General features: G+C 44.6%; 3 protein-coding genes across 13 annotated transcripts in view; all 3 read left to right on the plus strand.

Annotated features, from left to right (window-relative positions):
* Positions 1-33,423: 33,423 nt before the first annotated feature.
* On the plus strand, positions 33,424-51,082 carry CNDP2 (carnosine dipeptidase 2). 4 transcript variants are annotated; one of them, XM_079108980.1, is made up of 12 exons: positions 33,424-33,487; positions 36,382-36,500; positions 37,267-37,410; positions 40,236-40,398; positions 42,902-42,990; positions 44,613-44,813; positions 45,913-45,997; positions 46,792-46,952; positions 47,868-48,032; positions 49,117-49,258; positions 49,484-49,631; positions 50,396-51,082. In XM_079108980.1, the coding sequence occupies exons 2-12, from the start codon at positions 36,441-36,443 to the stop codon at positions 50,463-50,465; spliced, it is 1,428 nt and encodes a 475-aa protein (XP_078965106.1). In that variant the 5' UTR covers positions 33,424-33,487; positions 36,382-36,440; the 3' UTR covers positions 50,466-51,082. The 4 variants fall into 4 exon arrangements, with proteins under 4 accessions (XP_078965106.1, XP_078965107.1, XP_078965108.1 ...); XM_079108981.1 differs by lacking the exons at positions 33,424-33,487; positions 47,868-48,032 and having other exon boundaries at positions 33,835-36,500; XM_079108982.1 differs by lacking the exons at positions 33,424-33,487; positions 36,382-36,500; positions 37,267-37,410; positions 40,236-40,398 and adding an exon at positions 41,431-42,770.
* A 4,165-nt stretch (positions 51,083-55,247) lies between these two features.
* On the plus strand, positions 55,248-96,851 carry CNDP1 (carnosine dipeptidase 1). The gene is given in 14 exon segments (XM_079109146.1): positions 55,248-55,439; positions 73,269-73,394; positions 75,734-75,883; positions 76,767-76,929; positions 78,489-78,577; positions 82,370-82,570; positions 85,343-85,427; positions 90,728-90,872; positions 90,874-90,886; positions 91,896-92,060; positions 93,268-93,409; positions 95,371-95,518; positions 96,307-96,347; positions 96,350-96,851. Coding segments are annotated over 14 exon segments (1,611 nt in total). The 5' UTR covers positions 55,248-55,328; the 3' UTR covers positions 96,382-96,851.
* An 8,414-nt stretch (positions 96,852-105,265) lies between these two features.
* The window catches only part of ZNF407 (zinc finger protein 407), a 432,266-nt gene continuing 393,352 nt past the window's right edge, over positions 105,266-144,179 (plus strand). For 5 of the 8 annotated variants that reach the window (XM_079109133.1, XM_079109139.1, XM_079109136.1 and 2 more), the window contains exons 1-3: positions 105,266-105,963; positions 131,122-135,827; positions 141,319-141,433. In XM_079109133.1, the coding sequence (XP_078965259.1) occupies positions 131,177-135,827; positions 141,319-141,433 (4,766 nt within the window). In that variant the 5' untranslated portion in view covers positions 105,266-105,963; positions 131,122-131,176. Of the gene's footprint in view, positions 105,964-106,939; positions 106,961-126,366; positions 128,698-128,730; positions 130,029-131,121; positions 135,828-141,318; positions 141,434-144,179 lie in introns of those variants that run through there. The other 3 variants (XM_079109134.1, XM_079109135.1, XM_079109140.1) reach the window with 3 other exon arrangements.

Below are 144,179 nucleotides of genomic sequence, written 5' to 3' on the forward strand. Positions count from 1 at the left end.
ACTCAGCATGGCAGGTTGCTTCAGTGTCTGGGATAGCAGGAAGGAACAGGAAGGAGACTGAGATGAAGTGCACCCACTTGTGCTTTAAAACCTAGGATTAAGCCAGGAGTCTTGCTGCTGTCTGTAATCCCAGCAACTAGGGAGGCTGCGGCTGGAAGAGTGTAAGTTCAAAGCCAGCTTCAGTCGCTTAGTGAGACCCTCCCTTTCTCAAAAACTAAAAAGGGCTGATGATGTAGCACAGTGATAATGTGCCCTGGGTTCAATCCCCAGTTTAAAAAAATAAATCTTGGAATAAAAATCATAAGAAAAAAGCAGGACTTGAAATAAAAATTGACATTATGACTTGCAAGTTAAATTTTATTTTTGTGAGTTGTAAAATGTTAGTAATATACTTCTTTTGGTATTTTATAAAGAAAAGTATACAGAAAAGAAAATTGCAATCCCACACTGAAGAGATCCTTTTATCAGGCAGCATTTTTTTTTTTAAATTTATGCCTTTATTTCTCTATTCATTGTTATGTGGTGCTGAGGATTGAGCCCAGTGCCTCACACGTACTAGGCAAGCACTCTACCATGGAGCTACAACTGCAGCCTCAGTAGGATTGCTTTAATTCAGCAGTTATGGTACCCTCTAGAGTCAAAATACAATACCAAGGGACTCCAGCAGGACTGTCATCCTGTTGTGCAGTAGGTGCACTGCACAGTCAGAGAGGGCTGAAGTGCACCAGAGGTCAGTTCACTAACTCCTTTTTCTTGGGACTAAAAAGGGTCATCTTACCAGAAGAGACACCTTTTTAAATTGCCTGACCAAAAGGGGTTTATTTTTATTATTATTATTATTATTCACAAGAAGATGCCTTACAGGCTGACTTTACTTGCTACTAAAGATGTTCCCCTAAAGCAATGAAAAATAAATGAATAAATCATTACATTAACAATGGAATGAAAAACTTCGGTTGAACAAGTGAGAAATGAGCTTTGTCTCATTTCCCAGGAGGCCTCTTTGCTGTGTGGATACCACCCGCCCAGTTCTTGTAATTTAGGATGATTGGCAGCCTGAGTGGGGCCAGGGGCATGGCAGCTGTTCCTAGGATGAAGGGGGCAGCCGAGCAGGGGAGTAGTTTGGCCCAGTACCGGTTCCCATCATCTTGATTTGAATAGGGTTTGACTTCTTTAAAAACCTATGAAATCCAAGAGCTACTTCTCACTACTCACTTTCCCAAAACTGTGACAACACAGTCATATTAGAAATTGAGTTCAGCGACCCCTCCAGTCACATCAAACTGCATTCATACAGAAATTCATCCTTGAAGGAGATGTAAATTTAGCTCTGTATCGCCCAGAAGCGGAGGAGAGTCACCCAAGATTCTGGAGTCTAGGACCCAGGACCCCTGCCTGAGTCCCAAGTGCCCTCTGAAAATCATCAAAATGAACACATCATGTAACTAGAGGTGGTTTTGACAATGAAGCATCTCTACCACTGCCTTCGTACTGTGTCTTCCACTGTACTAGAGGAAGCCTGAGGCTTGGGCCCTGTCTTACTCCACTCTGTAGGCCTGGTACCTGATGTGGTGCCAGATGTGGAGCAGGCCCTTAAAAGTCTGCTGAATAAATAAGTGGGATATGGGTGCTAGCATTTCCTCTGAATAATCAGAAAACTTCGAACACCCCATGGAATTGTTCTCAAGAGAGTGCTTTTAGCACATAAATATTTCTTTCTGATTCTTGAGGCTAAGTTGAGTGGTGCAGACACATCACACAGTTGGGAATCTGTTTGAACATGTCCTCTGGGCTCTGACCTCATCTCTCGAGAGGTGAACTTGTCACAGAGAACAGAGTATGAATGTTGGGTTCGCAGGCCATTACTGGGAGAAAAAGTAACATTCTATAGTTTCCTAGACAAATAGGATTACTAGCACTCATTCTGCTACATTTCTACATATTTATTTTTCGAAGGGTTTTGGCAACAAGAACTAACCTTTATGACTGTACAGTAGTGCCTTATAGATTCGCATTGATTAGATCATAAGCTTCTGCCAGCAACCCCGCAGTGTAGTCTGAGAGCAGGTTGTTATCTCATGTTCTGTAGGGAAGGGCGCCGACCTTTCTTGTATGACCTATTGGTGGGAGGGCAAGGGTTCACTCACCAGTTCAGGGCTTGACATTCTGATCACCGTATGGATATTAAATTGTCCACTCCAGAAGCAGGCCTGGAAAATGCTTATACCATCACCTACTCACTGAGGTATCTCACCTCCGGCTAAGGAACCTTGCAATAGTTACCAGTGTTACCAGACTTTTCCAGCCTTGGATGAAACAGATTTTAACTCAAGCTCAGTATTGCTACAACATTTTTGCCCGTTGCAACAGTGACTACCACATGTTCGTGGCCACCTGTAGAATGGAGGGGCCTTTTCGGGGGGAGTTTCTGGTCACTTGCAGGGCTGAGAAGGGCCAAGCCAGAAGAATCTAAAGGCCAGCCCAGAGATTTCTCTTTAGATGCAGTCCCACTTTAAGGAAGACCTCCGTAGGCCTTTATGTACCCATAAAGTACTCTGCTTTAAGTGAGATCAGGCTGGGTTTTGAGGGGGGATCTTGTTTGGAGAGGAAGGAGGTGCTCCAGAGTCAGGGGAGTGCCTGGGTCAGGGATTCAGGCTGTCAACCCCAGGAGTTATTTACAAGGAAGACCTGGAGGTGAGGGAAGAGGTGGGGACCTGAGAGGAGAGGAAGCCTAGGGTGATGTAGAGAAAGCTGGGCTGTGGAGAGCTGGCTGTGCCTGAGGCTGAGTGGGCCACCGCCACCTTATAAAGCAGTAGTTTGCCAGAAGCTCCTCCATTCTGAGTCTAAGCACTGAGGCGGATGACTCTGCACCTGGTCTATACAAGTAAACAACCACCATCTGCCTGGCACAAACTGACAAATACAGTAATCACGCTAATAAAAATGACCACCTGTGAACTTGCTGCACTTAGCAGAAGCCCATGGATGCATGAACATATCAAACTCAAATCAGAGAAAACAGGCCCAAGAGCTTATCCGAGACACCAGACCACTGAATGGAGGAACCCCCTCACCAAGACCCAGAAAAAGAGGAGCACCCCAAGACCGGACTTGGGATCCCAGACCCAGTCACCTGGTAACTCGTCAAGTCTTGCCCAGGAAAATAGCCGCAGTGACAAACTTCCCAATCCGCCCTCAGGCCTCAGCAGATGCGGTTTCTCCTGCCTGTGATGACCTTGGGTGACCCACTCCAAACCGATGTTCCGAAGCTGCTGACCATCCAGACCCTGGCCTAGAACAAGTTCCTGCACTTCAACAGCTCTGCGTCCTGAGCAAGATTGGTCTGTAATGGCATCTGACCACCTGCAGGGACTGCATTCCCGCCTTCTCTGGGCCTTTGCTCAGTTCAGCTTCCTAAACCCTGTTGCCACCCCAACCCTTTCGTAGTCTTTCTGTAACACACACACACACATACACACACACACACAGATACACACACATAGATACACACAAACATAGATACACACACAGATACACACACATACACACATACATACACACATACACACATACATACACACATGTATATATACACTCGCACACACGTATACATACCCACATACACACACACACACATACACACATACCCACATGGATACACACACACACATATCCACATAGATACATACATACATACACACACATATATACACACACACTCACACACACACATACATACCCACACATACACACATATATATACACACATATATACACATATATATACACACACTCACATACATACACACACATACATACACACATACATACACACACATACACACATATATATACACACATATATACACATATATACACACACTCACATACACACACATACATACACACATACATACACACACATACGCACATATACATACACACATATATATACACACACTCACATACATACACACACGTACATACACACACACACATACCCACATACATACACACACGTGTGTGCAAGGTGTGATGTGTGGCTGGAGTGTCATGGACACTAGAAATCAAGACTGGAGTAAAAGAGCGCGTGTTTGTCGTGACTGTCAGGTGCCCGCGAGTATCAAGGAGACTGCCATCTGAAGGAGGTGTGCCTGGGCACCCCCGTGGCTCTGTGGCTCTTGGCACTGGGGCAGACACTGACACTTTGAGCCTGCTGCTGGTGTGGCTCGCACACCACACAGAGTCCAAAGCCACCTTTGGTGTATTGGGCTTGCTCCCCTTTGGCACTGGCTGGGGTGATGGGAATTCTTGTAGGACATGGGCAAAGATTTGACATTGGCACGACCTCGTAACAGGACAGAGAAGAGCAGCAGCATTCCAGGTCCGCTCAACATGCACAGCAGGGACGGGTGAGATAACCTTGTTCTTCCGTCGGTGGAAGAATGACCTGAGGTATTAGTGTTGCAAGGAAAAGTTTGACACAGTCTGTCCTTTCTCCTTGTCCTGCACTCCATGTTTCCTGGGGGCTCACACCTTTTCACCAGCCATCCCTGTGGTCTGTCCCCACTGCTGTGGCCAGGGTTTGAGATGAGGCCTGACCACAGGAGCTGGCTCAGGCGGCCCCAGCCAGACGGGCCAGTCGGAGCCAGGGAGTCTCTCCTGTGCTCCCTGGAGCTGTTGGGAAGACCCACTTGTATGGGGAGAGGCTTCAGGTCTTGAGGATGTTTGGCCAGGGGCCACCTGGGGATCTGCTGGACGGTAACACACCCGCAAGAGGGACGGCCTATTCCTAGGACGACCTCTGCGTCCCCCACGCTCCAGCCTGGATGATGTTCATGACATCACTGAGCGAATAGCAGATCCCACATCTTCCCGACCTCGCTGGTGCCGGCCGGCACACCGTGCGTTCACGTCGTGCACAAAAGCGTCTGGAGACGTGAAGATGTTTACAGGGTTCCTTCTGGGGGAAGTTTTGCAGTAATGGTCATTTTGTTCTCTTGACTTGTGTCAATTTCCTACTTTTTTTTTTTTTTTTTTTACAACCAACATGTATTATTCGTGTCATAGCAAAGCATTGAAATGTGAAGAAAAGAACTTCTGGTCGGGACTCGGACACCAGAGTCTGGTCTCCAGAGCTGTGGCGGTGAGCTGGACCAGGGAGAAGGGCAGCTCTGCTTCACGCTTGACCAGTCTGAATGGACGACGCAGCAGACGCATCCACTGCGATCACCCAGCGTCGTCCATTTTCCTGCTGCCTGTGTGCCGGGCCCAGATCAGTCCACAAGCGCACAGGTCCGTAAAGGACTGCCGAGGGAGCACCGTGGAGCGCGGGACTGGCAGAGCGCAGCCACAGCACCCTTCTCTCTGCGAGGGCTCCTGTGCTTGCTGTGTCCTGCCGCTGGCCCAGGAACCCAGGGCGACGGCTCTTGCTCCTAAAACTCTTGCTTGCATCGACTGAATCTCTGGCCTCCTTTCTAAGGGCAGGTCCTCCTAGATCCCAGGTCCTCCACAGCTCAGATCTGAGATTCCTGGGTTATAGTCATCTTCATTATTTCTAATAGATTTATTAAAAAAATTTTATATATATATATAAAATATTGCTCTTTAAACCCTTTTGTATTTCATTATATTATGTTATGTTATATTTTATCATATTATATAATTTTTCTTAGGTAGGAAGAAAGGCAAAAACATTGATAAACTTTAGACTTTTTTTAAAAAGTCTTTTTAAAATTTTATTTATTTTCATTTTTACAGACTGCGTTTTGATTCACTGTACACAAATGGGGTACAACTTTTCATTTCTATGGTGGTACATGAAGATTTATTAAAGTATAATTTATATACCATAAAACTTCCTCAGCTTTAGGCACACAATTCAATGGTTGGTAGCAAATTTTCAGAATTCTGCGATCTAGTTTTGGAACATTTCTATCACCCAGAAAGGTCCCTTTTGCCCCCTGGCATGGGCTTCTTATTCCCCAGCCCCAGGCAACCAGTAATCTGTCCCTACAGATTTCATTCTTTTCTGGATATTCCATACAAAGAGGATGACGTAGCAGATGCCTCTCGCACCCGGCTTCTTCCACTCGACTCACTGTCTTTGGCTCTCTCCACCCGGAGACGCATGTCACTACTTTGTTTCTGTCCCACCACGGTAGCGTTCCACCGTATGTGTGAGCACTTACTGTCCGTCCAGTCATCAGCTGATGGACATCTGGATTGTCTTCACATTTTGACTGTTTTCCTAAGTGCTTCTGTGAACATGTGTGTGTGTCTTCATGTGGATGCTTTTATTTCCCTTAAATTTCTAGCAGTGGAGTTACTGGGTCTTACGGTAAATTGGGGTTTAACCTGTTAAGAAACCGCCCAAGTGTTTCCCAACGTGGCTTGGCCATTTCATACTCCCGTGAGCAGTGTCCCAGGAGTCCACTGTCTCCAGGTTCTACACTCACCATCGTGAATACAGAAGGTGTGGAGTGGTATTTCTTTGTGGTTTTAAGCAGCCTGTCCCTACGCAGAGTCGTTGTTTTTATTCTCAGTAGCCACAGTGGCCTTACGTGACTCTCCTTTTCTTGTCTCATGATTAAGTCCTTTTATAACAGAACCACAATTTAGGGAATGTGTGACTTGGTGCAATGTGGAGGGCCTGCAGGACTGGGAAGGGAGGACAGGCTTGTAGAGAATTGTCAGGGAAGCAGAGCCCAGAGCCCTGGAGCACATGGGAGCTAGGGTCCTTCCAGGAGCACGTGAACGCACTGTGGAGTACTTGCGAGGTCGGGTCCTTCTTGGAGCACATGAGAGCTCAGGGTCCTCCCTAGAGTACACACCCCATTTCAGGGTCTTTCCTGGAGAACCTGTGAGCTCAGTGTCCTCCCTTGGTCTTAGAACACCAGCAGTATTGTTTAGGAGCCATGAATCGAAAAACTGCAGGCACTTGCTCTTATTTCCTACACTGTTTTGAAGTAATACTTTAAGAACCACACACTGAAGTTTTTGCTGTGCTCTTTCACTAATGCCTCTGTTGTTTGCTGAGGTTGGCTAGAAATCTCCGCACAAATGAATCACTCTGTTTCTCACAGGACTCAGCTTGGTTTGTAAGTCTCTGGGGTTTCCTAACCATCCGCAGTTGCTCTGCATTTGGGGACTAAAGTTCAGGAAAATTATAACCTCTTTTTGGCCTCCCTTCTTTTATTTTCACTTCAATTCCATTACAACTGCTTGTTGTGGTTTCCCTCGAGCACAAGGGGAGAGACAGGAGGAGCCCCTGATGCTAACCCTTCTCAGACACAGGCACATCTTCATGTGAGCACATGTCAGAGATGGGTATCGAGCCCTTCCTGTTCACACAAAAGTGCTGCATGGGGAAAAAACATCATGCTACTTGGCTTTGAAACTCACACAAGCATCTGTAGGAAAAAGTGACATCCCAGGATTTGTCATTTCCCACTTGGCAAATGACACGCAACTCCTTCCAGAAAGTAGTGCTCTGCCTGAAGGAGTCTACAGCCCTGACTTCTCCCTAAAGCAGAATGGGGCCCCACTGAGTGGTCCTTCTCACCAGCAGATGAAAGAAGGACCCCACTCTTTGATGGACCCAGGATGTTGAAACTGGAAAAGCCTACATACTTTGACTACAGCTACTTTGCCAAATAAACATCCTGAGAATACTGAGAGTTCTGGAATTAGATCCTCTTGGCCACAGGATGAAGTAGTTATTAAATGTCAGCTTGTCAGAAGCCTTTGTGTCAAGTTGCCAGTATCTCTCACCCCATTAAGCTCTCCAAGTACCCTTGAAAGATGGGGGGCTTCATTAGTTAAGAAGATTGCTTTATATACAGGAGAGTCTGTGCTCCCTAGAGTCCTCCCAGGAAGGGCCTCCTGGCTTTGGGATGTGCTCAGGAGTCTTCCATCTGCTGCGCTCCAGCACACTCCTGAGAGCCCTCGAGTCTACCCACGATGTCAAAGTCCACCCAGTAACTTCCTAACACAGAAGTCTTGGGTTATCCCAGATCCCATTCCTCTGTCATAACCCAGCACTGCACTTTTTAAAAGTAAAAAATGTTGTGCTTACTTTGGCAGCACACACGCCAAAACCAGAACGACACAGAGAAGGTTCACGAGGCTCCTGTGGAAGGATGACATTCGAATTCTTGAAGGGTTTCATATATTTATGAAAATTATAGAACACTGAAGAAAGAAGTTGAAGAATATGTTCCATATTACAAAAGTGATTTATAGAATCAATGCAATCTCCATTAAAATGCAAATGAAATTCTTCACAGAACTAGAAAGAACAGTCCTAAAATCCATATGGAAGAATACAAGGCCCAGAATAAGCAAAGCAAGTTTAAGCAAAACAGAACAGTGCTGGAGGCATCTCAATACACAATTTTAAATTATACTGCAGAGCTGGGGAACAAAACCAGCATAGTACTGTCATAAAAACAGACACACAGACCAACAGCACAGGATGAAGGCACAGAGGCAAACCCACACAGACGCAGTCATCTCATCATTGACAAAGGTGCCAAAATCACTACGCTGGAGAAAAGAGCCTTCTTAAAAAATGGTGCTGGGAAAACTGAACATCCATATGTAGAAGAATGAAACTCTCCCTGCACAAAAGTTAACTCAAAATGAAGCAAAGACCTAGGAATTAGAGCAGAAACTGCGCAAGTGCTAGAAGAAAACGTAGGCTCAACATGCCAGCGTGTAGGCAGACAGGGACTTTCTCCAAGGACCCCTAAAGCTCAGGAAATAATGCCAGGAGTTAATGTATGGGGTGGCATCAGGTTAAAACGCTTCTGTACAGTAAAGGAAACAACTAAGAAAATGAAGAGATAACCCACAGAATGGGGGAAAATCTTTGCCAGTTACTCTTCTAATGACAATCAGTATCCAGAATATACAAAGAACTCAAAAAACTTAACAACAACAAAAAACCACACACACAAATGATAAAATCGATATATGGGCAAATGAACTAAATACATACTTCTCAAAAAAATAGCTACAAATGAGGAATGAATATATGAAAAACTTCAAAATCTTTAGCAGTCAGGAAAATGCAAATCAAAATAACACTGAGATTTCATCTCACCTCAGTTGGAATGGTGATCATCAAGAATACATATAATAATAAATTCTGGAGAGGATGTGAGGGAAAAGGAACACTTTTACACTGCTGGTGGGATTGTAAACTAGTACAACCACTATGAGAACAAGTATGGAGTTTCCTCCAAAGACTAGAAATGAAACCATCAGAAGACCCAGGCATCCACTCCAAAGGCTTGCAGCCAGCACGCTGTTGAGACACCTGCATACACGTTACAGCAGCACCATTCACAGTGCCAAGTTATGGAACCAGTCTTGGTGTCTGTTGAGAGATGAATGGATAAATAAAATGTGCTATATAGACACAATGGAGTTTTATTCAGCCATAAAGTAGGATGAAATTATGTCATCTACAGGAAAATGGGTGGACTTTGAGAGCATTGTGTTAAGCAACGTAAGTCAGACTCAGAAAGTCAAAGGTCATGTGTCTTCTCTCCTGTGGAAGGTGGAGATGAAAATAAGAAAAAAGGGGGGCATCTCATGGAAAAAAAAAAAGCAGTAGAGCAGAGGGAGAGGATGGGGGAGGCAGATGTGGGCGGGAGAGACAAGGTACTGGGAAATGAAATCGACCAAATTGTTAGGTGCATGTACAAACACGTCACAGTGATCCCACTATTATGTATGATCGTAACACACAATATACATAAAGTAAAAGATTAAAAATAAATACAGATAGACAATTTTTAAAGGAAGTTTTATGTTCACAATAAAATCGAGAGGAAGGTGCGAGATTTCTCGCCCACAGGCACCACCGAGCCCGCTATCAGCATCCCCTTGTCCCCGGGCAGGTGTCCTGCTACCGTCAGTGAACCCACATTGGCGTGTCGTCATCATCCAGGCCCACAGTGTGGTGTTCGAAGCCTGAGTTCCAGCAAATGTTCACTGACAAGGACCCCGCACTGCAGACGCGGAGTGGACAGAGCGCGGTGGTCTCGCTGCCCTAGGCGTCCTGGCATGCTCTCCCAGGTGACCTCTGGCAACCACTGGCATTCTTTCTTGGAACCAACTATAGGTAGCCACTCCAGATCGTTCTCTTTCCCTGAGCAATGTGCATTTCAGGTCCTCTCTGTCTTCATGCTTGAGAACCCACTTCCTTTAGCACTGAATAAACATCATATTTCTGCTGTGTTCGTTTATCCTTTGACCTTCTTTATTCAATTGTGAATAAAGCTGCTATGAACATCTGTGTGCGTGTTTTCATGTGGACTAAGCTCGTAGCTCATTTGGCTAGACACCACAAGCTGGATTGCTAGATCATATGGTAAAAGCATGGTTAGTTTTTTTTTTAATTTGTTCTAATTAGTTATACATGACAATAGAATCATTTTGACACATCACACACAGATGGAGTAAGTTATACTCCATTTGAAGTATAACTCCATTTGAACAAGAAGTTTCTCGTTCTTCTAGTTGTACGTGATATAGAATCACTCCAGTCATGTAGTCATATGTGCACATAGGGTAATAATGTCCAATTCATTCTGCCATCCTTCCTCTCCCGAGACCCCCTCCCCTCCCTTCACTCTCCTCTGATTAATCCAAAAGTATGGTTAAGTTTAAAGAGGCTGCTAAATGGTCTTCCCAAGTGGCTACACCATTTTGCATTCAAACAACCATGAACAAGGGCCCCTACTGCTCCACATCCTCACCAGAATTTGGTGTTTTCAGTGTCCTGGTTTTTGGCCACTCCAGTGGACATACTGTGGTATCTCTTGTTGTTATAACTTGTCTTCCCTGATGACACATGGTGCTAAGTTGAATATTTCATGAAAAGCAATTTCACGAAATAACCTGGGAAACTAATTTTGTTAGACTTTCCTTTACTTGCTTAATTTACGGCTGAGAATTATTTCATATTGATTTAGTTATGGAAGAGCCCACCATCATTCAGTGCTCAGAACCACAAGAGGTCTTTGTGGGACCTCTCAGGCCTCACATCCAATTACAAGTCTGCCCCTCCCTCTTCCCAAAGCCACAGTCTGCTCAGCTCCTGCATAATCTCTGCAAACTCCAGCCGTGGCCTCCAGGCCTCCTCTTGCCCTGCCTGCGTCAAGCTCTGAGCTTTCTCGGAACAGGAAGTTGATGGTCTTTGCCCTGTGATCTGCTCTCAGCCAGTGCTTTCCCACCCTCTTCTGCCCCAAGCCTGCCAGTCTTCACGGTCACCATCTGTCCCTCAGACTCTGTCATTGTGGAATCTTTGGTCCCCAGTGGTTCCTATGTCCTGCTCTTTCTGCAGGACCCACCTCCAAGACCGCCTCCTCATATTCTCCCCAACTCCTCTCTGCTCTCCCCACTCAAATACTTTCCACACCTCCCCACAGTGCATGTGTGAGTGTGTGTGTGTGTGTGTGTGTACAAGAGACAGAGAGCTGGTTCTCCTGCTAAGCTGGAGACCTCCTGAGGGCTCCTCTTTCCTGACTTATTCTCACTGTATGGTGGCACAGGCCTCAGAGGTGAGTGGGAGGGGGTCCCACCTGCCCTCTTCACCCACCAACCTCCAAACTCTGCTCAGTATGAGGTCCCTCGAAACACTTTACCCCGCAGATGATAAACTCACCGAAGACAACACCCTGCAAGATGAAGGCAGACGGAAGTGCTTCAGGAGAAGCTGGTGCGAGCTGGAGATGGCCGTGCTTCTGCAGACACTTGGGCATGAACCGAACAAAGGAGCTTCATCACTTCTCTTAAGGTTCCTGTCTATCCTACCACTAGTTATTTTTCCTACCTATATAACCACTCTTTTTTTTAAATTTGAAAATAGTATTTTAATAATGTTAGCCCAAGGGCTGGGATTATGGCTAAATGGTGGAGCATTTGCATAGCACGTGTAAGGAACTGGGTTCGATCGTCAGCACCACATATAAATAAATAAATTAAATAAAGGTATTGTGTCCACCCAGGACTAAAAATACTTTTAAAAAATAACATTAGCCCCACATTATATTCATAGAAAACAAGATTTCTTGACTCTTTTATAGATAACTACAGCGTCATTCCCTTAGAAGTTGCCATAACATCTTAGGGCAAAATTAAAAAGCAAAGCACGTTCTCATATAATCTTGACCCTATCTAAGTTCTCTTTTATGAAAGCAGGAAAAGCAGTTGTAAGTTGACTTCCTAAATCAATATGTACTTTTTAAAATCTCCTAGGTAATTTTGGCACTAAAACAATGAGCAAGGGAGAAAGAAGCCAGTTAAGGATAACTATGGAAGTGGCTCATACATAGATTAATGACACTGTGTATTTCTCTTTGTTGATATTAATTTTTAATGATAAAACTAATGCCCAAAAAAGATAAAACATGAATTTGTATTGTGGTAAAATAACATAGTCACACAATACTATATTTCACATGCTCAGCAAGCTACAGAATTATGGAGGAAGAGAAGCTCATGCAGCACAATGCCAGCTAATGCAAGTAAATCAAGTTCACAGCAAAAGTCAACTGCCTTTCTATGCAGACCAGTTAGCTCAACGCCCTGCTGGTCTGGCTGTTGCTGGTGGCCTCCCTTACCCCAGCCCTGCTGAGTCTCCCTCCCAACCTCCCTGCCAAGTTCACTCACCGGGACATGGCGCTTCCCCTCAGTCACTCACTCCTTGGGCCAAAAGCACTCACCCCTTTAACAGAGTGCATCTTAATGGGAAAGACTTGTGCAGTTGTCTCTAAGCTTCACACAGCCTTCACATCAATGTTGTCCTGGATTGCAAATTCCAACAGGGCAGAGGAGGTGTTCTTTGGTTCACTTTGAGTTGGGACATTCCCTGAAAGTCCCATTCATCTGGCAGGAATGGATGTGGGTGGGTGAAGTGTCCAGGCAGTGAAGAGGCCGTGCATGTCCTGGCTTCTGCAGAGTGAGCATCTCTCTAGACTACGGAATTAGCTGTCTTCTTGTGGTGCCATCAGAAAGCAGCTTTTTCTTGTTTTTTGCTTTTTGGTTTTTTTTTTTTTTTCTTTTTTTCTTTTTTTTCTTTCTTTTTTTGTTTTCCACAACATCTAGTGTCTTCAATATTCCTGGTATTTGTGGAAATTCTCATAACTTAGTTACTTTCAGTGCGAAACAACAGTCTCTTTTTTAGATAGTAAAGCATGTGATCCTGTTTAACATTAGAACTCCATAGTTCACTTAAAATCCTCTCCCTTCTTGGATCAGGTCAGCCTCAGACCACAACATCTGCACTGTGGTGGGGCTGGGGTGAGATCTGCTTCCTCTCTAGTGCTTAGTCTCCCTCTCCTTAACTGATAAAGAAGGATGTTTTCCTTTCCTTCTTTACAATCCTTATGCCTTCGATTATTTTTGGACCTCCTGTACAAGTTGTTTAGTAGCAGTCATACACATCCATGCCTGTTCTACTCCTTTTTTTTTTTTTTTTTTTTTTTCCCTGTAACTAAGCCAAATGTTTTATTTGTATAACTGAAGAAAATGTACAACTGGTACTGGGAGCTTCAAGGAGTTCTACAAGGAGGGTCTTGTGAACAGCTATTATTTAAAGTGCATAACAACAATCATCTATACAAGTGTTGCTCTTGGCCTCCATGGTTTTATTCTTAAGTCAGCATACAGAAAAGTGAATTCTTGTGCGTGTGCTCAATCTTCTATGAATTACCACATAACACGTGAGTGGATTTGGGTAACCACCACCACAATCACAATGCCAAGTATTTCAGTCACCCAAAACTCCGACCTTTCACGGTCACCCCCAACCACTGCCTCAACTCCACTTCAGCTGCAAACCACAGGTTTCAACATAATGTGCATTTGTGTAATTCATCTCTATATTTTCTAATTTCACTTGTGATTTTAAAAATTGTGCCCATTCATTATCAAAGACTATATTCTTCATGTGTTTGTGAAATTTCCAAATTCCTTTCACTTACTGATTTCTAATTTCATTCCATTGTGATCAGAGAACATTCTATGGACGATTTCAACCCTTTAAATTTGCCAAGGCTTATTTTACATCCCAGGACCTGGTACATTCTGGAGAATGTACTTGAGAAAATATATGTTCTGCTGTTGTTGGATGGCATGTTCTAGGTCTCACTGATTTACTGTAATGTTCAGGTCTTCTGTTTCCTGTTGTTCTTCTGCCTTGTTGCTCTATCTATTGTCTGAAGGGGGATAGTGGAGTCTCTATTACTGTTTCTTTCTTCAATTCTATCCTGTTGTCTCATAGATTTGGGGGCTCTGTTGTTAGGTATATATATGTTTACAGATTTATGTCTTTTTGATGATTGACCCACTTAACATTATATCATGTCATCTTTGTCTCCAGTAACAATTTGGTCATGAGGTCTATTTTGGTTCATGTTACCATAGCCACTCTGTCTCTCTTTTGGACATTATTTGTATGGTATATTGTTACCTATTCTTTTACTTACTTCCTCTTTATGCCTTTGAATTTAAATATAGACATGCTTATAGATAAACTTCATAGTGGAGTCATGTTTATTTTCCATTCTACCAGTCTCTGCCTTTTGATAGAGTGACTGGTACATTTACATTTAATGTAATTACTGATAAAGTAAGGTTTACATATTCCATCTTACCACTTGTTTCCTGTATATATTGGGGCCTCTATGTGTCTCTACTTCATTACTGTCTTCTGCTTTATTGAACAGAAATTTTTTAATCTGCCATTTTAATTTCCTTACTGTTCCCTCCCCCACATGTACATGTGGGTGAAGAATTTCTTTTAAGTTTTTTTCTTAGGGCATGTCTCAGGAACAATAAATCTGAAGATATTCATCTTTGTATTAATACTAACTTAATTTCAATTGTATATTTTAAACAAAATTTGCTCTAATGTAGCTTAGTCTCTCCTCCCCTTCTTTGTGCTATTATCGTCATACAAATGACACCTTTATATATTATAGTCCCATCAACACAGTTTTATGATTTTTGTTTACATACTCATATTTTAAATCATATAAGAAAAAATGAGCTGAGAATGAACATTCCAAGGTCACTAGCTCTTACGTCACTATCTTTGGATACCATTACCCTCTTCTTCACTTCTTCACGTGCCTTTGAGTTACTTTCCAGTGTCCCTTTATTTCAGTTTGGAGACTCCCTCACTGACCCCCTCACTCCTCACTCACACACTTTTTTTCTTTCTTTCCTTTCCTTTTTTTTTTTTTTTTTTTTTTTTTTTTGGTACCAGGGAATGAACCCAGGGCTGCTTAACCTCTGAGCTTCCTCCCAGCCTTTTCTTTCTTCCATTTTGAGACAGGGTCTTGCCAAGTTGCTTCCTCCTGCTTCAGCCTCCAGAGTCACCGGATGACAGGCATGTGCCTGTCATGCTGGATGACTCCCGTTAGCATTTCCTGTAAGGCAGGTCTACTAGGCATACACGCCTTTATATCTGGGTATGCTTTTATTTCTCTCAGAATCTTAAATGTGTCATCCCACCGCCTCCTGCCCATCATTGTTTCATAAAAGAAACTGGCTGCTAATCTTCCTGAGGATGAATTATGCACAACAAGTTGCTTTTTTCTTGTTCTTTTCAAAATCATTTATTTGTCTTTCAACAGTTCAACCATAATCTGTCTGGTTGTTATTTCATTCAGTTTGGAATATGATGAACTTCTTGGATGTGTATATTTAGTATTTCATCAAATTTGAGAAGTGCTCAGTCACTATTTCTTTAAAAATCTTTTTACTTTTCTTGATTCTTTTTTCTTCTGTTCCTCAGATGAGACAATCTCAGTGACCTATATTCAAGCTCACTGATACTTCCCTTGTCCAGTTCAAACTCAGTGCTGAGCTCTGTAGGGAAATTTTAATGTAAGTTGTTTTACTTTTTTTTTTTTTTTTTTTTTTGGTACTGGGGATTGAACTCAGGAGCCCTTCACCACTAAGCCACATTCCCAGCCCTTTTTTTTTTCTTCTTTTTTTGTATTTTATTTAGAGACAGGGTCTCACTGAGCTGCTTAGGGCCTCACTAAGTTGCTAAGGCTGGTTTTGATTCTGAGATCCTCCTGCCTCAGCCCCACCCACACTGGGATCACAGGCCTGCACCACTGCACCTGACCAGTTGTTTTACTTTTTAACTTCAAATTTTTCATTTGGTTCTTTTTTATAATTTAGATTTCTTTATTGATGTTTTCTATTTGGTGAGACATTGTCACACTTTTCCTTAATTCTTTAGACATGGTTTCCTCAAGTTCTTTGAACATATTTTTAGCAACTAATTTAGGGCCTTTGTCTAATAAATTCAACATCTGGACTTCCTCAGACATTGCTGTGGGTTGTTTTTAATGTCTCCATGTATGGGCCATTTTTTTCCTGTTTCTTTCCATGGTTTGCATTTTTGTTGAAAGCCAGACATTTTAATTAACATAGTGTGGCAAATCTGAAGGTCCTCTTCCCTTTCCTTCTCACGGTTTGTTGCTCTGCCTGTTTGTCGTTGTTGCTATTTGTTTGCTTAATGAATTTCTTGGACCGATTCGGTGAAGCCTGTGCTCCCGATGGGTATGACCACCGATGGGTGTGTTGTCTAGCAGGCAAGTTACAGCTCAGCCTTTGTCTTCACTTGCTGCACAGCAGAGCCTCACGAGCCGCTCTGGAGCCCACTCCGGTCACTCTTCTGCCCATTCCACTGCTCCACCAGTGCCCTCCTGCTGGTCACCAATCCCCCCACATGGCTACATCCATGCTCATTTCTTGGTCCACCTTTAATCTGCTGATCACCAGCGTCCGACCACATCGGTCACTCCCTCCTCCCAGAAGCTCTTTTTCCTTTGTTCCCCAGGACATAATCCAATCTGGTTCCCCCTTCCCTCCTGCTTCAACCCACTCATGGGGTTACTGTCAGCTCTTCGACCTCTTCGTGTTGTAGTGCCTGGACTCAGTCCTTGGACTCTCCTTCTCTACTTACGCTTTCTCCCTGGACATTGCATCTGTCTCCTGACTTTAAATACCTCCTGTGTGTGTGCTGCTGACTTAGAAATTTTTTATCTCTGGCTCTGACCTATGGCCTGAGCTCTGGGCCTGTTTAGTCTGTCTCCAACAGGTAACCAAGAAGCATCTCAAGCCTGCTTGGCATGGAGGTCTGGCTCCTCCCTAACTCAGTTAGCAGCGTCCTTCCTGCCAGAGCTCAGACTGAAGTCTTTGGCACTGTCTTTGGTGCCTTTCAGGCCAAACCCAAGCCATCACCAGCTCCTGCTGACTTCGCACAGCACATGTCCAGGACCCGTCTCTCACCACCGCTCCACTCACCCACCATCTGTGCACCTCTGTCCCTGCACTAACCTCCTCATTCCCCAGCCTCCACCCTTGACCTTGTGCAGTCCATCCTCAAGAACGGGTGTTCCTCTGCTCAGCACCTCTGTGGCTGTCCTTGCACCTGCAGTAGAACTGAAGTCACGACCACACCCTACGTGGTCTGCCCCTGGTTCCTTCCTGCCCGTTCACTCTTCCACCATGCGTGATGGTGCATCAGCAGGGTGCCATCTACAGACCACAAAGCAAGTCCTCACCAAGAAAGTGCCACATCTGCCAACACCTTGGACTTAGACTTCAACTGTCCGCAATAAATTCTGCTGTTGATAAACCACCCAGCTTGTGGGATTTAGTTTTAACAGCCCAAACGGACTAAGACAACCTCTCCACAGGTCTTGGCATTGTTCATAGGCTGGAGCCAGGAGGAACTGAAGAGCTGATCCTGGAAGGACTTGCTTTGGACACCTCCTTTGCAAGTCCTGCTTGGCTGGTCTGGTTCTGCATGCTGGGATGCCAGAACACTTGGACCTAACCCTCCAAGACCACTGGGACAGCCACGTCCTCTCACACACATAAAGCAAGACACTTATATAAAAAGAAGCAGAGAGGAATGAGAAGGAGAATCTGAGCATTTTCCTTTAAAGCGAAGAAAGTGAAAACAAAGCCCATCCCCAAGCAAAACCCGCTGTGCGGGGACCAAAGGCCCCCAAGTGGCCATTCCGGAGGCTGCAAGAGGGCTGTTCGTTTCCCCAGGGGACTTTCCCATTAATGTCCTGCACATTGGAAGGCTGAAATATGACCGATCCCCAGATATTTCCACTTCCTAGTCTCCATAACCTGTTGATATGTTTATATGGCAAAGGGGCTTGGCATGTGCAATTAAGGGAAGAAATTTCACATATATATCTTTCAGTTGCAGGTGGACACAATACCTTGATTTTATTTTTATGGGGTGCTGAGGATAGAACCCAGGGCCTCCCGAGTGCTAGGTGGGGCTCTACCACTGAGCCACAACCTCAGACCCTGGGAAGAATCTTGACACAGGAGAGCCCAACGTGTTCATGAAAGAGGGGCAAAGGGTCAAAATCAGAATGGAGCCAGAGGCCGGAGTGGCATGCTTCCAAGGTGGAGGAAGGGGCCACGGACCAAAGGACACAGGTACCTCTAGGAGCTGGAAGGGGCAAGCAGCAGCTGGTCCTCGAAGCCTTCAGAAGGAACCAACCCCACGGACACCTGATTTTAGACTTCGGACCTCTGGGCCTGTAAGAGGCCTGAATTTCTGCTGTTCTAAGTCCTAAATTGCTGTTGGTTTTTCACAGTGGCCACAGAAAGGAACACATCCTCATGTACCTGAAGGGAGGACCCTCTCCAGGCACTCTTGGCGTGGAGGAGGCAGGCTGCTGCCAGCATGCCACACAGGAGCCTGTGCGAAATGCAAGTGGGCTCCAGCTGCCAACTTCCAGAGGCCTAGAGGGAAAGCAGGGCCAAAGTCCAGCTGGGCGAAGGCAGGCTGAGCTCCCAGCTGCCACAAAGCCATGTCCCAATTTCTTTTTTCTTTTTAGGGAGACAATGAACAGTGATTCTTGGATTTTGAGTGACAACTGTTTACAGTTTGGAAACCTGCCTAATAATCCATGGCCAGGTTACCTCTCCTAGTTCAATTCCTAACTCATCCTGCTCACATTCAAGCCAATAGGAAACAAATGTCAGGGAAGTAAAACTTGTTCAGGCTTCCCACTGGCATTTAACAACTGAACCCCACCTGTTCATTAAAATCTTTAACTGAGAACTTGCCTTCAGTTGTATGAGAGGATTTTTCAATCCACCAAACTGAAAGCGAAGTTTATATTAATATTCCTGTCCTAGTTTGGGCTGCTATAGCAGACTGCTATAGGCTGGGTGATTTAAGCAATGAACCTTTATTTCTCACAGTTGTGGATGCTGAAAGTCTGGACAGCGTGCCAGCATGGCGGGTGTGGTGACAGCCCTCTTCCTGGTCACAGATGGTCACCTTCTTGTATCCTCACAGTGGAGAGAGCAAGCTCCATCTCTTCCTCCTCTCACGAGGGCACTAATCCCATTAAGTCTCACCTCCTTACCTATCATTTACCCGAAACCCTGCCTCCCTATACTGCTGCTTTGGGGATTTAGGCTTCACGTGTGAACTTGAGGGTGGGGTTGCTTAGCAGTTTCCCTCCTGTTCCAGGCCATGGCAGACCTTGCGATGAAGTGAGGATGCAGCTCCTGTCTGTCCATGGTACAGCACACCCTCCCAGGCAGCTTGATGTGATAAGCGTGCCCAGCTTCTGAGTCTCCGTCCCTTCTCACCGCCTCCAGTGGGGTGACTCAGCCTCAAGCTGACCCGTGTCTCCTGTCCCTGCCTTCACCTCCGGCACCTGAGGATACTGATGTCCCATCTGGACTGATGCCAGGTGCTTGCAGAACTCAATCCTGGATGCCAGAACGCTGCTAGCCTTGGAGGAGCAGGACAGTGACCTCTTTCCTGTTGAAGGCCTATGGGAAAGCAATTTTGTGGACGTGGTCATCACCCCACCGGCCCTGGCCCCTGCCCTCCTGACCCTGCACACCCCTCCTGCTCCCATCTACCTGGACTCCATGTCCAGCTGCACCCACAGTTCAAAAAGAAAGAAAGCCTGTCTGCAGATCTCAAGACCAGACCTCAAAGGTGTGATGGAGGAGACAAATGTACTACTGCCTGTCCCACAGCTATGTCCCAGATACTGGCTCCCAGCGATCCATGACTCTGAGGAGGGCAGACGTGGATTCTCTCAGTAGTCCTCACTCTGCACAACCCAGGGCACCTTGGAGAGTCCTGACCCTCCAGCTGCACCCCACCTGTCGCCTGGAACCTCTGCTATGGGGATGAGGAGTCTTTCACACTTCCCAAGGGATTTTCCATGGGCTGAGATAGTTATCCAAGACTATCCAGAGCCTGAGTTAAAACAGGGAAAATGCTGATAAAATGGTTTCTTAAGCTTTATTTTCTGACAAATTAAGCACAGCAAAAAGATAAGTGGGATTTTAGACTAACAACGTGACTTACCTGAGAAGGAGCCAGCAGCGCCTCCAGGAAGAAGCCCATACCTCATGCAGAGGAGAGTCCAGCAGCTGGTCCCAGGGTGGTGACCGCGAGCTGTGCAGGGCGCAGCTCTGCCCTCCTCAGGTAGTCTGGGGCTGGATCCAGGATTGCTGGGCCTGAAAGTATGGCAATTTTGGGATCTCTTTAAGAAAACGCAAAGCAATGAATAAAAAAACCAGGCTTATTTAGGAGGGGTCTGTGGGGAAAGAAACGGAACCTTAAATTTCTGGGCAAGTGACCTTTCTAAATAGGCTCAAAACTCTGTAGGTTGGGGTCTATCTGGTGCTAATCAGGCGTCACTCAAGCACTCATGCTGAATTTTACCTCCGTCCAGCGGTGCTGGGGCCGGAACCCAGGGCCTCACGCATGCTCGGCTGGTCGGTCAAGCCGTCCTTGCTTGCGGGTCTGTGGATTCCTGCCCTCAGCCCTCTCTGGACTGCGGTCAGCGGCCTCGGGGCTCCTGGTGTGGGTGTGAGAGGCGCTGCAAGCAGCCTTGTCTGCACACGTCTCTTCCCACACCGCGGCCCGACCCAGGTGCAGCGGGTGACATTGCCGGCTCCACCGAACCGACTCTCCACACCAGACCACCCCACGCCCCGGGCGCGGCCGGGAGCCTTTCTCAGCCTGGCCTGGGCGGGCTGGCGTGCCGCTGCCGTCCGTGCACACTACGGTCCCGCCAGTTCGTTGCTGTCTCCTGGCGAGGCTTCCAGCCTCCACCAGGTACTCCTTTTGTTCCCTCTTCCCCTCCCCGAACCCCATTTTCTTTCGTTTGTTTTGTTCCTTCTAGAAGTGCCCGTGGATGCCAGTTGCCCGGGACGTTCTTTGCCAGGATGTTTGTTTGGCTCACTGGAGAGCCATTAGAAGATCCAAACAGCCTCCTCAAGAGCAGGAACATGGCATGTACCTTTCTGTTGGTGGGGTGGGTATCAAGGATTGAACTCGGGGGCACTCGACCACTGAGCCACATCCCCAACCCTGATTTGTATTTTATTTAGAGACGGACTGTCACTGAGTTGCTTACTGCCTCAGTAAGTTGCCAAGGCTGGCTTTGAACTCATGATCCTCCTGCCTCAGCCTCCAGGACCACTGGGATTGCAGGCGTACCTGTTGGCATGTACCTTTTAATACCCTGCATGCAGTGGTGTTATGAAGTGCACATTGTACTGGATTGGAGAGCATCCCCAGCTTCATGTCCACCTGGAATCTCAGCATGACGCCTCATTTTGAATAGGGTCTTTACAGATGCTATTAGTTAAAATGAGGTCAAGCCCTAACTCCAATGACTGGCGTCCTCCTGAGAAAGAGAGAAGACACAGCTACCTGGCAGGGCTGGGCGAAGGCAGGCAGATGGGAAGGGTGCACCTGCAGGCCAGGGAGGATGGGGGCGCCCTCAGGACCCTCCAGGGAGCACAACGTGTTTCTGTTGTTTCTAAGTCACCGGGTGACTGCAACCCTAGGAACCTAAAAGACTTGTAAACAAATTACTGAAACAACAATGGCCTGACTACAAGGTACTGAGAGAGACTGTGAACTCAATTTATTAGGTGACACCTTTTTGCCATAGCCTTTGTTTCCCAATTTAAAAGTGAGATCTGAAAGGAAATGGGTCCAGAGGGTAACATGCTGATTTTACTGAGTAACTGTAAGTGCTACTTCTGAGCCAACCTCTCTTCTTCATGCTTTACCTGGGGCACTGATGGCACCAAATATCTGAACACAAATAGGAAATTCAGTCGCATAGCCAATATTTCTCTCTGCAGTTGGTTATTTTGCTGTGCCCAAAGAAGAAAGACCCTCGGTGTGCGGCGGGCTTGCAGTGCACAGGCTGGGCTGGCCTCCTCAAGAGCAGGAACATGGCATGTACCTTTCTGTTGGTGGGGTGGGTATCAAGGATTGAACTCCGGGCCCGCTCCTCTCCTCCAGCTGTGGATAGATTGCTATCACCCAGGACACTGGGCACTTCTGATGTTTGCAGGGACATTAAAGGGTTTCAGTTTTCCTTGGCTTATCAAGAGTTTTAAAGCCATTTATATCCTGAAACAGGATAGCATTTATTCTTTCTCTCTTCCATGAAAAACAAGCTGATGAAATAGTTCCAAACTGCCAAAAAAAAAGGTATACAAATGACAAATTTTTAAAAATCTCCAAATATACTTTCCCTCCTCAAGTAAGAAAATGAAAGGTAAATAGAGTCAGTCACTGAAAAAGAAAAAATTGAAGTCCTCATCTCCTAATTGTTCTTACTTGCTTAAGAATAAACTGCTGCCCTGACTTAGAAATAAATGAAGATAAAAAAAAAAAAAAAAAAAAGAACCCCAAGTATAATGTGTAAGAGTTGTTTTGGCAGAAATTGCTGTCAATTTTAGCTGGTGAGTAATTTTTGGTGAGCACACACATTTCTGTTATGTTTAATTCCCTGTACTTCAGACCTGAAGCTGCAATGTTGTTGTGTTTATAATTAAAATCAGCACTCACTTCCTTTCTACATAATCAATGCAAGATGAGGAATCAAGGAGAGCAGGTTCCAACGTAAAAATGTTTTTATGTTGGATGAATTAATAAATATATTGGGGCATGGTGGTGCACACCTGTGATCCCAGCAGCTCTGGAGGCTGAGGCACGAGGATCACAAGTTCAAGGCCAGCTTCAGCAACTTAGCCACACCCTAAGCAATTTAATGAGACCCTGCCTCAAAACAAAAAAAATAAAAAGGGTTGGGGATGTGGTTCAGTGGTTAAGTGTTCCTGGGTTCAATCCCTGGTACCAAAATCAAATAAATAAATAAATATTTAAAAATTAGTAAATATAATCCTCAAATATTTGGATATTTTGAACTATAGATGATCAATGAGTAACAACAGCATGCTTGCAGCATTAAGAGTTGATACGGATCTAGAAGGCTGACTCCAAGCCCACAGGTGTGTCCTGACAGGTATCGCCTGGTAAAAATCATAAATCCCATCTGGCATTAATTGTGAGGTTCCAAACTTAGTTTGAAATCCTTTCAATAATGTGGAAATTCATACATGTTAGTACAGTATAGATGCAAATTACAAATGAAGAATATCCGTCCAAGCTAATGCTGTGATGACAGGTGCCCCCATAACCAGAACCAAGGAGCAGCCATGACCAGCAGCACCACGTCCCCTGTCTGGGCCCCTTCTGGGCAGGCATAAGGCAAGGAGCCAGGGCCCTGCGGTGTGCCCTAAGAGTCCTCTCATGCCATGGCCACAATGTGCCTCAGTTCTCTCTTTGTGTATCCAGATTTCCTCTAACTACAAACGAAGCTCCATCTTTCCTTTCTTGAACAAGTTAACGGTTTCCACTTTGAAACAGGAAGAATGAAGGACTTTGTGAAGCTGTGCTTAGAAATGCCAAAGGGGAATTAAAGGACATTTTGGAAATTCTGCTAAAGTTAACTTTTTGATGATGCCAGCCATACTTTTTTTTTTTTTTTTTTTTTAACCCAACAACAAAAAGTCAAAAATTCTTGAGTTCACTTGTCTTTCAGGTTTCCCTAAACCTCAGGGCGCTGTTCACACTGTAGACAGAGGAAGTCCCTCCTCTCAGCCACCCTTCCCTCAGCTTGGCACACAAGGATGAGTAAAGAAAACAGGAAGGTAGCAGGATGCAAGAGAAAACATTCTGCTCACAGTTTGCTCTGAGGTCAGATGGAATAGTGACGGGAACTTTGGAAGGGTTAATAATGAGTTTTGAAAATGATATTTTAAAAAAAGGGTTTCTGAATTTTCCCTAGATTTAGTGAATGCAAGGAATCTGAAGGAGAGTTCCTAAAATTCAGTTTCAGGCAAAAAATCAAAAGATTTAGCTTAATGACACCTGAAAACACAGAATCATCACAGGGCTGAGGGCTTCTGAGAAACTGAGGCAGCACAAAGGCCACCTTCAAATCCCGATTCTTGCTCTCGAGTCAGATGTCAGACATGTCACTCAGAACAGCAGGCATGAGATTATTAGAAAGAATGGGAAAAGGGAAAGGAGACACTCTCCAGGCAGAGAGTGGGTTTTCTGAGGGGTGAGGGTCAGCGTGCCTCTCCTGCTCTTCAGTTTCCTTGGGGGTTCAGGGGGTTTCCAAAGAGGCCCAACCAGGTCCACCTCTTGACCTCTGACTGGCAGCAGGATGACATAAGACTTTTGAAGCTCCACTGCTATGACAACTCTAGGTCACTTTGGCCCACGCTGACCGGTTCTAATTGGAACCTGTTCTTACAGATTTCATGGTTAGGTGGAATTATCCTTACCTCCCTGAGTTCTGGGATTTGATCTGTGTAGGGGTCACAAAAGATCCCCCTCAGGATAACTTGGGTCTCTCCTATGGACATTATCTTAGGCCTACATTTTTCCTGCAAATAACTGGTAGTTTGTTGAGGAATGTGATATATCCTGTCCACTTAAGCCAGGCAGGGCTGCAAGTAATTGCTTTTTAAAAGAGAAAGCATGTGAAGGTCAGCCCAGTAGGTCCACCCACATCTGTCTGTTCCCTATCAGAATCATTTGGAGTCTAAACAGCTGTCAAACACCCAGCTGGCAACTGGTCACAGTATCACAAAATCTAAAACAGAATTGCAGAGGGCTTTTTCCCTTCTGTCCAGGGACTGTATCTATAGCAAAAATTTTGGTGTGTGTCAAAATCTTGTCAGGAGTGGGAATTATACTTTTTTGCCTTGGATGAAATTAGATTATTGTGGGCATTCGTAACCTAGAATTACATGCATATTCGAAGGTCCCGCCTCAATTATGTGGCTGTATCTCCAGCTTTCTCCACCTTCATAAAATATACACACATGTACATACCTGCACACATATATGTGCATGAATATGTGCATCCATAATTCATATTCCATGTGTATACCTTTGTATGTAATTCTGCTTGCCAGTGCAGGAAGAATGGGCTAGGGAAAGTATTTTAACTTCTCTTCCAGGAAGCTACAGCTGTAAACCTGTTTGAGAGGAAAGGAAAGGAAAGAACCAAAGAAAGAAGGTCTATCTACTCATTCAGGTGTTCATTCACTCTCCACATTCCTACTGAGCAGGCAGTAGGCCAAGTCAACCCTGGAGACTAAAGTCCTGTTTTCCCAGAGTTTTGTGTTGGCAGGACACAACTGCAATTTCCAGAACATTCTTTCCCAAAGGGTCAAATTGTCAAGATATGTACCATAATGTATCAATAAAAAAAAAAAAAAAACCAACCCGATGATGAGGGGCTGGAGTGCGCCCAAGGCCCAGGATCCTGTCTCTAGCACAGCAAAAGAGAGAGAGAGGAAAAGAGAAATGCTAAAAAGGAAAAGCCAGCGTGACTGACAGCATGGTTCCCATTTAGACACAGAGCAGCCAACTCTATCTCTAGTCTAAAATAACTGTAGTAGCACAGGGAGCGTCCTGTCCAGAGAGCCAGACGTGGCAGCCGGGGATGCGAAGCCAGACTGCAGGCTCCGAGTGTCGGCCGGAGCCACAGCGATATTTGGTCTGACTCCATAAGACTTTTATTGATCTTTGTAAAAAGCTGTAAATATTAGTGGAAAAGCAGTTCCCTGCATCTTGACACTCCTCTCTCAAGCTTCACAAACTCAAAAACCTTTGACATACTCAAGGTAGATTTCATTGAATTTGAGAAAAATGCAGCAGATTTTATGAATTCATTAAAATGACTCTTTGGCATGCTGAGAAATTTAAGACTGGGTTTTGTCCCCACTGTTACTGGTGCTCTTGCGGGTGGAAGTGGGGGGCATGGGGATAACAGGAGTTTCCCGGTGGTCCTGGTTTAAAAGACACCAAGGGCTTGTTCTGTCTGCCTGTTGCCATATTTCTTAACTACCTACTTGAACTTCTTTGCCCTCAATGGTACCTCCAGATTCTATGATGAAAATACGACCCTGGGACTATTAATCACGGTGGGAAATGAGTGCAGGGCTCCAGTCCCATGCTGCCTCCCTGGCCTGTGCAGGGGGAAGGCACTGCTGCTGTCCAGCTCCATCACTGGTGAGCCACCAGCGTGCCAGCTGCTAAAAGCCTTTCCCCTCACACGTCCAGAATGTGGGGTATGCTGAGGCCTGCCAGCTACACAGTCTATCCAGAGGGCCTGCTGGGCTCGCACACTTCCTCCAGCACAGACCACCTTGCTGTGCTCCAGGGGCGCTGCCTCCTGACCCAATAGCATGTGGGCCAGTGGCCTCCAGAAAGTAGAGAGCCCAGAACAAGCATTCTGTCCATCAGGGCATCTTTATTCCAAATGGTGACTTGTTAACCAATCAGAAGCTCTTTTTGGAGGAATCTCAGACACAAAAAATGACCCTCTTGGTACCTGGGTACAAAGTGGAAGCAGTCTTGGAGAGCAGGACCCAAGTCCAGAACGGCCAGCTCCTCCACAGCTGAGGACAGAGGCTGGCTGGCCAAGGGCATTGAGAGGTAAGCCAGTTCTCTGTGGGAGTCAGACATTTTTTTCTTTTTCAAAAAAGACAAAAATTCATGTGTCCACTTAACTGGGTCAGGACAAGGATTGTAAGGTTAGAGGTGAACAAACATGGGAGCTCCTTAGAGGATGGGCGCTCATGGAACCCCAGCAGAGAATTATGCAGGAGGAGTGTGGGGAACCCAGGACATGGGGGAAGAGCTCACAGGGGAGGCCAGGAGAGGGTCTCTAGAGAGATTGAGGGAGCCCAGCACCATGGTGGGGCAGAATTTGAGAAACAGGAGCCCCCCAAAATGCACTAGAGGGGCTGGAGAGGGGCTTTGACCTGAAAAATTCAGAACGTTTGTAAGACCGGAGGGAAGCCTTGGTGTGCTGGAGGCGAGATGAGGCTGGGCCAGAGCTGAAGATCTGGAACAGGCAGGTGGAGGCCTCCGTTAGGAGAACTTGATCTGAGTGGAATGAGATTAATAGAGCAAAAATCCAGGAGGGCCAAACAAAGGCTTAGGGCTTCCTTTATAAAGCAAGGACATGAATACATGCTTGAAAGACTGGGTGGAGTGGCTAGAGAAAGTGCAAGGAAAGCCGGCGTGTCTAGGGTATTTACCCCTCCTCCCCTTGGCATTTACTACAATAATCTGCATACTCCTGGGAAGATACCAGACCCCAACTATATAGTCTTCAAAGTCTCACTTGGTGTTTAGAGGACATTCTCTGATTGCTTGATCATAGATTGACAGGGACAACTTCTATTCATCATTTGACATTTAAGGCTTAGTATGAGAATGATGTACTCAGTCAAGAAAGTGAAACTATAAACAGAGGTGTCTTAGTCAGCCAGGCTGCTATAACAAAATAACACACACTGGGCGCCTAAAAAACAGACATTTATTGCTTACAGTTCTGGAGGCAGGAAGTTCAAAATTAAGGTGCCAGCAGAACTGGTGTCTGGTGATGGCTGGCCTGTTTCCTGGTTGAAGAGGGCTGTCTTGCTGCTGTGCCCTCTCATGACGGGGGTAGGTAAAGAGAAGAGAGAGGGTCTCCTCTTCTTATAAAGTCACAATTCCATCCCTCCTAAGGGCTCCACTCTCATGACATTACCTAAGCCTAATGAGCTCCCCAAGACCCCACCGCTAAAAATCATCAGATTGGGGCTTAGGGGTTCAAAGTGAATTTGGTGAAGGAGGAAGGAGACACAGACATTGAGTCCATAGCATGAGGTCACAGAATTTACTATGGAAGTTGGTTCTGAGGATACAGCAAGGACTAGTATTTATTGCTTGGTAGCTACTTTTATCAGCTTGCTAAAAAAATAAGTCAGAAAATACACATACACACACACGCAACCTTCCAAGGACCACAACCTTCCAAGAAGCTTCTGTACTTTTAAAGTGAATAAAATAATATAATACTTTCCCCTGAAAACCTAACCAGTAAGAAGCAGCATATTAAGATATATTAAGCACATTAATAACATATTAAGACGGCACATCATGCGTTTTCAAAGAAGAAATGTTCCTCCACATTAATAATGAAATCAGAGTTCTCTGTCTTCCCTTTCTTTGCAGTGCCTCCTTACAGCATATAGTGATGGTCCCTGGTCTTCACACAGAGGAAAACTTCTCTGAATTATACCTACAGTCATGGTGGTTAATTATGCCCTTAAGGCTTTGGCTGCCTGCACATTACAATTGCTACACAAGGGAAGAGTCTCAACTCTGCAAGTTAACCAGCTTATGAATCACAACTCAGAAATGAATCATCCACCCAAAGACATGCCAAAGCAAACAAATAAATATACGTGTGGGCTTCAAATGCATGTGCACAGATGAAGACTTACAGGAGGTGACTGTCAATTTTCCTGATCCTATGAATGACGTAACACCTTACATTACAAGGCATCTTGGCCTAATAACCATATTGGAGGTTCTAGGGCAGAGATTTCAAATATTTAAATTCCTAAATTTCAAAAAATTCTGCTTCAAGGTGAGATATGTTTACTGTTGGAATTTTAACACATTTGGTCATGTGGGTGGTATTTTGCTTAGGAGAGATATTTGAAATATAAAGTAAATTAAGTTAGTTGATGATGCAATAGTGTAGGACATTAAGTTTAAAATCTCATTTGTATGTGAAAATACAAACCTATAGGATAAACAAAATTCACCAAGGCTTATTTCCTACTCCTCGAGGATTGCCAAGCTCTGCTGGCAGGGTGAACAGGGTGTTCCAGAAGGTGAGGATGGAAGAGGGCCTGGCTGGATGGGAGGCCTGAGAGTCCCTTCCTGTGGGGAGATCTTATCTTACCTGGGGCCACTGGCTACTCTTGAGGACCCTAGAGGTCAAGACGGACAAAGATGGAGCCCAAAACTGAGCGAGACTGCTGTGAGGAGGGACCACATGGAGACCATGTCAGAAGAACTCCGCAGGCCTTTTTCACAGGAAGCCGAAGCCCAGCTGCAGGCAGTGTGGGTGTGGCATTAACCCTGCCCTGTGACAACTCACATGCTGTGATGGTTTGCATGTGAGCTGTCCCCCAAAAGCTCACATGTGAGACAACACAAGAAGTTTCAGAGGAGAAATGATTGGGTTGGAAGAGTTTTAACCCAACCAGTGAATTAATCCCCTGATGCGTGGTAACTGCGGAAGGTGGTGGGGTGTGGCTGGAGGAGCTGGGCATTAGGGGCGTGGCTTTGGTATTTATATTTTGCATCTGGCGGTGGACACTCTGCTTCATGATCATCATGTCAGCTGCTTCTCTGCTCAACATTCTTCCACCATCATGTCCTGCCTTACCTCGAGAACTGAGGACAGGAGCCTGCTGTCTACGGACTGAGACCTCTGGAACTGTGAGCCCCCAAATAAACTTTTCCTCCTCTACAACTGTTCTGGTTGGGTCCTTTAGTCACAGCCGTGAAAGAGCCGACTAAAACACATGCCTAGTAGCTTAAAATAACACCTGCTTCTTGTCTCCCAGTCTCTGTGGGTCAGGCACCTTTGCTAGGGATACCAAGCCTATGGCGAAGGTGTGAGCCAGGCTGTGTCCTCAGCTGGGGCTTGGCTGGGGAAGACTGTTTCCAAGCTCCCTCAGTTGTTGGCAGAATTCACAGGACAGGCCCTCAGTCCCTTGGGACCCCTAACATTCCCTGCCACGTGACCTCTCCACATGGTGGCACTGGCACCTCACAACTGGCAGAACATCGAGGCAGCAGCAAGTCTCCGCCTGCTCTCATCTCAACCTGGACCTCTTTCCTAGAACTCATCCAGTTAGGTTAGGCTCACCCATGCTCAAAGAGAAACAGGAATTTTAGGATTCTGCCCACAGCAGGGTGAGAGGAGGTGAGGAAAATCGTGTTTGGTTCTGATGTACATGCACACACTGTGCCTGGCCCACTCTACAGTGCTTTGCAGATACAGTTTTTTGTTTTGTTTTTCACAAATTGAAGGATCGTGGCAGCCCTGTTACCATTAAGTCTATGGGCACCATCTTTCCAACAACTCAGATGATCATTAGCTTCTCCCCCTCCTCCTCCTCCCCCTCCTCCTCCTCCTCCTCCTCCTCCTTTTCGTTCTCATTCTTCAGGGGTGTGTTATGGGGATCGACCCATGGGTACTCTACCAATGAGTTATATCCCCAGCCCTTATTTATTTATTTATTTATTTTTTTTTTTTTTTTTTTTTATTTTTTTGAGACAGGATCTCTCTAAGTTGCCCAGGCTGGGTTCAACTCTCTGATCCTCCTGCCTCAGCCTCCCAAGCAGCTGGGATTACAGTTGTACGCCACTAAGAACACCTGATTGTTAACATATTTTAGTAATAAAGTATTTTTAAATTGAAGTATGTACATTTTTTTTAACTTAATGCTATTGCACTGTTTTTACAGATAGTGTAAGCATAATTTGTATGCACTGGGAAACCAAAAAAGTTTATGTGATTTGCATTACTATGATATTCACTTTATTGTGGTGAACCCAACCCACAGAATCTCCAAGGTACACCTGTGCTGATTTTCAAATGGCCTGTGGAATATACCAGTGAGGTCCTGCAGGTAAGAGGAAATGGGAACATTTGGACCAGAGCCCTGGATGAGTTGACTCCATGGGAGTGAACACAGAGTCAGACTCCTCGAGACCAGCTACCGGAGGACTAGAACTTACCAACCTCTGAGGTTAGGGCAGTGTGGAGCCCATTTACAGCTGTCCCTCCTAATCTCCTTCTTCCTTCTTTATTCCACCCTATTAGGCAATTATTCTCTGAAATAGTCACCAACTACTTCTCTACATTAAGGTTTCTGGAGAATAATAACTCTCTCCAAAGAGGTTTCTGTTCCCAAGAAAATTCTTCATTTTCCAGAGAGGTGATTGCTCCCATTGTTGGCATGTTCAGTTAAACTGGGTTTATCAGAAATCAACCAGATTCTGGAGATTAAACTCTGTCTCCTGCTGGGAACTGAAAATTGAGGCAATTGGAAGTCTGAGCTAATGTTGCTTGGATAGATTAATAATCAATAGTAAGTTCTATAATGCATACATCTCCTTAATTCTCAAAATAGATTCACATTATTCCTCTTTCCAAAGCACCCAACCCCTGGCCACCCACATTATGGTTTGGATGTTAGGTGTTCCCCCAAAGCTCCTGTGTTTCTGCAGGAACATTCAGAGGTGAAATGATTGGATTGTGAGAGTTGTAACCTAATCAGTCCGTTCTCATTTGACTAGATGGTAACTGTAGGCAGATGGGGCATGGATGGAAGAGGTGGGTCAATGAGGGTGATTTCTCTAAAGGATTATTTTCCCTGTGTCCCTTTCCCCCTCCCTCTCTGCTTCCTGATCCTTCCATCCTCCACCAGGTTTACCTTCCTCAATGATGTACTGCCTCATCTTGGACCCAGACCAATGAAGTTGGCCTTCTGTGGACTGAGACCTCTGAAACCCTGAGCCCCCAAACACTTTTCCTCTAAGTAGTTCTTTTTGGTCACGGCAACACGAAAGCTAACTGAAACATCCCATCTCCATCTCTCTCTCCTGGTTTTCTCTCAGATGTCCCTGTTCCCAAATCCAGCAGAGAAGATTGGAAACATATTTTTCTAGTGGCTGCCACTAAGGTCAGATTTATTGCTATGCAGTAACCTGCAATGCACCCTTTACCAGAGATGAAACGGGTGTCCTGGGCCACATGCTGAAATTCAGAGCTGTGCACTATACTCAGATACAAAATCATTTGCTGACAGTGGCCTTCTGGCTGCCACTGAGCACAGACTATCCAAGGAGGGCTCAGAGTTTAGAGGGCCTCAATTTCCAGCTCTTAAGTCCCACAGGGGCTTTCCCCTAGAACTGATAGGCCTGGAAACACGCAGGTAGCAGATCTGACCTGTGTTATTCTTCCTGATCATAGTCTGTCCTGAGTGAGGATGCACAGGCAACACTTTCTGTCATTCAGTGCCAGGCATTGTTGTAAGTGCTGTGCATTTGCCAACTCATTAAAAGCTTCTTAAGTTCCAAACAAAGGTACAAGTCCAATTTAACTTTATTTCATTGGAGAATGTCTTCTTAATCAAGGTCCAAAGCATATTTTGCATCTTTTCAGGGGGCAGGGCCTAGAACGTCCTAACGTGTGACAATTAACATGTTTCCAGATAAGTGTTTTACATTAAGAATAAAATTTATATTTTCTTAACATTTATTCAGATTCATAGGAGAAACATTTTCACTACTGTTGGACGATGATTAATGTTGTAAACACCCATTCCGGTACTGGCCCCCAAAATGTGAAAGGGGTACAAGTTCTTCAGGTCTTTTGAGAATATTCTTACGAAAAGGTTAGTAGACGGCAAAACAACTCCCAGGGTTAAAAGAGAAGACGAAGATGCTCAAATCATGGTGGGTCTGCTTTCTTCCTAGGATCATGAAACTTAAAACACTAACAGACTTCTCTTGGGAGTGGTGCTGGTGCAGGTTTTGCAATCAAGTACATCGCAATGGAATCTGCGTAGCCTGCAGAATGCTACTCCTCGAATTCTTCTAGAAGCACAGGTCTCGGTGGAAAACGTCGCCCCACCCACGAAGCCTGGGAACCAGAAAATGCTGTGTAGGTTTCTCAGTCTCGAACTTCAAAGCTGCCCTCAATATTTACGCTACTTCTCTGACCCCACCTTCGAAGCACCAAGCTCCCCACCCCCCGCCCCGTCCCGGAGAAGCCTAGCTGTAGGCTACCGCCCGCGGAGGCGCTCCTGGACCACCTGCCTTCACGAGATTCCTGTCTCAGCAGACTACGCACCGCCCTCACCGTCCGCTTGCCGAGGAGGGGCGGGGCAAGGCGATCTGGACGAGGCCGGGGATTGGTGAGCGGGGCGGCGGGGGCGTGGCAAGACAGTCCTCGAGTCCGGGGATTGGTGGGTGGTGCGGTGGGGGCGGGGCAAGCAGTCCTCGAGGCCGGGGATTGGTGGGTGGTGCGGTGGGGGCGTGGCAAGACAGTCCTCGAGGCCGGGGATTGGTGGGTGGAGCGGCGGGGAGGGGCGGGGCAAGACAGTCCTCGAGGCCGGGGATTGGTGGGCGAGGTGGGGCGCGGGACGCGCCGGGGCGTGGACTGGGACACGTGGTGCGGAACCGGCGCCTTGGGTGAGCGGGCCTCCCTGGCTGGGCTTTCGTTCTTGGGTGGGCGATTCGGGCGGCGGGCGACCTGGAGAGAGGGCTCGGGCAGCCGCAGGAGTCGCAGTTCTTGGTGTGGGAGCGTCGAGCCCCAGGCCGCAGCCAGTGGAGCCCGGGCTGTCCCGAGCGCGGTGGGCGGTGGAGGCCCTAGCGGGGTCGCGGCTCGCAGGGGCCGGCAGCGCGTCCCGGAGTGTCCGGGGGCCCGTTCGGCCGCGCCCGGGCTCTGGCCTGCGTGGCTACCTGGTGCAGGTGGCGGGGCAGGGAGCAGGGGCAGGCCAGTGCTCAGGCTGCCCCTTGGGAGGCCTGTCGTGCGCTCCGCCTTTCTGCAGTCACGCTCTGGCCCCGCTCGCTCCAGCGCTTGAGGCGGGAGGGGCCCCTGCGGCGGGGAGACAGTCCCTTGCCAACTTCCTGGTGTGGACCACTTATTCCGTCACCTATGCCCTCTGTAAAATGAAGTCGATGGCTGGTCGCCTGCACTAATGCCCTTGAATCCCCCTGGCCCTACAGAGGGGACTACCGGTCCAGTTGGCTTCTGGAGAGGCAGCCTGGTTCAGACTCCGGGCCGAGAACCTGTCCCCTACCTGTCCCCGATAGCCTGTGTTGTCCCAAATGTTGGCGGGGAGGAGTGGCAAAAAGTACTTTGGTGACATGTTTAGGGTGAAATTCTAGAATAGGCAAATAGAAGATTCCCACCCCCTGGTTTAGTGGGGGTAGTATTTAACATACACCTTCAGGGACGAAGATTGAGATGCTCAGAATTAAAGGAATTGTGTGTGTCACTGCCTAGTTCATATCATTTCTCCTTCCCCTCTCACCAGTCTTTATTTAAATGTTGCTCCCAAAGAACTTCAGAATTCTAGAGGAAAACAGGCTGTCGTATTTGGAGGGATAATATATTGCTTTTGCTCATTCCAACATACTGCTTTAACCTTAACAAATGAGTTTCATCAGGGCACATAAAAGTCGTTCCGTTTAGTGGCTTTGGTGTTAGTGGAGGGGAAACGAGTCCGGTAGTACTGAGTGGGAAGGAGAAAGGGAACCTGCCTAACCTGCTTTGGTTAATACGGTGGTGCTTTGAACACAGTCCTGATGGTTTGCAGGGTAACTGAACAATCTGTATCTGTTTATCCTTGGTGAAGAGGTGCAACTTAGATAATTATATCTTTGACTTTAGAAAGTTATTAGTTAATTGGCTACAAAAAGCAATATTAATGAGATCATACCACAGTTTGGAATTTGTGGTATTTAATGACCAGAAACACAAAGGAAAAGCACCCAGTATATGGTCCTGCTGAATAGCATTTCATCTCATGTAAACAGGTGATTTCCTGTGTGTATTTCTGGTTACAGATGGCTAAAATTTGACTTATTAACACTCATAAGAATGCCTCAACAGCTTTCGTAGACTCTATCCTACTCGAGACGCTTTCTCATGAATGCTTGAGCTGGGCATTATGAGTTGGCCCAGAGGTACAGAACATTTCGTGCTTTCTTGCTAGTGTTTGAAGAGGAGGAAGGGGAAAAGGACACTTCGTACGTAGTGGTTTGATCTCCCACCCACACAGAAATCACGTCTGCTACACACTGTGCAGCTGGAGAAACTTCCTCAGTCTGCTGTACAGCTGCCACACTTCACGTCACAATGGATCAAGTCAGTCCTCTATTTAGAAGCGGCTCTAGAGCCCTATACCAAGAAAATGTGCTGTTCATCAACAGTGAGTCAGTTTGCAGGCATCTGCCCGGCACCCTCTTCAGAGCCATAGAGTTGTGGTAGGATCTCGTCACTTTGTGTCACTCAGAATGAATTTGCTCAGTCAGCTGATTTCCTTCCTACTTCTGCTTAAGTCTTGAGTCTCTGAAGAAAGGAAACAGACCCTCCTTTGAAAGTCTCAATGCCAGAACCATTTTTATTTCGTACTTATTCTGATTTTTAAAAGCAGTCCCATGATTTACTTGCCCTGCATCTGTAAGGTAGAGCAGGAGTCAGGGTCTCAGGTGTGAAAGCTGAACGTTAGAAAATGTCTGCAGGGGACTGCCAGGAATGGAAGTTTGGTTTTTATTTTTTGAATCTAAATTTATGTTTTTAACTGATGCATAACAACATAACATTGTACATAATCATGGGGTACAAGAGGCATTTCAGTGATGTATGCATTGTGCAGTGGTCAAATCAGGGTAAACGTGCCCATCTCCTCAAACACTCAAACATTTCTTTAAGGTGAAAGGTAAGAAACCTGTCTCCTAGCTTTCTCCTGTACAGTGCGGTGTCATTACCTGCACTTGCCCTGTTGGACAAGGGGAAGTTTCTTCATCTTGGGTCCCCGTGGAGGTTGAGTATAGTACAAGGCCCTGTGGCAGCTTCTGAGCTAAGACCATCCGCATTCCTAAAGTGAATTCACCCTGTGTGCCTGGGGCTCTCTTAGCTGTGTTCTGGGTTTGTGACTGTTTAGACAAGATGTGACCTTTTTGCTGAGATAGTGAAGTGGTAATAGAAAGTGGACGGTTCTCTGTATGCTTTAAGAATGTGAACTTTTTTTTTTTTTTTTCCTAATGCTGGTAAATTAGAGTCGCTGGGAAGTGCCTACTTTACTCTTCATCAGATTGTCTGCAACTCAGGCCTTTCAGTTACTTGCCACTGCTCTGGATGTAAGATTTTGTGTTGATTTTCCTTGTGAGAAAAGGGAAGATGAATCTAAACCTCTAGCTAGTTCCCAGACATCATGACCCTGAATCCAGTGACTTCCTGGAGAGCCCTGTTGCAATGAGAGTGTTGGACTGCTGCCCAGGAAGGGCGGAGAGCCCTGCTGTGCTGATCTGAGAGCTCACATGTGCTTCCAGCCACTCACCTCAGTCCCTGTTTGCAGGTGGCTGGCAGATTACTCTCCCTTCCAAAGAGTTTCAAGGTCTGCAGTTTGCTCCAAAGATGTCGGCTCTAACTACCCTGTTCAAGTATATTGATGAAAACCAGGATCGCTATATTAAGGTAAGGGAATATATCACCCTAGTAAACAATGAAATTTACTTTAATCCTGGAATGTAAGAAACTATCAAGAGCCAATATGTGTTACACAATTTAAAGCAAGTATTAAAAATGTCACCTAGCCTTCTTATTACAGTGTAAGTTATACTTTTGACATTTGACAAAGGTGTTAATATGTTTCTAGAAATAACAACTAATTTGGGATTTTGTTTAATCTCCATTTATGATTTCATGTGTTACAGATTCATATTTAACATGGTATAAGTTACTCAGTAATATATTAATGTTTCTTGATATTAAGTTGAAGAATTATGCTTTAAAGTTATTCTTGATGGACACATTTCAGACAAAATCTTTAGAATTCTCCTAAAAATTACACTTCAGAAAACTCGACTAGTGTCAGGATGAGAAACAAGCATTAGATATCTGATAGCATCAGATATTTTTCTTGTCTTTCAGTTGTAGTTCTGCTAGATTCAGTATGAATTAATTCGGGGGACTCTACATTTATGTTCACATTATCTTAAATGATTAAAAGTACACATATCCTGAAAATTTGCTGTGCCACTTTAGTTCTTGGTACAGGGTCAGTACAGCTTTCAAAGCTGAACAAAAAGTACCCTGAGAGATCTGTCCTGTACATCCGTCAGCCTGGTCAGAGTGCAGCAGCAAGTCAGTTTTGTGTGCCAGAACCCCCCCCCCCGTAAGTGCTTTTCTTCCCTCAAGGAGCAGCATTTCAGAATCCCTTTCCATTTGCTGTCCACAACAGAAACTTGCAAACTGGGTGGCCATCCAGAGTGTATCTGCCTGGCCCGAGAAGAGAGGGGAGATCAGAAGGATGATGGAGGTTGCCGCCGCGGATCTCCAGCAGCTGGGGGGCTCCGTGGAGCTGGTGGACATTGGGAAACAGAAGGTACGATCCGGCCTGGCTGGCCTTGCAGAACCACACGCTGCCTTCTGCCTGGGGCCAGGCAGGACTCTGCAGGTTCTTGGAGGACCTTTTGCTTCAGACGCTCCACCCACCTGTAAAACAAGAAGGCAGGCCCTGGTGCAGAGCCTGGGTCTGAGGAGGACTGAGGGCCTCAGTCACTCTGGGGCAGAGGCTTGGTCAGAGCATTTTCTCCAGAAAGGAGAACTGCTGAGTTACTCTAGAATACGTTCATGTGGTGGTCGTTCGTAGAGCACAGCTGAACTTCTCCCAGAAATCAGTATGCTTTCAAAAGAGGAAGTTTATTCCTGTCACTTTAAAAATAGTGAAGACCTGCTCACACAGCACCAAGTCATGAGCACTTCTACATGAGAGACAGGGAGCCCTGGGTTGGTCGCATTTTAATGCGCATTCCGACGGATGAGAATGGTTTGTTTTCTGTGCGGTTGAAGTGGGCGGTCTCACTCTGTGGCACTTTAGTCCACTATTTTTGGTTTTGGATGATTTGAGGCCTGCACGAATTGCATTTTCTTGTCCTGTATTTTCAAAGTTCGGAAGACCCTTCTATCACAGCATGAAAGTCCTAGTTCACCTCTTTTCTTTTGCCTGATGACCTCAGTGTGAAGTCACGGTCACAGTCCTGGAATTTGGGGTGTGGCCATCAGTATTGCTCCCTTCAACCTGGTGGGCTGTGTTTCAGTAATTTATGGCAAAACCCAGATTAAAATTAAGACTTCCTGACTCAGGGTCCACTTGAGATTTTCTTCTAACAACAAATTCAGTAATTGGTTTAAAATATATTATCCCTTTCCAACGATTTCCTCCCATTCTTTTAAGAATAAACCAAGTTTCCTGATATTGTTTTATTATGAGAGTAGTTGTGACTTGCTCCTTCCTTACTTCCCAAGATATAAAAAACCGGGGTGGGGTAAATCATTTCTAAGAGTTGTTTCACCACAATAGATGAATGTATTCCGTCTGTCACTGACTTCACACAGTAGTTCTTAAGAAAGGGACTCCTATAAAAGACTAAAATGACTGTTGAACATTTCAACTCATATTGTACCTGTTTCTAACGAGGAGTTGGAAGTTTCCATTACCATAGGCAAGTTCTGCAGAGACTTGTGCAGGCGGCAACAGCTCACTGGTCTCCCCGGTGTGAATGTGCCCGGTAGCAGGGTCCGTGTCCAGAGGGCGAGGGCTTGCGGCAGGTGTGCAGGGAGCACAGGCCAGTGCAGAAGCTACAGTGTCTTCAGCTCACAGAGAATTTCAGTCCTAGAGGATTTCAGAACCAGTTTGCCTAAGGGCCTCACCAGCGTCCTAGAAAATGCTGGAGCATTTCAGTATTTCAGGCTGACGAATAGTATTTAGAGAAAATTTGCTGTCATTTAAAAATCATTTTCCTGCTCAGGCCGGCTAAGCTACGACCACAGAGGCCGTATGTCCTGTGTGCCCAGGGCAGGGAGTTTAAGAAAGAGTTCTTTGTCCCCACTGATCCACAAACCCACCCCTGGTGCAGTTCAAGTTAGCAGAGGACATTGAGTCCTCACTCTGCATGCTGGTAGCTGTTGGGTCATGAGGATTACTTGGGTATTTATCAGTAAAGTTTCCTGGGTAAACAAGTCTTGTGTCCTTACAAGACACTAGCCACCTGCCTGATGGCTTGTGCACACAAAGCTCAGGAGCCCTGGAGTTTGGGAGGTGGACACCTGCATTGTCCTGATTTGATTTCAGTTGCTGCTCATTCGTTTTCAGTTGCTGCTCATTTTACCTCTTCCCCGTAAATTGTTAGTTTAGCTTCATTATCAATTCAGTCTGTATGTTATGTTTATTAATAGATATTTCTGTTAATGGTGTTTTCTTTCTTTTTTAAATTTTTTTAGATGTTGATGGACCTTTATGTTCATTTATTTATATGTGGTGCTGAAAACCGAACCCAGTGCCTACACATGCTAGGCAAGCGCTCTACCACTGAGCCACAAGCCCAGTCCCGTTAGTAGTGTTGTCTAACAGCTAGACTAATGCGTGCGTGCAGTGTTCTGGCGGAACAGTCCCTTCCTCCTGTGCTGCAAAGAGTGCATGCACTCACCTCCTGCCACCTCAGGCACCTTGCAGCCGTAACAGGGCCTTCCGTTAGAATATAGGAGCTGGTAGAGGAACAGCCTAACTGGGCTGCCATGTACAGTGCAGATGGAACCATGGATGTCATGTGAAGGGCAGGAGAGCTCACTGGCTTGCCTACTGTCCCCACGTTTCTTCTCCAACCTGAGATTTTGTGACTAATGTCCCTGTTCCCCCATTCTTACAGGAGGGTGGATGATTGATGAGGGCTTCGGGACAAAGCTCAGAGGACTACTAGTCATCACTACCTCATTAGTTAGGGTTTAATGTGACCTGTATGGCTTTGCATCTTGATCTGTTGCCCATTCTGTGCATAATAGTAGTCTGCATACAGAATTTCAAAAATGTGTATTTCGATTCAAGATTATAGTTATTTTTAACCATCGTTTCAGATAATAATGAAAGTTACTTCCAACATTCAGCCTATGTGATACTTTATTATGTAAAGTTTTTTTTTTTTAAACTAGTCTTTAAAATTTTAAAAGACTAATTGGTAAATGTGCTTTACTTATATTCTCTGGATTACCGGGAAGGAAATTCTTGCTAATTAATGACTTGAACATTATGGTCTTAAACTGTACAGCACAGGTTGATTATAAGAACAGATAAGAAAGGCCAGTTTTATTTTAGTTTGCTGTAAGTTCTGAGCTTATTAACAGGATTGCCCTTAATTGCTTCCTTCGACTCAGCTCCCTGATGGCTCAGAGATACCACTTCCTCCCATTCTGCTCGGCAAACTGGGCTGTGACCCCCAGAAGAAAACAGTGTGTATTTATGGGCATTTGGACGTGCAGCCCGCATCCATGGAGGATGGGTGGGACAGCGAGCCCTTCACCTTGACCGAGCGGGACGGTAAGAGACGTGCTTCCAGAGCTCCCCGGCTCCCCGAGGAGCAGTGCTTTAGCACTGGGAGGAGAATTTCTATAATTGAGTTTTGGAAAGTTGTTGATAGTCCCTGTGTTCTTCTCTGCAGTGTAGAGTGTTTTTCATACCAGCTGGGGATTGGGTCGTGGAGTTTCACACATGTGCCTCAGTCACTGGAAGTCCAGAGAGCCACCCTTGCCTCTGGAAATGAGTTTTCTGTGGTGTGGGTCTTCTGGGCTTCCCTTGGTACTGCTGCTTTTTCCAGAATACAGGTTCTGAGCTGAGGCTGTGCTGGCCTCCAGAGCTGTGACCCCGGGCCTCGTCCTACTGAGCTGCCTCTGGGTGCATTTTAGTTGCTCTGCTCTTGGAAGCTAGAAGGCACCTTGGTCCCCTGAAGCTTGTGCACATAACAAGCATGTTAGACGTGGGGAGGCCCTGTGCTCAGCCTCTTCTTCCAGTGCTCGTGGTACGAAGGTTCTCTGCTTTCCCTTCTGTACTTTGATTCACCTCGCCACAGAGTGCAGTCCTAGGTTTGCAGCTGGGCCTCAGGGCAGAGTCAGACCCTCTTGTCTAACTGGATGCAGTCTGTCTTCAGGCCTTTCCTGGCTCAGTGTGGACCGTGACAGTGCAAAACTGAAAAATTGTTTCACGTAAAGCAGTGTCTTCTCTGACACTTAACCCCGTGTCCACCCCACCACGGTGTAATTGCTGATGTGCTGAGTCTGCTGTATGTGCTTGGGCTCCTCCCTAGTGTCAACAGGTGTCTCCCTCACCGCGTGCACCTGGCTCGCCCTGGGACAGGCTTCCTCGTCTTTGCTCCCCAGCCACTAGGTCATATCCCAGTGAACCACACCATCCTCCCACCATGTACACCAGAACAGGGCTGGTTCTGTCCCCGCCCTGCCCACCCACCCGCGGCCCTCCCTGGGCCACTGCTGCATCCTCACTGAGGGCCTCCCCAGTGCTGGCTTACAGTGCTGGGCCTGCCCTGACTCCGGCCCTTGGGTGTTTCATACCTCTTCCATTCTTTCTCCCCACATGCTCCTCGTTACTGACACCTCGCAGTAGAGATAGCTGGCTGCAAAGGTCCCTCCCATCACCTGCTTACCTGCCTCCCCTTCCCTGCTCCTCCTCCCACCTGTGCCCAGCCACGGGGAGCCACGTGCAGGCCCTGGAACCCAGCTCTGCACCGTAGACAGAGCGCACAAGCCACCATGAGCACCTGCTTATACAGTGGTCACTACTGCCAAGTCCTCTGTGAGGCCACCACCTGAGAACCAGAAAGGTGGACACCCACACCTGCCCCCCACAGACTAGAGTAGCTCTTCATCCCAGGAAGAATCCTCATTGCAAACATCCAACCATGTGCACCTCCTCCCGTCAGAGGCGCCCTTGGTGTGGGGAGCAGTAGTGTTTATTGTTCACCTCCAATCCAGAGCAGCCCTGGCCACTGTAGTTATTTGGTGTGTGTCACAGGAATAAGCTTTTTTAAAGGAGAGCTTCTATTTACGTTTTTGTGAAAAGTTGGGTTTTGTTAATAAAAGGAATTTCCCAAGGTAACAATGGCTTTAAGCCCCATGCTGCTTTGGGGTAGGTCATTCTGAAACTGCAGACCTTTAAAACAGTCTAAGGATGAGGACGTAGGAAGACTGGCCAGGATGGACAGAACAATTCGAGTCTGATGGAGCCTGAACACATGAGCCTGGGGTTCTGGAACCGTGTAGAGTCACACCTTCCTCTGCCTGGTTTCCAGCCAACCCTGGGTCACCTGGCAGAGGGAGGAGGAGGGTTTGGACTTATTTTCTGAGTTTTGGTGTGTGTTTTGTTTTGTTTTATGGTACTGGGGCTCAAACCCAGGGCCTTGCTCTTGGTAGGCAAGGGCCCCACCACTGAACTCACCCTGAGTTGCTGTTAGTGGTGGTCAGCTTCCCTGTCCAGACCCTTTTGTCAGTTGTCCTGGAAGCAAGTCCAGAGAGAACTATAGGACCACGGACACAGACCGGAAGTGTGTGAAGGAAGAAATAGAGAAGTAAATCATAAAAATGCAAGGTCTGCTCTTTATCAAAGTAGGTGTCCAGACGGGTGAGGGTGAGGTTGAGAAGCTCATATGATGAAGACACATGTGGTTCCCGGGGTGACCAGGCTTCCTACCTGTAGTCCACCAGCCACCTTTGGCAGGGTTTTCCTGGAATCATGCTGACCCAGCAGGAGCTCTAGGTCCCCAGGTTGCCGTGGGAGGGAAGGGGCAAAGTCGAGGCACTGCGTGACTTGCCTCTTGGATTATGGTGCATTCTGAGATCCAGCAGCAGTGTCGGCTGGCTCCTGGGGCTTGTCTGAAGAGAAAGTCTTGCCCCAGACAGGTGTGTGTGTGTGTGTGGGTGGGTGGGTGTGTGTGTGTACACGCGAGTGTCAATACTTGTCAGATGCGCACTAGTGATGAGCTCCTTCCAGTCCATTGTGGTTGTAACTGATTTCCGGGTTGCTGTTCTAGGCAAGTTGTTTGGGAGAGGTTCCACTGATGATAAGGGGCCGGTGGCTGGCTGGATGAATGCCCTGGAAGCTTATCAGAAGACTGGTCAGGTATGCCTACAGCCCTGCCCCGTCACATTCCGCCCATTCACCAGGTTCCCCCTGAGCAGTACCGTGAGATCACTGGGCAAGAGAAAGTGAGTGTCCCCAACCTTAATCAGCACAGGTGATTCAGATTTAAGATTATAGCTGTTTTCAACTTTAGAAACACTAGAAGTTTAATTGTTTTACAGGTGCTCAAAGGTCATACTGTTGACTAGTTAGCAAGGTCAGCAGGATTCAGCCAGCACATGGAATGTGAATTTTTTTTTCTTTGTGAGGTTAGGGATCAAACCTGGGGCCTAGTTCTTGCTGGGTAAGGGCTGTGCTGTTGAACTCTACCCCTAGCCCAAAATGTGAATTTTCAATCATTGATTATACCCATGATACTTGCCAGAGTGTAATAAGCTTTGTGATGTTGGACAGAGTCCTTTCTCTCTCTCTGTGGTTTATATGCTCCTAAAAATAAGTTATTTTAAAAAGGTATTTCATCAACTGTGAAACATGTGCTCCTTATTCTAAGTTGGTAAAATAGAGAAAAAAATTGCCAAAGTCCCAAACATCAAAATATTCATTTAATATTTTGTTACTTACTAAACTCACTAATGATCTTTAGTCTAGTTGTGATCATGTTGTACGGGTAGTTTTTACATCTGGCTCTTATCTTGTATCATGATAAAATAAGAATAAGACAAGCATTTTTGTCGAAGTGTGGACTCAGCGGTGGAGAGGGTCTGAGGCCCTCAGGTCCAGGCAGTCGTTTGGCATAGGAGGGAACTGACACAGAACACCTGCCTGGCACAGCCCTTCGCACTGGGCATGGGAACAGGAAGCCTCACCCCTCCAGTGCCGCCGGGAGCCCCCGGCTTGCCGTGGAGTTGCCCTGGGGTCCGAGGAGGTCTGAAGTGAGGGGCGGCTGTGTACAGTGGAGCGCCTCCTAGCAACTCGTTACCCGTTGCACATACCCAGGCACCTGGGAGGATCTCACCTGAGCGCAGAGGAGGAGGCAAGCAGGAGGAGGAGCAGGGTGAACCGCGCTGGGTGGAGGGCAAAGCACATGTGGTGCACGGTGCTGCTGCCCGGCGGGCTCGAACCAGAACTCAGTAGGCTCGAGTCTGTACTTGGGCCTGCTGTTCTGTGCCCTGTTGGTTGCTAGGGTTTCCCTGTTGCTCATGTGCTGCTTCCTTTCCTTGTCTGGGGAGGGGACCACCTGCCTCGCCCTGGGGAACTGGGAGAGCACCCGGAAGACGTCTGATGTGGCTGGTGTGCAGGGCTCACAGCGGAGGAGAGTGCGCACTCGAGGTCCTCGCGTTGGCAGAGGCTCTCTGTGCAACACTGAGGACTCCGTGCTCTTGTGCAGATTTCTTTGTCCCTCTGTCACAGAGGGAGCAGCTCTGGCTGTCCCGGACACTCCTCATTTGCTCTCACTGGGCATCCACAGAGGTCCCGTTAGGGCTCACCCAGGCATGGGGGAGGGCCTTCCTTCCTTCCCCTGGGGCCCTGCAGACCACTGTCTGCCTGTGGCTGTCTGAGGAGGTTGTATTTGAAATGCACAGTGCTGAGCAGGTGTGGTTTCCTGTCTGAGCTGAGGGGAAAAAAGCAGGGAAGCCAACCCCTCCTGCCTCCTGTCACAGGACATCCCTGTCAATGTGCGGTTCTGCCTTGAAGGCATGGAGGAGTCTGGCTCTGAAGGCCTGGATGAGCTGATTTTTGCCCAGAAAGACAAGTTCTTTAAAGATGTGGATTACGTCTGCATTTCTGACAATTACTGGCTGGGGAAGAAGAAGCCCTGCCTCACGTACGGCCTCAGGGGCATTTGCTACTTTTTCATCGAGGTATGTACCAAGTTCTGCAGGCTCCTTACTAGCCCCGAGTCCCCTTGTCTTCCTGCCCTAAAGCAGGCACGTGTCAAGAGGCAGTCACTCTTGAAGGAGAAGCACAGAGCTTGCGGGTGCCCACTTCCCAGGCTCCACGAGCCATTGTCGGAGCCCAGGCATTCGATGAGACTCCGTGCCCGGAAGTCATTTCACAGCAGCATCCAGCCGGGGCAGTGCTGTTTATGATGTGCCCTGGAGCAAGGGGGAAGACCCAGCCTCGCCCAAGAGGGCCGCGCTGTGCAGAGCATTGGAGAGCACCTCCTGGGAGTGGAGAGCCCTTGCTGAGGCGTGAGCACTGACGCCCTTGGCCTGTACTGGGTTACTGTGAGGGAATGAGACCCTCCCCACGCCCGAGGGAGTGTGGGGAGGCCAGTCAGGCTCTGCCCCTCATCGCCTGCCAATCAGGGTGGCCCCTGCCCCACCCGCCACGTCACATGAACAGGGCAGAAATCATGGCTGGCCTCACGGAGCACTCACCCCAGCATCATGCCCTTCCACACGTCACCGGTGACCTGGAGCTGGGAGTGAGTTCCCCTTTCCGCAGGGGCCTAGCCTTACCTAGCTACAAGACTGGTCAGTGGCGGGTGGATCTGAACCCCAGTCCTCAGGCTCCAGGTCCACTCGGGTCTTCATTCGCGTTGGTTATTACCCACTCGGGAACTGGTCCTTGTGAAATGATAGGGCCTGTCCTTCCCCTGGAAGAGGCTTTGCGTGCTGGAGAGGTTGCCCTGTGGCATGCTTTTAACTGTGGCCAGCGTTCCCGGCATAGCTGTGACCAGCATGCCCAGTTTACCTGTGGCAGGCATGCCTGGTCACCTGTGGTGGGCATTCCATTTTACCTGTAGTTGCCTAGTGCCTGTGCTTAGCATATCCAGGGTTATCTTTTGTTGTCTGAGTTTCCTAATTGGAAGAACACCTTGCTTTGCTCCTCAAGGGAACACATTTTGATTTGGAAATTGTGAAGTCTTATAAATGTTCTTTGTTCTGTGTGTTGTTACATGATAAAAATAAGCTCCCACTAAGAAGCCAGATAAAGTGGGCTTTTGTTTCCATCCAGGTGGAATGCAGTGACAAAGACCTCCATTCTGGGGTGTACGGTGGCTCGGTGCACGAGGCCATGACGGATCTCATTGCACTGATGGGTGAGTGTGGATTGATTCTCGCTCCATCAGTGCGTGCTGAGCTGGGGAGGGTGGGCTGGCTGCTGCTGTACCCCATTGGAACATCCAAGTTCCCATCCAACCTGCCCCAAGGAGCACAAGATGCCGTCCCTCTGATACCAGACCTCATGTCTCCGGGGGGCATCGGCTTTGGTCTGTTTGCCATAGCTGGCTACCCTTGGGCTTCCATTGTCCTCCTTGCTCAAGGCTAGGCAGAGCTCCCATCTCCCACGTGATTCTGTTACTCTCCTACCCGCAAGGACAGAGTCTGCCTCAGGTGAGAGGACGTCCTTCCCAGGGTTGGAGTCTGCTTGTCCCACTCCCGGTCCCTTCTCCTTGGCTCCAGAGCAGCTTGCTTCTTGTGGGACGTACCTTAAACATGGACAGTTGGGTAGTGTGGTGTGGCAGCTTTAGAGTGAGCCTGCGTGGAGCCAGCTGGCTGCCTGGTTAGTATCGTGGGTGACTGAGGACAGGTTACCTTCTCTGCTCCTCAGTCTCTGTCTAAAAACAGGAATAATGGTCCCGCTCACCTTGTTGGCTGTCATTATCATGTCATCATCTGACTGACTTTCTAGAATAAATGCCTGGAGAGGCAGTGTGTTCAGGAACGTCACCACCAGGGCCTTGCTGCTCCTGGCCTACCTCCATCTTGGGCCCAGGAGGCTGAACGATGGGTCTCTGCTGTGCCTGACTTTCTGGTGTTGGCACTGCTGAGAGCTGCTGCTGCTGCCATCTTGCCTCACCTGAGCATTTGAACCCCTTGCTGCTTCCCCCAGGCTCTCTGATCGACAACAGGGGCAACATCCTCATCCCTGGCATTAACGAGGCTGTGGCCCCCGTGACCGACGAGGAGCACAAGCTCTACGACCACATCGACTTTGACCCGGAGGAGTTTGCCAAGGACGTGGGGGCCAAGAGCCTCCTGCATGGCTGCAAGGTGCCAGCTCCAGGGCTCCAGCGGCCTCTCCTGGAGGGGGCACATGCACACAGTGTCAGGTGCAAAGCTAGAGAGCAGGGCACGTCAGGCTGGGCCTGTGTAGTGCTTTTTCACGTCAGAATCCACTGACTCTGAAAGAACTGGAGGAAACGTGCAGGGGAAGGAACATGGCCCTCTCCTGCTTCAGGTGCCTCCGCTTTCTCTGGGTTTATAGGGCGATCTCTTCACCACCGGCCCAAAGGTCAGTTACGGCACCCTGCAGAGTCAAGTGCAGAGGCGGAGCTGTCCACATTCTGTTTACTTAACTGTGGGGGTAACTTGTGTTGTGACTTTGCCTTGGTCTGTTTCCTCCTTGGTTTATGAGGTATGGATATCACTTCAGTAGCTTCCATGAAGCTAACATTAATTGAACTCAGCAGTAGGGCCAGCTCTCTAGGGTGGGGATGGGAGCAGACAGAGTAGCTCTTGAGTTTCATCTTCCCCAGAGAAAAGTGAGTGCAGAACTCCAGAAGGACACACGTGGGACAGAGCAGGGCCACCCCTGTGGGCTTGCCCAAGGGTCAGGTCAGGTGGACAGGTCTGAAGGAGCTTGTGCCTCATCAGGGTCCTGCAGGAGCACTGCTCGGCCAGTAGGGACGGGTGGGGAAGCAGACATGGCAGCTGTTTGGGAACTGAAGCTCAAGCATGCTGCCCCCAGCATCCCCATCGGCTGAGGCTGGGGGCCAGCGAGCTCCTGTGGGGTGTGGAACAGTAGTTCCTGAGCCCTGCAGCCCCTCTCACCAGCCTGCCTGGAAGAGCGCCATGTCCGTGCCCCCATCTGTGGCTGCCAGGCCCCAGTGGGGCCCTGTCTCAGGACAGCTGGCTGCTGGTGGCATCCATCTCCTCAGTGAGCAAATATCTGTTGTGGTTCTGCAGAAAGACATCCTGATGCACCGCTGGCGTTACCCTTCCCTCTCCCTCCATGGCATCGAAGGCGCCTTCTCCGGGTCGGGAGCCAAGACTGTGATTCCTAGGAAAGTGGTCGGCAAGTTCTCCATCAGACTCGTGCCAGACATGACTCCTGAAGTGGTCAGCAAGCAGGTCTGTGGGAGTGCGGAATATAGGTGGGAGAGAACTGCTGTGCCAAGATATGGGGAACAAAGGATTTCACTGGGCTGCAATTAGTCATCTACAAGTGATTTCAACCCTGCGCATCCCCACACCTCTTGGTTTTTGCCCATTCAGTAATCACAGAATAAGCAGTGCAAAAACTTACCCTCAGTAAAGGACATATGAGCAGGCATCACAAGAAAGTGACCTCCATCACTGGTAGGGTGGCCAGATCTGACCTCTGACCTTACTCCAAGACTTCACATCAGCTGAGGGTGCTGGGAGTTGCCTCTCAAGGTGATGACAAGTGGAGGGAAGGATTCTGGTAACTGGGTCAGCCTGGCTCACAGGGTATCTCCTAGGTCTTTTCTACCCCAATGAAATATAGCTTGTGATCAGTTTTTAAAGTATGTTAGTCTGCTAGAGCTGCCATGTCAAAAGCTCATAGACTGGGTGGCTTAAATGGCAGAAGTGTATTATTCCCATTTTTGGAGACAGAAAAGTCTCCTTTTGCTGGTGTCTAGCAAGGGGCCACTCCTGGCTTGCAGGTAGTACCTTCTTGCTGTGTGTGCTCATAGTGAATAGTGAGCCAGGCTATCTCTGTCATCTTATGAGGGCACTAATCCTGTCTAACCAGGCCCCAGCCATATAATTCATCTGACCTTAATTACTTGTACAAAGCCCTTACCTCCAAGTACAGTCATAGAGGTTTAGAGTGTTGGCAGGGATTGGAGAGACAAACAACCTGTTCGTAACATAAAGCAAGTCAGAAAACATTTTCAACTTAATGTATTATCATTTGGAACTCCAGTGTAAACGGTGAATTGCATGAAATGTAAACATTGCCTTTGCCTTCAGATAACTGAATTTTATTTCTAGATTAAGCCTTCTTTCCTGCTCTCATGGTTATGTAGATCAGTATTCGACAGCAGAAAATGAGACTCACTGTAGACTCACTACAGAATGTCATAGAGCCGTCTTGGCAGACTTGTAGATGACTAATTGCAGCCCACGTAAACCACTAACACTCCATCACATCCCAGGCCTTTTAAAGAGCATGTCTCCTCTGGTTTAGGTTACAAGCTACTTGACTAAGAAGTTTGCTGAGCTTCACAGCCCCAACAAGTTCAAGGTGTATATGTGCCACGGTGGGAAGCCCTGGGTGTCTGACTTCAACCACCCTCATTACATGGCGGGGAGAAGAGCCCTGAAAACAGGTGGGATGCTCCTTGGGGACATTTGCCAGGGGACGTCTGTCTCAGCATATCTGAGGACCCTGTCTCATCTGTTGGATGCGTGACTGTTGTGTCTGGTGCTCTCAGGAAAGCTGCTGAGGCTGGGCTGCTGTCCCCAGTCCATCCCTGTTGTTGAGAACTGCCTCCATGGTGAGTCTCTAGCTCGAGCCTCCAGGTTCACTGTTTCTCTTCTTTCATTTCTTCCAGTGTTTGGTGTTGAACCAGACTTGACCAGGGAGGGTGGCAGCATTCCTGTGACCTTGACATTTCAGGAGGCCACAGGCAAGAATGTCATGCTCTTGCCAGTGGGGTCCGCAGATGATGGTGCTCACTCCCAGAATGAAAAACTCAACAGGTGAGCCCCGGGCTGAGGCCTGACGCTGGGCAGATCCTGGTGTGGCTTCCCACCAGCCCTTCTCCGCCCTCCTCCCCACTTGGGTGCTGCTGCCAAGAAAGGCAGGTGGGCGGCTAGGATTCTGTGACCATCCCTGCATTTGTATCTGTGTTTGATGGGAGGCAGGGACGAGGCCCTGGTGATGGCGGTGTGTGAAAACAAGTTGCTTTTCTTCATCTACCACTCGTGAAGCGCTCTCCACTGTTAGTTTCTGAAGGACCGCCCACTGCTCCAGATACTTGTACACGCTCTGACTTAGGCAGGCATGACAGGGCTTCCTCTAACGCACAGGATGAAGGAGCCTCTGGCGACTGGCAGGAAGGAGAGACCCAGGCAGGCAGGGGCCATGAGCAGGACAGCCTCCTGTGCTGGAGCTGCTGAGGACTGGCAGCAGGAACTCACGCCAAGTAGTCAGGGGCACAGGCAGGACTGCAGAGCACAGCCCTGCAGGAGGGCGGGGGAGACAGACTGGCTACTGGATATGAACTGCAGGCCTGTCCGTACACCAGAGCCCCGGCTGCGGCCTCCCCCGTGCGTAGGCCAGGATCAGTATTGGTTCTTGGCAGTGGGGTGGGAGGATGGTGGCTGAGTAGCAGAGAGGAGCAGTACTCCAAGCGGTGGTTGGGTGGAGGGTGTTCCCATGCCTGAGGAGGAATCTCAGCAGGCCCAGGTGCTGTGCTGTGCTCCGGGACACCGGCTTACGTGATGCCTTGTTCCTCCCCCAGGCATAACTACATAGAAGGAACCAAGATGCTGGCCTCCTACCTGTATGAGGTGTCTCAACTGAAGGACTGACAGGCCTGGCTTTCTGTGGAGGGCCAGTCTGACCAGAAGGAATCCTACCCTCTGCCCTCTTCCTCTTCTGCCTTGCCCAGGGAGGTGAAGTTCTCCTCCCTTTTCCTCTTACAGGTTACTCATAGAGTGCTGAGAACCGACACAGGTGTATCCAGCTGTCGGATGGCAGCAGTTAGTTGTGCTGGCAGCTGGAAATGCTTAGTCCTGGGGCTTATCAGGGACAGCTGAGTGACCCTGGGTAGGTTCTCAGAGGTGGCCACTGTGACTCAAACTCTAGAAAGCAGCCAAGGTCCAAAAGCACGTGTTCCACAGTAGGCACTAGCTGCCATCGAATTAGGATGGAGAGAGCTTGTGGTTCTCTGCCTCCTGCCTCCCCTTCAGCCAGGCAGTGCACATGAGGGTATCCGGAAGAGAAGTGGGAAGGGCCTGAGGCTCCCTGCACCCTGATGGCCCTCTCTGGGACCCCTCACATTGTGTGATTCTGTCCTTCTTGAGACCTTGACCGTCTGCGTCCTGCCTCTGTCACAGTCCCTCAGAGCCCAGCCTAACCGTGCTAGTGAAAGGACTGTACCTCTCCATCCACTCTGCTCAATAAAAGTGAAAACAGAGCCTCTGAAGGGTCACTGTGCCTGGCCTACGCGCGGAGCACGCATGTGCTTATCGGGTGCCGTCTGAGTACTTGTGGGGCATGCGTGTGCTCGTGGGGTGTGCTGGTGGGGCACGCATGTGCTTTTGTGGTGGTGTTTGACTGTCAGATCATGGTCCAGACTCAGAAAACAAGACCCAGGTCTTCGTAGGTGAGCACTCTGTCCTCCCAGCCCACAGGAGTGATGGTCACTGGTCACTCCCTGTGCTGCCAAAGAAAGGGCCTGGCCCTGCCTGCTGCTCCTGCTGCTAAGTCAGAGTCATCGTGGTTTTAACAAGAATCAGTTGCATCTGATATCAAAGACCAGGGTAAACTCTGAGGAAAGGAGCCAGGAACCTTGGAGAATTGGTTGCTCCCAGGGCTGGGGCAACAGAAACCCAAGAGGAGTGCCTCACAGTGGCAGAAAGTAACACCAGGACACGGGAGCAGGAGGTCAAGTGGAGCAAGGACTGCACCGCAGGCAGGGGTCACGACCCGCAGCATCCGTGGGTCTCTGCTAACACAAAGCACGATGGATGAGTGAGGAGGCCCGGGCCTCCTGTGAAGTCCACTGATCAGAGTCACAGAGAGGGAACGGAGAAGCACACTGGAGCGCCACTGTGGCCGCCGGCCAGACCCCCACCTAGTGCGGCCGAGAGGGGCAGGCAAAGTGTAAGAACCAGAATATTTGCCTTGCCTGAAAGTATCTCCCTGAGAGAATCTGCAGGGGAAATGGGACTTTAGAAGCCAAATCTGGCAGCCGCCACCTGTCAGGTGATAGGAGCGCACCTTAGCGGTAATAACACTCCAACACCACATAGCCCCACAGGTGCCACGAGGACGGGTCATTCTGGTAACCTCATTGCATTGTGGAAACCTGACTTACAAAATGCAAAGAAAACCTATAGCTGAATAGCACTGGTATTAATTTCTTTGTTTTGATCATTTTACTGTGTTTAGGTAAGATATTAGCTGGGTGCTGTGTATATAAATACTTGGCTAATTTTGCAACTTTTCTTGAAGTCTAATATCAGTTCAAAGTGAGAACTTTTTAAAAAAGGAAGCAGGTCACTGGCTTCAGGCACGGCTGGACCAGCAGTTGGTATTTTTGTTGCTGGGTACCTCTTCACTCTTCCAACACTGCTGTGAGAAATGCATTCGCTAATCCTGGAAAAAGAGCCACAGGGTCTTTACTCAGAAATGGGCTCAAGTTGATCATGAGCCCATTGCAAGCAGTTCTTGCGGCAAAGCATGTAGCACCCTGCACAGCTCACTGGATCCACTAGAGGAATGGTCTCATTCAAGACCCTAAGATTAAAAATAGGATTTATAGCCACATGCGTCTAGCATCCAACAGTTGTAGAGTAGATGTAAGAAGCAACCACAACTTCTGAGATTGCACAGCCAGGGATGAGCCCATCCCCAAGGACCGAGGACCATACCTTGCTGGCAAGTGTGTGGCCACGGCCCAGCATCCACTCGGGGGAACCACAGTAGTGAGCACTGACAGAATTTGCTAGAAATTGGCCCTCTGGAAAGCCAGGGAAAGCTGTGCACAGGGAAGCATCTAGCCAAAGGCATTCCACTGTGAAACTTCCCAAGGATGGTATTAGGGGCAGCTGACGGCCTCCAGTGTGTCCAGTGTGTGCTGGACAGTGAGAACACAGGCAGGCTGCAAGAACTAGGAGTTTGTTCTACCTAGTTCCTCTGTGGCTGCCTAATTCCAGAAATCAGTATAGAAAGTGTTCTCCTTATATATACAGACTGCATTTAAAAATATCAGTCTTTTTCATTAAAAAGTTGATATTTTGTCCCCTTGCTGACTGTTTTGACTTGAGTCAGAACTTGGATGGAGCCTCTCATACCCAGCACTTAACTAGAACAGAATGGTGAATTGAAAGTCACTCAGCAATCATGGCCTCTTGTTAGTAGCAGGGTTCCCCAGGTCCCCCCTGCCCTGGGACACCTCTACCATATCGTACCATATCTTCAGAAGCCAGACTTGTCTCTTCCTCCTATGCTTTCTAACCCTGTCCTCCCCCTGCCCCCAACTAGTCCTTTCAGGGAAGTGATCCTGAGAACAATTGGATAAAATTTTACATGCATGGGTCACTCAATTGCCTATTGTCAATTGTTTCTCTCTCTGTCTTTCAGGCCTTTGCACTTTCATGTGTCTAGTTAGGAGAGAAAACTTTATTCGATGGTAATGATAAGTCTGTGATTCAGCAATGAATTGTTCTAGAAGTTGGTCTTGGGTGTGGAGCACTTAGGGAAATCAGCCTGGTTCTGCATTGTGTTCCCAGCAGGAAGCTGACCACTGAGAAAAACAACCACCTTGTCTGACTTAAAAGTGGCTGTGCCACATTCTTCAGCTATAAGAGAAAGAACCAAGTGAAGCAGCTCTGACTTGAAGAGCACTGAGTGGACCTAGGCAAAGTCAAATTCATTCTGTTCTTATCATTTTGGAACCTGTGTCAGAAAACGTTACACTAGAAATGACCAGGATCCTTTAACTACAGTGTATTAATTATTGAGAATATAGGCTGGTCTATTGTCAAAATAACAAAGACTTGCACACAGTGAAGGTTTATGCTTTTATCCTTCATGTAAAAGTCTGCAAGGAATCCAGGGCTGGTGTGGTGGCTGTGCTGTCATCCGGGCCCAGGATCCTCCTGTTATGCCGTAGATCTCTTCCACCCTGAGCTTCTTCTCAAGGACGGTTATCTGTCTGCCACCTCCTGCTGGAGCAGCCAGTGAAAAGAAGAGAAAGAGGGGGTCAAGGTAGAGTTCTTCCCTTAAAGAGCATAAGCCAAACTTAGCAGGTTTTCCTTCCATTTGCATCTTATGTCTAGAAAGTAGTCACATGGCTCTCCACACCTGCATAAGAGGTAGGAAAAAGACCTGTCCAAAACTCCTGACAGCGTAGGAGAGGGAGAACAGATAGCAGAAGTCAGCTTTTAAGTTCCTCTATTATACCCTGATTATAGTGTGACACCTACCCCAAGGAAAAGAGATTAGAAGAATTTTTTAAAAGAAATGAAAACCACCTGAATTGGAAAGGAGGGGATTAAACTGTCCCTGCAGATGGCATTTGTATATATAGAAAACCCTGAAGATGCCACCAAGAACCTCTTTGTTCTAATAAACAAATTCAGTAAAGTTGGAAAATACAAAATTAACAATCAGTTGTGCATCTACACACTGAAAATAAGCTATCCAAAAAAAATTGAGAGATTCCATTTATAGTGTTGAATAAAATACCTGTCTGCAAATTTAACCAGGGAGGTGAAAAATCTGTATAATGAAAAGTAAAAGACATTGATGGAAGAAATTGAAGAAAACAAATTGAAAGATATCCCATGGTCATGGACTGAAAGAATTATTACTGTGTTCATCCTACCCCATACAATCTACAAATTCAGTGTATTCCTATCAAAATTCTAATAGCATTTTTCCCAAAAATTGAAAAAAATCTTAAAATTCATTATTAAGTTATTACAGGAGCAGATACCTGGTAGGATGAGTCCACCCCCTTCTTTCTCTCCCCGCTCATGCCCCTCTCTTGTGCCTGTGTGCACACACTCTCTTGCTTTTCTGCCTTCTACTGTGGGAAGATGCAGTAAAAAAGCCCTTTCCAGATGGTGGCCCCAGACGGTGGATCTTGTGTTTTCCAGACTCTAGAACTGTAGGAATAAAACTACTCTTCATGAGTTACCCAGTATCCGCTCTGATGTTCTGTTACAGCAGCACAACATGGACCATGACAATTAATTTGTGATTATTGTGTGTGTGTGTGTGTGTGTGTGTGTGTGTGTGTGTGTGTTATAATCATATAATTCACTCAAATGTGTATCTTTGTCAAATATATGTTTTTAAAAAGAATATATAAAAGGAAATACCCTGGAACACACTTTGTTATCCATGTCTCAGAAAAATCGTAAACATCCATGTTAGTCCTGCCTGCTGGTCTTGGATGGGTGCACTGCTCCCTCTCAAGGTGACACCCCTCACACCCCACCGAAGCACCCAGGGAGTAGCCACTGAAGGTGACTACCCACTCCTACAGTATCAGATGACTTCCAGGCACTATCTCATCCCAAATCTGTGCACATGAGACACACTGCTTCTTCTGTGATCAGATGGAAAGAAGCATCTTTGTTTCTAGATGTGAATGGAACCACTGTGTCTGCTTCATCTTCTCCTGGGGGTGCGGTGGGTTGGACTCAGAGAGAGATTAAATGGGGGCATCTCTAGGCCCTGATGGAGCTTTTCTTCCATGTTCCTTGGAGGCCGAGGAACTGCTCCAGGCTTCGGACTCTAGCCTGATGGACCCCAAACTCAGGAGAATGGTGAGTAGGACCTGCAAGACTCAGAGCCCGCTGGATCAGGGGCAGCCAGTCTCTGGCCTAGGAGTGCACATAACACCCCTGCCAGCCAGCTGGGCAGGGAGATGCCCAAGATGCCCTTGGGCCTCTACTTACAGAGGTCCTCAAGCACTCCCCATCCCACCCAAGGATGTGGGATGTGGAATTACTTTATCAGCAATACTTTTGGGTGGTTGTATGTTATTCAAAATAAATGGCAGCATTTCCAAGCAGTTTATATTCAACTCCACCCTCAGACTTCTTCCACTCAGTTTCCAAGCTTCACCACAGGGTAGATGTATTGGCACTCCTTTTGTGGCCAAGTCGTACCCACGGCATGAAGGTGACACATTCCGTCTGTCTGTTAGTAGGTTGGATGTGGGTTGTTTCCTCCAGTGTGAATAGTGCTGGTGAACACTTGGGTCCTGGTTATGTGTGGACTAAGTTTTCTTCTCTCTTGAGTATGGCCAGGAGTGGAATTCCTGCATCGTGTTCTGTCGTTTGAGAAACTGCAAGACTCTTCCACAGTGACTGCGCTGTCACGTTCCTGCCACCGGCAGTCCAGGGCTCCAGTTCTCCTTTTCCTCACCAGCTCTTGTCTTTGGCATCTGTTTTACTCTAATCAGTTGGCGTGTAATGGGGGCTCACGTGATTGCTTTGCATTTCCAGTGATGTTGAGTGTCTTCACGTACTTTTGACCAAGGAATCTGCGTCTTTAACAGGGACCCTCCACCTCTCTTCCCATTCAGAGGATTCTGACATGGCTCTGAGAACGTTTCCAAGTTCAATTAGAAAAGTCCCCCTGGGCTTCTGTTGGTTTATTTGGAGTGTGTTTCCTGCTCCAAGATTCTGAATCTAAGCCCAATTCTTATTTTGTTATCTAGGGCTCAGCTTGTTTCTAACTAAGAAATTGTACTGTTGATTTGTACAAGATAGGATCTGGCTTCCTCTTCCAAGCAGCCCATTAAAAGCTAGGAGAGAAAGAGAGATAATGGCCAGAAAATGCATGGACACTGGCGGCCAGTACTCTTCCAGTGAGAAGGTAGGATGCTCCCCTCTCAGAGAACAGCCCTCCCCGCCCAGCAGGGACGTTTGGCCAAAGAGATTCATGACTATTTCCACCCATATTTAGTTCTTTATATTCATAGACCCAGCTTACCACAGAGGAGTGCACAGGCTTCTCCCAGGCCTGTGTTTCTCCCTGGGCAGGCACTGACTTTCTGACTTCCTCCCTCCCACCTCTGCCTGCACGCCAGCTCACAGCAGGTAGGGAGGCAGAATTGCCACGTTGGCTTCTTCACAGTTCCAGAGTGCCTTCCTGCCTCCAGTCCCAGCACATGCTGGAGAGGACGGCCTACAAGGTTGTCTCCATGTCTTCCTTCAGCAGCAGGAAGCTTCTCCACTGTAGGATTGCTGCAACCAGCCCCGCATCGGTCCTGCTGGGGAAGACTGAGAAGCAAATGGCCCTGGGATCAGCAGTGTGGCCGCAGCTTGGTAGCCACAGGCTCAGGTTAGCCATGGCATTTCCTGCTTGCCAAGGCTCAGTCTGCTCCTCCATCTCTTGTTTTAATGGAAAGTTTTAAACAAACTTAAAAGATGAGTGCAATAAGCCTCCACATGCCTGTTAGCCATTCCAGCAAGTAGCAGCTCATGACCTGTCTTGTGTCAGTGAAAGCACCTTCCAATCCCTTCTCCTGCTTCCCAGATCATTCTAAAGCAAACCCCAGACACTGCGTCATCCCATCTGCTGTTGTGCACATCAGCAATCCCATTAACACATTATAAAACTGCAGTAATTCCTTCATATCAACAGACATGCCGTGATCAAATTTCTTGCACTGTCCCATGAAAAATGCCTTTTTATAGTTGGTTTTTTAGAACCAAAATCCAAATAAGGTCAATGCTTCACATTTGTTTGGTGAACCTCTCAAATCTTTGCTGTTCTGGAATGTAACCCTCTCATTAGGGGGGTCATTTATTTATTCAGGAAACCAGACCATTTTCCTACAGAAAAACTACAAGTATTTAATAGTGACTCAATTTTTAAAGTTTCTAACCTCTGGTTTAGTTGTCCTCTCACCCCAGATAAGCAAATAATGTAATTATGAATGATTTTTCCTGTCATCTTCTATTCATATTATCATCTGCATTTTATCACTTAGAAATTAATTTTTAACATCATAGACATATTCCTTTTGGAATGCCATGTCATGTTTTGGTAAGAATACAGTGGCTCAGGTTGTTCAGTCTTATAAACCTGCTTTTTGGCCCAGTGAAAATGCCTGAGCTCTGCTCTGATCTTCTGGCTTGGCCCAGGCTCCTGGAACAGGCGTCCTAGCTCAGCAAGTCCCCCACCAGCAAATGGCATTACAAGAGGAAGTGAAGGAGACTTTTAGTGAGAACTGAAGAGCAAGTTGGGACAGTAGACCCCCGGCAGGGTCTTAAGCCTCGAACACTTCCGTCTCCTCATCCGAGTCTCAGGATTGTCAGCTCGCTGCTCTCAAGTGCTCAGCACAGCGCCCGGCCTTCACATATTTTGCTACTGCTCATAAACATGTGAATTGGACCTTATTGCCGAAGGGCATGACTTCGTTCTTCAACAAACGGTGGGAGTCCGCACTCACCAGTTCTCTCCATTGCTGTGTGCAGCCTGAGGAATGCTTCAGATGGCCTCAGCTCCTGAGCTTGACTTTATCTAATAAAGGGATGCCACCTTTCCTTCACCACGGTGGTTCAGCACGTCTGCGGTAGACAGTTCAGCGATTCTATTAAGGAACAAACACGTGATGTACCAAGTCACTCATCGGGAATCCCACAGCAAGAGTTGGGAGAGCCTCATGAGTCCTTGGTTGCAGGGGTGCACCCTCCATTGTCCACATCAGAAGCTTGCTGGTTCCAAAAGAGAGGGGCTGGGTGGGGTCCTCCTTCTTCCTGTGGGCGGCCTCAGCTGTGGCTCTGCCAGACCCCTGCACAGTTCAATGATGGCATGTACCCTGGCCATGGCTGGGAAAGACAGCCAGCTGCCCCCCAGGGCGTGTTCTGCCTTCAGGCTGGTGCAGCCACCAAGCAGGCCACAGGCAAAGTGGCCACTCCACACCCCAGAACCAAGAGGTGCCCCGTGGCCCCTTGACTCGCACCCTGGGGGACGCGCCTCCACCCCAGGGAACCAGGGAGCCTCCAGGAGCCAAGACTTGCCTGGCGCTGGGACCTGGGCTCCTGGGGAGGTGGTGGGAGGAGAGGAGGGTTGGTGGTAGCTCCAGCCTCCAGCCTCAGAGGCTGCCTTCATCTGCCTGAGCCCTGAGACAGAAATGTGGGCATGTCGTTCATGTGCTGGAATCTGGACAAGCTGTAGTATTTTAGTGTCAGCGTTTCAGGGAAGACTGGAGAAGTGCTGCATTAGGGGACTTGAACCCAAAGAGCGCCCTGCTCCTTCCCAGCCCTTCACAGACTGAGACAAGCAACCCTACACACAAGGAGAGGGACTTCTGTCCCCAAAGCACAATGCCCCCATGTCCAGCTTCTCTCTCTCTCTTTCAGAAGATTACTACCCTCCCCCTTCAGAAGAGCACTGGTTGAAACAGAGGCAACTTTCAGGGTTCATGCATGGTCCAAAAAAGGACACATACTGTACTTCCGGTACAGCACTTCAAGCTGGTGACCCTGTCCCCTGCTGAACACTAAGGAATGGGATCCAGAATGCCTTGGGGGAATGGGTGCAGGAAGAGGAGAGAGATGGTGTTAAGAAGTCTGCACAACGAAGTTCCCCACAGAACGTAGGTGAGAGGGAGACCCTGGTGCCACTCAGGAGTCGCCCCTGTGCCCTGGGCATTCCAGGTCCAGAGTCCATGCTGTTTGCCAATTTCAGTTTAACACTGTGCCCTGGGCACACATTGCCCAACCTGTGCCTTGTACTGCAGGCCACGAGTCCACACGGGCGTGCTGATGTGGGCAATCACTTCACCCTAACCCTGGTCCTGCTGACGGCTCAGGGTTTGGATCTTGCACTCCTGGTGACAGGACCACAGTTATGAATGATTCCCAGTCCTGGCCCTGGACGCTGAAGATATCCAGGATATGGACATTTATGCTTTGTAAAGTTAGTGATTGGAGCATGCAACCTTCTCCATGAGACTATCTGGTCTTCAGGTTATCCCTGCTCTCTTCCTACTTGGGAAAGTCTGCATTGGGTAACAGGTAGTGCTTCATGTGGAGTCTGCATGTTGAGCACAGGACATAGGGCCAGGCATGGGGACATCATCTTCCAGGAAGCCAAATCCTTGTAGGCAAGTTCTGATCAAGATATTGTACAAGTTCACTCTTGAAACTACAAACAAAGCAACTGCATGCACCTTAAAATTTTAATCAAAAAGGCAGACTCATGGTGCACAATTTTCTTAATGTTTTTGGATACGGTTTGCCAATATTTTGTTAAGGATCTTAGCATCTATATTCATCAAGGATATTGATCTAAAATTTTCTTTCCTTGATGTGTCTTTTCCTGGTTTGGGTATGAGGGTGATATTAGCTTCATAGAATGAGTTTGATAGGGTACCCTCCTTTTCTATTTCCTGGAATACTTTGAGAAGTATTGGAATGAGTTCTTCTTTGAAGGTCTTGTAGAACTCAGCTGAGAATCCATCTGGTACTGGGCTTTTCTTGGATGGTATATTTTTAATGGCTTCTTCTATTTCATTGCTTGATATTGATCTGTTTAAATCATGTATGTCCTCCTGGTTCAGTTTGGGAGGAGCATATGTCTCTAGAAATTTGTCAATGTCTTTGGTACTTTCTATTTTGTTGGAATACAGATTTTCAAAGTAGCTTCTCATTATGTTCTGTATCTCAGTGGTGTCTGTTGTGATATTTCCTTTTGCATCATGTATTTTAGTAATTTGAGTCTTCTCTCTCCTCTTTGTTAGTGTGGCTAAGGGTTTATCTATTTTGTTTACTTTCTCAAAGAACCAACTTTTTGTTATGTCAATTTTTTGAATAGTTTCTTTTGTTTCAATTTCATTGATTTCAGCTCTGATTTTAATGATTTCCTGTCTTCTACTACTTTTGCTGTTATTCTGTTCTTCTTTTTCTAGGGCTTTGAGCTGTAATGTTAGGTCATTTAATTGTTGACTTTTCATTCTTTTCTGGAATGCGCTCCATGCAATGAATTTTCCTCTTAGTACCACTTGCATAGTGTCCCAGAGATTTTGATATGTTGTATCATCATTCTCATTGACCTCTAAGAATTTTTTAATCTCCTCCCCGATGTTTTTTGTTATCCATGTTTCATTCAATAGCATATTATTTAGTCTCCAAGTGTTGGAGTAATTTCCTTTTTTTACTTTGTCATTGATTTCTCCTCTCAGTCCATTATGATCTGATAGAACACAAGGCAGTATCTCTGTTTTTTTGCATTTCCTAAGGGCTGCTTTGTGGCATAACTTATGGTCTATTTTCGAGAAGGTTCCATGTGCTGCTGAGAAGAAAGTGTATCCGCTCGTTGATGGATGGAATATTCTATATATGTCTATTAAGTCTAGGTTATTGATTGTGTTATTGAGTTCTATGGTTCATTCCTGGAATGCAAGGATGGTTTAACATCCGTAAATCAATAAACGTAATCCGTCGTGTCAATAGACTTAAGGATAAGAATCATATGGTTATTTCAATTGATGCAGAAAAAGCATTTGACAATATACAACACCGCTTCATGCTGAAAACACTAGAAAAAATAGGGATAGTAGGAACAGACCTGAACATTGTGAAGGCTATTTATGCTAAGCTCATGGCCAACATCATTCTTAATGGAGAAAAACTGAAACCATTCCCTTTAAAAATGGGAACAAGACAGGGATGTCCTCTTTCACCACTTCTATTCAACATTGTCCTTGAAACTCTAGCCAGAGCAATTAGTCAGACTAAAGAAATTAAAGGGATACGAATAGGAAAAGAGGAACTTAAGCTGTCACTATTTGCGGATGACATGATTCTATATTTAGAGGATCCAAAAACCTCCTCCAGAAAACTTCTAGACTTCATCAATGAATTCAGCAAAATAGCAGGCTATAAAATCAACACATATAAATCTACAGCATTTTTATACGCAAGCAATGAAACAGCTGAAAGGGAAATGAGGAAAAGAACTCCATTTGCAATAGCCTCAAAAAAATTAAAATACTTGGGAATCAATCTAACCAAAGAGGTAAAAGCTCTCTACAATGAAAACTACAAAACACTGAAGAAAGAAATTAAGGAAGACCTTAGAAGATGGAAAGATCTCCCATGTTCTTGGATAGGCAGAATTAATATTGTCAAAATGGCCATACTACCAAAAGTGCTATACAGATTCAATGCAATTCCAATTAAAATCCCAATGACGTACCTCACAGAAATAGAGCAAGCAATCATGAAATTCATCTGGAAGAATAAGAAACCCACAATAGCTAAAGCAATCCTTAGCAGGAAGAATGAAACAGGGAGTATCGCAATACCAGAACTTCAACTCTACTACAAAGCAATAATAACAAAAACAGCATGGTATTGGCACCAAAATAGACAGGTAGATCAGTGGTACAGAAGAGAGGACATGGACACAAACCCAAATAAATACAATTTTCTAATACTAGACAAAGGTGCCAAAAATATGCAATGGAGAAAAGATAGCCTCTTCAACAAATGGTGCTGGGAAAACTGGAAATCCAAATGCAACAGAATGAAACTAAACCCCTATCTCTCACCTTGCACAAAACTCAACTCACAATGGATCAAGGACCTTGAGATCAGACCAGAGACCCTGCATCTTATAGAAGAAAGAGTAGGTCCAAATCTTCACCTTGTTGGCTTAGGATCAGACTTCCTTAACAGGACTCCAATAGCCCAAGAAATAAAAGCAAGAATCAATAACTGGGATAGATTCAAACTAAAAAGCTTTCTCTCAGCAAAGGAAACTATCAGTAATGCGAAGAGAGAGCCTACAGAGTGGGAGAATATCTTTGCCTCTCATACTTCAGTTAGAGCACTAATTTCCAGAATCTATAAAGAACTCAAAAAACTCTACACCAAGAATACAAATAACCCAATCAACAAATGGGCTAAGGAAATGAACAGACACTTCACAGAATAAGATGTAAAAGCAATCAACAGATATATGAAAAAATGTTCAACATCTTTAGTAATAAGAGAAATGCAAATCAAAACTACACTAAGATTCCATCTCACCCCAATTAGAATGGCGATTATCAAGAACACAAGCAACAATAGATGTTGGAGAGGATATGGGGAAAAAGGTACACTCATACATTGCTGGTAGGACTGCAAATTAGTGCAGCCACTCTGAAAGCAGTGTGGAGATTCCTCAGAAAACTTGGAATGGAACCACCATTTGACCCAGCTATCCCACTCCTCGGCCTATACCCAAAGGACTTAAAATCAGCACACTACAGAGATACAGCCACATCAATGTTCATAGCGGCTCGATTCACAATAGCCAGACTATGGAACCAACCTAGATGCCCTTCAATTGATGAATGGATAAAGAAACTGTGGTATATATATACAATGGAATATTACTCAGCTATAAAGAATAATAAAATTATGGCATTTGCAGGCAAATGGATGAAATTGGAGAATATCATGTTAAGTGAGATAAACCAATCTCAAAAATCCAAAAGAGGAATGATCTCACTTATAAGCTGATGATGACACTTAATGCGGGGTGGGAGTGGGACAAGAATGGAGGAAGGAGGGACTGTGTAGAGGGAAAAGAGAGGTGGGTGGGGTGGGGGGAAGGAAAAAAATAATGGAATGAATCAAACATCATTACTCTATGTAAATTTATGAATATGCAAATAAAAAAATTCGAAAAAAAAGGCATAGACTCAAAGCATGATAATGTCACTACTAAGAGATACAAGATGAAACATACAGTGATGCTCTGGGGCTGAAGGTACAGCTTTGCTGGCCACATCCTGAAGGAGTGAGCGTCCCACCAAGAGTAGGCACCAAAAGCACCCCAGACACAGAGGCAGGTAGAGCCAGCCCTAGTGCATGCATTCAGAGGCAGATGACAACCTCCAGCTAGCACTGCTTGAGAACTGAGTCATCAGCCTTGGACCTGGACCTGAAATGGGCACCTCCAAGCACCAAGAGGAGGCCATCACAGCACATCTAGGCAGCAGTCATTGCAGAGAAGAGAACAATACACCTGCCTGCAAGTTAAGCCTGTGTATCCTAATGTACAATATAGGGGCAGGGAAAGGGGTGCTCCCTTTCTTGTCCATTTAAAGGGTCATGGTTGATATTCCTATGACAAAAGGCAGTTTAGCAAGAGAAAAGCATAACAGATTTATTAAGGTGTACAGGTTCACAGGAGCCTCACCAAATATGAAACCCAAGGAGAGGGCCAGATGGTTGAAGCTTAAATATCCTCTTCATAGGGAAAGGGTGTGGGGGCTGCCAGCAATTCTAGAGGGGAGTAGGTGGATTTGGGGAGAAACGAATGAGCCCAAGAATATACAATGACTTGATACGTAGGTCCTCTGGGCTCTGATTTTCAGTCTCTTCATCCATGATAGAAGTTTAAGCTTCCTTTGTTCATAAAATTTCAGTAAAAGGATTTTAGGGCAATTAGTTCCTCTTTGGTAGATCTGGAAATTCAGGGAAAACTCCTTTGTAGGCTTCAGAAGAGAAAGAGGATCAGAGAGGATCAAGAGACTAGGTGTGTGGGGGGGTTAAATCTGCTTCTGAGACTCTGCGGCTCAGCATGTCAAAACACCACACTTTGGGGTTCATTTTCTGAGCCCTCAAAATACAAGAGGCAAGCAAGAAGAAAAATAGCCCATAAAATTAATAGAAAAGTAGATTACTGTCACAGAAAGTAGAACATACTTAAAACAGATACCACTGAAGTATGTTTAGAATGATCAAGAGAATTGCAAGCCTAATGCCCATGTAAAAGAATAAGAAATCATAAAGTTTAAATAAGTACATATGAAGCAAGAACAGATGGATGTGAAAACAACTGATGAGGAATCCTGAGCATGAAAAGTAGTCATCAAAATAGCTCAATAGGTAGTGTGAACTGTAGACAAGGCACAAAAACAGAGAACTGAGGAACTAAAACGCATTTGCCTGGGAGAATTTGCCCAGGACACAAAGCAGAGAGACAAGGAAAAAATTTAAAAAAAAAAAAAAAAAAGGTCAGGCCAGCTAAGATCTCTGGAGGAAAGCAGATGACGGAAATCTCCAGCTGCAGGAGCTCCTGAGGAGCGTAGGCACGTCGGAGCCGCTCCAGGAGAAATGACTGTTTTACAGAATCAAAACAAGGGCTCAGTTTGAGCAGGAGTGCTGAGGACTGAGCAGGATGGACAGTGACATCCGCAGTGAAACTGAGCAGGGATCACGAGGAAACTTGGTGTCCCAGGGGAGGGGACCAGGCATCAACTCTAGGCGCGGCGCTTTCCCACCACAGCTGTGGGGATACAGAGAGGGTCTCTGTTTCAGCTTTGAAGACCAGAAGAACTTGAAGGTGGAGAGCCTTGGTGGCTGAAGAGAAGCCATGGGACACTGGGCAGCTGGAGCGCCATGGACAGAGGCCCATTGTGGGTTTTCAGGAAACTGTGCAGACTCATGAGACTGAAGGAAACATTGAAATGCTGCTTTGCCCTTACTCATGTAGGGGCTGCATCTCCTACACAAAGCTGAAAGAGAACTTCTTCCGTTAATGAAAGTCAGCTACTCTGTGTCCTGCAGGACTATGCACTTGGCCATTCACTAAATATTGGGCAGGCCTGACTGCCAGGCACTGTGTGGGCACGCACAGATGTGGGAACAGGGAGACGGGGCCGCGGGCTCGAGGAGCGCATGATCACACCAATCAGGCAGATAATTTAGTAAACAAGTAAGAAAATGCTCCGTGGTAATAAGAGAAGGAAAAGCAAGTATGCTGGGTTGAAGGCTGCCCCTCTGAAGATTCGTGTCCACCAGGAACTTCAGAGGGTGATCTTGTTTGGAAATAGAGTCTTTGCAGATGTGATGTTAAAATGAAGTCAGCTGGTTCCGAGTGGACCCTAAATGTGAGGACCAGAGTCTTCTAAGAAGAGGAGGCACGAAGAGAAGCCAGCCACCAGACGATGCGGGCAGCGACTGGGTGATGCAGCCGCAGTCCAAGGAACACCGAGATTTCAGGAGCTGGGGAGGCGGGAAGGACCCCCTCCACAGCCTTCAGAGAGACTGCAGCCTGGCCACACCTTGATCTGGCCTTCAGACTGTGGCCTTCAGACCGTGAGGAGAAACTCCTTTGGTTTCAACTGCCCAGTCTGTGGGACCATGGCAGCCAGGACACGAGAGGAAAGTCCCTGCCGTCTGTGTGGATCTGACCTTGCCCTTGCATGCTGAACTTCTCTTCACCACGAATAACAGCCCGTGGCCAAATTCTAGGAGTGGTGCCCTGGACTCATGCCTCCCTTTTCCTTGGGCCTCACTTCTCAGCCATCAAGGGCAGCTAAAGCCCTGGGCTTTGATGTCAGAGCAATTTGCTCTGAGCTTAGGGGTTTGGAAGATGCACTCTAAAGCAGTCAAGGTACTTACAGGTTTCTGGGAACAGAAGGGTGTTCTTCAGTGACCTCTGCATTTTCGTGCCTCCACCCTGCCTCGCTCTGTCCTGAGTCCGGATCTCTGCTGACCCCAGCTCCCACTGGCATTGCTCTTCCTTCCCGCATCCATGTTCTGCCTGGGTCTCCTCTGCTGCTCCGAGGCCAAGCACCCAGTCTCCCCTGCAGGTATTTTACATACACACTAACACTTAACACAGACATAGCTACAGGGAAACTCTAGGGACCAGACGCAGGCAGTGGTGGGCTGGCCCAGCTGCTGGAACTCAAGGGGGCACCCACAGGCTTGAGCTTGCGCTGGCACACCACCCTCCACCACTCGAGATTTCCACCTCCACCCCTCAAAATCGGAGGCACGCCCTGTTCTAGGCACAGAATCAGAAGCTTCCTGCCCATGAGGATCTCACAATCTATGTTTGCTTTTTGTTTGTCTCAGCGCTGGGGATGGAACCAGGGGTGCTTTACTACTAAGCCGTATTACCGACCCTTTTTATTTTTCATTTTGAAAGAGTCTCACTAAGTTGCTGAGACTGACCTTGAACTTGTGGTCCTCCTGCCTCTGCCTGCTGAGCAGCTGGGATTATAAGCATGTGCCACCACACAACCCAGCTTTATCTGGCAACAGTACTATCACCCATGTAGTATATTTCAGTGTATCAACTTAGCTGATGAGAGATACCTTCCTGGGGGGGGCATATTAAAAAGAACAAGAATTTCTGGTTATTATTTGTCATTGTGTTCCAAGCTGCCTTATGTTTGCAGATGCTGGAAGGCTCTGGAAGTGGTGCAAAGCTGGGCTGTCTCTCTGGCTGACCTATATAGACCCCAATCCCTGACCAGACTGAAGGGGACAAAAAGGGCTGGAGGTGACACTGTGTGGTTAGCTCTGCCAGCATCTCACACTGACAATGCAACTTTCTCCTTTCCTACAGCCCACCCTCTAGAACCCCTCTCTCAGCCAAGGAGCCGAGGGGCCTCCTGAGCCCCTCTGGGCCTTGGGGCAAGTGTACTAGTTGTCTTCTGCCCAGGAGGGAATGCTCCAGACAGGACCTCAGCCTCGAAGTGCCAGAGGGTGAACACACACCCTCTCCTGCCAATCCTAACAGCAGGAGGCAAGTACTATGGTCTCAGTAGGAGCCTGTTGCCAGCCTGAGCCAACCAGTCAGAAAGTGCTAGAGCTACGGTCCACACCAGCTGACCAGACCTGCAGAGCAGGTCAGACCCCCCTTCATGCCTGGCTTCTGGAGAACAGGTTCCAGAAGCTGTGCACAGTGTTCCTCGTGGCCTGCTTAGGGTCCTGGCCGAGTGTGTCCTTGGTTGGCACACCTAGACATCTGCCCACAGGGGAGGTGTGAGGGGCTCACCTTCGGTTCAGAAACAAGTTTTAGCCAAACCTGGCCTCAGCCAAAGCTGCTCTGGCATCACACCCGCTGGCCAGATCCCACTTGAGGGTGGTGCAGAAATCCACAGTTCTTGGGATTTTCTGGGAAACTTCACTCTTAGGAGCTGCTCTCTTCCCTCTGGTGTGACATCCAGCTGCTCTCAGGGGACTGCCCCAGCTGTTTCCTTCTGGACTTGCTGCCATTGATATGGGCAGGAATCCCAGGCTCCGCTCTGCTTGCAGGGGATCTAGAGAATCCAGAAAAGCCTGTTTTCTGTCCTTGTTTTAAATCCTGTGCTGGTGAGATAAGCTAGACTTTCACCTCGTTTTTCTGTTATACCAAGTTCCTCAAGCCGAAAGAAGACAGAGCACTCTGTCACACACGAGCACGGGGTCCCTGGAGCACTTGGTGAGGGGAACCCTGGCCCTGGAGTGCTCCTGAGCCGCACAGTCTGTCCCTGCTGGAGATGCCTGCTCTCCTTCCCACTCGGCTCAGTGTCAGCGCGGTAGCAGGTTTTGTCCCAGCGCCCCGCTCCTGGCTTGCTTTTGACTGCTGTCTTGTGGCAGGAGACAGAAGTGTCCTTGTGGAGGTGGCCCACCTGGGGGGCCACACAACAGGGGCACGTGGCATCAGGCAGGCAGGAAGCCAGTCAAGGGGAGGAGAGAGGAGGAGGAGATGTCAAAAGGCCAAGAAGACTGAGGATACACTGCTCACTTCCTCACTCTGGGGAAGGGCGGGCATGGGTGACAGACACGGCCAGGTTGTGGCCCTCCTCTGAAAAGTTCTAAAAGATCTTCAGCACAGGGACACTTGGAACTTGTTTCAAATGTAAGCAACCAGCCTGTGGGATCATGTAGCTAAGGAAACGCTAAGGCCAGACCTCTCTCTACCCAGCCCTCAATTCCAGGTCGCCTTCCTGTCCCCAGCTCCCTTTCTTCTTCCTACAAAGACAAAGCCAGAATGGCATTTCTAAATCCCCAGATTTTCTCTGGGTGACTAGTTCAAGACCAAGCAAGACTGTCACACAGAACACAAACAGAAAAGTAAAGAACTAGGGAGGAGAGCAAATGGACAGGGGGGAAATCCCACCCAGAGAGGATAAAGGCCAGATTCATGGCCAGCATTGACCTCTGAAGCCTGGATGTCCAATGCACAGACCGCTCTGTGTGCAGCAGGCTGGTGCCTGCAGGGAAAGGGAGAGCAACCGGGAAGGAGGTGGGGGCCAGACCATCAGCTCTGCGGTCAGGACAGACAGCCTCTCCACCCAGGAGGCAGCACCCACTGAATCTGAAAGATTCTCTGTCCTTTTATAAATGCTGCTTTCCTTCTCTTCCTGTGACTTCTGTTTCTTTCTCTCATTTCTCTTTTTCTCTTTCATTGGAGAGAAGCACCAAGTAAACTTTTTGATGGAAATTGAATGAAAAATAAAAGTTCAAAAGCCTACGCCATCTCAGAGTCTGCTCGGGTTTTCCTCAGTGCCCTGAGCTCTATTTCCTGCCACTCAGGTCTATAGTTGAGCTGCCCACCTGATTTATCTGCCGCCTGGCTGTTGACTGGGCCCAGAAGCGCGGCAGAGTGGGGCCTGGATTGGCGCATCAGCACCACCTACTGGTTCGTGTCTCAATCCGCCCAGGAACAGCCCGGCCTTCCTTTGACCTTGTTTTTAACATTCCTCATGTGATTCCTATTGTCAGATGGGTGACTGGGTTTGTGATCAGGACTGTCATGCCTGTTTTGTGGTGGAATTCACGTACTTCACCCTTCACTCATATAAAGTAAGCAATTTGATGTTTTCAGTGTATTCAGAGCTGTACCACCACTGCCACAATTTGGAAAGACTCTTATCACCCAAAAAGAAACTCCTTCATTATCAGTCACTCCCCATGCCCCCGGGGAACCAGTGATCTACTTTCCGTCTGGGGACTTACCCTTCTGGACTTTCACATGAGTGGAATCATACAGTAGGTAGCCAGTCCACGGCTTATGCCTTCTTTGTGCATGGCTATTTCACTTGGCACAATGTGTCCAAGGCCCATCCACATTGTAGCAAGTGTCACGACTTTATTCCTTTTCATGCCAAGCACTTCCATTGGTTGCCCAAATAATCTTCACTATATGGACATTCCACAATTGATCCACTCATCTGCTGAGGGGCATTTGGGTTGTTTGAGTACCATCCTTCTTTCACACTGACTTATCTTGGCACCCTTGTTGAAAGTCAATTGATCAGATATATGAGACTTTTTCTTCCAGATTTTTAAATTCTATTTGATTAATTGCTTTTTATCTACATCCCCCTCCTCAAAGTTGCTCTCAGCCTGCTTCTTCTGTGAATATGGAGTTCTCTGTGGTGTCTCAGATTTTATGTAAGCTGAATCCTACCTAGCCTGAGAGTTTCTGAAGCTGAACACCCTCTAACATTGCAGTGTCCACGATAGGAGGCACATCGCTTGGGAGCTGTTCTCCTTTTGACTGGCGATGTTTTATCCTATGCTAAGGTACTTTTTGGCTGGGGAGGTACACCCAGCCTGCCACTAAGGATGTTGTCGGTAATCAGGATGCATGTGCTGTGGGCAGTTCCCCCTGAACTGACGAGGAAGTCAGTTTGAATACTCACCTTTGCTTGGTTGGGGCCCACAGACCAAGGGACAGTGCAGGACTGGAGTTGGCTGTGGTCAATGGTGTTTGGAGAACAGGAACAAGTGATGGAGAGACCCACACATGGTGCCCTCCAGCCCCTGCACTGTGCCTGCAGAGGCAGGCAGACCCTGCCACATAAGCCCAGGGAGGCCAGGTGAACTGCTGGGTTCATCTCAAGTTCTTAAAAGAGTTAAGAGCAAGCAGTGACAGGATCTAACCCACTTTTAAAAGTTCACTCAGCTGCTCTGTTGGGAGTGAGTGCAGGGCTCTCTGAGGACAGCGGTCGAAGTGTGAAACGCTCAGTCTTCTGTCATCCAACAGACTTGCTGACCCGCCGCCACAGGGTAGGCAACCTCACCACGAGGTCTTTACGATGGGCAGCCTCTGAAAGTGGGTGCAGTGACCCCCTTGGCCAGGACAGTGTAGGACTGTTCCTTCCTTTCTGTTTGAAGGGAGTGGCACTTCCCAGGGACTTGAGACTGACCTCATGCTGGACCCTGTGACATTATCAGGCCCAGAGCACCCGGCCAGGACCCAAGAGAAGTCCTGCATTTCACAGACCTTTGATCTCTGTAGGACACAGAACTCAAACCCAAATGAAGGGCCACGGTCATGAGTTGGCCACAAACGTTGGGGTTGCATCCGACTCTCTTGGTGCCCCAAACCCATGCATGTGCAGGCAGGGATGGAACCCCCTTCACGCCCTCTACTCCAGCCCCTGCAAGCACGCGCGTGCCCTCCTGGCCCCTGTTGGTTAGTAGGGCTGCTAGCACATTGTTGGCTCCTGAGGAAGCATGTGTCCAGTGTCTCCTGCATCTCTGTATCCCCTTGGTGTCCCTGAGAGCACCTGCACATGTCTGGTGCTAAGCGCAGAGGATTGAGTTGGCCTCAAATGCCACACCAGTTTGTCCAGCACTATGTTTTAGGCAGCAAACTCTACAGACTTGCCTTCCTCTTTTAGTCAAAGGAGAAACATGATGATCATATTTATTTTAGAAAAAAATTAACAGGAAAGGGAATACAAAGGGATTTGTGTCCACCGTGTGCCGGGCAGTTAGACCCAACAACTAACTGTCCCGCGGTGCATGCCCCGGGTGCCACTCGAGGGGCACGTGCCACACAGCACTGGAGACAGACAAAGCCGCTGGACCTCAGAGCTGCAAGGCTCCCGGGCCCATGCTTGTCCTTCACCACAGAGGGGCACAAAATCTACTCCCAGACGATGGAATAGTGTGCATCATTAAAAAGGAACGAGCTGCCAGGCCGTGGAGAGACATGAAGGAAACCTCATGAAGTGAAAGAAGGCAGTCTGAGTCGCGTGCATGCAATTCCAGCCCCACGACCCGGGAGTGGCAGAGCATGGGGACAGTGCACAGACCAGGGGTTGCCTGGGCGAGGGCAGGACCCAGAGCAGAGCACCCAGATTGGGTTCAGCGAGTGCCCTGCGAGGGGCTGACTCCTGAGCGGGCGCCACTGTGCTTGTGTCCAACCCTGCAGGATGCACGGTACCAGAGGGAGCCCCAATGCCATCGCGGATGTCGGGCTGCAAGGACGTGCCTGTGTGGCACACTGATAACAGGGGAGGCTCTGGGGGGGGGGGGGCAGGGTGAAAGGGGGTGATCTCTGGACCTTTTACTCAATTTTATGGGAATCTTGAACTTTAAAATCTATTAAGAACTACATAAAAACCCAGAAGGGAGAATTGGTTTGGGAGAAGACACTTATTTTTCTCTGAACCTGGAGATCTTCCCATCCCGGATCAGTGTTTTCTGCTCCACCTGGCTGTGCATTGGCCTCTGGTCCCTCTTGACTGAGCAGAGGTAGTCTGGGGGCAGTCTTGGGCACCTTGCCAAGACTATGCCTCTGTGTTCAGAGACCGCACCCCTGAATGGGCTCTTCCCAACCTAGGTGATGAGTTCAAGGGACGCCTCCAGGTAAGCATCATATTCAGAACAGGAAGGACCAGCACGTGGTGAGTTTGGGAATCACGGAGTCCACCAAGGTTCTAGGTATGATGCTGACTGTCCCCTGGTGACCAACTGGACTATGATTTAGCAGCCAGACCCACCTTTTCTGTTGTAGGAAAACAGGGGACAGATTAACACAAGATCGGTCTTGTTATTTTAGACCCTGAAACTCCATCTTTGATCATTTTTAAGTGAGTTATTTCATATTACAAAATAATGATGTTTTTAACCTATGATTTCTTTAGGTGTCTACCTTCCCATGGGTGGAGGTGAGTGGGAGAGAGAGTGAGGAAGGACTGAGGCAGGAGAATCCTTGAAACCCCCCTGGAGACCTGCCCCCAGGGGACAGCAGCTCCACCGAAGAGAGAAGCTGCTGGTGTCCCTCCTTGTGTGCTCCTGGGCTTTGGCTGGCAGCTCCCACGGGCCATGCAGGGCTCTGGGGTTCCTGCCGCCCGGGAGGCGCTCAGCTCACTTTGCCAGGGAACATGTGGGGCCAGGGAGAATGGCCTCCCCCAGGTACACTGCCTGTACAGACAGAGTCAGCCCACAGGAGAAGGCAGTGGTGGAAGAGGGAGGAGGGAGGTGAGTGGAGGCCAGCTCCTGGCAGGTCCCTCATTTGGAGGCAGTGGGGAGAAGGGAGCCATGAGGGGCAGGGAGCCAGAAAGTCAGAGCCAGGGCCAAGGCCAGGGACTGTCCCTTAATGCCATTATTCACAGGGAGGGGTATAAGTGTCTTGGCTTGCTTGCTTTCTGGAGTACTCCAGTTGCTCGAGCTGGTGGGAAGAAAGCCCACGGTGCTGCAGGGCTGCAGGCATTCCCAAGTGATTCCTCACAGAAGGCTTCTCAGGGCCACCGCTGTTTCTGTTTCTCCCCCCACATCCCTCTGCCTCTGCCCCTCAGGCAGGACGCAGAGCACTGGTCTTCCTGCACAGGGAGCAGAGCCGCAGAAACGTCACGTCGCAGGAATAACCTGAGTCACTTGCCTTGCAGATGAGCTCGCTGACTTGGTTTCTGTGTTATCACAGTGCTTGAGCTGTGGAATCGTGGCATCTGGGGAAAGATGCCGGAGAAAGCCCCTTTCTAGTTCCACCGCCCCTGTTGTTCCCCTGCAACTGACTGGGGTGGCAATCAAGTGTTGGGTGGCGGCCTTCCCAGAGCGCTCGAAAGGTCAAAAGTCCAAAACTGGTACTTACTTGGAATGTCCCCCATCAACCACCGACAGGCCGCGTGTCTCCTGGCGCTACTGCTGCTGCTTGAGAGAGGCATGTTCCCCGCGTCCCCTCCGCCCTCTGGGCCGCTGGAGAAGCTGTGCCAGCACATCGACCTCCACCAGGATGACTTCGTGCAGGTAGGAGAAGCTGCACTCGCATGCGTGGGTCACACCCTCTGGGACCTTTTGTGCCAACCTGGCTCCATTTAAACTGCCTGCGGCTCCTGGGTAAATCGGATGATCACGGTCCATCAGGCCTGCGGAAGAGCTGCCTCTTGCCACCCGCCCCTCTGTCCATCCCTGGCTCATTCATCTACAGTGCCCCTTTAGAGATGACCAGCAACTCCGTGGAACTCAGTCTTGTTCTGGCCCCTCAGGTGACCCACTAGCAGTGCCACCTGGACCCTGGTGAGGTCCAGACAGAGCTGGGAAGCAGCAGGGCTCTGCCCAGTCGCTCTGGGCATTGTTTGTGGTGCAGTACAGTGGGCAGGGAGCACTTGGTCTCCTTTTTTATGGCCCTGCTTCCTGCCTTACTCACCACACAGCTGCGCACATGGGGTGGGCACAGGGGGAGCGGGGAGAAAAGGGACGAGGAGGAGGGGAAAGAGGGAGGCCAGGGAGCAAGAAGGGAGAGGGACGAGTGGGTGAGAGGGTGCAGGCGCCTGCTGTGCCCACCCTACCACTGGGCCACTTCCCTCTGCCTCCCTTCCCCTCCCTGGGTGTTGGGCCTGTGACCACAGCCCTCCTCAGCTGAGTGTTGTTGTTTGTGCTCACCAGCCTGGGGGCCCTGGGGTCCCACTGGACATTATCCTCCAAGCCCCCACCCTGTGTCTGATACATACATGATAAATGTTCAATACATGTTCATTGGATCAATCAACCAATTTTGGGAATATTATCATGTAAACAGATGTGAAACCTTCCTGTTTCATGCTAATGGCACAAAACTGACGATCCAGATTGGTTTTCCTGAGCTTGACCTTCACATAATCCTTTTTACCAGACAGAAAGCCTGCTTGGATCTTCAGAACCCAATTGGGTTTCCAGAGTAGGTTGGAATCAACAGGGATGACAAATGGTACCTGATGGGGTGAAGGCTGATTTGGGCTTTCAGGCATGACATCCCTTCCCAACCTCCTTGAACACACTCAGGCCCGCTCAGGGTGGAGAACCCTACAACACCTGCTGAGGTTCTGCTGAAAAATGGGGAACACGGTTTTCCTTAAATAAGTTCCCTTAAAATAAAAGTGTAGCCACCAGGAGAGAGATCAAAGTAAAATACATTAGGAAGTGAAGTTGAGATCAAGTGGGGTGGAGATTGAGGGGGTACAGATCGAGGGGGTACAGATCGAGGTGGGTAGAGAACAAGGTGGGTGAATATTAAGGGGGGTATTAAGGGGGAGTTGAGATCAAGAGGGGTCCAGATCAAGGGGGGATGAGATCAATGCGGGATAAGATCAAGCTGGGTGTAGATGAAGGAGGGTGGAGATTCATGGGTAGAGATCAAGGGTGGAGTAGATCAAGTGGGGTGGAGATCAAGAGAGTGGAGATCAAGGGTAGTGGAGATCAAGGGGATGGAGATCAAGTGTGTAGCGATCAAGTGTTGTGGAGATCAAGGGTGGTGAAGATCAAGGGGGTGGAGATCAAGGGGGGTGGAGATCTAGGGTGGAGGAAATCAAGAGGGTGGAGATAAAAGGGGGGTCAAGATGAAAAGGGTGGAGATCAAGGGTGGTGGAAATTGAGGAGGTGAAGATCAAGGAGGGGTCAAGATCAAGGAGGGTCGAGATCAAGGAGGTGGAGATCAAGTGGGTGGAGATCATGGGTCATGAAAATCAAGGGAGTGGAGATAAAGGGGGGTCAAGATCAAGGGGGTGGAGATCAAGGGTGGTGGAGAACAAGGGTCATGGAGATCAAGGGGGGTCAATATCTGTAGCTTTTCATAAAATAATACTATCCCAGGAGGAGTGAGCCAGGTTCCAACAAGGAATGTGAGATCATCACTAATAACTCCATGTTAGCTGGTGCTTACTGAAGAGGCATCTGGTGGATGCCAGGCACCACACTGGTCCTCTCTCAGTGTGACAGCTCATGGTTGCCATGTCCTGCAGTTAGGGAGCACTGCCCTACGGGACAGATGAGAAAAGCGAGCCCGAGAGAGGAAGGGTCATCAGAGCCACGGGGCTGGCACAGACTGAGTTACCCCAGTCACACTGCCTACCAGGCCTGGAGGAGCAGGGAGGGGCCCACCACTTTCCTCTGCCTATGCCACCCCGTCCTCCGTCCTAACCAGTGCCTCTGGCCTCAGGTCTTGATTAAACCCCAGCTTCTCTGTCCCGTCCGAGTGTCACCAAGCACAGTCTACAGGACTTCCTGCACGAAAGGCACCTGGGGATTAGTGGGTCCCTGCCCTTGAATCGCCCCCACCCAAGGGGATGCGGGACCCCCCACACTAATACCCTCCCTGCCTTTCCTCACAGACACTGAAGGAGTGGGTGGCCGTTGAGAGCGATTCTGTCCAACCCATGCCTCATTTCAGACAAGAGCTTGTCCGGATGATGTCCATGGCTGCTGACATGCTCCGGGGTCTGGGAGCCAGCGTGCATTCCATGGACTTGGGCTCTCAGCAGGTGCCCATGGGCAGGCTGCCTCCTGTTAAGGAACCACTTCTGTGGCCATCAGTCATGCCTTCTTTGGCAAGAGAGGGGCTTACCCTGCTCCTCACCCCAACCTCCCAGAGTGCCAATTCCCAGAAAGGATGAGGCACCCCCCCACTGAGACTGTTACTGACTCAGAGCAGGCCTGAGTGGGGTGGGGGTGGGGGTTAGAAGCAAAGGGAGGAGGTGAGAGAAGAAGGTAACACTGCATGGAAAGGCCCGCCCCTGCACTTGAGGCTCACATCTCAACTCAGTTGTCCTTTCCCTTAAATTCATATGCAACTTTCTTCAAGGGTCATAGGTAGAACTGCATTCTTTCCTCAGAATCATTACTTAAAACTGCCATTACAACCCTGATGGTGACCCTAAGCCAATGCCACTCATTCCCAATGACAACCCTATGCCACCCATCTCCAATGGCAACCCAAAGCCCAAAGTTACCAACCCCAATGGCAATCCTAAGGCCCAATGACATCCAATCCCAGTGGCAATCCTAAATCTAAGCATCCAAGGCCACCTGCTCAGCATGAAGAACTTCAGAATGACCCATGTTTTCCAGGATTCTACTTTAAGCCAGTTGAGTTCTAAGTTCTTATTGAAGAATGCATCCTACTGACTATACAATTTGTCAATGTGTACCTAAGGAAGTACTTTGCTTTTAATTATGTTTCATATCTTTATTAAAAGTATCCAATGGTACCCATTTTAGAGATGGAGAAAGCAATGCTCAGAAAAATGACATAGGCTCTTCAGGGACCCAGGGATAGAATGGAGAGATTCCTAACATCATGTTCTGAGCTTTCTGGAAGAACCACATAGAGATGTTTAAACCATGTGATCCATTACCCTTCTGCAGCTGCCTGATGGACAGAGTCTTCCCATACCTCCTGTCATCCTGGCTGAACTGGGGAATGATCCGAAGAAACCCACCGTGTGCTTCTATGGGCACCTGAATGTGCAGCCTGCTCAGCAGGGCGAGGGGTGGTTCATGGACCCCTACACGCTGACAGAGGTGGACGGTCAGCAGCATGCTTATTCCTCAGCACCGTGCTCATCTGTGGATAGGGCTTGCTCACAAGGGTCAAGAATTGAAAATGTGACTCTGTCCCCAGGCTCCTGGTCTTTCAGTGTCATTAAGAGTGAAGGAAGGGGTTGGGGACGTAGCTCAGTGGGAGGGTGCTTGCCTAACACAAGGAGGTCCTGGGTTCCATCCCCAGCCTCCCAACAGCAACTACTAACTAAAGGGTGAACAGAGGCCTGGGGCATAGCTCAGCTTGCGCAAGTTGCTGGGAAGACTGCTGTCAGAGTCATCTGGTTGGCTCCTTGGGGCTGGTTTTCTTTCATTTAAGAAAGAAACTAAGAAGCTCTGTGCCCTGCATGGGGGCTCTTGGGGCCTGAGTAAAATTGTTGTCTAGGTGACAACTTTCCTTTTATTTTTTGGTACCAGTGCTCAACCACCAAGCCACACCCCAGCCCTTTTAAAATTTTTCACTTTGAGACAGTGTCTCGCTAAGTTGCTTAGGACCTCACAAGCTGCCGAGACTGGCTCTGAGCTTGTGATCCTTCTGCCTCAGCCTCCTGAGCTGCTGGGTCTACAGGCTGCACACCGAGCTTACCTTTCCTTTTTTAAAATTTGATTGTTTCCTTTTATTAGGGCACTATAGTTATGCCTAGTAGCTGAGTTCAGCTTGACAAAATCATACTTGCCTGGAATTTAATTTACTCCATTTCAGTTCCCTGTGCCCCACTTCCCGCCCTTTCTGTCTCCCCATTTTCTCCTTCCTCTACTTTACTGGTCTTCGCTTCACTCATTTACTTATTTATTTTTTATTGCTGCGTTATAGATATGCATGCAGTGGAATTCCCTGTGGTGAAACTGCACGCAGCACACAGTGTGATTCCGTCAGGTTCTCTCTGCGTTCCTCCCCTTTCCCATTCCGCCTCCCTCCATCTCCTTCTGCTCCACCATCTTCCCTTTGTCTTTTTGATGTCCAGCTCCCCTCTTCCCCCTTATTTTGCTCTAGTTCCTGCACAGGAGGGAGACACTTGACCCTCTGAGTCCGGCTTATTTCACTTAGCATGACGATCTCCAGTTGCAGGCGTCCTGTGACCTGCGAATGCCCTAATTACACTCTTCCTTATGCCTGAGTAAAACTTCATTCGCACCCTCTCCTTTTTAAAAATACCAAATATAATTTGTATTTTATGAAGAAAAGAAGAAAGGCTGATAGAGATGCACAGACCGTTTTCATTCTTCCCTCAACTGTAAAACTCTGGAGCACGCAGCTCCACACGGGCCTTCTGCAGCCACCCTGGGTCCCCTTAACAAACATGGTGGAACTGCTGGTTACTGCTGAGGCCAGTGGAATCCATTTATTTAAAATCAGCTTATTTCGTCTGACTAGCTGTTGCCATATGGTACATAAGAAATCACACTTGTCAATTTCAGAGAAGATGTGTGCCTGGAATATTAGAAAGTGTGGTTAAAGTATTGCCCATGAAATCACATGGGTTTTCAACTCTCTTAACTTGGCAGAGGTATCAATGCATTTTTAAAAATTTTCTCCTATTTTTAAAGGGAAGCTGTATGGACGAGGATCAACAGACAACACAGGCCCTGTCCTGGCTTGGATTCATGCCGTGAGCGCCTTCAGAGCCCTAGAGCAAGTAGGTGGCCAGCTGCAAGTTGGGGGATGCCACGCTGAGTCGCCCTCCGGGGACAGTGAACTTGTGTGTGACTCACTTCCCGCGTCTTGGGAGGTGCATGCTCCCTTACGCCTGGCTAACAGATGGGAGGAGGAAGGCTTGAGAACTTAGGGACCTTGCTCAAGCAAGCAGCCGGTGGCAGCGATGTGCCCTGAGCGTGGTTCCAGCCTGTGCCCTCAAACACCTTGAAAACAAAACAGCAGGAAACTTGATGAGCCTGGGACCACGTCACTGCCTGCTGCAAGTTGTCTTCTAAACTCGTTGTCTTTTTAAAAACATCTTCTTTTCCTTCGTATCATAGGGCGTGATTTTGTTCATAGGGGTGTACATGTATTTTTTAAAATGCATTACCGATTTTATAAGTGATTTAGGCAGAAATCTCTGCCGCCTGACATTCTGTCTGAGTCCTTAGGCCTTTTCCCCTAACAGCCCGGATTGGGGTTATGGAGGGAAAGCCAGGAGCAGCTTTGGGGGGGTGAGCCCACTCTTTCTGGCCACTAGAGGACATCACTGGTGGGTCTAGGTTTGTGTCTTTTTTCGGGAGCGGGGAGTACTAGGGATTGAACCCAGGATCACTTAACCACCAAGCCAAATCCCCAGACCTTTTTAAATATTTTGTTTAGAGACAGTGTTTTGTGAGTTACTTAGGGCCTTGCTAAGTTGCTGAGGCTGGCTTTGAACTCATGATCCTCCTGCCTCAGCCTCCCAAACCGCTGGGATTACAGGCATGTGCCACCGTGCCCAGCTAGGTTTGAGTCTTTAACTGTCTCATGCCGTGTTCTCACAAGGATGGTTTTGTCTTCAACCAGTCTTTCCTCCTAAGGAATGTGCTTAGACTCTCACTGAGATCAAATCCAGCTGTGTGGCCGTGGGCAGGTGACTTAATCTCTCTAGGCCCTGAACTCCATTCTGTAGAAATGAGTCACTGATTTGGACTGTCCTTTCGCTGCCACTCCCACTGCACGTGGACGTGGCCTGTCTGGATGGTACAAGCTGAGGCCGGGAGACGGGCCCTCCTCACTCCCCAGGGAGTGGGCACCTGCTGGTCAGGCTCTCTCCACTGTTCCAGGCCAGGAATGGTGTGGGAAAGGGCGGACACTCACTCACCCCAGCTCCCAAGACTCCTCCCCAAGGAAAACCAGCTGCTAGCTGCTCCCTGGACTTTACAGTAAGGGGACACTGAGCTCCAGGCATGGCAAGCGTCCTAGGGCTGAAGGGCAGGCTCCAACCTCCCGCGGACTCGTGCCTCACTCCTAGTTCACACAGGAGCCCTGGGACAAGCTGAGATGGCCTCCACATTCCAGGAAGCTCCCCGGGGCTCTCTGGACCAGTTTCTCTTCTGCCCACACCCAGCTTACTGGGTGCCCATTACTGAATGTTCCTTGATGTGCAGTTTTGGACAGGAAGTCTGATGCCAGCAATTTTTAAATGATGGGATTGACACTTTACACAAAGACTCAGAAGTAGCTGATGTAGATGTTGTTCAGTGTGATATGATCACAACAAGGAGGCCTTTGCTGGCTTCATGGGGGGTAGAAGCTGTGAGGAACTAGATTTGATCCCATGGAGCGTTCATTATGGTGCAGAAGGATTTTAGGGTTTTGCGCTAACCTTAAAAATCTACAGCCTTTCTGCCTTTCCCTCCTCTTACATTCTTGGGTAATTGCATCAAGCGCATTCAACAATAAATATTTCAGAGGATAAGGGGGCCCATTTGTTGGGATGATGAGCAAAAAGAGAAAATGGCTCCATTAACAGAGCTGACCCTGCCCATCTTTCCCACGCCGGACGGGAATGGGTGCACCTTCTGAGGGAGAGGACGTTGGCCTTCAGTCTTGTTGGTCCATCTCGCCTACGCGGGACAGCTGGGAGGAGGCTCAGTCGCGGGCACTGAACCACAGGGCGAACATGATCGTGAGGGACCACCGACTCTGCCCAGGACCCCCGGCAGAAAGCTCCACTCGCACCTCTCCTGAACGGTGCCCACCAGAGCAGACGCCAGGGCTTCTGTCCCAGGAGTTTGCTTCCTCCTGAGATGTAGGCCTTGAGAAGGGAGGTGACCCCTCAACACCTGTAGCTCTCTGAGAGAGATGAGCTCAGCACTTAGAACACGTCTCTGCGGGTCCTGCTGATCACTGCAAAGCTGTCTTCCTGTCCATCGTGCCTGCTTAACTGAACAGTCCTGAACATGGAACATGGCCTGACTTCTTCCACCCCTCTTCCTCACTCACCTGCCTTCCTTCCTTTCATATTCATAGCCAATGCTTATTTTAAGACCCCCACGTAAAGGTAAAAATCTGCTTTGATTTTTAAATCTCAACTCTGAAAATTACATACCTACAACAAAACATAGGGGAGAGTCACTACCCGTGGAAGTCTGCTACTCTCTCCAAGCCTCATGTCCCTCATTAAGGGGAACAAGAAACAGCTTTCCTGAGAAGATTAAATGAAGAAACACATGCAAAGGTCCAGTTGTGGGACCAGGCCCTTCCTGAGGGCCAATATTTTCCCTCTTCCCTCCCTCTTCCTTTTCTTCTTGCCTACCACTTACCTTACCTCACAGGGCTACATCACTAGTGGCAGAGTGGGCATTAATATTCAGATCTCATGGGTAGGAAACTGAGTCACCTGAGGAACAGAGCATACCCAATGCAGACTTGGTGACTGGGTCAGTTGTCCCACAACACTTAGTCCTCATTGATTGGGTTTATGTTTTATTAAATGTGATTTGCCAGCAAATTCTCAAGATTTCCAACCACATCTCAGCAATTGTGCTCATTAAGTGTTAATAAGGAACCTTTGAACATTTCGGAACTTGAGCTCTACTTCCTGAGATGCACAGTGAGTGATTAACACATTTAAGCAAATCATTATCCCAAAATGCCCTTATCTAGCAGGATGACTGAAGGTCACTTATCTTCTAACACACAACCTGCATTTGTTGACCCACCACGAGCCAAGCACTTACTAGGACTGATGAGCATGTTTGTGCATGCCAATCATCCACACCTAATTACTGCTCAAGTTCTGTGCTCTAGCAAAAGACCTTGATCTCTTCTCTTAATGTGGCTCTCAAAGATATGAAGCTGTAAATTATACAGAGAAAAGAGGATCAAAACTGGATGGGAAAAGAAGCATGTTGTAAAAATTTTAAAGGAGCTGTTCTATGCCCTAATATTAACTAGAGAAAAACTCAAATTCCTTTTTGCTCCAAGATCAAAGCCTTTGAATAAGTTAAAAGGCAGATTGAAATCATAGCTGAATAATAACAGATACTGGAAATAAAAATTATCCTGAGGCTTACCAATCTTTCAAAGGAAAAAAATTCTAATTTACCATATGCAGAAATGTGAGGACAGAAGAGCAATTTGTAATTGAGTAACCTTTCTTTAGAAGTTCCTTTTGGGGAGAAGGAAGAAAATGCCACACACACCCCCCCCCCAAGAGCTCAGAAAAGCCCAGTACTGCGAATGTTGCTTTTTCTCTAGAAATTTCTTCTTCAAATTTCATATTAAAGCATTAAGTTCATGGGTCATATTGGACTTCATTCACTAGGCCTTATCTTGCATTTTCCTCTGCAATCTCGAAATCTCGGTTAGACCGTCATTGCTGTAAACAGAGATGCTGGAAACGTAAATGTTCCATATGTTGAATGTGAACAACGATTCAATGTACCCTTGTCCAATACAAATGCATCCTGGAGGTTTAAACGGTGGGCAGGGCGTACAGTGGTTTCCTTCTCTGTGTGCCCAGGATCTCCCTGTGAATATCAAGCTCATCCTTGAAGGGACGGAAGAAGTTGGTTCTGTTGCCCTAGAGGAGCTTATGAAAAAAGAAAAGGACGGTTTCTTTCCCAGCATGGACTACATTGTGATTTCAGATGATCTGTGGCTCACTCGGACAAAGCCTGCACTCATTTATGGGACTGGAGGGAACTGCTACTTCATGGTGGAGGTATCGTGGGCAATGTGCACAGAGTGAGGTCTCTGGGGCTGTGGACAGTTGGGAGGAACCTGTTTTGGGATCTTGGAGAGGAAGACAGGAAGTTCTTACCTGCAACACAGACTGGGAGGGTCACAAAGGTCTTGGGGTTTGGGGGTACAGTCATGAAGTATCCAAAATTGGAGTGGATGAGGTTTATGTGCACTTTCTTTTTTATCCTGGAGAGGAGAGAAGATTCCAAGTGGTGTATGACTCACAACCCCAAAGGTCTAGGGACCATGCTTGTGGACTGTAGAGGCAGAATAGCGGGCCATAGGGAGGCCTTCCTGGCCCAAGGCTGGGAACGCTTAACATTACCATGGCATGTGTTGGCCAGGTCTGGTGGTGCTGCCATTGGGGTGTACAGTTAGGGTCCAGGTCCTCGGTGTCCTGAACAAAGAATTGAGCAAGACCCACAGAAGCTAACAGGAAAAGTACAGATTTATTGAAGGTGAAGGTGATACCGGTGTTGACCATCAAGTTTGCGTTCCATTCCCCAGTGTTGAGGATCGGACACCTGAGAAACGCTGAGGCAAGTGCAGAGAGTTTTATGGATAGGATGCGGGGGAGGGGAGCTCCCCTGCAGAGGAGGGGTGCGCTCTGGAGGTGTCAGCGTTTTACAACCTCTTGAACCATCCCCATCTTCCTGACCCATCATTCATCCCCTCACCGAGTGTCCTTTGGTCCCTGGCCTCACCATCAGGAGAGTTGGCACTTGAGTTCATTCCCTCCCCTTGCCCCCAGCCTGTTGGGATTAGTCCTTGGGATATTCAGGTCTGACGCACAAGTTTTCTTCTTTTCCCTTTTCTATTAATACAGGCAACCTGGGATCATGCACACAATTTAGAATCAGGAAATTCCTCCTGGCTAACTGATGATAATTTAGCCACTTTCGTCTATTTCCTCATATAACAATATGTAGACTAACTAATTGACATGACCTCTCTGAACCCAGGCAGTTGTGAGACTCAAATGTGAGAGCCCAGATAGAAACATGGTGCACTCTGAGTGTTTGAAAAACTATGTGTGCCCTTTGCCCCAGCAGGGACACAGGGCTGAAAAAAGCGGCCTCTGCCCTCAGGGCATTTGCTGCCAGGAGGTACAGGTGTCTCCAGAGACGAAGTGGGAGTGAAAGGGAAAATAGGGAGCAAGGAGGTCTTACACAAAGCTCTTCCAGGAAACTTGACTGAGAGAAGAAGGAAAGATGGGTCAACAGCTGGAGGGACCACAGAGCCCCGGAGAGCCCAAGGAGGCAGTGGGAAGGAGGGGCAGCAGGGGCCTGGAACAAATGTGGTATATCTATGAGACCAAAGGCCTGAGGAGATGGGAGGGAATGAGATCCTTAGCTAAGGAAGGTGTGAACCTCTTCTGCTGGGGTGGAGGTAGGTAGAGAGATGAAAGTCAGGCAACACCTTCTTTTGTTGTTGGTTTCCATTTATTTCCCCTGCTGAGTAGAAAGCGAGTGTACCTGCTGAGAAGCGATGGTCTGAAGTGGTTGCTAAGGAGATGGGGAAGTGGACCCACCAGAACAGGAAGTGTCCGCAGTGTAAGGGGTGGGGGGTCACTTGTCCCTGGACACCTCTCCACATCTGTGCTCAGTAGCTAGGGCCAGAAAAGACCCAGGAGGGTATGGTGGATCTAGGTTGGGGGTATTCCAGATGGGTGTGATGGAGAGAACAGGGAAAAGCAAATCAAGGTGTGGACCGCAGAGAGGTTGAGGTGATCAGTCGTGGCATTTAGGTTGAAGAGGGGAAGATAGACAGGAAATCAATAGGTTGGGAAATCTTGGAAGGGTCAAGGAACCTGATGAGGACCTAGATTGGGTAGTAATGTGGAAAGAGAGAAAGGGGAAAGAAATCAGGATCAGAAGGTAGGACGATAAGTAGCTTCAGGTTTCGGAAGTGAGACTGTAAACTCCAAAGTGCCTTAGTTAGTGTTACTACTTCATAAAACAAAGTCTGGAGCCAGTGACTAAATGGAAGACTCATCTGGCAGCAAATTAAAGATGGATTGGAGCTGACCAGGAGGGAAGGAACTGAAAAGATGATTTAAAAAACCAACTCATTAAAAACTGGGAGCTGATTGGGCTTGTGTCCATAGGAGAAATCAAGCTGGTAGAAAGTAATTGCAGGAGAAGATGTTGGATTCATTTCTAAATCTACTGAATCTCAGAAACCAGAAGCAGTGTGCTGAGGCACTCTCAAGTGGAATGCACTGTAAGCTGCCAAAATGTTCAGGTCTGGGCTTAGATGTAGGCCCGACTTCCAGCAAGGAACATGGAAAGGGCAGAGGCAGGAAATGATATCCGGGCGTCCTCCAGGCAGAAAGGAAGAAGCAGAGGTGGGAGGAACAACAGGAATTACTGAAAGAGACAGCAAGAGAATTGTTGTACAGGCAGGAAGGGACTAAAGAGAAGAAAGTTCCTCAGAAACCGAGAGGGGCATTTTTCAGAGAGGTGATTTGCAGTACAAGCTGAAGCCAGGAAGATAGCTGTAGAACATCAATAATTTGGCCAAGGGGAACCTGACCAATAGGATCAGGTCAGTGTAGTAGTTGGGGAATGAAATAGCCTCAGGGGATTCAGGAAAGAGAAGGGTGGCATCTCCAAGTTTCGAGACTGAGAAGCACAAGAAGTGAGGTTAGGTCTGGAGGTCACCTGGCTGAGTCCTGAGGGGCACCCCTGGGCCTTCCACCAGGAAGGACCCAAGGTGGTAAGTACATCTTTTCTCTTTTACTGTTTCCCAGGTGAAATGCAGAGATCGAGACTTTCATTCAGGAACCTTTGGTGGCATCCTCAATGAGCCAGTGGCTGACTTGGTTGCTCTTTTCGGTAATGCCGTTTCATTTCCCCTTTTAAGCATCAAAGATCAAAATCTACTCAAATTCAGTTCTGTTTGACTTTCTTGGCCTCCTGAACTGGCTCTGAAGAAGGGTGTAGTTCACAGAAATACCACTTTCTCTCCCCATGGCTGCATATTCCTTAGGCATAGAATTAAGTCCATGCTATTTCTTCTCATGGAATGAAACTCTTTACTTTTAGTGGATATTATGACACATCCAGCCATATGCAAGGCAAACAGTGCTGAAAGGCTTCCCAAACATGGGGTGGGAGAGGGTGTGGTCCCAAGCCAGCAGCACCACAAAGTCCAGAGCAGGCATGACTTTTTGACTGCAGATAAATCAACAAAATTATGACCATAGGGAAAACACGTCGCAGGTGAGGCCCTTGACACTCTCCCAGCAGCCAATTGTGCCACACCATAGACGGAGCTGTGGCAGCCCACCCTGGCACAGGAGGCCACGCATCAAGCAGATGGGTTCTGGGTGGCTGTCCCAGGTTGTGTCCCTGCTCTGCCACAGACCAGTTGCATGGCATTGGGCAAGCTACTTAAGTTGTTGAGGTTTTGGTTTTCTCATCTGCAAACGGGAATAATAATCTATCTGCCTAGTAAGTGTGTTTTGAGGGCCCTGTAAGACAATTCACAGGCACACTCATTGTGGTGGCTGGAACAGGTGTCTGCAGGCGACTACTGATTTGCCAGCTGAGAGAGCAGTTCTGACCTTCCCAAGGATTCCAGAGATGGTGCCAAACATGCCAGCACTGCTTGGCTTCATTTTCCAAGGTTGCTGTGTTCCCAACTGGCACAAGGATGCCACTGTGTTGGCTGGTGGCACTCAGCACTGACCTCTGCTCCCCATCTCCTGTGGGTAGACTGATACGTGCAAGCAGAAGGTTTTCCTCAGGAAGCCAATTTTCTCAAGCTTGACCCACTTGGTAGCTCTTCCCTGAATCAGGGCTGCTCGTGATGGATTTCCTGGAGGCTAAGGAGGTCTTGACTTCAGGACACTCCCTGTGGGATCCCCTCCACATTCTGGCCGGGACACATATCAACATTTGGTGGATACAATTTATATTCATACTTGGTGTTCTTTTTTGTAAAAGAAGCAGTTCACAAGTCTGCATAAGCTTTAGGACCCATAGGACCTCAGCTTGTCCCTCTATCATGCATGACTCTTTATGCAAATATCATCTCATGTCCTTTGGACAGAAAAATTGCCAAAAAGCATGCCCCCACTCCTTGGGCCTTGGTAGTCAGCTGGACAAGCTGTAGGGAGGTCTCCTCATTGTCTTTGGCATCATCTTCATGTGCAGAACTTCCACTGTTATTGCCCCAAATTAAATAGTGAAATTTATCTCTTTTTCTATGTATTTATCTATCTATCTACTGTCTACCTACCTGTTACCTATCTACTCTTCTATGGTCTTTTAGTTTTCGTGTAACACAACTCTCAGACTGTTTTTGCCATGTTGGACAATTTCATTCAGAGTCAACCAGCTATTCACCTTCAAAGACTTTAAATGATTTCCAGAATTTAGATGGCATGTGACCTAATATTGGGTGGGGAATGGTTAATTTTCTACTTTACCAGAACTTATTTCCTCTTCCTTGGAAACTGCATCATCAAATCTTTAGCAATACATTGTGAGTTTCCCCTCTAGCATCATGGCTGCCTGACATCTCCATACTGTCAGACCTTAGGCATGGAATTTCATTCAGTCACACAAGTGCATATGGCTCTGCTAAGGAGAAGAGAGGTCAGGATCATGAACAGAATGAAAACACATGGTTTTACTTTTGTTTTCGATACAAATCAAAGAGTTCATGACAAAGGGATTCTGGGTTGTGCCATTGATGTGGTTTTCATATGCTTTGTACAAAATCACAGGGACATAAGGCTGAGCATTAGTGTTGATCAGAGAAGCAGGAATTTTGCTTGCTGGTGTGCTGGTCTGTGATGGAGAAACTCCAACAGCACGGTGACCCCACATCCTCCCTCAGAGTCACTGCAGATCACTGCATCAAGGAAGCTGGCTGTGCATGTCCTCCCCTGCTGGCCAGCAGGTGTCCATCAGGAAGCTGGTAGTCCAGAGGAGGCCTGCCCTGTGCAAGTCTTCTGACCTCTCTATCCTCTGGGTCCTTGTCTGCACAAACCTGGTTATGTCATAATTATTAATATCAACAGACACTTGTTGAACTCCGTTGTATAAAATGCATGGTAATCTCCACTTCTGAAGTCATGTAAGTTCCCTGACTCCAGAGAGGCTTAAACTCAATGCTGAGGAGGCAGGAGATGGGGCAGGGAAGGGTGGTTCGTGCCCTAATTACCCTGTTCCCCTCGTTCTGCTCCATGTTTCCTAAAAGCCACAAGGCAGAGATCGGGGAAGCAGGGCGATTTCACGATACCTAGTATTCAATGTTATTTCAACAGTCGACACTACAAAGCACTCTGGGGTGTCAAGATTGTTTCCTGTAGGCAGTTTTCAGGGCAGCATACTCTTCCTCCCTGAGAATTTCCCCACCATGGTGGAGGTGACTACAGAGACTGCATCAATACCCAGGATCCTGACTTCAAGTGGAAAGTGAACAGGAGGAGGGGGATCAACTCTCAATGGTGCAAACACTCAATGTGAAAGAGTGAGGGCGCAGAACTAGGGAGGGCAAGTTTGTCAGGCAGAATTATTTCTGCAGAGCAGAGCATGGACATCAACCTTTTCTTGTTTTCTAATCGCCAAAGCAGAAAAGGAACCAGCAGCACTCCACAGCTCTCCCTAGTCAAATAACTCTGCACGTGAGTTAAAGGAAAAGGAAAATGAAGAAATGCTATTTCTCTTTGGTCAGGGTATGTGTGCACTAGCACTTTCCCAAACTGGTAGTTGGAAAAGGGCTGCATTGCATCCTGAGAAAATGAAATCATGATTCAAAGTGATACTTCTAACCACTTTCTGGGAATGCTGATTCTGTGCAGATCCCAGACTGAGGACATTGCCACCATCTTTACAACTGGCAAAGTTTGCAACACCAGCTACCACATCAGGGCAGCTCTTGCTGTTCATGCTCGTAAGAGGAACTTGAGCATCCTGGCTCCTGGGGGGCACTCCTGTCAAAACACCACGGTGCCTTCAGGTTATATGAAACTGTTGACCACAGAGACTGTGCCTTGGTGCCCACTCATCTGTCCATGTCCAGCTGCACAGCCATGTAGCCTCATTGGTCTCCTGGTGGCCCCTGTGTTCCCGTGTTACAGTCATTCCCTGTTACGGTTGCTCACGTGAGACAAGGCAAGAAGGTTCAGAGAAGTGATTGGGTTGTGAGAGTCTTAACCTAATCAGTGAAGCAATCACCTGATAGGGATTACCTGGGGGTAACTGAAGGCAGGTGGGGTGTGGCTGGAGGAGGCGGGGCTTTGGGTGTGGCTTTAGGGTATTATTTGTATCTGGCACGTGGAGACCTCTCTCTGCTTCTTGATCATCATGTGGGCCGCTTCCCTCTGCCACTCTCCTGCCATGAAGATGTTCAGCCTCGCCTCTAGCCTTGAGGAACGGAGCTGGCCTTCTATGAACTAAAACCTCCAAAACCGTGAGCCCAGATCACTGCTCCTCCTCTGAAGTCGTTCTGATCGGGCCTCTGAGGGCAGCGAGAAAGCCGCCTGCAGCGCTGCCCTTCAGAGCTCCCCTCCGGGCCCACGTCCGCGGGCCCTGGTCTCCCCGCCGCCGGTGGGCGGTCCATCTCGTCACTCTCACAGCTCTGTCCTTCACAGGCCACCACTGGCCGAGTCTGGAGATGAACGCCCGAGGGAAGACTCGGGGGTCGCACTGCTGGTGACGTTCTGATGGTCTTGGTGAAAATGAGAGGAGGTGGACCCTTGGTACCAGTCCAGTCCTCCAGCAGCAGCTTGTCCTCAGACTCGGGTCTGACAGGGGTGGGGATCGCTCACCAGACGCGCGTCGGGGACAGTGGCGCTCTGTGCGCAGGGCTCCCCGGTGGCCTGCAGCTCTGTCCTGCAGTGCGGCCAAGAGGAGCAGAAGCCTGGGGACGCTGTGGAGCGGCGGGGCCCGGGGGAGTCCGTGGAGATAGAACGGAATTCCTTCCCTTCGCCTTCTGCCGCCTGGACACCCGCAAGCCTCGGGCTTGGCTTCCTGAGCTGCGAAACCACCGCTGTCACCCAGCCTGACTGTAGATTTTGGCAGGCGCTCTGCGGGTTTTCCTGTGTCTACACAGAGCCAGGATCCCTGGTGCTCTGTTCACGCGGTTCCCCTGTGGTCAGAGGCGGCGCCCTGGCTGATGGAAGGGGAGGTCTTGTGTGTCTGCTCGTCCCAGCGCGACCAGTAAACAGGTATCCACGCCAGGGTGGCTGGTGGCCGGTGATGGCTTGTGATTGCAGACATGAGCTAAGAGCCTCAAACAGTGTTTCTCAGTCACGTTCCTCCCCGGGCATGATCTTACAATCACACTGAGAATATGAAACATTTATTTATGAAGTGCCTTTACTTGAATAAAAGTCCTCAGATGGATTGAGGGTGAATTCAACTGCTCTGGAGACATTTTTTGCATTATCTATATCGATTTATTTGCTGGTTGAAAATATTTTTTGGTAAGTGTTTCCTCCAAAGAGTGAGCAGTATTTACTAAATCTCAGCTTGTGCTTCTTTTATAGATATTTTATTGATGATTTTTAAAAATTCTAATTGATCCCCAAACTTTTTCATAAAGAACAGTTTAGTGTATATGCTTACTTACAATAAAGTATTTTATGGTCATGATGGAGTAGAACTCAAGGATATTATGCTTCTGATTAAAAAGAAGTATTTATTATATTATTTATGGGGGTGTAGGGAGAGAGTTGAGAAGGGATGATGGAAATCTTCAGTTTTTTATGTTTACGTGTGTATATATCTATATATACATATGTGTATGTATTTTAAAATATTTAAAATGAACACATATTACTTTTGAACTCAGGGTAAGATAGGATTTGAAAATCAACCTTGTTTATGACACAAACAGTGGAGCTGAGAACTTGAACTGAACAGGGCGAACCACATCCGATCTGATCTATCACAGACCCGTAGCTCCAGCCCTGTATTCGCAAGTGGACACTCCAGCACACTTGACTCTGGCTGAGTTCACCTGGTGACTGGCTCCTTCCTCTGACCATTACCTTTTGGGTATCATTGTTGCTTTGGTTAGGGGGATCGGGGACAGTCGCGAGACCAGCTGTCTCCAGGAGAGCCGTTGCCTGGCCCACTCATCACTTCTATCTGCTTTGCTTTCTACATGCACTTTGCAAGAAGCCTGGTGGACTCCTCAGGTCATATTCTGATCCCTGGAATCTATGACCAAGTGGCTCCTCTTATGGAGGAGGAAAGAAAACTGTATGAAGCCATTGATCTGGACCTAGAAGAATACCAGAACAATAGCCAGGTTGAGAAATTTGTTTGATACCAAGGTACAGTTACAAGTGGATGGCAAGTCTGAAAGAGGAGCGATGAGAATGACTCACATTTCCCAGTGTCCAATTAGCACGAGAGGGCACTAATCTGCACATCTGAGACCCTAGTGATGTTCCTAACAGATCTTGACTTTCACAGCTACCTTCCTGTGATCTGGACCAACCAGTACTGTTTCTGGGGTTCCGTAGGCATTGGCTTCAGACATGAACAAGGACTAACTGCACAGCCATACTTTTCCAAGCTGGTTTACTAACTTAATTCCCAAGCCAGCCTGCAACCAGGCTGCTGATATTGGGAAGAGCCCAGGTCTTCTCCAGCTCCAAGGCTTCTAACGTGCTCCTGCCAGTCCCACCCAGGGACTGATCTACAAGACAACACTGCTTCCTTCGTGCACTCGGGAAATCTGGAGATCCAGCTGTGGTAACTGGCAAATTTAATTTAGTTTTTTGTTTTGTTTATTCTCTTTTATTTTCTCCTGCTCTTCAAAATGCTTGCTAAGGTGTTTGGTAGCTATGGCTGATTCCTGGGGAAACTGCCAACAGGGAAAAATCATGCCGGAAAGAAGAGGTAGCGTTCATTGGTATGAAGTATACTTCTTCCTCCAGACTAAGTCTGGAGTGCAACAGCGGGAAAGGAGAGCGGCTCTAACTCTGAAGATTCTTCAAGGTCTTCTGAACAATGTGGCACACAGTGATCACTGCTATGACTGTGGATAGAAGTATATAATTGAATCAAATTTCTGAACAGTTCCATTTCTGCCTATTAATGACCAACTACAGAACCTGGGCAAAGAGGGGACCTTGGCAGTGGGCAGCGTTGTGAGCAAAGGGAGGCCACAGAGGAAGAGAGGCCCTGTGTCCTGAGAGAAGTCCATTTGTGTTGCTGCTGTTAGGTGCTATTCAACTCCACTGAGTGGGTCTCAGGTGTGTAGATGCTGATGGGACACACAATGTAAGTCCACTGAGTCTTCACCGGATGTTCTTGGACGCTTGTATTTTCATGTAGGAGGAAGTCCTAATGCATCTGTGGCAGTACCCATCTCTTTGTATTCATGGGATCGAGGGCACATTTGATGAGCCTGGAATTAAAACAGTTATACCTGGCCGGGTGATCAGGAAATTTTCAATTCGCCTAGTCCCTCACATGAATGTGTCTGTGGTGGAAAATCAGGTAACAAATATCCCTTGCCACTGTGCCTGGCAGCACTTTTTCTGAGTCCCACACACCACAGTGCACTGAGCAGTCCAGTAGTGACCAGTGAAGTATCATTTTTCTAACACAAAAGAGCTGAAACAAACATCAAGAAACCAGCATCAGTCTTTTTCGGTAAAAATCTCTTTACTCAATTATACACAATTATAGTAGTCCAATACATAACCATTAGGAGTTGTGGCAATGGGACATTTTTAAAAATTAGATGGGAGCCATAAAGGCAAGATTGGTTTTGCACATAGAGGGAGTCAGTAACTGCCCATGCTTGACTGGAGCCAGCAAGCTCAGGCCCACTCATTAGTTTTCTCATGATGTCTGAAATCAACAGTTCGAAAGCAGGCATGTTCATGAAAATATCATTTGGAAGGAGTTATATGTCTAAATTATCAGCCCGTCATCAAATTCCCTCCATTTAGTCTAACAGAAAGTAGAGAAACCCCAGCCTGACCCTCAGCAGCCCTTCATCCCATCTTCCTCTTCCACTGTCCAGATGGCACTCTCCGTGTCCTTTCCTCTGCCCCTTCCTCCTTGCCTGGGTGCATGGCCCCTCTCTCTACAACACCTGCACTGACCAGGGAAGGGCCTCCTGTGGCTCATTCAGAACCTGGACCACTCCCTGGACATGCCAGGGCGCATACACATTTGTTGAAGGAACGGCTGGAAGAAATGTTCCAGAGGACGGGATATTCCCTGGGAGGACTTCCACAGCAGCATGGGAAAGAGGCAAAGGAAGGAGGGATGTGGAAATGATCTCCTTCACAATTTGGCTTGGCATTGATCCCTCTTTTCAGAGAGTTCCGAGAATATTCACTAGGTTGCTAATAAATCCTCAAAAAATGACATTCCAATTGAGAAGTTGTACTTGTATCTGTTACAGTTTTCACAGAAGTTACTAGAATACCACTGTGAATCAGATGCTGTGGTACAAATGGGGTGGGGACGGGCTTGGGGCTTGCAGGGACAGGGCAGGAGGGAAAGAAGAGCGAGTGCTGCCTGGGGTGGGGCCCAGGGCCTCTCCTCCATGCCGGGGAGCCTGCCCACTGGCACTGCACCCTGTGCTCCAGTGTGTCAGGCTGGGATTTCGGCCGGCTTCGGGATGGGAGACTACTTCCCTGCTTGAGTGGAACCTGACATTCACTCATACTGTTGAAACGTCACCTTGTAGGTGAAGCAGCACCTTGCGGATGTGTTCTCCAAAAGGAACAGCGCCAACCGCATGACCATTTCCATGATACTGGGATCTCAACTGTGGACTGCAAACATCAATGACACTCAGTATGTCGCAGCAGGAAGAGCCATCAGAAGAGGTGGGGCCTTAGATGTTCTGACTTGTCAGTTTACAGTGGAACCAGGTGTCCTTCCGTGGGTGGGTGGATCAGCAGGCACTTCTGAAACTCGGGGGTTGACTCTTCTCTGAATCTAGAACATGTCTTTGAAGGCGCGCTTGTTCAGGGTGCTTGCACCAGTGTTTCCAGTGATGCAGCTGCCCTCTCCATTTCACACAGGGACATTAGCGGTCAAAGAGACGAAGTAATTTGCTGAAGGGCACACATCTCAGTGGCAAATCCAGGGTACAAATTCAAGTCTGGGGACCTGAATTTTAGGGAAAACGAGGGCCTAGAAAAACTTCAAACCCTCTTGATGCAAAGCTCATGGAAACATTGGCCAACATGTAAAAATTCGTTCAAAAACAGGTTAACCCATATGAAGGAAAGGAAATCCTTTGGGTTAGAAATGAAAGAGAAGGTACAATCTGGTGGAATGGGCTAGGGGACATGCTGCCCTGTGGGCCTCTGCTCTCCCGGGGCTGTGAGAGCCTCGGACCAGCATGAAGCAGCAGCTGAATAAACCCCACTGCGTACAGGCCATCATTCCCCTAGAGCCCTGCTCAACCCTGTGGGCAGGGGCACATGTACAGGTTTGACCATCTTTGTGTGCTTGAATGAACACAAAGTCTTCCCTGAGAATTTCTAACCACAGACCCATTCCCACATAGATTCTGCCTTTCATTTCTGCTTTGGGTGTGGTCCACTTCTTCCCAATCCCACAGCTGGACCCCCTGACTGATGCAAACACCAAACTGCCCTGGAGAGACACAGTCTCATGTGGAGCCATGAGAGATCTCCATGGAAGGGCTTCCTGGAGAGGAACTTGTTGTATAAAGTGAAAACATATGAGAAATCCAATAACAGTCCATCCAACTCCAAACCAATGATCTCACAGGACCTTGTTGCTTCTCTGGAAGGCAGTATGGTTTTGTTTGGCATTTCCTTGGTGGTGCTTATTTTAATTCTATGTTCTTCAAAGTCCTGGGCAAGACATGATGGGACAAGCAGAGAGAATTTGCCTGGGCCCTGGATGCCAGGATGGGAGGAAGAAACACCTAATCTTGTTGGTTTCTACTGCAAGAGGGACACCCTGCCAATGATAGTGAAATGGGGGGGGGGGGGTTCTGAACATGGGGATAGTTTTGGGGTGTACCCAGAAGTGAGCTGGGTAAAATTGACAAGTGTTTATATAGATCTATAGCACAAAGCTACAGGTGAGGCCTGAGGCTACACTACTAGAGAGGCAGAACTGGAATTGGAAACTCAGAGCTCTCTGTGGTCCTGGTTCTCCAATGAGGTCATCAGTTTAAGAGATGTAGCCATGAAAAATCAGAGGTCAAGTCCAACTCTCAGAGCCATAGTTGTCTACGTCATGATTCCTACTGCCTCAATTTAGCAGGTATTTTATTTATAAAAATTGAAAGAGAGAAGAAAAGAGGAAGAACAGTTAGGAAGGTGAGAAGGTGAGCACCCTGCCAGCTGAACAGAGATGTGTGTTTGAAATGTCAAGGTTAACGGCCGTAAAGGGCCTGACACGCTCCTGCTGGAGTGCCTGTTTTGGTCACTGTGTGGACCGGTTCTGCTAAGAAGGTATATCACTTCCTTCACACTCACACCTTGCTTTGTGATTAAGGAAGAGGTCACATGCTCTCTCTCATTTCTTTGTTTTATATTTTATGAACAGTCAATTACTGACAATTTGTCCTCTGAGCTAGAGGGTTTGAAGTCATCTCTGTCTAGAACTGAGGGTAGCAGCTGAAACTATTTTATGGGATCCCTTGAAAACTGGGAGAAACACTCTGACATGCCAGAGGGAGTTGAGGACACCTATTTGTTTGTATATATGTTACAAAAAAAACCCAAGAAAGTCCCACTTCCATAGTGTTTAGTTCATGAAGAAACCATTACAGTGGGCACATTGTCTTGTGTCTGTGTTTCAGTGTTTGGAATAGAACCAGATATGATCCGGGATGGGTCAACCATTCCAATTGCCAAAATATTCCAGGACATCATCCAAAAGAGCGTATTGATGCTTCCGCTGGGGGCTGTTGATGAAGGGGAACACTCTCAAAATGAGAAAATCAACAGGTCAGCAGGTCCCTGTGACCAGGGGTGCATGTGGGAAGGCCCATTCACCTTGTGTGACAGTGGAGAACACCTGACGTGGGGACATTCATTTTCTTAGTTTTGGAAGCTGGGAAGTCCTGGGTTAAGGTACTGGTTGATTGGGCTCCTGGTGAGGCCTCTCTTCCTGGCTCTCAGGGCACAACCTTCTTTCTGTATCCTCACGTGGTGGAATGGAGGAACAGAGGAGAGGGAAAGTGCCAAGGAGCCAGTGAGCTCAGTGTCTCTTCCTTCCTCTAAGGGCACCAGCCCTGGGGATTAAGGCTCACCCTGCTGACTGCAGTGACCTTTATCATCTTCTCTAAGGTCCCACCTCCAAATAACAGTCACACTGGGGACTGGGGCTTCAACAAGTGAATTTTGGGGGTCAAAACATTCAGTCCACAGGAAAGGGTATTTAAGTATGTTTGACACATTCATTACTGGCAGATTACACAAACCTCCTAAGTCTCCCAGACTAATAAGAAACCAGATCATGTGTTGCTCTGAGATCCAGGTCATGTCAATGATAAGAAACCAATGGACTTTTTTTTTTTTTTTTTTGATTTGGACCCAGGATGGATTCCCATTTTTCTTAATAATAATGGCATTTTGACACAGAAGTCATCAAGTGCCTTTCATTCTAGAATCTCAGAATAGTGTCCAACACTCTCATTGAATTTATATTATCTAATCTTCCTGTCTAAATGTTAGAATGCTTTTCTCTGTTTCGTCATTATAACAAAGTGTATCTTTGTTTTTCCTTTTGTTAGGTGGAACTACATAGAGGGGTCCAAGTTGTTGGTTGCCTTTTTCCTGAGATGGCTGAGTTGCATTCTCAACAGTAGAAACTTCTAGTACTACCTGACCCACTGACAGATCCCTTCCCACACTCCTTAGCAGAGATGACATCTGAACATCCAAAGAATATTGGTCCAATCAAGTATGTTTTCACTCTCGTTTGAAATGCCTTGGGACGTTTGAACCAGGAATACGATATTTTGAAGACACTGAGATGGTTTGACATCCCTACCACTTGCCTCCCTAAACTCCCAGTTGCCTTCACCTTCATTTCTCTGAGTTCTGTGCAGTAGTCCTGCAACTGGATTCAGTCTACCCTTCAAGCCTGAGTAGGACTATTCTTCAGAGAGTTAGACTCTCACCTTGCAAGGTGATGGGCATAATCCCTCCAGTTTTCTTTTAGGTCCTGAAACGCCCATGACACATAATCGTTCCATCCAGTGACTGTTAGTACTTAGATCACTGTTTCTCTGCCTGCACTTTCCTTTTATCTTATTAATAAAAATGTTGGCCTCTACCACTGACTACTGATTTCCCTGTAGGTTCATTTTTAGAGGAGTTACTAAGGCATGGTGCTGTATTAACCTCTTTCCTCCCCTTCATTTATTTTCTCCTGCTTCTTGAAAAGTTCTGAAGCTGAAATGATTAATATTCATACCCTATGCAATTTGGGATTCTGTGTGCAAAGAGGAGTTTTTCTCTTATTCTAAGCTTCTCAACCTTCACTGTGATTGATGTCACCTGATTAGCTCCTCTGCCTCATATTCTTCCCACCCTGTCAGTAAAGGTCCTCTCACTAGCTTTTGCACATGAGTATATCCACAGAGCAAACTCAACCCTGATAGAATTTCTCTCACTCCATTGGAATTTTACTCAATGACTATATCTAAATTTCTCAAAGCTTTTAATAGCATCAGTTTTAGGTAGAGAACTAATCAACCTTGACATCAGTAACGTGTTCTAAATTTAAAGCCATCAACTAATGCAACACTCATTGATCATTTTAGTTAACCGTCTTGTTTGGCTTGATTGGGTTTGATGGTGTAAACACAAAGGAATATAATTTTTTATAGTCAAGTATATGTAAATAAATCAATTCAATATTTATAAATTCATTAATTAAATCACATTAATAGTGAAGAATTTAAGGGTTTATTAAAAATGTTTTCTCTCATGATTCCAAATAAAAACAAAATATAACACATTTACTTTCAATTTTTTCCATGTCTCTGTTGGTCCTTTAAATGCAAGTTTTAAAACTAGTTGCATCACATTGAAAATGAATGAACCATGTGGTCAGTGACTCAGTTTATCCTGACCTAGTAAGAGAATTAAGATCAAACTGGGGTAATCAGCTTTTTAAGGGAAATTCATTGAAGATTCCATTTAGGGTTTACTTTGGAAGCAGGGGACTTCTAACTTCCCTATCTTTTCTGATGCTAGGGAACATCAAACCCTGCTATTGAGTGTTGGCAGGCGCCTGCTATTTTGTGGTATTCTGCACAGTTTGTACTCTCCAGACTATGCTGCATTTTGGGGTATTTTAGATTCTGTTGGACCTACCTGAGATATTTTACATTGTGTCTGAGGATAAACAGAGCAAAAGAGCTATGCTTTCAATTTCTGTTTTGCAGAAAGTGTTCATATTAATTAACAAAAATTTATTATAAAATATGTTGCAACCATTTCTGGGCAATGCAATGTACATTGTATGAACTCATTAAACAATAATATGTATTTACTTATTCTCGTTGCTGTAGAATCCCTGAGACCAGGAGTGCCTCTGTTATTATTAAATCACCAGGAATGAAGGGAAGGAGGATGGATGGTTATTGAGGGTGTTGAACCTAGGAGATTCCTACCCTGGAGTGTCAGAGTCCAGAGTTCATGTTTTGCTGCCACTCAGGGTCAGGATGGGTCTCCCTAGCTCTCCTTTCCTGTTTTTCACCCAAACCAAGCCTCATAGCTACCCTGGTCTAGCTGTGACGTGTGGGAGTCATAAAAAAGGATCAACAAATCTTGTTACATTCAGAGGGATACAAGAAACCTCCTTAGTTATTGGTCAAACTAATTTGCCAGTTGTTAGGAGGCATAAAAAGTTGGAGGAGAGTCATTTAAATATTGGTTTAAAAATTTATCCAAGAAATATATGCACATGGGTTAAAATGGTCATTTTAACCAGTCTACTTAGTCTACTAAGTCTACTTAGGGGTCTGTTGTGTCATATCAATCAGAGGGGGACCTGATTGTACTGGAGGAGGACAAGGCATCCAGTTTAGTTGGTAGAAATAGTGTACTAACATGTCACTGTTGTGATGAAGCATAGGGATTATGGACATCAATTGTAGATGCTCTTGCATAAAATAATGATGACTGGGAATGTTTTTGGTGCTATGCTGTATTCAAAAATAAAATGCAATGGGTTAGAAATCTTGCCTAGGTGTCCATCAGACAGTATGAGAACCTTGGTCAGTGACACCCTTACTCTGCACTTGAGTTGGGAGAGGGGAGTGAGCAAAGACACACTGAGGATGGTTGAAGGCTTCTGCTCAATGGACACTCATTCCTCGTGTTTATCATTCTCGTGGCCTTTGTGTCAGCTGAATGATAATGCAGTCCCCTCTTCTGAAAACCAGACCCACTGATTCTTCTGCCTCCTTCATGAAACACTACTCATCCTAAACAGAAACCTCCACCCGTCCCCAAATCTGTTTCCTCTTTGGGGGTCTCCATCTTGGCAACTGGACTATGGGCAGAGGTCTAAATCTTCAACACACTGTCTTTTCAAATCCAACACACTATCAAGACCAGTCAACTCCATTTCTCAAGTCACCATTTTTAAAATTAACTTACTTGTTCTAATTAGTTGTATATGACAGTAGAATACATTCATGTTTTGATAGATCATACATAAGTGGAGTGTAATTTCTCATTTATCTGACTGTACATATTGTAGGTTCATATCACCTATTTCCACTGTCACCTCTCATGTCCCAGAAGTCAAAACTTTCACAACTTTTTGGGTTATTGTGTTAGTGTGTTGCACTGCAGCCTCAGAGTCCTCCTAACGAGCCCTGGTACGTCGACCATGAGGTCTCAGGATGGAGACTGAGACTTCGAGGGTCTACAGTCCTATACAATTCGACCTTGGCTTACTCTTCTGGCTTTGCTCTTCCTTCCTAGATGGGCCCTGATACTCCATCTTTGCAATCCTTCTATCTCAACAACCAAGAGCCACCTTGGAGCCTTCTCTGATTCTCCTCCCCTTCCTGGAATTCCCTTACTGCCTGATGGATCTGGCTAATACTCCCAACTCCTCATTATTCTTCAGATCTCAGCATAGATGTAATTTTTTGGGGTAAATACCTGCTGGTTCACCCCAAGTTATGTGCCTCTATTATACTGTCATATTCTCCTCTATTCCTTTAGAGCATTTATTATAATTGTAATTAAGCACACATTTGTACAATTTAAAAGCTGCTGGCTCTGTTGCTAGACTGCAAAATCCATGAGGTTAGAGACCATGTTTGTTCTGTTTATTGTGGTATCTCAAAATTCTAGGTATGTTTATGTCCTCAGGAAATGTGTGATGAAATGAATGAAGATTTCAACACTTGTACAATCCATCTGCATGCTTCCAGGAACTTTCATAATTTTTGTGCATCTACTACCTTTCCCTTAGTCAACTTCTAGCTCTATGACAGCAGAACCTTCCAAGTGAGAACATCAGGCATCCAGCAGAGTATGCTGTACATAGTAGGTTCTTGATGCTGATCACTAATATCTCGATCCTCCAGTTACAGCTTTTGGATTCTCCTCCTCCAGGGCTGCTCTCCCTTTTCTGGGCTGTCTTTTTACTCTTAGTTTGAAATCTTCTTGAGAGCAGTTAGTAATGCAAGAAGGCACATACAACAGGCCATGCTGGTGTCCATGCTGTTCACTGTGCAACTTCCCCAGGCAGGGGCAACTTTTTGGCTCAATGAACCACAGACCAGCAGTCTGTGACCCCAACATGGAACCTTCACCATTGTTTGATGTGGGCTTCACTATGTCCTAAATAATTTTGAATTGAATGCCAACATTGCACTACTGGCAGATTTTACACACATATTTCTCTTGAGTAATCAGAAGATTGTGTAATATTGTTCCACCATCCTGCAGGGAGACACGTTGGGCTGAGAAGAATGTGCACCCTCTAGGCACCAAGCACCATGCATAATCTGTAATATGTGCTCAACAAATTTCTTCGATGAGGAATAAGAAGCTTGTGAAAGAAAATAAATGCTATTCTATTATATTTCTCACTTCTATTGATAACTACTGTCACTTAAAAACAAATCCTCAAGCTGTTTGACAATAGGAACAAATGATTTTTAAGTACTATTTTAGCAGATAGTATGCTATACTACTCTAGATGTCAAGTTTTAAATGTATACATAATGTTATTTTAGTGTTATTTTCAATTTAAATTTGAATATTAATTGAACATGTAATGGCTGAGGAACACACTCACGATTTTAGGTCTTGATTTACCACTAACTCTCATAAGTTAACTTAAACCAAGGCCTAATATTTGTACTGGTTCCTTCTCTTCCATCACCCAGCTTTGTAGTGGCACAGTCTATATGGTAGCACACTTAGCAAGTAAGAAGCACGATCCTCTTCTTCACTATGTTGACAAAAGTATCCTTCTTCAGAAAGGAAATTCTTGAGGGTGGGAGGCATGTGCAGAGGCTAGGTTGGGATGTTCTGCACTTTCTTCCGCTGTCCAAAGGTTCCATTAATCAAGGAAGTACAAAGACAGGAAAACATGAGATCTTCTGAAGAAAAAAAAATGGTTATTATTTTTGTAGTATGATATAGAAGTGATGGTAGGTGTAATGACTATAATTTCTTAACAGTTATGATAAGTAAATAAATGCTTCTGAGCTATTTTAGTTTGGATAGAATTGAAAAATTGTCATTATGAGGACAAATTTTTATTTTAAAACATTATTCTAGGGTACCTCCTCATTCTAAATGAAAAACGATGTCAGAGAAATTATGTCTTTGACTATAATAGAAAATATCAAGTTTTAAATCATCTCACCTCCCACAGTGAAATTTGCCAAAACAGCATTCAGAAAAAGCTAAGATTTAACATTTCAGTGTGGGTGTTTAACTTTTCATAGCATATTCTGTTATTGTAAGTAGGCATTTGAATGTAATAACAAAAATGTTAATTTAAAAGATATTAGAACTTTAAGTGACACCATTAAAGTGAATTAGTCATAAAAGATGACTTGTCACCAAAAATGACCAATGCTTCCTTTCACATTTTAAATAATTACAAGAAATGAAGGAGTCTAGGGTAGGGGATATGGCTCAGTTGGCAGGGTGCTTGTCTTGCAAGCACAAGCACAAGGCCCTGAGTTTAATCCCTAGCACTGCAAAACAAACAAACAAACAAACAAACAAACAAACCAGAATGTCTATGTGCAGCCCCACCTGCAGAAGCAGAAGGCAGAGTTCTGGGACACTACAGCAGATGAAAGTAAGGGGTGGGGTCTTAGAAAGAAGAGAGCCACAGAGAGGAAATGCCGCATTATACACACTCTGCATAAACACCTGGATGATGTCTGGATGATGTGCGAGGCAGGTTCAACCTTTCCAGCTAAAGCTAAAGCTACAAAATGAGAGTTGCTTACCATGACAAGGTATGGAACGAATATCACCACAACTGCTTGTTAACACCATACAAATGAACAATAAGAATAGTTACAAACACTTCAATGCTCACAAGAGGAGCATTTTGGAATTGGGCAACTTTACCTTGTATTTTTCAAATGTCTACGGCACAATTCAAAATTACTAGATATTTAAGAAATAAAAAATCGAGAATCATAATCAAGAGAAAAATTAAGGAAGATTAACCTAAGATGATCCAGACATTGGATCAGCAGACAAAATTTCAAAGCAGCTATTGTAACTGTGTTCAAGGATATAAAGGAAAATAATGCCCATAGTAAATGAACAAATAAAAACTCTCCTCATTTGAAAAATAGAAAATATAAGAAAAAATGTAAATAGAATTTTGAGAAATTATACATGAAATATCTGAAATAAATTTCAGGATGGTTTTAACAGGTTGGAGGTGAAAAAAGAATCAAGGAACATGGAAGAAAGATCAACAGAATTTATCCAATCTGAGCATCATAGAGAAAAGAGAATGAAAACAAAAACAAGAACAAAACATAAAAGGACAGAGTTTCAGTGAACTTAGTACATTATTAAAAGATATATATTTAAGTGGAGACCAAGAGACACTGAGAAAAAATGGGAAATACATTTGGAGAAATAATGGTCCTTAATTTTCCAAATCTGGTGAAAGACATATTTTCAGATTTGAACAGTTCAGAATATTATCTCTAGTCACATCGTTAACTTCTGAAAACAAAAAGTAAAGAGAACATCTCTAAAGCTGAGAAGAATGACAAGTGACATATAGGGAAACTCAAAGGGGAGAAAAGACATGAATGACGAGTGTCCATCAGAAACAAATGGAGCCAGAAGACATGTCGATACATCTATTTAAAAAAAATCCCCTGCAGACAGCAGATGGCTAACAGTAGTCTCTTTCAATGGAGTGTTGAGTTATTGACACTTAATAATACAGCTGGACTAAGGCCTCCCTTGTACTATTGCTCTGTGCTTAATCTACAACCCCTTTCGGAAATTCTTTAAATTATGTAAAAAATATAGAACAAGGTAAAAATGAGTATAAAATCTGAGTAAGATCTCATTAAAGTATGGTTTGGTTATGAGGTGTTCCCCAAAAGCTCTTGTTAAAGCCTGAATGTGTGGAAGGGTTCATCTCTGAAGCTCCTTCCGTCTTCTCCATTTTCTGCTGCCATGAGGGGGCAGTGCTCTTCCACCGTGTACTTCTGCAGTGATGTTCCGCCTCACTTTGGGCCCAGGGCAATGGAGGCAGCTACTGAGGGCCTCAAGATTTCTGAAACCATGAGGCCCCCAAAACTTCTTTAAGTTGTTCTTGTTGGGTATTTTGGTCACAATGACACAAACATAACACATTATTACATAAAAATAGTATTCTGTTATTTTCATATTGCTCCTCAGACTTTTGGCTAAGACCAAGTATAAAAATAGTTTATAAAAAAAAATTAACAGAATGAAACAAAAACTATTACCCTAGGTAAATGTATGATTACACAATGGTATGCCTCTACTTCATGTACAAACAGAGAAACAAGATGTATCCCATTTGTTTACGATACAAATAATTAAAAAATTAAAAAAATAAAAAATAGTTTATCATTATTTTCATGATTTTGGTAATTGTTTTGTGGCTGACTATCCATGTTCTTTGGACATGTGTGCTGACACATTTAGAAATAAAATGGAATAACATTTGCAATGTATTTTTAATGATTCAGCAAAAATATGCATCAAACCATAAAGCAAAGAGAGCAAAATGTGGACAATTATAGAATCTGGGTGCAGGGACCCTGGGAATTCTTTGTAGTTTTCTTTCAATTTTATTCTAAGTTTGAAAAATTTCAAAATAAAAAATTATAACACTAAAGGAAATGAGGCGAGCAACTGAATGTTCCCTAAATTCTAGCTGAGTATGAATGATTGGTTTTAAAGAAGGCAATTAAATCTTTCTCCTTGCATTATCTTTTTTAATTGGGGAAAACATATCATTGACCACAAATTTAAAAGTTCTTCTGAAATGGTCTAGTTGCTCATTTTTCCTGCTGGGATGGACCTCCAGTGAGACTTTTAGCTGGAGAATGGTAAGAACAGTGAAAAGGAAACTCAAAATGAGTTACCTGAAGTTAGAACTCTTGAAGAAGAGAAGAGGGTCTCTTGGGAATGAGATCCTCATTCCCTACTCTTGTTATAAGTATCATTTCCTACTCTTGACCTGGGAAGAGAGGATTGTGGCTTACTTTCCTGCCTGAAGAGACAGCACAACATGGGGCTGGTGGTTCCCAAACTCCCCTCCACATCAGAATCACTGGAGGATCTTCTTTCATTTACTTGTTTCTGCCTACACCTGGCTCTGGGATCACTCCTAAAAACATTGCTGACAGCTGAAGATGCTGTATAACAACTGCACTGCCGCCAGGAAACAAAGCTAACCCAATTAATTAATTTACTTGCTTCAGATATGACTTGGTCATTGGGACTGCTCCTAAGGTGATTCTAAAGGGCTGCAAATTGGAAACCACTTGAAAGATCTACAGATCTATTAAATGGCTTTCGATTCAAATCCAGACTCCAGATCTTACCAGTTAAATAGCCTTGGGGAAAGTCTGAGCCTTAGTGTCCCTGGGCATACAGGAAGAATGAGAACATCCTTGTCACAGGGTTGTTGGTAGCAACATGGTACTATATGTAAAACATTTAGCATATGCCTAGCTCATAGTAGGTGCTCGACATACATGTTATTAATTTACCATTATCAAATTTTGAGACGTGGTTCTCCTGTGTTGCCCAGCCTGGCTTCACACTTGTGATCCTCCCGGAGCTGAGCTCCGCTTTTACTACATATGTGACCTGGGGATCGTTATTTGACTTGTGCATCGCAGGTCCCTCCTGCGGATATGAGAAGTCATGCGGATCACAATGACAATTCAACCAGAAGGCGCCCTGAAAACTTCCCTGCACGCTGCCCCGAGGAAGGTAAGGTCTGCTCCTGAACGCGTTCCGAGAGCACCGCGTTACAGTCCGAAGTTGGAACCCCTGTGTCAGAGGACCCCAAGCAGGCGGCCGCCCGTGCGCGTCCCCGTCGCGGCCAGCAGCGCTGTGACGCTCCCCGGCCCGCACTGGGTTTCGAGAGAAAAGGTTCTAAACTGCAGGCCCGTGGGGGCTGTGACGCCGCGGGGAAGCGGCTCCTGTACCCCGGACCGGGCCAGCTCTAAAAAGTGCTTAGGGGACCGTCCTCAGCTCTCACCGCCACGCAGCCTCCCACGCCAGCATCGGCGCTCGGCTCGAGGCCCCGTCTGCGTCCCCAGATCCGCTGCCCCCGGGTGCGGCAGCGAAGCCGCCTAGTCGCGAGCCTGTAACTCAGAGCCCGAGGCGGCAAGGCGGGCACAGAGATCCCGGTCCTCCTGGAGCTTCCGGCGCCGCCCTCGAGGCGGAGGGATGCGGCAGGAAGGAGGCGGGACCGGCCGGGGAAGAGCCAGCTTGGGCACCTCCTGGGAACCCGGGCGGTCCTCCGGACCAGACACCCGTCTGAGAGCCCAAACCGCATCTCTTTTAGATTGACTCTTTCGGCTTTCCGTTTTCCTTCTTTCGGGGAGGGGTGGGACTTCCTGTATCATCTTTGAGTGACTTCCGGAAAGAGCTGCTGGGCTAAAAACAAGTCAACTACAGGAGCCGTCGGCCACTCGGGGAAACAAAGAAGGAAGTGAACGTAGGTTTGTAGGTTTTACTAGAACAGTTGAAAGGTCTTGCTTTTTGGTTGTGGTGTCCGGTGCTCCATCCACCAGAGTCGCCCTGGGAACGGCCGGAAGTCGCTAAAAGGAGAAACAGGAAGTCCCGCCTCTTCCTCCCAGAGGGAAGACGGTGAGCCGGAGGAGTCAGTCAGAGGGGCGAGCAGGAGCGATTCTGTCGGCAAACAGGTAAGTTATTCTCTGGCGGGGCGGGGGGCCTGGAGGCGGGGACCGTCCAGCGTCAGTGCGGGGCCTGGGGGCGGTGGCTTGAGGGCCCGGGGCCGGGCCGCTGGACGCCCGGAGCCCCGTCAGGGCCCTTCGCTCTTTCTCCTCCCCCCTCCCCCCGCCTCCGCCCCTCCCTGCCGCCGTTCCCTCCCGACGCCCGCCCAGACCCACGCCCGGACACACACCCTCGCCCGCCCGCCCGCTCGCGCACGCCGCCCGCCGCGTCCCTGCGCGCCCGCCTGCTGGCCTCGCAGGCTGGCCTCGCGACGGCCTCGCGCCCGGCCGTCCGCGGGCTGGCGCTCTCGCCGGCGCCTGGGGCCGCGGGCCTCGGTTTCCCCCGCCGCGCTGGCCGTCAGCGCAGGGCCAGCCCCGCACCCTCCGCGCGCCCCGGCGCCGACCCCTGGGCGGTGCCCGGAGGGAGGAGCCGGCGCCCAACTGCAGGCCGCGGGGCTCGGTGTGCAGCTCTGGCAGCGGCGTCCGGGCCGCCCGCCCCGTGGCACCCCGAGCCCCTCGCGTCTCTGGTTGGCGACCCAGGAGTGGGCGGGCGGCTGCGCCTGGCGCGCCGCGCCCCCGCGCCCGGGGCTGGGGCCTCCCGGGCGGCCGCCCCGCGGGCGGCGCTGGCTTGGGTCTCGGCTGCCCCTCCCGCGCCAGCTCAGGAGCCCGGGCCTGGTCGCCCTCGCTGCAGTTGGTCTGGAGGAGACGGCGGCCGAAGCTGCTGACCCCTGTCGGTCGCGTTGGTTCGAGCGGCCCGTTTATTCCTTGGATGGGTTCTGAGCAGGACGAGTGTTCCTAGCTGTAGATGCACCTTTGTTTATTCCCGTGCGGTGCCGAGGAGCGAACCCAGTGCCTCACACATGCCCGGCGAGCGCTCTGCACTGAGCCCCAGCCCCAGCCCCATGGAACAGGACGTCTTGGCAGGGCTGGCAGCCACGGACACTTGTAGGATTTCTTAATTTCGTCGGTAATCATAGTCTAATGGTGTACTGAGTTATAACTCGTGCCTAGTGGGCCAGATACAGTATGCCTCTGGTTTGAGGTGTTAGTCCGGTTGGAACACTACAGGGAAGGGAACTAACACTGATTACAACGTTATTAGAAGAGCTCAAACGCCATTTGACAGTCTGTGTATTTCATGTAGCACAGCAGCCTTATAAAAGTGTTCCCTTATACAAACTTTCAGATTAAATAATTTGACCAGAATTTGTGTTGGGGTACAAATCTCCAGGTATGATTCTTTAAGTTTGTTACAAGCAAAATTATTAACTTACTGGCACACGGCAGTGCTCCCTAGTAGTTAGTTGATGTCTTTTGACATGTATGGCAAGTGTGATGATGTCTGATAATAGTTGAATTTGGTGCCTTTTAAAAAATTTTATTTTGGAATATTTTGTATTTACAGAAAAGTTGAAAGAAAGATAGGACAGGGTTACATTGGTACCTCTGAAAGCAAAACAAAAAGGCTTGACTTCCGGAAGATTAGTTCCTTCTTTATTCCAGATGGTATTCTAGGTGCTAGAGATTGTAACATACTTCCCTTAGTGATTTTGAGATGTAGTTAAAGAGACAGGCATATCAATAAATACATCTTTCTTAAGTGCTGTAATACAGATTTGGGAGCACCACTGCTCAGTGAGGAGTGGCAGAAACTTGCAGGAATTAGTGTTTTGAGTTAGGTTTCAAGGAGTGGTGTGTATTCACTTGATTGAGGGGACATTTCCCCAACATCGATTATAAATACGCTTGTTTTATTAGAGAAGAACTCTTAACTTGAATAAAATAGGATCCTCATTTAGTTCTCTCATCATTTTTAAGAAAGTAGTTTGTGCCAGGTGCCATCGAACACACCTGTAATCCCAGGGACACGGGAAACTGAGACAGGAGGATTGCAAGTTCAAGGCAACTTTTAAAAAGAACTGCTGAGATGTAGTTCAGGGGTAAAGCACCTCTGTGTTCAATCTCCTTTATCCCCCACTACCCCCAAAGTGGTTTGTTATTTAAGATAATAAGAATTCTGGTTTATAAATCCTGCGTAAAAAAATAGGCTGGTAGTTCTAATTGGCACCTTGACACCCTCGGCAGTAGTTGACATTGGGTGTTGAGGCATGAAAGGTGACCCTCCACTGAGTTTTCCTTTCTTTCAGCTGATTAATAGTGGAATTAAGTAATTCATTCAATGAACATTTCTTACTTTCTTTTTGCCAGCCACTGCACTAGGGTAAAATGAGGATCAAGGTAGTGGGGAATAGACACAACAAATGGGCGTTGGCAGTATAGTCCAATGTTTGTGCAGTGGAAATGGACTCTGGCTGGCTTAATCAGGAGAGAGATTTATTGGGAACTTTAACCTATTTTATTAAGGATAGAGTTCTTCTGTAATAAAACAAGCATATTTAGAATAAATGTTGGGGAGATGTCCCTTCCATCAAGTGAATTACATACTAGCCCTTGAAACCTAACTCGAAATACTAATTCCTGCAGTAGCTTTCAGAATTGATGGTAGGACTGGAGAAGTAGGTTTGATAGGATCAAAAGAGACTGGGTGGTTGAGACCATAACCTAGGTCATTTTCCATAACTAGTCTGATCAAAATTTTGCCACTAGCAGTGTTGCTCCTAGATATATTACCATCTTTGTTGCTATAAAGTTGACTCTTTTGCTACTGGGAAATCTCTTACTGCTCCTGCTAACTTGTGACGATTTTTTCTAGCATTTAAAGTTCTGGGTAGCAGTATGAGATTGGCCAAGCCATCCTAGTTTCTAGGGAGCAGACTTATGACAAATGAGTCCATTGAAATAAAAAGGTAACTTGGAATCTTGGTACCTTAAAAGCAAAAAAATGTTCAGCATAACCACTTAACCTGGATTTAGATTACGGAGGGATTGCAGAAGGGGATGATATCCAAAGAATGGATAGGAACTAGTTGGATAAAGGATAGAGAATGCTGAGTAGAGTTTCAGGTAGAGTATTTCCAAGAATCAAGGAGTAACGTGGGGCATTTTAGGAGTTAAGTTTAAGGTGTTGGATCACAGAATCTGAGAGACTGGAGGGGCCTCTTTGAAGAATGTAGGCAGACATATGCAAATTTATCAGCTGTTATTTTAGCCACTTTGCAATGTGAGTTCATTTGAGTGGTGTAAACCTGAAGGAGAAGGGTCTCTTAGAGGCTGTTGCATTTATGAGACATCACAGTAATCTGACCTAGAATAGTGGCCTGTGAGGTAGGATGAGGGAGGTGATTATGTGTATTTAGCTAGAGTGAATTTGGAGAGAGTGCTTGAGAGAGGAAAGTGAGGTGGAGGAATCAGCATGGACACTAAAGTATCTACTTTGGATGACAGGGTAGATCCTGTTGTCCAGCTCTGGGATGGGCAGTGTTGAAAGGGGAGCAGATGCTTGGGAAGATGATTTCAATGTGGGTTCATTTTAGTATAGGTAATGAGTAGGCATTTATATGTGAGTCTGAATTCCAGAGGACCCATAGCATCTCACCAGAGCCTTAGTTCTCCCGGGTGTATATGTGTCAGTCTTCTTCACTTTATTATAGCAAGAGCCAGCTTTCACATTTCTACATCACAGGTTCCTCGCATAGAGTCCTGTGTATAGAGGATAGTCAATAAATATTTGTAGAATTTAGTTCGCAGGATACCGGTTTGGGAAGTGAGAGCAGTTTGGGAAGTGAGAGCGAGTATGGCAGTTTGGAGAGGAAGGAAAGTACATTGATATTTATGTAACATTATGTCTGCATATTATAAATGCGTTCGCTAGTAGTACACACCTAGAATCCCAGCAACTTGCAAAGCTGATGCAAAGAGGATTGCAAGCTTGAGGCCACCTCAGAATTTAGCAAGGCCCTGTGCAACTTAGACCTTATCTAAAAATAAAAAATAAAAGAACTGGGATGTAGTTCAGTGGTAGAGCACCCCTGGTTCAATCCCTAGTAACAAAAAGAGAAGTAAAAATAAAAATAAATATATACACATATATGTACATGCAGATGTATATGTCTTGGTTTTCTTGCAGCACTAGTCCAAATCTCCTATATATATATATATATATGTATTTGTTGTAGTCGAAATAGTCTTTTTTTGGGGGGTACTGGGGATTAAATTCAGGGACACTTAACCACTGAGCCACATCCCTACCCCTATTTTATATTTTATTTAGCAAGAGGGTCTCACTGAGTTGCTTAGTACCTCGGTTTTGCTGGGGCTGGCTTTGAACGTGGTATCCTCCTGCCTCAGCCTCCCAAGCCACTAGGATTATAGTGTGTGCCACCATGCTTGGCAAGAATCTTTTATTCTTATCATTATTCTTTTGTAACTTTAACGTCTTTTTATGGTTATGTAGATAGATCATGATTATAACAACTCTGATTATCTAGCAATTCCAACTCCCTGGAATATAACCCAGAAGTAGCCCTACAAGAGGCAGACAGAAGTTAATGGCAGCGTCAAAGTACAAAGTAATTTATTACAGTCTCCCTCAATAAACTTCCAATGTTTAACTCTGGAAACAGAACCTTTTTGGGGAATAATATGGAGATAGATGAAGTAGTACTTAGTGCAGTTTTATTTAAGTGTTTTTTTTTCCTTTTGAGCATTATTGCTTTTATATTCATATGGTTAGTTTCCAGATGTGTTCCTCTTTTAATAATTTGGTTCTCTTGAGTTAGCCTAGAAAATTGGAAGTGTCTAAATACTAAGGGACAGTAGAAGGCATTACAGATAAAATTCAGTGGAAATATCAGTGGTGATGTTTTCAAGCTCTTAGTTTGTAAGTTTGTATGAACACTGTTCATAATGTCTTTCATTCAACAATTAAAAGCCTTTTTTTTTTCTTCAGTTTTTCCCATGTCTGATATAGTCTCTTAAAGAGTAATATAAACATGTTGCCATCATAAAACGTACAGTCTTGTTGGGAAACACAAATTGTTGGGATATTTAAAATCTCATCAGGCCTTAGCACCATTATGTACCCGTAGTAGATCTTAAATAACTGTAAGTCAAGATGAATTAAAAAGAATACAAGGGAAGATACAACAGGTCATTTATCTACAGAAACTTTTGTGATGTAGAGGAAGTTACTGTGTCTTTCAGTCTATCCATTCATAGACTCTTAATGAATAATTATAATTTATTACAGTTTAATCCTCATTTTCAGTTGTTTTACAAAACATGATTATTAGAGGGAGCAGCACATTTTTACAATAGACTTAACCCTATACCTGTTGTCTTTCACCTGAAATCACTTGTTTTTAATTTTTTTTGTAGTTGTAGATGGACAGCATGTCTTTATTTTGTTTTTATTTATTTATTTATTTATTTTTAATGTGGCGCCAAGGATTGAACGCAGTGTGTCAAACATGCTAGGCAAGTGCTCTGCCACTGAGCTATAGCCCCAGCCCCTGAAATCACTTTTTAAAACATTTTACTTTGAAACAATTTTAGAATTAAAAAAAAAAAAAAGAAAAGCGTAGTAGTCCAGATGAGTTCCTCTGTATGTATTTTTTACCCAGTGTCCCCTAATCCCAAAATTTCATGTATCCAGAATGCAGTTATAGAAACCAGGCTTTTCATCAGTTGTTCACTGGTGTTCTTTTTCTGGTTCAAAATCTAGTACAGGATCTCACATTGTGTTTAATTATCATGTTTTCTTAGTTTTCCACTGTGTGATAGTTCTATTTTATTTGTTTTTCATGACCTTGATATTTTTTAAGAGTTCTGGCTAATTACTTTGTAGATTGTCCCTCAATTTTGATTTGTCTGGTGTTCTTTCATGATTAAATTGAGTGTTAAGTTCTTTTGACAAGAACATTGCAGAGGTAAAGTCACACCCTTAGTGCATTGTATCAGGAGGTACATGATAGAGATATGTTGTCTTATTGGTAAATATGACTTGATCTCTTGGTTGAGATGGTGTCTGTCAGGTTTTCACTTCTACGTTTAAAAAATTTCCCTTTGTAATTAATGACTTTTATAACCTTTTCTGGTTTGGATGAAAAAGTTTAAAAGAAATGAATATATGTCACAACTATTGAATCTGACACTGTGAGATACACCTTGTCTTGAGAAGCTTTGTTATTTGTTAGATCAAAACATGGCAGGGAAAGGTATAGATATAGGCTGTTGGAAGAACAGATATTTTTTTCAGGAACTTGCGCTTGATATAAATTAGTCTTGAATTGGTGGCTATTAAAACTGTCCCAGTTCTATTGCTGTGGTTCTGTGATCTGTCTCATGAGTCTTCCAGTGCAAAACTTCATATAGATGCATTCCTCCTTCCTTCTTCCCTTCCTTCCTTCTGCGGGAGGGTTGAACCCACGACCTTTCACATTATAGGCAAGCACTCTACCACTGAACTACTCCCCCAGTTCTTTGTGTTGCTTTTAAAAATTGTCCCTAGAGTATTGAATGAGATTTTTTGGGACATTTTATGAATTCTTCCTTGAGTGGGGTGGGGATCATTGTCTAATTTGCAAATAACCTCCCAAATTTTCATTTTGAAAATTTTCAATTTTTTGTTTGCCTCAGTGAGAGAGCAGAATAAACCCAATAAAGTAATGGTTAACATTGAATCAGTATTTCACTGGCATTTTTTTTGTGTCTTCCCTAAAATTATAGTTGTGTGTGTGTGTGTGTGTGTGTACACCTTTACCAAACAGGAACTTCTGAGGGTGGGGAGCATTTCTAATTCACATGACTCAGAATAGTCAGTGCAGGTGAATTAAAGGCTTTATTTAGAAGCCAAAACTGAAATGTTTAGAAGTCAGTCCAGAACTGTAGTTTATGACACTGGCACAGGTAAGATGTTCTTAAATTGATCATGGAAAGTGCATTTCGCAAGGGAAGAGATTAATGTGTTTGACAGCATTAACATTGACAACATGTTCATTAGGAAAGACCATAAAGAAAATGATCAGATGGGTCATAAGGGAAAAATAGATATTTTCAGTATATGTTACTGATAAAAGGTTATTATCCAGAAGGGTAAGTAACTCCAAATCAGTAAGAAAAACAAAAATGGACAAATGACCCAAATAGGCATCTCACAGAAGTGGAAGTCTGAATGTAAAAGTGATCAACTTCATTATTAATTAGGGAAATACATTAATAATTAAGGAAATTAGGCCAAAAAGTGTGTAGTTTATACACATTAAGTCAGTGTTTTAGTCAGCTTTTTCATTGCTGTGACTGAATGATCTGACCAGCACAATTATAGAGGAGGAAACGTTTATTTGAGGTCTCACAGTTTCAGAGGTCTTAGTCCATAGAAGGCCGGCTCCATTCCTTAGGGCTCTAGGTGAGATGGAACATCATGGTGGAAGATCATGGCAGAGGGAAGCAGCTTGCATCATCAGGAAGCAAACTACGCTCTCCAGATAAAAAAATATATACCCCTGTAAAAATAAAAAAAAAAAAATATATATGTACCCCAAAGCCATGCCCCAATTTCCACTTCCTCCAGCCATACCCTACCACTTCCATTTAATCCCATCAGGGATTAATAATGCACTGATTGGGTTAAGACTCTTAGAACCCAATCATTTCTCCTCTGAACCTTCCTGCATTGTCTTACATGTGAACTTTTGGGGGACACCTCACATCCAAGCCGTAACAGCAACAATGTAAAAAGTCTGAGTATTGTTGGGAGGTTAGGAAATAACATGCTTATGTAAAATCAGTGGGAATGTAAATTGGTGCAGTAACTTTGGAATTATCTAATAAAATCAAGATGCATGTACTCCAGCTCATTAGTATCACCTAGTCTTTACCTTAGTGCTGTGGTTCTAAACTGTTTCCTAGCTTCACTTGGGAACTTGTTCAAAATACAGATGTTTTGGGTCCCACTCTTGATCTATTGAATTAGCACCTTTGGGAATGTGGCAGGTTTCTTGTCTTACCAAGTCCTTGAGGAGACTTGATGCTGAAATTTGAAAACCACTGCCCTAGGGAAATTTACGTGCTTGAGTGCTTGGAGATATGTGAAAGGATGCTCATAGTCATAGTTTGCAAAAGAAAAGACTGGAAGCAATGTTCGTTGCAGAAGGATGAATAAATTGTATTCCTGTAGGAGAGTATTGTACAGTACTTTGCAGAGTATTATACAGAGGGAAGACATGTTAGCTGTTTGCATCACTGAGGATAATAAACAGTTGGAACATAATCTTGAAGAAAAAAATTACATGTATAAGACTACATTATAGTGGTTTTCTTTTTTCTAGAGGTAAAAACATGCAAAACAAAATTGCATATTGTTAGGAATACAGATAGGGTAAAATAATGAAAAGCACTTAGGTTACAAACAGGATTCAAGTTAGATAATGGTAAGAAGAGGGAAGGTGGTAAAGGGGAGGTCACAGGGAGTGACTCAGGTAATACTAATTAAACTGCAATTTCTACTCAAGGTTTTGTTAATGTTATGCTTAACGTTTTATACATATTAAGGTTATTTTTGTATTTACAGATATTTAAAAAATGTTTTTTTTTTTGCAAAGTCTATTTACATAGGGACTGTTTGGTTTATATGAGAAAGGTGTGATGAGGTGAGGACATCATCTTGGAAGTGTGATAAAACTTACTCTTTTGAGTACTACCAGGACATCTGGTTTTGATGATAATGATGGTTAATACCTACCAAGCACTGCCTGTGTGCCAGGCACAGGTGTGAGTACGTTACGTGCCGAGTTGTGTGCCATGAAATAAACGAGAGTTATATCCTGCAGTGAACCCTGCAGGGGTAGGCATTGTTACTGTCCCACCTTTCGCTGAGGCAGCTTGCCCATGAGCACAGTTGCCAGGTGGACAGACTTCTGACTTCATCTCTGTCATGCATAATCAGAGAAGGAAGACAAGCATAGAGAGGAGGGAAGAGAAAGAAGTCAAGAAAGGAATGGGAGTGTAGAGGAAGCCTGGTAAAGGGTATATTTACTCTCTTTTTGAGAGTTACTTTATTATAGTTCATTTTTTTAACCAACATGGATGACTTTATCATTTTAGCAGATGACAGGCCTCTAAAGTCTGGCAATTCATTAGGAAGTTGTAATATCATGCCACAGGGCTTGGGAAATCATACTTTTTTGCTTAGGCAGTTTGTTGCTAAAAAGAGTCACTTTTGGGAAACCAGCATTTGCATATTTTTCTTAACTTTTGATAACTTTGTTTTCCTTTGTCATATTTTCTGTTATGGGAACCCCCTGCCCCCACCCCCATTTGTGGTACTGAGAATTGAGCCTGGATCTCCTGTGCTAGGCAAGAGCTCTAACACTGAGTAACACCCCTAGCCCTTTTAATTTTATTTTGAGGCAGGATCTTACTAAGTTGCCTTGGTTGTGCTTGAACTTGGAATTCTCTTGTCTCAGCCTTTGTAGTAACTGGAATTACAGTGGTGTGCCACCATGCCTGGTGGACTTTTCTGAGAAGAACTTTGCTTATACTGTGAACGTTCTCTTAAGCCATTATATTATCACAGTCACCTCTTGAAATTAACAAATGTTGGAAAAATAAAAATGTATTTCTAGAAGTTCTATGTCAAATTAATGTCCTGTGGAAGCAAATAGCACTGCTATTTTTGTATGATATTCAGAGTGCTAAAATTGCCTAAGCCTTGAGAACTGTCAAAGTTTGTAATTATGAAATATTATCCTTTCTGGCACATTCAGTCCCTCACCAAGAAGTTGACAGCTCATGAGAGTCCTTCCATGGTAGGGATATCTGCATCTCTGACACGTGTTGTTGGTAGGAGGTCCCTCATGGGCAAATGTGGAACATGGGCTTCTCACACAGATTTCAGGTACTTCAGCTCTTCTAGTTTCAACTACATTTTGTTGAAGCTAGATAATCTCAGCCTTAATTGTAAACACTTGTGTAATGCATTTGTTCATACTTTTATATTCTTTTATATGCTGTGCTTTTTGTTACATGAAAAACAATTTTAAATAAAGACAAGGTAGTAAGAAACCTGCTATGGAAAAGACATTGTTTAACACAGTTGGAGTAAATATTAGTGTAATCATCACATGTAACCAAAGGCCATATATGCTTTTCAGTTATTAACTATAACTGAAAAATATAATAGGAAATTTGTGTTTTAAATGCAGAGGAAGTAGCAGTCTACTTCTTGGGATGTGTATAGTTGTAATTTCTTTTGATTATGAATTATGGATCAGAGTTTGTATAATTATTGGGTCAGTTATTACAGAAGAAGAAATATCAGTTATAGGAACACATGCTAATTTAAAATATAATTATAAAACTATTAGAATTTAAACCAAGGTGGTAATGTACTTTAAAAAATAGCTTAGAAAATTTAGATCATTAAAGGGAAGGGAGTAGAAGTTATAGTTGTCCAAAAAGGAGAACAAATGGTTTTCATTAAGAATCGTAAGGGTACAAAATCTGGTCTCCTTTATGGGTGGTGTTTTATTATATTTCACCATCAATGCCACAGAATTTCAAAATGGTAGGTGTGGACATTCATGGTAATTTCATGTGTCAAATTAGAAAGCAGGCAAATGTCTGTGGAATCTCTGTGTGATAGTGCCATTTTAAGTGCATTTCTTACCATTCGGGATTCAGCTCCCGACACCCATCCACACACACTCCTCTGTTTCGCCTGTCCTCACCATAGCTTCAGATGTAGTAAATAATGCATTAAGTGTACATTTTTCCAGTGGTTTGGAGGAACTTTAATCTAGTGGTTCCCAAATTTGGCTCATTTCAATCACTCACAGAACTCTAAAAGTACAGATTTTTGTCCCTGTGCCAGACCTTTTCTTCATCAGAATCTCTCTGTAGCTAAGACCTAGGGATTCACATTTTTTTTTTTATTAACTAAATTTGTAAAGGATCGGTTTTGTCTCTGTCAAAAGACAAAATCTCAGGCGGTGATGGATCTAATTGAATTTTATTTATGCCTAGTGAATTGGGGCAATCTGCCACTGGCAGTAGTAGAGCAGTGGGCTTGGTTGGAAAGGTGGGATCAAGGACACAGAACAATAGAAAAAACTAGTAAGCATCAGGTTAGTTCAAGTTACTTTTTTATATAGGTTAAAGCAGAGGAGACTTCCTTATGATGATTCAGGTAGACTTGAATCTCCTGTTTTTAGGAAAAATGAGTATATTTTGGAATCTCTCTGCTTCCTTAAAATTTCAGTTCCATGATATGCTATTTACCACGAGTGACTCCATTTTGGTTTAATCTGGTCTCTTAGGGCCTAGTACCGGAACTTAGTCCAAAGCAATGGCCCCCATCATTTTATTTAACATCTGTAATTCCTTTATTTTTGAATTTGTGCAGATGGTAGTTCTAGGTAGGCTCTTTCAGGAATAGTTGCACTTCTAATATGGTTTCTGTAAGTGTATATAGGTTACAAACCTTCCTTAATGGAAGAATGACCAATAATATAATTTTTGGATTGGTGTGTGGCAGAGATGTCTACCTAGCCATCCTCATCATTTCTTCTTTTCTGCAAAGTGCAGTTGTACAACTTCAGGTTGGTATTTTTTTGGGTACTGGGAATTGAACTCAGGGGCACTCAATCACTGACTCACATCCCCAGCCCTATTTTATATTTAATTTAGCGACAGGGTCTCACTGACTTGCTTAGTGCCTTACTTTTGTTGAGGCTGGCTTTGAACTCACGAATCTCCTGTCTCAGCCTCCCAAGCTGCTGGGATTACAGGTGTGTGCCACTGTGCCCGGCTATTTTTTAATAATTCCTTGCAGCCAAGTACATGTGAGTGGGAGTCATAGATGCCACTTTTGAGTTGAGGCTTTTTAAAGCAACAGATCAGCTGCCTCTTTGATCCTTACTTTCTTTTGTCTGCTGGATGCAGGAAGTGAGGAAACTCAGAGGCAGAACTTCAAGACACAAGGAGCCTGAATCCCTGAATCATACCCTGGAGCAGAATACTTGCTGACCAGGAACACTTGCCTCAGAAGTTTACAAGAGCAAGATGTAAACTTCGGTTGTATTTGAGCCACTTTTAAGTCATTTTATTATGGCAGTTAGGGTGTGAGGGTGTTAGTTCCAGCTACATTATTCAAATTTAGAAGGGCAGATTATGAATATGTAACAAGTTAGTAGTGTACAGTTTTCTCTCACAACATATAAAATTTCCCTTATTCTGCAGAATATGGAAGAGTAATATTACAGTCAGGACATTTTAGTAGATTGTATTGTCTCAGAAGTATAATATGAAGGTGCCATATTAAATGACAACTTGAGATGCTCCCTGTGAACGGTTATCTGCAATGAGGAAGGGACTGATTCTCTGAACATCCTTATTGAGTAATGGACTTAGAGCTGATAATTTTTTATTTTTTTATAAATACTTGGGATTTATATAATTTAGAAATTAGCAAATGAACCAGATATAGTGTAATGTAGTTTTCCAAACTTTGGTTTTTCACCTATTCCTTCACTGGTTTTGCTGTACTTCATAAACTTACCCTTGCCATAAGAAGTAGTAATACATATGTAGTGATGTGTCGATGTATTTATTTTTTCTAATACACATTTGAATAATACAAAATTATTTAAAACTCCTTACTCATGGTACTATCTTTGAGGTGCTGCTAGCAGTGTTTCCGTTACATTCTGGGAAACAGGCACTTGATGAATGCTATTTTTTAAGTATCTTCAGTGCTTAATCCATAAAATTCTAATATAAGTACTTGGAATTACCTTGGAACTAGCAGACATACTGTGTCTGATGGGGCTTTGGGCATAGCCTTTTCCTGTTGGAATGGTTAGGGTTCTGTTTGGTTAATGTGTACATTTGTTGTTGAGGGATAGCAAAATCCACATATCTATAAAATTTGTAAGCAGTGTTAATCAGGATCATCTAAAGCTAATACTGGGCATAAAGAATTGCTAATGAACACGAAGTTCATGGAAACCAAAATGAAATTCTTGGAACAAATTGATGCTGTTGATAGAAAAAGAGCTTGATGACAATCCCTGGAGGAAGAAGATAACATGGTTTGGAGGGCCTGGGAGGCACTGCTTTATTACTGATGTAAACTCCATCTCCATCTTTACATTTTCCCTATGACTTCTCCTGAATTCCTTTTCTCTGCTCTACATTGAATCTCTGTTAATGATTTTCACATGTCATTCTCTCAACTGTACAAATATGAAAAGGGCAATCTCCCAACCTCACTTAAGTGACCTCATCCTGTGACTGTTTTAACATGCTTCTATTTTACCTCATCTAAAAATTACAAAACTAAAGTTATCTGAAATTTTACCACCTTTCCTCTATCTCTCCTGCTCTTATTTATCCTGCCTGGTAGGTGTTAATGAATTAAAAAAACTATAAGATAAAATATAGATAAAAGCATTCAGTAGATGAAACAGGACTAAATATGTTAGACTTCAAAAGAAAAACCAAAACTTCTAAGTTTCAGTGTACTCGGTGTCTGCAGCATATAAGACTCTTCTACAAAATTCTGGAATATCTAAATAAGAAGGGTCCTTTTTAGCTGAAAACAGATGTTTTGGAAAATATTCAAAGTATTAATTTATAACAATAACTGTTGTGTGGAGTAAGTCCAGAAAACCTTTTGTCATTTTTATGCAGCTTTATGTTCGTGTGACCTTTCTGACAATTCCTCAAGATATTGTGGAGGTCTTTTTTAAGCCATATGAACAAAATCAACCCAACTTTCCTTCCCCTTTTGAATTTGGAAATAGTTTTAATTTATTGAAAAATATAAAATAAAACTAGAAAACTTTTCTAGAACACTATCCTGAGTCATCCATTGTTGTCATTTGGCACTCTTTTTTATTTTATTTTTGTGGTTGGGTGGGGGATCAAACCCAGGGTTGTGGTGTATACTGGGCAAGTGCCCTACCCCATTTTTTTTTACCCTCTGACTCGCTCTCATGAACACAGTCTCCCTACACATCTGTGTGTACACCCCCACACACTTCTTTTCTTCCAGCACCACTTGAGAGCAAGTTGAATACATTGTGATCTTTACCCATGAACACTTGGTTGTTATCTTCCACCAGTTTTGTAAATTTATGTTAGTTCTTCTTGTCAGTTGTCCTAACATGACCTTGATGCATTTTCCCTGCCAGCAGGACTGTCTGAGAGCAGGTGTTAACTTTTAGTGTGCATTCCTCTTTAGCCTCTTTTAATCTGGAACATTTCCATAGCCTTTTTTTTGTCTTTTGTGACATTGACAGTTTTGAAAAATGCTGTCCTTCTCACCATTTTTTTTCCCTCAAATACAACATCCCTCAAGGGGTATCTGCTGTGTCCTCTTGATTAGGTGGAAGTTTTGTATTCTTGCCTGCAGTGATTCATGAGTGATGTGATGCCTCAGAGTATCATATCTGGTGGTACAACATGTACATGTGACTTTCATTGAGGATGTTGATTTTGATCACCTAGGCAAGATATTTCCAATCTACTCACTGCCCAATTATCTCATCATTTGTTTTTCTTTTCTTGAACTACTAAGTGGTTTGTGGGAAGTTGCTTTAACATAATGCATTCTTCTGCTCCATATAAAAAATATCCCTTCAGATTTAGCATCCATCTATGGTTCTTACCTGAGAGTTCTTGCCAACATGATTTTCTGTCTCCAGCACTCCCTCAGTACTTTCCTTGGCTCTATATTCTACCATAAACAGCTATTTCTTTGCCCTCTTCTCCCTCCCTTTCTCTCTCCTGTCTACCTATTCATCTACCTGTCAGTCTAAATGCACTTATTCATGTCTTCATTTTAATGGCACCGCATTGTTTTGATGCTCAAGCTGACTTCCTATGTCTTTGTGATATCATTTATTACTTCTTTTTTAAAAAGCATTTCCCTACCTTCTGACGCAAGATGCTCCAGACTCATGTATCTGCCTTGCCCATCCTGGTGCCGGCCATTTCTTCAGAAACCCAGTTTTTTTTTTTTTTTTTTTTAAAGTGGGCACTAGTATTAAAGACCAAGGATTGGGTGCTGGTTATGCTCAGTTTCACTGACCCTCTTCCTTCTAGTGTCCATCCCCCATTCTTGCACATTTAAATTCAGATCCAGTAGTCACAGGTAGCTTTCTTGGCATCTGGTATTTGACCAAAATTAGACCTCAAACATCTGTGATTTAACTACAAGTCACCCCTGTTTTTCATTTTATTTGTGGTGCTTCAGTGAGTTTAATCCATGTACCACAATTATTAAGTGTGTTTCCATCTTACCCTTTTCTCATTAACGGTAGTCATCATTTTCCATTACTTCAACAATGTGAAAAGACTTTTTTTTTAGCTTCCCACTCAGTCACATCCTCCCTCAAAGTAATATATTTTGGAAAGTTATAGAGAGGAGAAAAAAATCACCTATAATTTAATAACACAGAGGGGGAAAATTCTAGCCTTATTTTATATATTTGAACTTGAGTAGAGCTATATTCATTTAAAAAAATTAATAGTGAAGCTTTTTTCTTTTCTAAATATACTTTCTTAACACCCAGATCTTCCGTACCTAATAATTTATATTCCAAATGTCTAGAGGCTTGATAGTTTTATATGGTGTATTAGCTTATTGACATTTGGAATTACAGTGTTTTCCAGATTTCTTCCAAAATTAGTAGTTTTAGTCTTTTTTCCCTGCAGTTCTTTGATTAGCCATTGTATTCCATCTTTTCACATGGACCTGATGAATCTGTCAGCAAGAGCAGGGTGGAACTTGTCTTTGCCTTTTCTCAATTATCTTGCCCCCAGATTTACATTTTTGGAAATACTTTTTCCTGCTGTAATGAAAAGCAAATGCACTACTAAGAGTACTGTTTTTTACCGTTTGAGTGTTCAGCAACTCTTTAGCAGCAGGGATTTTCTCAATGGATTTAGAAGTCTTGGTTTTTTTCCTTCTTGCTTTTACAAAGAAGCTATGGCTCTGCAGGGCCTCCAGCTTGTTGCTGGTGTAGTCCTGTTGAAAGCAAAGGCCTCCCTGTTTGTAGCTTAATGTTCTGTTTTCACTGGGGTTTAAACTTTTCAGTATGTATACATTTTGTGTTTCTTTAATTTTGTACTTCTAATTATTTTTGCTTTTATTAGTATTTGTAAGTGCTTTATTTTCATGCCTTTAGAAGTTGGAAGAGGAGGAGGAAGGAGAAAAAGAAGGGAAAATCTAAGGAATATGGGCTAACTTATAGAATGCTTTTTTATAGCTGCATTATAAATTCTTGAAAATAAGAGGTCTAATGGAAACATTTAATGAGAAAGGAGGGGCTCCATCACATGTAACCTCCCCACCTATTTTTTTTTTTAAGTGAATAGACCGTTTAAACCAAATTAAGTAAAGGATATAAATTCTGTTGTTTCAGTTTTAATATTTCATGACTGATTTTATAGATGAAATTATATTTTACAACAAATAGAAAGAATTTATACAACCTGTTCTATTTGATGTGAAACAGCAAATCCCATTTCTCTGTAGCTGTAAAGAAAATTCATTATAATGTCTTTAGTTGTGGGAGATGGTTTCATTGTGATTAGTTACACTGATAATAAAACAACCTTTTTCAAATGGCATAAGATACAAGTGGTCCTGTCTGCTCTTAATGACTGAATTTTTTCATTTTTCCTCGTAGAATCTTCATTCCTTTTTCTAATCCTCTTTATTCCTGTTACAATAAGAATTTTCTTTAAGAAATTAAATGGAAACACTACCAAAGCCTTGATTTTAAAATAATTTTTGAAAGGCGATATTAAATTTAACTTTTTGTGTAAAATCTTTCTAAGAAAAGTATTTGTAAGAGTTGATATAAGGTTGTCATCAAATTAAGATTTTAATGCATTTGGAAAATAGTACTTGAAGTGTATCAAGGTTTTTATAAAAGAAATTGCCAGTTATGATGGCAGAGCTAAGTTTTAGTTTATTTTTGCCATGTGAGTTGTTTTATATTGATGTTAGCACGTTTTCATAAATAGTATTGGTAGGGTGGGAAAATTTTATAATAAAAGGATGGTCAACTTTGTTTTGTCACTGGTCTGATCCCTGTCAATACAGTGTTTTAATGTCTATTTTAGCTCTCGTTTAAGCACTAAGAAAATGTTTATATAGGCAGAATTGAATTGGGTAATTTGAAGTATAACTTAGGTATACTCTGGAATAGAAACAGTCCTCCTTTCTGACTCGGTGAGACTTCTACTTTACTGTTACCACCTGGGCTTAGGAGCACACAGCTGGCCTGCTTGTCTGCAAATGCCTTGTACTTTGCCTGGAGAAAGTTCTGTAATGGGATCAAGCTAGACATGTTATGAAAGGTGCTTTGGAGGTGGGACTTAAGTCAGTTCCATGTCCTAAGTATAAATTAAGGACTATGACAATTTGGTCCTGTGTCCACTGCTTGGGCCACCTCCTCGGGTTTGGGCATACTAGAATAGTAGGCTGCAAAATTTCTGCTCCTCACAGGGAAGGAACCCATGTCTGCTGATATCTCTGAGGAATGCTTCCATCCAAAATAAGCAGGGTTTTCAGCAAATGTTAAGATATTTTCTTCATGTTGTACAAATCTAAATTTAACTTGCTCTACCTCATCTCCTTTATTAGGTAGCCCTTTAATAACTCGATTTTCTTCTGTCCAGTTTTCATCTTAAGCTGTATCAGATATTAATTTGATAATGGGAGAAATGTAAATGTATATTTCATTTTATTACAACTTATTTCCAAAATAAGTTGATGGAAATTCTGCCCCATAACATGTTTCACAGGGCTGGTACTGTTCAGTTAACATTTCCTGACATCCTCCTGTGTGCCTCAGTGCTATTGTGTAGTTTAGAAGCTTCTTGTGAAGGGTGGGAGCAGATAGGAAGGAAAATGTATATAAAATATATGTACAGGAGGCGTGAACTGGAGCCCTGTTTCTAACAAGATGGAAAGGAGAGAAGAGCTTTTCTATTCCTGCATTAACAGATTATGTCAAAATGTAGTGATTAAAAGCGACGAGCACTAAAAATCCTGCAGTTTTTGTGCGTCAGGAATTTGGAAATGGGCTTACCTTGGTGATTCTGGATCCAGTCAGAGCTGTGGAGGGACTGCTGTCATCTGAAGGAGTACTGGGGCTGGAGGGTCTGCCACTCAGACGGCGTACTCCCTGACTGTGTGGGGAGCCCCCAGTTTCTCAGGGGCGCTGGGAGGAGGCCTCAGATCCTCCATTGTGGTTCCTGCAGGTGTCCTCCCTTCACTGTACTGGCTTTGCCTGGAAGGAGTGATTCGAGAGGGAGGGCAGTCATGAAGTGTGTGCCTCTTAGGACTTCGTATTCAGGTGGAACACTCATTTCCACTGTTCTCTGTCCCTTTTAAGCAGGTCACTAAGTGTAAACTGTGATTAAGAGAAAGGGGACTAGGCTTTGAAGGGAGTATCAGAGAATCTGCAGACTGATTTAAAACCACAATAGATACTTTTCTGGGTAGTTCGTTTAACAACTTTACAAACTTATAATTGGGGAAATGTTTTGTAGCCTGTTCTCAGGATAGTGAGGAGGTGATTTTACTAGACTCACGTATTCATAGACTTGTCCCCTTGTGCATAAGCCAGACTCTAGTGCCCATCTATTTGTTGAAAATGGTCCCTGGTGTTATCTAGTAAATGAATTTTTAGGGTGTTAAATATTCATGTGAGAATTATTTATTCAACTTGCAAGTGTAAGCATTTTCATGGGAGACTAATCTTTTCCATATAGAATTGGAGATTCTTTTGTGATCCCTGTTACAAATTTTTTTTTTTTTTTTTTGGGGGGGGTGCTGGGGATCGAACCCAGGGCCTTGTGCATGCAAAGCAAGCACTCTACCGACTGAGCTATCTCCCCAGCCCACAAATTGTATTTTTGATGGGAGAAACCTGGAAGGGGTGGCTGGGATGCTGCACCTTTGTTGCCCTTAGATTATGTACATGGTGTTCTGTAACTACACCAGTAGTACAGAGCTTCCCATTGATAGATTTGATGTGTGGACTTTTAAATTAGGTTATAGTATAATGATAGGGCTTCAATAGAAGGTCCAGTTGAAAATGGTAGATTAAGAAAGAGATGTGAGTGCCCCACTAATTTCCATTTATCTTTGTCTTACTCAGCTGTTGCCATTGCAATTCACTGTAGTCTTGTAGACAGTCCTACTTTGATCTTCCAGGAGGGAGAATTCTGTTGTAATGTCATAATTCTGGGCTTCTTTGTCCTTTAAACTCCTAAGAGGGAAAGAACAAGAGGGTGTTAGGTATTTTTGCACATGTGCATGTGCAGACCTGCTCTGGTGTACACACCCTTGCCGTGGTGTTAGTGTGTCCTGGTGATGTGGCTAACTCACACTGCCTGCACCACCAAATTTGAGTAAATCCTACAAAGGTGAAGGCTGAGTTGGGATGGGATGGGCAGGAAGAAGATGGCTTTTATGTGGTCTCATCGTACCTGAGAGCATGATTGTGAGTGTGTGTGCCTGTGTCACTGAAGGAGGGAGCCTACATCCCTTGAGAGGAAAAAAGGTGTAGACACCTTTAAAGACGAGTGATCAGAATGAATGAAAAGTGGAACAAAAAGGATGAAAATTAAGGGCAAAATGACATGCGTCCTTGCCTGTAGTATAGCTAGCATTTGAAATGACTGAGTAATTGTTTTCCTACTACTTCCTTGAAAGGCTTTCTTTAAAATGCGGAAAGAACCTTCCTGTGAGAAGTGGCCACCAGGTGTCATCAGAAGGCTGCTATTGATTAGTTTTATTCTCAAAAAGTGTGTGGTTTGATTTCTTTGTCGAGACTTTTTTTTTCTTCCCATCTTAAATCATAGCAGAGAAGTGTGTGAGGTAGAGCAGAGATTTTCTTTTGTGACAGTTCATGGTGAGTTCATAACTGGTGAAAATGAAGACAGTCAAGTTATTTGTAACTTTTTTTTTCAGTCAAGGAATAAGTACTCAGGACTTGGATAAGATCTACTTAAAATTGTGTATTTGGAAATCTTTGTGATACAGTAAGGGTACATGTTCAGTGGTGACTATGAGGGAATTGTGGTGCCTGACGAAGGTCGGGTTTAACAGTGCTTGCCACTCTTTCTTTTTCTAATAACTTTATCTTATTTATTTTTATGTGGTGCTGAGGATGGAACCCAGTGCCTCGCATGTGCTAGGCAAGCTCTTCCACTGAACTACAGCCCATTCCACTTGCCACTCTTTCAGTCCAGACACCTATCAGGACTTCTCCATCTGGAAAGCCTGCTTGGGAAGAAGTCTGAAACTCATTTTATTTCTCTCTTTGATTACCAGAAAGCAGATTATACCTCACCTGAGAGCTGGCAGCGAGTTCCTGCCTGCTTGGTTTTGCTTTGCCAGACTGACTTCCTTGTATATGATAAAATTTTCGGTAAGTGTTAATTGAGTGAATGAATGAAATCTGCCTCAGAAAAATGAGCCCTTAAACTGTCCCAGTGAGGTGACTTTTGAATCTTTAAAAAGAAGTCCTCCCTCTCCCAGCTCCATTGGTTATTTGATACTTGTTCTAATAACCTTTTCTAATGATTTTTTTTTTTTTTTTTGTACCCAGGGCACTTAACCACTGAGCCACATCCCCAGGCCTCTTATATATTTAATTTAGAGACAGGGTCTTGCTGAGTTGCTTAGGGCCTTGCTAGGTTGCTGAGGCTGGCTTTGAACTTGGGATCTTCCTCAGCGTCTGAGCCCCTGGGGTTGCAGGTGTGCGCCACTGCGCCAGGCGTCTAATGATTTTTTAAAGTTTACGTTAGCATAAACTCTCTCACTTGCATTTAACCCTTCCTAGATTATTTTAAGGTACTTCTGCACTCTTGCTTTCTGACTTTATTTTAGTTCTGGACCTTGTAAAGTAAACTTATGATGAGCCTTTTCTGCCTCTTTAATTGTTCTCCCTCCAAGGTGTCTTACATCTTGAAAAATTAATCTTTCCAAAATGTTGCAGTGTCATGGTGTCTTCTTCTGGAACTACTGAATAAACCCAGCTCCTATGTGGGTTCTTCTGTGACCTGGGCTGGGCTGATGGACTTGCCTGCGTTGTAAGGGACTGTGTGGTAGACAGCCATGGCCCCTCTGGCCTGCCCACAGCCCCCCTATGCTCATTGTGTGCACACCCTAAGACCTTGATCAACACTGCCTTCTCTTCAAGATATTTAACTGTTCCTACCTGCTCCCTCAGTAGAGAAAACATTTAGTTTGTTCATGGTTTTAGTCAAAAATTTTGATTTATTAGAATATTTTATTTGAAAGTATCATTCCTTGCATGTTTATGCTGCTACAAATCTTAGTTTATATCATACACAGTCATATATGGCCTTGTATTAGAATTCGTTGGTGTGTATGTCATGTACGGCCCATGGAATATTAAATCCCATAGAGACTGTATTTGTATCTTTCATATGGTGGGCATTCAGTGCATATTTGTTGAATGTTATTTCTATAATGAGATGTTGGATTTGCTTCATTAATTTTAAAATCAGGTGGGAAATAACAAGTGTTGAGTACTTTTTCCTTTTGTTTTAGAATTTTGGGAGCCATTATATAGACCCGTCTCATTATTTTGTTTCTGTCCCTTAATGTAGTTGTTCTTTTGTCTCTAAAAGTACATGGATCAGATACCTTTGTCACAACAGCCACTCTGAGCACTGTGTTTGTGCATGTGTGTTCCCTAAGTCAGCAGTGTGTGGGCCCCACACGTGCACTGCTGCAGTTGGAGCTCTTGCTGTGACCACAGCAGAGGGGACCTGCCTTATGCTACTGCAGTATTTGTGAGGAAGAGATGGCTCAATGTTGGAAGGAAGGGAAGAAACGCTGATTTAGACTAAGTGTCAAAATGTTTTTAAACTGAACTTCTGTTGGAGATTTTTTTCAAATATATACAAACATGAAAAAGTTGATAGAATTGTATAATGAATCCTCATATGACTGTCATTCAACTTGAATCATTACTGGCACCTAGCTTTACTGTGCTATCTCCTGGACTGTTTATCTCAGACGTTTCCCATTTCATCTGTAAATACTTAGATATTAGACATTTCTTTTATCCTAATGAGACATTCATCCATTTTAGTACCTTATAAGTGCTTGGAATTTTTCTAGGCTCTTTGGATATACGGGTAGATAAAATAAACCTTGGGTTACATTTTACACTGAAGAGACAGAAAACAACTAGACACATAAATAACCATAACAGGCAAAGTATTGATGTCATCAAAATTTGAAACTTCTCTTTATCAAATATACAATTTATAAAATGAAAAGGCAGAAAATATTTGTAAAACATACATCTGGCAGAAGATTTATGTCCAGAACATATAAGCAATTCCTGGAGCTCCATAAGAAAAATAAATGACTGAATTGAAAAATGGGCAAAAGGCTAACAAAGCACATAAAGTATTCCATATCATCACTAGTCATCAGGGAAATGCAGAATAAAACCATATACACCCATAGAAAATTTGAAAGATTCTCATTAAATGTTGGTAAAGACCTGGATTATACATTGTGGATAGCTATGCAAAGTAGGACAACCACTTTGAAGATCAGTCAAGCAGTCTCTCATAAAGTTAAACATATGTCTACCTTCCAGCCTAGCAATACTACTACTGGGTATTTACATAATTAAATAAAAATCTGTTTCTAAAAAGACAGGTATAAGAATACTTATACCATTTTTATTCAATAGTAACAAAAAGAAACTGGCTCAGAGTTCCATCAACTGAATTGTTCTGTTTGATATATTACTACTCAGCAGTGAGATAGAACATATTATTGACACATGCAAAAAAAGTATCACACTGAATGAAGTGAAGTCAGACCCCCGTGAAAGCTTATTATATGATTCTTTGCATATTGTTAGAAATATTAGGGTACCGCAAGAAATCAGATACATACTCAGAAGTTATTGGGCATGGCAAATTTTACTTCTGCAGAAGGGTGTGCTACCAAAATCTGGCAAGCAAGCACACTGGGCAGAAGTCTGCCCAGGTTTTTCTCCCTAAGGCAGCACTGCCCCTTGGTCTGAAAGGAGGAGCTTGGGGTTACAATCCACCTGGGTGACTGAGTAACTTACAACTGGGAAGGGCCAGGGGGAGGGCTGTAGTTATGAGTGGATCACCTACTACACTATAGCCCTTACCATTGGAAGACTGAGGACAAGGGAGATATATTGGGTGCTCAAATGGCTACATTTCAACCACATGGTTTAGATTACAACAAACACATTTTTGTTACATATTAGGGAACTTAAACCACAGGTTTAACTGACAGAAAAGAGAACATTAATCTTAAAACATCAACTTCTAGGGCAGGCAAAGCCCATCCATTTCGAGAGGATTCTGGAAAATGGGGAGTGAGGGCTGTGTTGCCCAGGGACTGACTGCGAAGGGGCAAGAGACATCTTTCAGGGAAGGCGCAGAGTTTGGTGTCTTGATAGGGATCCTTGGGGGGCATCCTCTGCAGATCTTTGGACTTTTCTTTCTCTGCACCTCCGCCTTCCTTTACTCTGCCCCTCAGCTCAAATCCCTGCCCCTGTGCTGTGGCCTGGGTACCTACTCTGTGCAGTAAGCTGGGACTCGTTGGGGTTGTTCTCTCAGGGATCACTGCCCTTTGGTACCTCATGTCTATTGTCCTCTACTGTTGCTTCACTTTTTATTTTTTTAGTAGTTTCAAACAAATCTACCCCATGACTCCATTGTGGCCAGAAGTCGCTGTCCTGGATTGGACAATGTATTTATATTTAAAAAATATTCTCATCACTTATGTTGTAAGCTTCAGGAGACCAGAGTTGTGTTTGTTGTATGTCCAGCATCTGCAGCCAAGAATATTTGCCATATTGTAGGCAGTAGTGAAGTTTTTGGAATGAATACATGGTACTTGTTTTCCCACTTTATTTTCTCCCTTCATTCTCTTCCATTGCAGATTTTGAAACCAAAACTGATGCTTGAGAGCATTTTCTAAAAGGTCATTTGCAACACTGTAATCAATTGGCTTTTTATAAATAAAAGGTTTATAATGAAATAAGTTTGGGAAATGCTGTGTACCCAAAACTCCTGAGGTAAAGAGAATTTTAAATTTAAGTTTAAATCACAATTTATAAACTTATTTTATCAGGTGTTAATGAAATCTAATTTTCCTAATTTTTTCTTCTGTACTTTTGGTGCCATGTCTAATAATACTGGTTTTTGTTTCCTTAACAGAGTCAAAGCAGCAGACTTCTTTTTTTTTGTCATTGTTATGGAAAAAATAGTTAAAATAGTTAGAAATAGTTTTGAGGCTGTAACATATTAATGATTTTTTATTAACATCAAATCAAGTGACATTTGGTTTAAAATTATAAACATAGGCTAAAGTAAATGGAAAATGATGTTTTAATTGAATTAACTATCATAATAAAAATGAAGACAATAATATTGATTTTAAAGCATTTTTCAGTATAATTCTTCTTTTCCCCTCAAAACTTATTCCATTATTTCTCCTGTGTTGTTGGCATTTCCCTTTGCCATGGAAAATGAATGTGAGATGAGGAAGTTAAAGATTGACTTGGGATTGACTTGGGAAGTTAAAGAGTGACTTTTCATTGACAAAAGAACTTGAGCATGAGTGGTGATACGTGAAGAGCGTGTACAGGTTGTTAACAGGGTCTGTTTAGAAGGATCATAGTAAGGCTTTCGGTTTCAGGGAAGGGCTGAAGCAGTTATTGTTATACTAGGACTTGGGCTTCTTGGGAGGTTGATGAGTGGAAGGCCTAACTTCCAGGCTTCGATCAGACCAGTTTTGTTTTCGGAGGGAGGTCACTGAAATGTAATTTGAAAAGAGGTCTTCTCTGACTTAAAAAAAGAAAAAAGTAGTAGTCATCTGAAATTTGGTCTAGAGAATTGAAACATGGTAGTGTTTTGGCAACCTGATTGGAAACGTCACTTTTCCTCTCCAGGATACCATCATATTGTGTCCTGAGCCAGTGATGTGGTTAGGTGTTCCACAAATCTGATGACATATTTTTCTTAAGGACTTAATATATGTGACCAGATTCATCTAGGTATAAAGGAAATTTCAATGAGGCTAATATATTTTTTTCCACCCACTTTAAGACTAATGTGTGCATGTTTTCTATTTTTGAAGACTTAATACCACTTTTATCTACTTTACAGGTTATGTGTGCTGGGCAAGCCATCTTTGACCCAGGAAACATCATCAGCACTTTTAATGATGGATCCTGGGAAATCTGAGAATGACGAGGACGAAAATACAAACAAGGGAGCAAAAGGCTTTAGCAGTGTTTTATCCCGTGATGACATCTGTGGGCCTGCATCTGATGGGATAGGGAATTCCTCTGAGAGTCTCACAAGCAAAAGAGGTTTTCCAGCATCATCCAGCTCTGACAGTGTCTTCGTGGAGGAAGATGGAAATAAACATGCTTCCAAACGAATGAGAGTAGAGGAGGCAGAGCCTGGAGAACAGGGCATCCGTGGATTGGATAGTCCCCAGAGCTCAGCCACAGAGGCAGGAGCCCTGTTAGATGAGGGAGGAAAGGAGACCTTTCTGCAGGACTTCTCAGATGGAGGAGGCGTGACTCTTCCAAATGTCTTCTCCTCTTGCTGTCTTAGCACTATTGATGCTGTTTCTTTGAAAACAGACCCTGAAAGGAAGTCTGCTCAGGAAATGGTTTCTCTTGATCCAGAAAGAGAATCTCCTTCCTCCCTGAAAGAAATGAGTGTTAGTTGCACCATTCGAAATGAAAATTCAGTTCTCAAGTGCAGTGCATGTGGTCATTTGTTTTCTTCTTGCTCTGATTTAGAAAAACATGTTGAATGCCATGTGCATCAGGCTAAGGAGCATTCCTGCTGCCACTGTAGCCACAAAGCAGAGAGCAGCTCAGCTCTACCTGTGCACACCAAACACACACACGGGCCACCGAAAGTCTTCTCCTGCGATCTTTGTGGCTTTCAGTGTGTGGAAGAAAACCTTTTGAATGCACACTATCTTGGCAAGACACATCTCCGGCGTCAGAATCTTGCTGCTCGTGGAGGATTTGTACAGATGTTAACAAAACAGCCTTTTCCTAAAAAAACATGTTCCATGGTAACAAAGAATATTCGAGCAAAACCAAGGGCTTCTAAACCAACAGTGAAGAATAGGGATTCAAAGGGATTACGAAATAATGGGAGCAAATTTAAAGACTGCAGAGGAAGCATTTCTCAACACAGTGGGAGTAGCAATGAGCTCCTTGTTGAAATGATGCCATCCAGGAATACTTTGTCAGAAAAAGCAGAGATTGTTGAAGAAAGTGTTACTTCCCTTGGTATAGCTCGAAGTCCTGAAAACCAGAGCAAAAAGCTAGGAGATGCACTAACATCAGAGGGTCTTTTAGATAAATCGGAACCTACCAGAAATATCCTGCAGACAGCACATAGTGTCAGTACCACCTCGAGGCCAAGACCTGAGCGAAATATTCTAATGTTGGGTAATAGTTTTCGACGACGAAGTGGCACTTTTACCTTGAAAGGCCAGGCAAAGAAAAGATTTAATGTTTTAGGAATTAATAAAAGAAGCACAAATGACACTCAGAGGATGTGTATGAAACACTTTAGAACACAGATGAAAACAAGTGAAGCAGAGCCAGTGCCAAAACAACTAGAAAAGAGCAGTGATGCCCAGAGTGTGTGTATGATGGCTTCAGACACCGTGGAAACCATGCAGGACAAGACAAGCCCCAGACATCCTGGTTCCATGCAGCTGGACTTCCCAACAGCGAAGCTAGCTCTTGACCATCAGATGTTGTATACCTGTACAGACTGTGGTCAAATAGCTACAAATCGGACAGATTTGGAAATCCATGTGAAAAGGTGTCATGCAAGAGAGATGAAGTTTTACTGCCAGACTTGTGACTTTTCCAGTACGTTGAGGAGGGACTTAGAGGAACATTTGCACAATAACCAGCATCAGCAAACTGCTTCTGTTTTCAGTTGTCAGTGTTGTTCTTTCAGTTCCTTGAATGAAATAAATCTTAGAGACCACATGAAGGAAAAGCATGGTATGAGTTTTCTTTGTACTTCTTGTAATCTGTTTGTGTCTGAGAAAGATATGGAAGAACACAGAGCAACTGAGAAGCATATTAGTTTATTGGTTCAACCAAAGACTTGTCCATCATTGAACAGGGATTTGGTTTTGCAGACCTTACCTTTAAGTACTTTGGAATCAGAAAACACAAAAGAATCTGGGATAGAATCAGGGAAAGCAGCCCAGGAAGAACCTGTTAAGTCCAGGATAAGCCATGGAAATGAAGTAAGGCATTCAAGTAAACCTCAGTTTCAATGTAAGAAGTGTTTTTATAAAACAAGATCTTCCACTGTTCTCACAAGACACATAAAACTTCGGCATGGTCAGGACTATCACTTTCTTTGTAAAGCATGCAATCTTTATTCATTGAGCAAAGAAGGAATGGAGAAACACATTAAAAGAAGCAAGCATCTTGAAAATGCTAAGAAAAATAATATTGGCTTAAGCTTTGAAGAATGCATTGAAAGGGTATGTATTGGTGCAAATGATAGGAAAGAGGATCTTACCATTTCTGGAAATGGAAAGACTGAAGGCCATGGAGGTGTGCAGTTCCAGGAGCATTCCTGTCTTGAGAAGAAAGTGTTAACTACCACAGAGCTCTCGCGATCTGGTGTCATCACAAAAGACGAGGAATTAACCTTGAGTGCTCCAAAGAGAGGGAGACCCAAAGGCAGCATCTCACGGACATGTTCACACTGTGGTCTTTTGGCTTCTAGTATTACAAATTTGACTGTTCACATTAGACGTAAACACAGTCACCAGTATAGTTATTTATGCAAAGTATGTAAGTATTATACTGTAACCAAGGGAGATATGGAACGTCATTGTGCCACCAAGAAACATAAAGGACGGGTAGAGATAGAAGCAAATGGGAAACAAAATTCAGATATTATTGTTGGCCCTGAAGGGAGCAATCTTGAAGCCTGTAAAAAGAACACCCACTTAGCATTAACTATTTCAGATGAACACAACAAGTCGATTGAGTCAGATACTTCCATTTTAGAAAAGCCAGTAGTAGATCAAGGAAATCCAATTGAAGTTGAAGCTGAAAATGTATTTCACTCTATAGATGGAGAAGTTAATCATCCTCTTACTGATCAAAAGGGGCAAATACCTTTAGAACCAGAGGACCTTCTCAAACAGGGGGATGCATATTCCCAGCGAGAGGTCATAGGTACAAATGATAATAAATGTCTACACTGTGAGTTCATTGCTCACTCTCCTGCTTCTCTAGAGCTGCATGTGAAACGGAAACATACAAAAGAGTTTGAATTTTATTGCATGGCCTGTGATTACTATGCAGTGACTCGTCGAGAGATGACTAGGCATGCAGCAACTGAGAAGCATAAAATGAAAAGGCAGTCTTATCTCAGCTCTTCTAAGGTAGAAGCAGATTCTGCAGAAATGTCCAAAAACATCATCATACCTGAAGAGGAGCATCCTCAAAACTCTGAGAACTTTCAGATAACTTCAGGCCAACCATCTGATCCTCTCAAATCTGGAAATACTGTTGATTGTTCTATTTTAGGTGAAACTGCTAATTTAGATATGTCTAAAGTACTGTGTGTTCCTGAATCTGTAGAAATCGAGAGTGAGGAAGAAGAATCTCATTTCAGTGAAGACCATTCCTTTGGTGAGACTTTCCAACAGCCCCATGTCAAGGATAAAGGTATGAAACCTGAGGACATGGAGTCCCTCAACATTTCCTCGAGTTATGACTCTCCAAGTAGATTTCAAAAGGAAAATTCAGGAAGCTCAGCTTTGAGTTGTGAGACAGCAAAGAAAAACTATGATATGTTGAATGACATTGATGACCGAAATACACATTGTGAAAGTGGAGAAAGCACAGGAGATAGTGGCAGTAAAGTCTGTGACAAACACCTGTGTCCTGGTGTCCTAGATGGAGGGCATTCAACTGAAAGCAATCCTCCTGTGATGATGAGAGTAACAAGAGAGCAGCTAACCCTGGATCACAGTGGTAAGAACAAAGTTGGATGTGTGCCGTCAAATACTGTTCTGGAGAATAAGGACATTCTGATGAATCCCCAGCATGAAACTGAAATTATTTTGGAAGAGGATGGCCCTGCTTCTGATAGCACACTTGAGAGTAATGATGTTTATGAAACTATAATCAGTATTGATGATAAAGGGCAGGCCATGTACAGTTTTGGTCGGTTCGATTCTTCCATAATTAGAATAAAGAACGCTGAAGATGGTGAATTGATAGACCAGTCGGAAGAGGGTATGATGACAGCAGGGATGAGAATTAGTGAGTTGCCCTTAAAAGACTGTGCTCAAGGCTTGAAAAAGAGGAAAGCTGAAGGCAGTTCTTTTAGTGAGTCTACTCGAATCCGTTGTGATGATTGTGGCTTCTTAGCAGATGGACTGAGTGGACTGAATGTTCACATAGCCATGAAGCATCCCACAAAAGAGAAACACTTTCATTGTTTACTCTGTGGAAAGTCATTCTATACAGAGAGCAACCTTCATCAGCATTTGGCTAGTGCTGGTCATATGAGAAATGAACAGGCCAGTGTAGAAGAGCTTCCAGAGGGAGGGGCCACCTTTAAATGTGTCAAGTGTACAGAGCCCTTTGATTCTGAACAAAATTTATTTCTGCATATTAAAGGACAGCATGAGGAATTGCTACGGGAGGTGAATAAGTATATAGTGGAAGACACTGAGCAAATCAACCGTGAGAGAGAGGAAAACCAGGGAAACATTTGCAAGTACTGTGGGAAGATGTGTCGAAGTAGCAATTCCATGGCCTTTCTGGCACACATTCGCACTCATACAGGTATGTCAACTGCAGTAAGCCTGTTTGCCTATGAAGTATATATGGATGGTGAAGGTCGGCTGTTCCTTCCTATCCAGGTGGGAACCCTACCTGCATTTGCTTCTTGGCCTTCCATCTGTTCCCATTTCTTTGCTGTGTGTGGTGTTCTAGGCTTCTGATATAAGTCATTGTTGATACTTAACTTTTCTAAAGGTAATTAAGCTTTAGTGATTCCAAAGACTGATTAGTTGACAAGTTTCTTTCAGTTTTGTCAAAAAGTCTAGTCCCTACTCTGATGCCTTTGTTAAATTCCTGTCTTTTATAATGACTTTTCAGTTGTTATAAGTACTAATTATTTGGTTTTCCAAAGTATATATTAAGTTACACTTTCTGTTTTCAGAGGACATATTAAGTGGGTTTTTGGCTTTTAATAAAGACTTTCTTACAATTTTAGGGATTAAGTAATATTTATTGCCAGATATTGTATATCCAAAAGTATAACTCTAGGCAACAAAATTACCTTCAAGGCTCAAAATTAGTAATACTTTTTAATTAATATGTACTGGAAATTTGGTTTTCATGGAGGTAGTACCTAATTTAGTTTCTGTACTCTATATCATATTTAATTTTAGTCAGAAATTTAAAAAACATTTTTTGGTTGAAAATACATAAGCTACTATTCTAAATTTATGTAAAAATTCACTGCACTGTTTCTATAAACCTGCCATACATTCTTTATTTTAAATAGACAGCTTTTCTAAATCATTGTGCTCTGCTTAGACAAGATCTGTCTCCATGGTTGAATTTATGAGAGGATTTGAATAATAAATTCACATTTCAATGAACATATTTTCATTAAAACTGTAAGGTTTATTTTACTGTACTTTTAAATAATGGCTTATTATTAAAGCTATACTTTAAATTCATGCAGTTTTTGAAACTTAGTGCATGGTTACAATGAGAAAGATAAGAAAGTATGGAGCATTATTACTAATATTATGTGATTAAAGAGATAAAAGTTCTCTAGTGAAGAAAGTGGAAGGACATCCTGCCTAAGATTAGGTAAACATAAACATTATACTCTTGATCTCAACTATTCGTGTACAATAGAGCCATATTTTGGAATAAGTTTAAAAGCTTATTTGTTTGCATTATTAGTACCTCTGTCAATATCTTGTTGCAGCTCACTTTCTCAAATGATATGGTTAGAAATCAGGCTTGTTCATATGCACAGAAAATATGTATTTTCTTAATATGCTCTCTTAAGGCAGATAAAGCTGAATAAAACGGAGAGGAAGATGCTAATGGAGCTCTTTTTAGAATTCTTTATGCAACTGTCTGTTCAGGACATGTTGCTTATAATTGATGTGTCCATTACTTGAATTCTCTTGTAATTATAGTCAATAAGTCTTGTAAATGTGTTAAAGCTCACTAAAAGCATACAAATTCAAGAACAGAGTAAGGCTAATAATTTAAAATAATCAATGTAGGCATTTCAGCACTTAATTTCCCTTGTGTGTTGATAGCTGATCATTCTTAATCCATTAAGATTTATTTAGTCGTTTACAATGCAAAATAGGTTTGCACTGGTCACTTGTGCCATTTGAAAATGTCCACCAGGTTAAGTGCAGAATGTAGTCCATTAGTCTTCCTTGACTATATGTATTAATTGCATTTAAAATCAAGTTAATGTGGATGTGAAAGTGAGGTAACTATCAATATGTGACAAAGTAACCCTACTTATATAAGTTACATCATTGATTGTAACATTTAGTAAAAGTTAGCATACTTGTTTAAAAAACATCTTGTGTTGTTCTTATCAGCAAGTACATTTTTACTGTGCCTTGAAGCACCACAGAGAGCATCCTTCCTAAGTTTCCTAAGTACGGTGCCAGTCCACCATTTCAATTTTGCAAGTCAGTTTTTGGGGAAGTCAGTCTCCAGGTCTTAATTCAGGTCCACCCCCCCTCCCCCCCGCAGCATCTTAAAATGAATTGCTTTTGGGATACTTTCTGCTTATGTCCATGAAATAGTAATGCAGGAACTGTTATTAACGATTAACTGGAAAAGGGCTTATTCTTTCATTCTCTGTTTTCACATTTTGTGATTTACTATATGTTTTATATAACCTTTTCTTCCCGTCCTTAAGCATGATAAAAGCAGCACTATAAGAAGTGAATGAGTTCTGGTTATCGAGAATTGTAGGAAGAAAGCATCCTAGGGTTTTCCCGTGTACCCACTGGTGTGGAGCAGTCAGCATGGCCAGTGAGAGCAGTCTTTGTCTCACATTGGTAGGACTGATGAAGCTGTTCGTTTTCTCTGCAGCATTATTCTATTAAAAGCTTTTATTTCATATGACATGGAAGACACCCTTTTATGCTACAAGATTGTCTGAAGTCATTATATTTCTGTTCAGGGTGCTCTGGTCACTTGGGCTGTTTGATAATGTTCATGTGTAGAAGATAGTGGGTGTATGACTTCACTGAAAACTCGTAAGTTGGGGCTGGTCATGTTGCAACTCAGTCTGTAATGCTTCAGAGCAGGAATGGGCCACTCAGTTAATTTGCAGTCTTGGAGCATAGCAGAGATTCTATTTCCTTCACTGCTTCTGTGTACCCATACATAGTTGCTTCTCAGTGTAATTTACTGAATGAGTAAATGAATAAATGAATGAAGTATTCAAATGTTTAAGAAGGATTGCAGAATTAAGGCTGTAATTGGGAAATATTATATGATATACATCTTAATTCATTACTTATTCTTTTGAGACCTGAAGGTTTTTGTTTGTCTTTTCCTGTGACTATTAATGTCTTATCCTTATATGTATAGCAGTTAGTGATACAGATAAGGAATGCCTTGTAGGTCTGAGTGCAGACTGAGTTTTTCAAGTCTTTGGAATTCTTCTGGAAAGTAGTAAGGCCCTGGAGTTAGAGAGCCTCTCTAGTTTATCCCTTCAAAAAACCTTCACAGGCCAAATTAAAAACAAAAACAAAAGCAAAAAACAAACCAAAAAAACCCCAATCAAACCTGAGGATCATGTCATTCTGAGTAATGGAACTATATACATAATGAAAGCTTATATAAAAACATGTAAGGTGTGTATATACATATATATAACTAAAATGGAAGCTTATAATAATCAAATATACCTGAGAGAAAGACAAATTTGGGAATTTATGTTTTTACAAATTTTGCTTTAACAAATACTATGCCTGGATAATTTTGTAATGTGTATAGCAAGCTTAAAGATGGAAATGTTATCAGATAGGAACAAAAGAAAAGAGGGACAGGTTTTCTTTTTCTTTTCTTTTTTTTTTTTTAAATGCGAAGAACTACTACCTTGACTGGTATTTGAATTTTAATGCACAGAAAGGAGATGTTAACACATCCTACTCTGAAGTAAGACTGGAAGAGTCAGGGCCTCAGTGATTCTGGGTGAAGCAGTCAACACAATAACTCATTAACGTGTGGCCAGCATGCTGCATCAGTGATCACTGAACCTGCCAGCCAGGTTCCTCCCAGAGGAGCCATGTACAATGAGCTGAAAACACTGAAGACCTTGGCTAGCACTGTGTGGCTGCTGTGCCATGGGAGAGGAACTAGTTACAGTTCAGGTGCTGTGTGAAGGAAGAAGCTCAAATTGAGACCCATCCACTCCCCAGAGTCCTCATATAGAGGTTGGGGAGCTTTACCTTCTTCCTTCACAGTCCCCGATACTCTTGTTCATTAATAATTTCTTAGTTACCCTATTATCTTAAAGCATTGTATTTTAAAGTTCAGGTAAGCTCGTTCTTCTTTATAGAATTTTATGCCTTCCTGTAGTGTTTCAAAGTGGTGAAAGGCTTACTTTTATCAGAATCATTTAAATAAACTCGTTTCGATGTGATTGATAGAATGTGATTGCTGTAAGCTGCAATCTCAACCTGCTTTTGACATTTAAACATATAAACCTGACTAGATATAACCATTCAGGTGCTAAATATATTTTACATCTACTTCTATCTGTAGAAATGGAAGTATTAAGAGATCTGGCTTCATTGTCATTGAACTGTGAAATATTCAACCTTGTCTGCCTGTGCTTAGTTCTGTTGACTTTTTTATTTCTGTTGGAAGATTAAAATTAAACGCTTCACTTTTTTTGTCAGCTTTTGGGAATTAAATTGAAATTTAAGACACTAAAATTTTTTACTGAGTGAGTGCTTCAGTTTCAACAAAGTATTCTTGATGGATTCCCCCGACCCCCAAGGGTACTACACAAAGGTTCATTGATCAAATAGGATTTATTACAATTTTAAAAATTGGTATTTTTTGTGTTAAAATACACATATTTCCTGTTCTATTTGACTATATTACAAGAGGCATTTGAACAAATAGGTATTAAATATGCTATGAAAAATCTGGAAACATACTGTACTCATTTTAAACTGTGGTTTTTATGATTTTGATTTATTTGAAGATGTCATAATTAAGAAACTGGAAAATATATATTTTCTATTTTAAAAATGTCTTTCTCTTTAATGTGGGTACTGATTAAACATTAGCATGTTTTAGTTATAGTCTTATCTATTATTGACACTAATTTTGACAAAATCATTTTATTCCCCCTGCCCGCTTTACTTTTTATGATGGCACTTGGAATGGAAACCAGGACTTTGGTCATGCTGGGGCAAGTGTTCCAGTGAACTAGCCCTTATTTTCTCCCTTTTAAGGAGAAAATCATTTCTTTATGAAATAATTAAAACATTTCATTGTTGTTATTATGCCTTCTGTGTTTAATCATTTCTTTATGAAATAATTAAAACATTTCATCGCTGTTACTATGCCTTCTGTGTTGCAGCATTTGTTCATGAAGTCAGTAATAATCAAAATGTCAATAATTCTGGTTATCTGAATCATCACAGACTTTTGACTAAAAATGACCGTAAAAGCACAATAATTTATTCACTGTGTATTCATACATGTATGTTCATTCTACTAAAATAGCAATATAGTAAATCATTTAAGGTAAATGGCAGAAAAAAATCTAAAATGCCATTGTTAATGTGAATAAATTCAAAGCTAGAGAAATATGAGGAAACCAGATGGCCATTGTCATATATCCTCATTGGTATAGATATTTGAAGATATCAGTTACCCTGCCTGTGTTTGTATTTTGTAAATGTTCAATTTAAAATACTGAGTACCTTTAAGAAATACTTTGTGATGTTAGAAAACTGTCTGAATTTATTTAGCTCACCTCATCAACTTAGTGCCCTTCAACAGCATCACTTTTGACTTTAGATCTTAAAATTGTAATTGAAAGTCAGGAAGACTCACTGAAACATTAAAGCCTTCTGGATAGAATAATTATGGAACCAGGTCTATTCAATTTAGAAATGAATGCAGGTATTCCATTTTGGGGACAGAAATTTTAATTAGATTAAAAGTCTGATTTAAGATTTAGCTTTCTTTTTAAAACTATCAGTAATGTATTATGCAAATCTGAATCATACTTTATGTTAAATTTACTCAGGATCAAAACCATTCAAGTGCAAGATATGCCATTTTGCAACAGCTCAGCTTGGAGATGCCAGAAACCATGTGAAAAGGCACCTTGGGATGAGGGAATACAAGTGTCATGTCTGTGGGTGAGTAAATTGAAACCATCTCTGCTGTGTGAATCAGGAAGCCTTTGCGGGATATCCATTGTTTCAGAATTCAAAACTGATATGAGTAAGAGTGGCTAAAATTATGCATGCGTATCCTCCTTTCCATTGTTATGGTAAATTCCTTAAATACAGTTATGACATTCTTCTCCCACTTCTAATCCCGTACTGAAGATGAGCAATTTTATGGGCTACAAGGTCAATTTGAACCTGTAATCTGTAAATTGACTAAATTATAGGATGTTCATTCACATTGCCAGAGAGAAGTATAAATTCCATTTAAAGACAAAAAATACATAATATAGCTTTAGGAGTGTATATGTATTTTTTTCCTTTCGCTATACTGCTTTAATTTTAATCACATTAATCACTCTGGATACAGTGTGTATATTCTATAAGGAAAACAACAAAAGATTTAATTTCAGGTGGTAGTTACTGATTATTTGAAAGATGATGAGTGAAAAAAGTGTATAATGTATTTTTTTGTAACTTTATTTCAAAACTAGTTTCCTTTTTTAGTGAATGGTACTTTTCACTGCAGAATCATTCACAATGTTTAATTGTCATTCAAGCGAGTTACACTTAATAGAAAGCACTGAAGTACCTTAATATAAAACTAATTAGTTTAGCAGAAATGTTTAAAAGGTTTTAAAATGCTGTGACCTATATGGTATATCAGGACTTTCAGAGGTTGATTTTAATATCCTACTTTTGGTTAAAAATATTTTTTAATGTTATTATGCCAGAAAAATTAGTTAATAAGAATATCATATGGAAACTGATCAAGTGAAACCTAAGAAACCTACAATTCTTATTGTAGTCTAATTTTAAAAATATTGCAAGTTCAATTAAATTATGGAATGTGCACATGCTATGTTACATTTCTGTTTTTGAGTAGAAGAAACTACCATGTAAATATCTTCCAAGGCAGAAATAGTTTCTTTCTGGGCAGTACATTTTATTCCAGATCACAGATTGTATCCCAGATTGTATTTTTTGACCCTTAAGATTGTTTTACAAATAACTTTATAAGCAGTTTTATTAGCTATGGTCTGTGATTTATTCATTGGCAGAATTGATGGTTCAGTGACTTGCTGCTAAAGTAAATGAAGATGAACCATTGCCCTAAAGCCCCCTGAAGATCAGTGAGAGAATGAGTTTTGTTACTACCGATTTTAGCTGCAGAAATCAAGTGCCAAATGGTTCATTTTAATTGCTATAGGTCTCGGGATTTTAAAAGATATCTCATTCATTGTTTTTATCATAGGAGTTATAGGAGAGAAGGCCCTGACTCGAGTGAAAATTTGCTATTAGGTGGCAGTAAGTAGTTTCGTTCCCATGTCTGAGAAATAAGAAACAATTTTTCCATACTCTGTTAGATGTATTTTTTTTTTTTAATTAGGGTTACTAAGACCCTGGAAAGAGAACAATTTCTGACATACATGGTATCAAAAACAATTCATAATTAATTGGCTTTAATCAGTTGGTATAATTTGAACAGTGCATCCTTTGCTTAGCTACTTGCTTTGTAATACAACTGAAATGTTGCACTTATAGTTTATTTTTTTCCAGGATGCAGAATTATAAGTGAATAGACATATATTGAGTTTGACACTGCTGCCATAGAGAACTTTGTGTGTTGTATGTGTGGAACAAGTATTCCAGATTCTATTATTGTGCTTTTTAGAATTACAGTAACATTGGATTTCATCTTATTATGAAATTATAATTTTCTATTTTTTTAAAAATGGAATTTAGCTTGAAAGTTACATGACAATCTTAACAAGGTAAATATTTTCATGGTGAAGCTAAAAGTTCTAAATTGCAAGCTGAAGTATACCTCTTGACCTATGTGGTTGAAGCAGAACAATAATGAATTAGGTAATATAATGTTAAAGAAAAGTATAGGTTGTTCTGTATTTCATGTGTTTCAAAGGGATAGGGCGGTGCATAACTTAAAATTTATACTGGAAAACAAAACGCAGGGATTGGCTCTCAGTCTAGTGGCACTAGAGAGCCTTGGTACATTAACATCACTGACAATGTCAATTCATTATCATTGATGGCTAAATAATCTTAGAAATGCTCAGTGGACCTATTAGTTCCTGCACATAAGCAGCTCGTGCTGCATTTCTTCATTAGCTTTAATTGCTATAAATTTTAACTTTTATAAAATCATGCTTTAAAAGGTGAAGCAATCTTTCAGGAACATTAACTCTATAATTTTGTCACAAACAGAAGGTCTTGCACTATGTTTTCTTTTCTCCAGTAGCTAATATCTTAGTCTCAGTCTGATAGAATTTTATTAATGACCTCTTCATTATTTGAGTTGTAAGAAGTTATTTCTCAAATAGTTCTGGTTGAATATCATATAAAAATATCAGGTAGGCATATTTTTAAAGTGAAATTATTCCTCACAACAGTATATTCTTCTTAGTAATCTCTTAGTTTTCTTGAAGAAAACTAGTACTTTGTGGTAAAATTGATAAAACAACAAATAGTACATTGTGTTGGATAAAGATCAATGTTAGGACTGTGGCTGTTTCTTAGTGGTACAGTGCTTGGTTATTAGAATGAGTGAGGCACTGGGTTCGATCTTCAGCACCAAATAAGAATAAATAAGAATAAGGCATTATGTTCATCTCCAACCAGAAATATTTAAAAAAAAATCAATGTTAATGTTTCAGTTATTTGTATTGTTTGGCCTCTTATCATTACATAAGATACT

The sequence above is a fragment of the Sciurus vulgaris genome, assembly GCF_902686455.1.
Source record: "Sciurus vulgaris genome assembly, chromosome: 13".
Classification (NCBI taxonomy): domain Eukaryota; kingdom Metazoa; phylum Chordata; class Mammalia; order Rodentia; family Sciuridae; genus Sciurus; species Sciurus vulgaris.

What these genes read in the sequence shown, in the direction of transcription:
- CNDP2 (XM_079108980.1), top strand. Translation starts at nt 36,441, where the DNA reads ATGTCGGCTCTAACTACCCTGTTCAAGTATATTGATGAAAACCAGGAT. An exon ending in GCCTCCTGCATGGCTGCAAG is followed by an intron (nt 46,953 to 47,867) that starts GTGCCAGCTCCA and finishes GTGGTTCTGCAG; the next exon opens with AAAGACATCCTGATGCACCG. An exon ending in CAGAATGAAAAACTCAACAG is followed by an intron (nt 49,632 to 50,395) that starts GTGAGCCCCGGG and finishes TTCCTCCCCCAG; the next exon opens with GCATAACTACATAGAAGGAA.